Source organism: Pagrus major, chromosome 18 (assembly GCF_040436345.1).
Source record: "Pagrus major chromosome 18, Pma_NU_1.0".
Lineage (NCBI taxonomy): Eukaryota > Metazoa > Chordata > Actinopteri > Spariformes > Sparidae > Pagrus > Pagrus major.
Window position 1 is genome coordinate 24509992 of NC_133232.1, and position 121896 is coordinate 24631887.

At 42.3% G+C, this 121896-nt stretch overlaps 8 protein-coding genes across 12 annotated transcripts in view; 4 read left to right on the top strand and 4 right to left on the bottom strand.

The window, feature by feature from the left end:
- The window catches only part of LOC141012930 (sodium-dependent phosphate transport protein 2A-like), a 10873-nt gene extending 9064 nt beyond the window's left edge, over positions 1-1809 (bottom strand). The window contains exons 1-4 of the mRNA XM_073486474.1: positions 1722-1809; positions 1454-1624; positions 911-1045; positions 500-643 (exon numbers count right to left, since the gene is read on the bottom strand). Of these exons, the coding sequence (XP_073342575.1) occupies positions 500-643; positions 911-1045; positions 1454-1624; positions 1722-1809 (538 nt within the window). The remainder of the gene's footprint in view (positions 1-499; positions 644-910; positions 1046-1453; positions 1625-1721) is intronic.
- Positions 1810-11757: 9948 nt separating this feature from the next.
- Positions 11758-23042, bottom strand: LOC141013812 (regulator of G-protein signaling 14-like). Of its 4 annotated transcripts, none has more exons than XM_073487678.1 (15): positions 22835-23042; positions 18945-18966; positions 18672-18823; positions 18465-18557; positions 17587-17730; positions 17334-17498; positions 17142-17223; positions 16933-17033; positions 16518-16730; positions 16178-16254; positions 15700-15826; positions 15114-15195; positions 13997-14040; positions 13490-13589; positions 11758-12799 (listed from the first exon to the last, which is right to left on the bottom strand). In XM_073487678.1, exons 1-15 carry the CDS (start codon positions 22958-22960, stop codon positions 12531-12533), a joined length of 1797 nt encoding a protein of 598 aa, XP_073343779.1. In that variant the 5' UTR covers positions 22961-23042; the 3' UTR covers positions 11758-12530. The 4 variants fall into 4 exon arrangements, with proteins under 4 accessions (XP_073343779.1, XP_073343782.1, XP_073343781.1 ...); XM_073487681.1 differs by lacking the exon at positions 22835-23042 and adding an exon at positions 21671-21838 and having other exon boundaries at positions 13511-13589; XM_073487680.1 differs by lacking the exon at positions 22835-23042 and adding an exon at positions 21671-21838.
- Positions 23043-29407: 6365 nt separating this feature from the next.
- Positions 29408-33054, top strand: arl3l1 (ADP ribosylation factor like GTPase 3, like 1). 2 transcript variants are annotated; one of them, XM_073487400.1, is made up of 6 exons: positions 29408-29450; positions 30226-30372; positions 31636-31752; positions 32093-32143; positions 32601-32786; positions 33007-33054. In XM_073487400.1, the coding sequence occupies exons 1-6, from the start codon at positions 29433-29435 to the stop codon at positions 33052-33054; spliced, it is 567 nt and encodes a 188-aa protein (XP_073343501.1). In that variant the 5' UTR covers positions 29408-29432. The 2 variants fall into 2 exon arrangements, with proteins under 2 accessions (XP_073343501.1, XP_073343502.1); XM_073487401.1 differs by having other exon boundaries at positions 29433-29450; positions 30229-30372.
- Positions 33055-37987: 4933 nt separating this feature from the next.
- On the bottom strand, positions 37988-48659 carry LOC141012931 (soluble guanylate cyclase 88E-like). Its single transcript, XM_073486475.1, has 19 exons — positions 48540-48659; positions 48227-48367; positions 46831-46970; positions 46561-46695; positions 45332-45455; positions 45110-45229; positions 44889-44979; positions 44194-44213; positions 44014-44027; positions 42486-42560; positions 41838-41967; positions 41492-41638; positions 40967-41113; positions 40727-40883; positions 40542-40651; positions 40351-40440; positions 39203-39361; positions 38968-39105; positions 37988-38140 (listed from the first exon to the last, which is right to left on the bottom strand). Exons 1-19 carry the CDS (start codon positions 48657-48659, stop codon positions 37988-37990), a joined length of 2211 nt encoding a protein of 736 aa, XP_073342576.1.
- Positions 48660-52784: 4125 nt separating this feature from the next.
- Positions 52785-56828, top strand: LOC141013764 (myozenin-2-like). The gene is made up of 5 exons (XM_073487619.1): positions 52785-52893; positions 53894-54057; positions 54587-54740; positions 55683-55860; positions 56645-56828. The coding sequence occupies exons 1-5, from the start codon at positions 52806-52808 to the stop codon at positions 56826-56828; spliced, it is 768 nt and encodes a 255-aa protein (XP_073343720.1). The 5' UTR covers positions 52785-52805.
- Positions 56829-57705: 877 nt separating this feature from the next.
- On the bottom strand, positions 57706-62586 carry rbm22 (RNA binding motif protein 22). The gene is made up of 11 exons (XM_073487543.1): positions 62480-62586; positions 61130-61183; positions 61004-61033; positions 60763-60895; positions 60564-60664; positions 60140-60312; positions 59753-59953; positions 59437-59601; positions 59092-59180; positions 58735-58863; positions 57706-58482 (listed from the first exon to the last, which is right to left on the bottom strand). The coding sequence occupies exons 1-11, from the start codon at positions 62531-62533 to the stop codon at positions 58328-58330; spliced, it is 1284 nt and encodes a 427-aa protein (XP_073343644.1). The 5' UTR covers positions 62534-62586; the 3' UTR covers positions 57706-58327.
- Positions 62587-65264: 2678 nt separating this feature from the next.
- On the top strand, positions 65265-112220 carry ndst1b (N-deacetylase/N-sulfotransferase (heparan glucosaminyl) 1b). Its single transcript, XM_073486715.1, has 15 exons — positions 65265-65454; positions 95358-96378; positions 98764-99246; positions 99995-100082; positions 100488-100642; positions 101940-102125; positions 103286-103414; positions 105395-105577; positions 106040-106136; positions 106432-106555; positions 107950-108124; positions 108242-108412; positions 109122-109231; positions 109654-109756; positions 110229-112220. The coding sequence occupies exons 2-15, from the start codon at positions 95833-95835 to the stop codon at positions 110346-110348; spliced, it is 2670 nt and encodes an 889-aa protein (XP_073342816.1). The 5' UTR covers positions 65265-65454; positions 95358-95832; the 3' UTR covers positions 110349-112220.
- Positions 112221-113883: 1663 nt separating this feature from the next.
- Positions 113884-119640, top strand: cd74a (CD74 molecule, major histocompatibility complex, class II invariant chain a). Its single transcript, XM_073486782.1, has 8 exons — positions 113884-114097; positions 115341-115510; positions 117073-117173; positions 117307-117360; positions 117441-117524; positions 117632-117710; positions 118334-118609; positions 118707-119640. Exons 1-8 carry the CDS (start codon positions 114009-114011, stop codon positions 118709-118711), a joined length of 858 nt encoding a protein of 285 aa, XP_073342883.1. The 5' UTR covers positions 113884-114008; the 3' UTR covers positions 118712-119640.
- Positions 119641-121896: the final 2256 nt, after the last annotated feature.

Here is a 121896-nt window from a genome sequence, read left to right on the forward strand (position 1 = left end):
TGACTGATTATACTTATCAAATCTTCCTCTGTCCTAACGCACCTTCATCTGCTTACATTTATGAATTTAACATAAGCTATATTCGCTAATTTGGTCCTTAAAGCTCAACAGCAAATAAAGTAACATAATTTACTGTATCCTCCAAGTGGAACACAGCATGAGATTAGGCTGGTAGCCAGAAAACTGAGATTATAACCGTGAACCACAAATTAATTAGATCTATTTGTTATTGCCACACATGCACCATGGGAGTTTTCCCTTTTTTACTGCTCTGTATCTGTTTCTCTGTTTGCTGCAAAACCTTTGCATGTGAAATAGAAGCCTGGAGAGACCCACAGGCTTAGTGTATATACAGTACACACACACACACAACATGTATGAGACTAAATGAGGCCAGCGTGGACATATTTACGCTTCAGAGTCTAATTTAAAACTTAAAAATCAAACTCCTCCTATGTGACGCTGGCACATTTACACACACTTTTATGCGCCTACTCACATCCGGAGGCCACCAGACTGACGACGATGGAGGAGGAGGTGGATGAGCTCTGGACCAGCACAGTCACCAAGATCCCCACCACCAGCCCCGCCACGGGGTTTGACAGCACTGCATTGTCCCGGAAAATGTCCCCTGCCACTTTACCTGGTTGAATATGCCGCCCACACACACACATATACACACTACTGGTCTCAGACATGACAGTTGCCAAGAGCAATGTTAAACAAGGCTCAAAGTGCTTGTTCCCCCAAATCCAAAAAGGTCAGCAGATGAAACTATGCATTAAATTATACAGCACTGCCCCAGTAGGACAGTGTGAACTGGACTGCAGTGACTCACTTATTTGTCAAACATCAACCGGCTGAGTCACTATCAGCCTGCTGAGAGAGCAGTGAGGGTGATAGTACTTACCCCCTGCTAACTGGAAGGCAGAGCTCAGAGTGTCCAGGGAGCAAACAAAGAAGAAGAGGAGGATGAAGAGGAGCGGGATCTTGGATACATTTATAAGGAGCTGCTTTATCGTGTTTGGACTCTGTGGAGAGCTATCTGTTCAAAACAACAACAACAACCAGAGAGACGGTTAGCCTCACAATGTGCCCCCAATCTAGAGTGAAAAGCTTTTTTAAAAAATGTATCACAGATAAGACAAGAATGGGTTCTGTTTCTGCCCACTGCATCTTCTCTTTCTTGTGATTTCTGGATGAGAGCGATAGCCTCAGAAAGCAATTTCACATGTAGGGAGCAAAGTCATCTGATGTACTACATTACCCAAACGCAGCCAAACACTGCTGAGTGGCAGCAGGACTTTGCCTTTGTTGCCCAGACTGCGTGATCCTGCTGTGTCTTCTGAGCATGTCCTTATCTAATGAGCATCAGCTTCTGCTGTTATTATCTTCTCAAACAGATCAGACCTGAGATGAATGTGTTATTCTCCTCTTCATGCCACTCGTGTACCTTTCTCTTTAGGGAGTCTGTTAGCCTCCCACAGTGAAGGTGTATTGGATTGGTGATTGGTATGTTGCTTGTAGCCCTCAGAGCTGCCGCTGAGGTCAAGGGTGGAGCCGATGCCAGACTCCCTGTCCTCCTCCAACAGGAGTTTGGGCTGAGTGCCGTGCATCCTCAAGCCTGACAACAAAGTTCAAGAGTGCACCCTGAGATCAGCTTGGAGCATTTCATAGACATGGAAAACGGTGAACGGTGGGAGTCGAAACGTATAAGTTACCTCTGCTGTCGAGCCCTGTGCTCCGTGGAGCGGACACTATAGTTATAGATCGAGAGGACATGGTGCTTTGAATGCTCTGTTGAGACATGGAGGTAATTAAAATCACAGGATGACACCATTGTAGAGGGAATGTGAATGTGTTTATCAGCCACCTGCAGCAGTAAAAAAGAAACCAAATGAGAGCAACATGTCTGTAAAGGAGCCCATCTCCCTCCACAGAGAACAAAGGCGGCCCACATTGTTTGTAATTGGCAGCTGTCCTTGATTCGAGGTCATATCGCACACCACAACAAATAAACGCCCTGTCAGAATCAATAAGGCAACATCAGTATCCATGGAACTTGTCTTGTCCTCCGTTTCCTGCAGCTGCAAGTCGGCTCTTAAAGGGACTCTCCACTATCTATAGAGCAGCGACTCCCTTCAAAGGTTTTCACCGCTCTCGCTTTAAAGAGACCGTTTTTCCCCCTTTTCATGTCAGCCACTTTGCCATATTTTGGGGACTCCAGTGGAGGAGGGAGTGCTAATGTGTCTCTTAAAAGCAAAGAGGATGGAAGTGAGTTGAGTAATTACAGCAGCCCAAATTACAGTCATTACAGTCACCGCTGCATCGTTCTCATTCTGTGTGGCATCCTCCTGCAGGTTGTGATGTGCAGAGAGGCCCTGTGAGCATATGTACGTCTGTCTGTATGTGGGAGGGTGTGAGACAAGTTCCATAGATTGCAGCTGAATAAACTCTGAATGCTCTTTTTTTTTTTTTAATGTGTGAGAAGTACTGAACGTTATCCTCTAATCTATCTGCCCCACGCTCGTCTGTTTGACAGTCTGCCACTCTCTCTGTTTCGGTGCTGCTTGTGAGTTCGCCTTTAAGTCGATATGACTCACGTGTTTATTTCTAATTCTGTTTAGGCTTCACCAAAACTTTTATACTGATTGCATTTTACTTGAAGTGGAGAAATAAAAAGCTTTAATGAAACATTTAGTAACTGTTGTCAGTGATTGATGGCTGACTTGCAAAGATTTTCTGAAGGATGTGGAGGCCAAGGCTCAATTTAGAATAAATAATTAATGTCAAACAATAAAAGAAAACGCCAGCGTTGATGGTGAAAACCTATCCATCTATCTATCTATCTATCTATCTATCTATCTATCTACCTACCTACCTATCTGGCTTCAACACACGGTTTTCTAGGAAAGTGTTACTTCTCATTAAAATGTGATATTGCCATATGCAGTGAAGCACCTTACCTCGTCTGAAACAGTCGTAGGTGTTGTGTGTGTGACCCTCGTGGAAAGGGAAGGCTCAGAATGAGTGCAAATCATCGTTAAATAAGTGACCAAGTCTGTAGGTGTCAGGAGAAACACCTCATCTCATGTTGATTAACTTGCCCCATCATCAGGGACCTCGTCGTTAATCAATGACAAAAAGCCTTAACTTAATGATGCACAAGTTGGCAGAATGATGTTTGCTCAGCTGGGTATTTTTCACCTGATTTTGGGGGGGAAAGACTCCAAGATGAAGAGGACTGTGTTGTTTCAGGCTGTCCCAGTTTGACTGTGTAAGAGCAGGAGAAATCTGACATCTAGTGGAAAATGTTGGAATAAGAAAATGCCAAGCATATTCATATTATCACGTCGCTGTTTTCCTCTCGCTCGGGCAGCCTGGAAAAGATTAAAGTCAGGGTATTAAATAATCATTTCCTGCATGAGATAAGTCAGTGCAAGTATTGCAAAAACGTACTGTGTAATCTGCTTGACTTGTGCAGAATGTTCAGGTACTTTGCCAGGACTCAAGATCAAGCATGTTGTGATTGGAACTGAACTATCTTTTTTTTTTCTGAGATCCTCTTAACACACACGTACACACAGTTGCTTGCGGACCCCACGACCCACAGACGATGTCCTCCTCCTCCTCCTCCTCCTCTTCGCCACGAGAGAAGGCAGTGATGGCTGGATACCAGGGTAATTGTTAATAATTAGTCCAGCTACGGTTCTGTCATATCAGCAGTGTTCTCAACCAAATATGCCAAAACCTGCTGACCTCAGACATGCAGCCATGAACTCAGAGAAGCAGAACTTAATAACTCCTTAAACTGAGTTATCACTTTCCAAACTGTTATGAGAGCTGGGAGCCAGAGAGAAAACAGCTCTGTTGTTGTTGTACAGGCAGCTGGACTAGAGCCAAGGATGCTGCTGCTGCTGCCGTCAGTGGTGGCGAGGAGAAATCCTTGAGATTTGCAGTGGAAAAGAGAAACACACACATATGGACGCACACATGTAATCACTTTTGCACACACATGGCTAAATCTCTGGCGTGGTTCCAGAGCTCTTTGATAAAAAATGATGCCGTTAATCCGCTCTCCAGATGTGCACGTCACAGGGAGGCTGCTGCCACCACTCAGCTCAGGGGATAAACCGAACAGAGGCCACCAGGTCGCCATGCTGCTGCTCAAAACACACCTGCCAATCACCGAGCCGTAGGTGCACGCTGTTAGCCCTCCTCTGCACCTCAGGAGGCCGCGTTATCCTGTTAATCTTACACTGAGGCATAGCATATGATGTTTTCTGTGAGCTCTCAGTCTGTTATTCTAGTGGAGGGAATCACAGGAAAATGTCAGTTAATCATCTGTGGATATATGGCAAAAAAACAATTTGTCAAATTTTTGTGGGTTTGTTTGTGTAACATATGCTGATGACATGAAAACTTAAGTGTAGCTGCATATTTTGTCCAGACACAAGCGCTCCAGGCACCAGGTGCACGAGTAGAAGTTTGGAGGAGTCGACGAACAGACAACTGGTTTGATAAGGAAGCGTTAAAAAGTACAGAAATGTCCTGCTCAGATGTGAGCATGTGTCATGTTTTATGTGGAAGGAAATACATTCAATGAGTTTCGGCGAGTGACACAATGCAAACATAACTTTGTTTGTTTGAGAAACCTGTATGGTTGGCGTGGCAAGAGTAATTGGACAGTCCCAGGTGAAGCTGAGCGACTTGTATCCATGTACATAAGCATCCTCACTGACAACTATCATCATTTATTCCTTCAGTTTGACACTCTGAGCTCTGGGAGCACTGTATTTTATTTCATATTATATGCTTTGATTAAATATTTCAACAATATTTCCACTAGCGTGCTGTGTTTTATGTCTGTCCTGTTATTTTTGAACTACCTACCTGTCTCCCTGCTGTTTTTGTGGACTATGACTCTTCACCTTACACCAGTGTTATGGTCCAGTCTGCTAATGTCTACATGGCTGCTGTTCTCCTTCTCAGAGTTTCAGTTTTTTTTTTCACCAGTGGTGTTTTTCTCATTGCAGACGAGTCCTCAGTCTTGCAAAATAGATTTTACTCCTTGTGTCATTACATCAAGACATTCAATAGTCGAGGATGCGATTAGTTCATCAATTGTCAGATGTTTTATGTAAATAGATGGCAGCCATTTTCCTCTGGATGTCATAGGCTACTGCTGCCTCCCAGGCTGCAAGTCATAAGGACAACGTAGGGGGATCTGACAAATTGTTATCATTTCACCACCTCCTGATTGATCAGCAACTGAAAAGATGATGGGCAGTGAAAATCTGGAAGGGCATCAGGCCATATTTCAAGGTACAGCAACATATCTGATCCCGTTGTATTCCTTGTTAACATTACTGTTTGGGCGTGTTTCACTATATGATGATGAAGTCATTCACTTGCGAGCTACGTGAGCTGCTGTCTAGAGGAAGCTGGAATGAAATGATAACAGTTCGTCACATTCCCGACATTTATACGCCTTGCAACCTGGAACACAGCAGTGTGACGTTTTCCCCGGCCTTTGAGCTTCCCACCCTGAGCGTGATGTCATAGGAAAATGGCCACCGTGTGATTTTTTTGTCTCGGAGAGCAGCATAAAGACAGATTCACTCAACAGCATCACTTTATTGACAATACACATTCAGTTCGGTATGTATACGACACTCACAGTACAATGAAACAGCGTCATCACGGGTGTCCTTCTGTTTACATGCGATTGTTTCGGTGTGCGCGAATTTGTGTTTGTGCTCAATTTCACATTTTTTACACCTTTAACCCATCTTAAATTAACTACTTAATTGTACTTACTTAAATCATCTAGTTCACTATTACGCTCATTATTGTTGGATGTTTCTCTGTGTACATATGTACATTGTTATGCATGTTGGTACGATGATCTTGTAATCCCCTCGGTCCTTCCATTTATCACTTTAGCTCCTCTGTGGAGGACGAGAGCAAGTCGGCGCCGTCAGGACACTCCTGAAAACCAGAAAGACACGAGAGTGATATCGACACAATCATACTAATTTTAAAAAACACCCGGAGGAAAGCTGCATTCGAGCACACAGTCATTTTATCTTCCTATGTGCACAGCTCACCTTCACTTTCTCCAGCTCTGGTCTGCCTGGGAGTGATTTTTGCGAGGAAAAGGCCTGTGAGGTGAGGCAGGGCAGTCACATTAGATCTGTAAGAGTGAGGATGAAACACTCGGAGGTATAAATGTCAGACCGCTGCTCACCTTCCTCGTCTGTTGCATCTCCTCTGTGGATTTGGACCTGTTCTTCATGTGCTTTTGAGGGGAAGTGGTGGTGGTGGGACACTAGAGAGACAAAGAGAGGATGGATTTTATTAGACACCACGGGAATGACTCCAGTATTATGACTGTATTGTATCAGGCTTTCACACACCTCACTCGTCTTCTGTTCCATGGCGTTCAGCGCTGACGCAGGTTTCAGATGCGTTGATATCCTTTGGAGTAGTGTGGTTGTACAGCTATAAAGACAGGAGAGAGAAAAAAAGAGGAATAATAATGGTTACATAGAGGATGTTTTACAAAACACACGTCTGCAGTTACGGCCTCTTTGCACTAGATGGCGACTCTGACTCAGGAACCTCTGTTGTTTCCACTTCACTGATCTTTTTCTGGGCGATTTTTTCCTCAGGAGATTTACCCTAGAGTTTGGTGCCAATTGTCACACTACTACACCCATTATTGTTTCTTATGAATTGTAAAAACAGGTGGAAACACACCTGTTTCACCTGACTGCAAGCTGTCTTTTCTCATCCTGGCAGAACTCATAGAAACCAATGATAAAAATTGCTTTGCTTGGTGATGATGATGTTTCCTATCCTGTTTCCTTACACGTATCCTGTCAAAATAAGATTTTCTGTGACTGCGTGTTAGAAAATAAAGGCTTGTATGAGTCAAAATAAACAGCAGACACGCAGATTAAATGCTTTAAAAGAAACATCATAGGTGTACAAGAAGGGCAGAAGAAGAGCCAGACAGATAAACACCCTCGCACACAGCTGGAGCCATGCAGAACAAAAAGTGATGTCTCCACAGCTGAGAGGCCACAATGAATACCAGCCAACAGTCACATCCACAGCTGGTGTTTGGAGGCCGAGTGGCCGGGAACAAAACACCTCTGGGTCTGGTTCAATTCGCAGGAGACAGATTTTATTTATCCCTTAAATATCTCAGTGTTGCCTGTCGGTGCCTGCTTCTGTCTGACAACTGACGAGATAGATCAGAGCAGAATACTTCCTGGCATCTCGGAGTGAATGGGTGGTGTCTTGTTTCCTGATCTGCAGGGCCTTTAAGAGATGGAGATCAGATTCAAATGGCAAGGGTTAGGGTTAGATATCAGAGCGTTCTGATGATGTGTTGTTGAAGATTGCAGCTACATCTCGTGGCCTCTCTCGACGGAAAGGCACGACAACTGAGGTCTGGTTGTTCAGCACTGGATTGAGCCAGTTGCGAAAAGTTTGGACGTAGCCTAGTTTGATCACAATTTCTAACATACGTCTGAGTTTATGCACTGAAAACATTTTAAAGGTTTCACCAGCAGAAGTAGTTTCATTGTAGGCATAAGCTACCAATTAAAAACAATTTTTTTGCAATCATTATGTGTTTTTTATGATGTTACAACTTACCCTGGTACCCTGTTATCTACCCAATAACAGGGTACCATTATATTACCTGACACAGTGTTGTTGTCGATATTTTGCACTAGCTGCAGATTAAGGTCGTATCCTGGTAGTTATTACCATCATTATCATATTAACACCTTAACATTAGCTATTAGCCATTAGCATCTTCGCTATTATGTAGCAATGTGTTCTATAACAATTGGGCACAAGAGACCTCACAGTAATAACCTCTGCGTTAACAGGAGGAGTAGTTGAGATAACATCTCTGAGGTGCAACCAAACATCCACGCAGCTTTAATATCAAACAAACTAGTTCCAATGCAAAGTCAAGTGTGGACTTTACACCCTAACTTAAGAGAGAGGGCTTCAGTACAGCAGGTGCAACGGGCCACAGAGCTCCTTCTGACTGATGAGGAAGGCCAGAAGACACAGTTGAAAGCTTCAGAAATACCAAGTAAGTGGACCCTATGCTTGTGCTGACCTGTTCTATTTGATCAAGGTCAAGAATGCATCAGATTTTCTGTAACTTGAGAAGAAATATTACTCTGGGGGTGTTTTTTGTCGCAGACTTGATTGGCAGTGACATTAAAATGTTTGCAAAATCCTGATTGGTGTGCAGAAATTTGTGACATCACCTTTTTCTTACCGAGCCCCGCCCACTTTAGACCAGTAAACGAGCAAAGATAAAAACAAAATGTGTAAAAATCTTTCAGGTAAAATAACCAAAACTGTTCCAATCGTATCAGATCGTGTGTTCGCGTAGGACCCCATCATTCATCGTGAAAAAACACTTGAGAAAATGTGTTTTCAGGGCCTTTAAAGCACATCAGTAGTTTGAGTCATGCATCAGTATACTGATGATTCTTACTTCAAAGTATATTTAGAATTTTGGCCTTTGCAAAACAAGAATTTACGTGAAGCCGAGATAAAATAAAACAGAGAAAGATAGCTATCTGATCTGACTGAACCGGCAGTCGGTTCTTCCTGCTGCTCTACAGGAAGCATTCAGCCCAGGGCTCATGAAGAATGAATGGGAGCTGATCGACAGGAGCTCACTCACCCACTGTGACCGACCCAGTGGGGTGTGCCCAGCTTCTTTCATACATTAGTCCTATTATGCACATCCATGTTGGCTCAGTCAACACACCCAGGGGTAGAGAAGACTGTACTCCATGCACTCACTTTAAAACGTGCATTAAGAGGCCTTTGAGGATAATCTCAGCCTTGATGGCGGGGCAGGCATTCATCGAGTGCTCTCTCTGACCCGCTCACCGAGGGAAATGACCTAAACGACAATGATTTGCCCGCTTGCTTCACCCGGTCTCTGCCCCCTGCTCTTTCCTTGGTCACTGTCTCTGCACCTTTGGTTAGATGAGGACTCTCCCCTTTGTAGGTGAAGGACCACAAAGGCTGGACTGAAACGCGATGGAAGCACGTGTCCTTTGTGGCTGAGGTAGAAAGCCCTGTGGCTTTGAGAAACACTTCTCCATCGATTAATCCACATGAGCAAGCAGCCAAACAACAGCCAAGGTGACACGTCCAAAAACACTACGCCTCTTTGTGGCACGCATACAAAAACTGGCACACGCACAAAAGCACAAAATGCTCATACATTATTACGTGGACATGGGCATATACGCACACAAAAGAAACGCAGGAACTTAAAAGCTACTCAGGAGCTCTTTCTGCAAGGATGGACAAATAGAATATTTTGCCTCGCAGTCTTTTCCAACCTTTTCCGAACCGAGAAGGGGCAAGAGGAGGCTGATGAATCTGAGGTAGAAGAGTTTAATAGGAGAAAAAAAGGTTAGAAAATGCTGATGTGAGCATCCGCATTACGTAAGAAGAAAATCTGTCCTGAAGATTTGAATCCACAATAGACCGAGATTGGCCCAGCTCGAATCTTTGGATGTTGGGTCAACACTAATTAACTCCCCAGCTGAGAAGCGAAATGTGAAAAGAACTTTTTAAGCTTCATTTCAGTGAGTGTGACAGAGTTTCACAAGAACAGGAAAGAGAACACTAAAGTCGAATTACATCTACAGCATCGCTCCTGCTGTCTTCTTGAGCTTTGCCCAAAAAAAAGGTCTGCTACGTGACGACTCGCTGAAGACACAATCACTTCTGATCGTGCCTCCAACTGGTGGTCATCAGTGTTCATTCATACATTCACTTGAAAGCTATAATGATGACCAGAAACATCCTTTCCTTCACCTCGGATATGTTTTCCACTCTTTTGGGTCGACTAATCCCCATAATTCAAGAAATTGAACCCTGGCCTGACATTGCCACCTCGCCACATCTGTGTTGTTGAACATGCTAATCACAGAAGATGTTGTGGAGGTAGATTATAGAGGTGAATATAGCCCGTGTATACTTGCACACAGAGGTGGTCAGAGCACCAAGGTGAACGTGGGCAGTAACTGCACCGACAGCCGGTTAGAGAGCACATTAAGATGGCTCACAGTAGCAAGGACATTATGTCCTGTAATTGATGATGATGATGGGGTGTCTGTTCTGCCACGCTGGTACAGGTGTGACACACATGTACGCACACACACACCAACTTCCCCTCCAGCTGGATGCATTTAGTCAGCAGTCGTCTGACACAGCTGCTCCCAGTCTGAATCACGGCTCGACCATGTGCATCTCACCTGATAACTAAATCCACTATCATTTTTACCACACTGATTACAGCCCGTCCTTCACCGGCTCTGCAGAATCTTTCAATGGGCGCTAATGTGCCTGCATTGATCTGATGGATTGGTTTTGTTTTACACCACTTATGTATTCCTCTGCAGGACCTCTCCAAAGGCACAGTGAGTACCATTCAGAGCTCCCATTAACAGAGGATTGAGTTCAGAAAATAAACACTTCCAGATATTCAAAACCTGTTTGTCATCTATCCCAATGCAGAATACTGAGAGCAGAAAATAACAAAAACAGATAGGGGAAAGCCTCGGCACGCAATCTGAATGAAAATATGAGCTTTTTCTATGAATGAGGAGATGAAGAGGTTTATCTCGAGACAGCACAAGACATTTAATCAAGCACAGACACGCAGTGAGTGGCAGGCAGGAGGAGAGGATGAATGATGGGAGTGACGGAGACAGAAAGGGCAGGTAAATACATCTGCAGAGCGATCACCCCCCACCCCCCAAAAAAAATGAGATTATAGGGAAATGCCTCAGGGAAATTCAGACACTCACCTCCTTTTCTCCCTTCTTCTCTTTTCTTCTCTCAGTGCAGACGTGCAGTGGAGTGGATGGCACTCCTCATCTCACTGCTGCGATGGTGTCTGCGAGAGCACAGCCCTCTCTGCCCATTCATAGCTCCGCCGACGCACGACTCATGCATGGACGCACACACACAGAGACACACACACAAAAAGGTGTGCCAATCACAGTTGTGTCCAGCCTAGCAGTCTGAAGCTCTGGGTGTGTCACACAGGTATCATACAATGCACATTAATGATGAGCTTTTTTTCATTGTTTCAGGCCAGTTACTTCAAGGTGATGACATAGGACGAGGTGGGTGAAAGAGGCTTCCCAAACCTCGTACTGCCAGATACTCTAAAATATGCATGCAGCTGACATCATCCATGTGGATGAATCCATCTATGACTCATCTACTTTGTTTTGTAACACATACAATAGCCAAATGCACCCCATAATAGTCCTCCCAGGCTCCTCAACTGGAAAACACCTTCCAGCAACAAGTCTGTAGACAGATGAAGCAGGTCATTGGCTACATAAAGAGCCAATCACAGCGATGCAATCACCAACCGTCACTGTGCAAAAATGACATCAGTACATGATGGCATTTTAGAGGGAGGTTTGATGTATCCTGTATAAAAGATAGCAGATAATATAATCAAAGGTAGTTTGAATTGACGTCTACACAGACACGATACACATCAGACTTGCTTTACATTGCATGAGTCATACAGGCAGACCACTTGGGCAGCGGGGTCCGACCGCACTTCCTATGAAACCAAACCACGTAGCATTTGTCAAGCCACACTGAAGACGAAAAGCTGCAACCTCACGTCTTCCCCCCGACAAGGAATACAAGACAGAAAGGATCACCACATTTCATTATTCAACACTTTAATTCTTTGGATACACCCTGTGGGATATTCTTGATGATCACATCATCTATTTAATTCCCTGTAATATCACATTACTAATTCATGATCTGAACCTTGAAACGTAGTCTGAGGTGGCAGGAAAACAGGACTGGACCAGGGCTTCTCAAAGTGCATCACAGCAAACAAAATGCATTTAAGTACCGCAAACACATCTGAAAACAGCAAGTAAGCACACGGAATGAAAATTAGTAATTTAAAATCTTTGAAAATTCATCTTAGTAAAAAAATAGTCAATCTTAATTCAAATAAAGGAAAAACAATTGTGCAACACACTTCAGATCCTCCCTCCCTTCACAGTCCTGTGGCGAAACATGTTTTTGTTTAGAGTTCAGAGAAAAGCAACGTGAGACAAACTTTGCAGCATTAAAAACATCTGGGAACACTTAAGCAAACACATCGGCTTTAGGGTGAGCTAAAACTTATTTTCAAACATTTTGGATACAATAAACAATTCATAGCAAACATTCTTCTCACTAAGACGTGTAGTGTTTCACACTATAAATGCTTGCTTCTTCTTTACATATTGCCTCAAGAGGCCAATTAGCAGCAGCAGAGATGGAAGTACACTGCTGTCTCAGAGCTTATTTGTAAACAATTATAAAAGTGCTTGACCATTTTTCAATAAAAACGAGTTTATATCTTTTGACATGATTGGCAACATGAAGTTGCGAGACGTTAGTCATAGTTTCTTCCCCCCCCAACACACAACAGTCTTTCAAAGTACTGTTTCCCTCAAGTCTTTGGGTTTAGATTGATCAGACCCAGAGGTTTCCTCCGCTGCTCCAGCTGAACTTGGACTTAATGACTTGACTTCTTTGTCCTCTTTGGAGTCGGTGGTGGGGGAGCTGGTCGTGCTGGCCTCGCCTGGACCCTGGTCTGAGGACTGCTGCAGGAACAGAGGGATCTCCAGCTGCTCTTTGGTCAAAAGGCCTCGCTGGTCATCAACCCTGCAGCACTGGGCCCTCGTCAGCATCTCCAGAAACCCTGACACACACACACACACACACACATGCAAAACATCATGCTAATGCTGACATTCGTCAAATGAATAAACAATGCTTCTATTTTTAATCTAGGGAAGGCATTTACATTTTACAGTTGGGAGTGTAAGTTAGGCAAAACAGACTCTGTCAACTTATTCTTGGTAAAGAACGTTCTATAAATCTCTAATTACATAACTTGTTTCATTTAATAGTATGACGCTGTTCAAACTCGTCCTGGCCAGGATACTAGGGTTGGGCTATATGGATAAAATATTGCAATATGAATGCGTTTGATGATATAGTATACATTCTGGAAATTCAACTGATTGAAAGTTTATTCTTCTGCTTTTGATTGTATCACACAATCTTCCTCAGCAGGAAGTGTTTTCATCTGCTGAGAAAATTTGTGTGATATGACTGACAGCTCCGGTCAGGCTTCTTAACGCAGCCTGTGGTGGGATTGTTTAGTCAACAATTCAGAAACATGACTAAAAAAACAGAAAGACAAAGTACACTTCCTTTGTGTTGGACCTTGTCTTATGATTTTATTTATTTAAGTTCAAGAATGAACCCTCATTTCAAAATGAGGTGTAATCAAAGTATTTCACCACATTGATGAGATGATCACTAATAGCTGTCTTCCATTATATATCACCATATCGCCCAACCCCAAACTGTTGAGATGTCCTACCCTCCATGTCGCGGTTCTTACTGGGCTTGGGCTGAGTCCTGGCTCTGTCCATCTGAGGCGATGATCTGGCTTCCACACCGCCTGAACTCATCGCTCCCGCCTGGGACCAAAATAGATTTCAGCGATATCAATGTATGTTTCACAGGTTTGATGGTACACTACAGGTTATATGAATCACACAGGATTAAACTTTCCAAAGATCAACGTTGATGCTTTCTAACAGGGATTTTGGAGGTGTTGTAAACCATCCCGACATCCTCTTGTTCGTTACTTAAATAAGAAGATTGAGCCAGACATCACTCCCTCGTTCACATACAACCCTGGCCTTCAAAAAAATATCATTTTCATTTCATTTTTATTTAGATAATAACTAAGAACATCAAGTTCAGTCAAACCGCTTTTCAAAGTTCATTAATCATTAAAATTAAAAAGGTGTGTGTATGACTTTGTCAGCAGTCATTTTCTTCTTCTATGATGACAACAAGATGTCTATTAACACTGTCTCACCTGTGTGGCTGCAGCTGAACCACTCGCTCTGGAAACGTCTCTCCCTGTTCAAACCAAACAAAGACATAAATCAGTTTCTAACAGTACCCCCACCTCCGGTACAAAAGCATACAGTGATGATGATGCTATAGAGCCCAACTTCCCCACTGTGTTAAACACTGACATCAGCCAGATAAAATATTCTTGACAAGAATTAAACTGGTCCTCCTGGGATACCGCCACTCTGATCGAATCTATTGCCGGCTTCCTAAATGCAGTGAGAGGCGCTGAGGCGGGGAGCGCTGATCCCGAGTGAAGTTAGTTCTGGTCTCTCAGCAGTTAGGAAATGAGGTGAGTGAACACAGCACTAAACAAAACAAATGGACTCAGACATTTCAACCCCGGAGAAAACAATGAAGAGACAGAGAGAGATAGACAAAGGATTCAGAGTAGGGATAAAGGAAGATGCAGACAGTGATGCAGAAGATCCAGGTCAGTAAAGTGGACAGTGAAAAGACTTTGCCGCCAGCTAAGAGCAATTGAGAGCCAAGAAATGCAGAAACAATTTCTAGGATCCAGTAAGAGACAAAATGAATAGAAAGCTCAGCAGGGTTCAGGCTGCAGAAGAGAATAAACAAAGTATTACAAATAAATCACCCACATCAGACAACTAACAGGGGATGGAGGCACTCACCTCATTTCATTTCACTGAACTCACTTCATTCACTTTCTTTTCAAATGTGGCTGCTTGTTTTTGCTGCTAGTATTAAATCGTGTACACATCATCCTCTCTGGTTCACATTTAAAAAAGGTGCAATATGTAGGAATTTTAGATGTAAACAATGAAAGTCACTAAAATTATAAATAAAATGTGAAGAAATAACAATTATGATGTTACTGTATGAGGTCTGTGTTGCATGCTAACCAGCTAACCCCGGCCCGTCCTGGTGCACAACTCTTGTGCTAGTGAACACAGTCCAGAAATCTAGCTGCATAGCTAACTGAGCTAATTAGCCGTTACTTTAGTGATATGCTGCCCCATATCTGTTTTGAGTATTAATTCAACCGGTGGCCAATTCTTACATATTGCACCTTTAAAGAAAGTCATTGGGTTTTAAAAAAGTTAAAGTATTTTAACCTTTAGCTTTTTCAAGCCGTAGCGTCTTATTGGCCAGTCTGAACACAGTGCCGGTCATGTTCACAGTCTCGTCGCTTCCAACCTAAAACAAAGTAAAACATGGAGGACTCCAGTCGGAAACACAATCAGCTGAACAATTTTGTGGAAATTAAGCTTCAAGACTCCACAAAAGCGATGCATGGCACAGAGAAAATACACATGAATGGATTACTAAAATGGTGCAATCCCACTTCTTCGGCTAGAGAATAGTGTAACACATTCAGTTTCGAGTGTTCACATTTAAATTACAGATTTTAAATAAATATTAACATGCACATTGACGTGTAAACTGTTGCTTCGCAATGGCTGCTGCAGGCAGAGGAGGTAGACAGGTGCTTACAGGACAGAATTAAAAAAAATTTAAATGTCCCATTTTAAAGTGTCATACAAGTCTGCTGCTTTATGCAAATTTACTTAACAGAAATACAAGATTATGACAGTGAGATTTTAGTTAGCACACTTTGATAGTGTATTTTTTTCTTTATCTGAGGAAGCACTCAAGCACAGGCTCCAAGAGATGATCTCATTCGCTAATACAGACACTAACCATGGTGACCAGGGCCTCTTGCTGCTTGAGATGGTGTTTCTGGAGCACAGCAGAGAGGGCGTCCTGCAGCGTCTTACTGGACTTCACCATGATCCCCACTGTTTTACCAGTGAAGGCAATCTCCAGCCTGAAACACACACATGAATTTGAATAAGCTCCTCACAAAGTCAGCAGTAAAACTGAGTCAAATGCAGTGCAGCACACTGTAATGATGTAATGCAGAATAGAATTGTTAAAATCTCTCTGCCACCCAGTTATATCTTAGCAGGAAATCCAACTTTGATAATGTATGTGATGAAAATGGTGATTAAAATGATTGCTGCAGAGACAGCCAGTCTCTAAGTGTGGTGTTAACACAAGGACTTTCCTCTGACATGGTGACAAGTGGCATGCTGAAGTGGGGATGTGGGTGTGAAAGCCTGCTAGGGTGACAAAGACAGGAAAAAAAAAAAAAAGGGAAGTGACACAGTTGACTCACGCAAACGTCACCCTGAGTTCGAGAGAGACCTGCTGATCTCTCAGTACGGAGCAGTCCTGGTCCAGTGACAAGGGCTGCTGTAGAGGGAGCAACGGTGTATCAGAGAGAGACGAATTAAAGTGGCTTTTAGAGATGTCAGCATAGACTATAAAATAAGTTTCACAATGTTTCAGAGATGAAACGAGGGAGTGAGAGGTTGAGAGGATGTTAGAACAGGAAGAGCGTAGTCATATTTCTCATACTGCCTGTTGCAAAACAACCGTGCAGCGAGATATTTTTGAACAGCTTCATGGTTTAAAAGCTGCGTCTGCAGCTGTACACAGAGCAGCTGAACGCTCACCTTGTCTTTGCCGTGAAGATAGATGATGACATCTTTTAGGGGGAAGCCCCTCTTCTCACACAAGCTGGCCAGCATGTCTTTGATGGGTTGGCCATTACGTGTGGGGGCTAGAGAGGCACTGCCATCAGGTAGGTAGACGCAGCAGTAGCCCCCTTCCATCCCTAACCTACCCACACCACCCAGCTCTGGAGACCGGGGACTCGATCTGCCGTTCTACATCACAGATGGAGAAGAGTCGAAGGAATTTATGAAAAAATTGAAAACAGTGGAGCTTAGATTTTCCTCTAAACTGTAAGATTTGTCACCTTGAAGAATACATTCTGTCATCCATATGTGCTTCTGTAATCACAAAACTAACATCGATTTCCTATACGCTAGCACCAGCTCCAGGCCCTATCGTCATAAATGCACTGACCTCTATCTGCCTGTAGAGGGAGCCCAGCTCCACACTGCTGCTCGACTTCACTGACATATGCAGCTCCTTTCCAGGGACTAAACCATGGATGTTGGATGCATCTACCAATGTGGAGAAAGCAGGAGAGAAGGCCAGGGAGCAATAAAGTCACAGGATTTACATCAAGACATAACTCAGAAGTACAAGATCAGCCATTTGACAGGCACTACCTCCCCAGGATCCTCTTTTCTGGCGCTGCTTCTCCGAGGCACTCTTTCCACCTGGCAAGCTGTTAGAGTCTGACGTCTTGTTCTGTTTGAGACAGCGATGAAAAAATGTCAAAACAGCTAAATTAGAACAAGATCAAATCACATGTTTTTCCCTTCCATGCCCCTGATTTCATTTCCTCCCCATCACTCCACCTTCTTGTCACTAAGCGAGGGGCTTCTGGTAGCCACGTCCTCCCAGGATCCCATGCGGCCCGGCTGAGGTAGAGGTTTGCCTTCTACACTTGCCAAGGTGCAGCTCTGGTAGAGAGGAGAGCGCACAAAGCGCCTGTAGCTGTCCATCTTCATCAGTTTAAATATCTGACACAAAGCAGGGACCAGTGGTCAGACAAGACGCCAACAACAATGTATCACTGAGCTAAACTGGGATTGTGGACTCCAGACAGACCTGTGCTTGAGCCTTGTTGAACATGTCAGGTGTGGGTTGTTCCAGGTCTTTCTCCTCCGTCTTGGCAGTGTCATCGATGTTGACAGAGTAGGGAGCACTCTCAGACAGGTAGGTGTCATAGATGGAGCGAGCTGCTGCTTTCAGCTACAAAACACAACAGCTAAATCAGACTCGATAGATAGATAGATAGATAGATAGATAGATAGATAGATAGATAGATAGATAGATAGATAGATAGATAGATAGATAGATAGATAGATAGATAGATAGATAGATAGATTCACTGGCTTGGTGTCTTTCCTTGTTGGGCATACCAACAATCAAACACGTCTTAAGTATCCACACTGCAAGTCATAAAATCAATAAGTCACTAAAAGGCAATTCATTTGCCAGAGAGCTGAGCAACCGCAGAAACTAGGCTGATATGTGAACAGTCAACAAGCCTGTCACTTTCTGCGCTTCCTGTTTCTTTAATACATTTCATAGCTGATCAATAATTCTGCCTGGAGGGAAGATCATAGCAGTTAAAGCTATAAAAGTGTGAAAGAAGTCAAACTTAAAAACTTAAAAAGGATGGCTGAACCATTTTGGTCAATAGAAAATGTATGATACTCAATAAATTGTTGATTTATTTGGCTTGCCAACTAAGGCTACACATGACTCACAATAGTGTAACATAATACAAGTGAAAGAAAGTGTAACATAATTTTATAGCTGAGACAAGATGTTGAATGTTTACAGTGAGGGAAACAGTTTCCTATTGTTTTGCAATGAAGTGAGTTCATGCAGTTTAAAAAACACAACACAGCAGCCACAATGAGTCACAATTAACAGGTCAAATGATTCACAGTGTAAAGAGGTAAAAGATGTCACCATACCTCATCCAAGGAGGTGGCTGGGATTTTCCTGAACTTCTCACAAGCCTGCCAGAATAAAATGTTCTCCGCACTCACCTCAGACTTCAAGAAGGACTGTGGAGTAACACACACACACACTCACATATATGCCACACCTTAACACTTTAAGTATTCCTGAACTTCTTGAAAATGACAAAAAAAAATAACACTGTGTTGAGTGTGTCTCACCGTAAAGTGTTGGACTCCATTGGGGTCCGCCAACAGCTTCTCAAATGAGACGGCCCAGCGCAGCACACTGTTGGCGGGGCTGGCCTCTCCGCCTGGAGTCCCTGGGAGACTGGAGCTGCTGCCTCCACAGCCCCGCGCAGTCATGTTCAACTCTAAAACACATCCAGGCACAAACACACCCATTTATCAGCGCAGAAAGCATGACAGAACGAGACTGAATCAGATAGTTTCGTGCACAGACATGCTGAAGTTCAGTGGGTTTTTCATGCTTACCTCCATCGGACACCGCCTGGCTCTGTGAATAAAGAAAGAAACGTTACAAAAAAAGTCTGATGAGATGGAATACACCTCATTAAGTCTTTCATAGACTAGTATGGTATTAATTAATAATTCCTATGAAAAAATTCAAACATTTACTTTAAAACTCATATTGTCTCAGATGTGGCAATCAAGGGTAAACCACAGAACAAAAAGTCACCCTGATGACGAAAATGTGGGGATTTTCAGATCATTTAAATATTACAGTAGCAGCTTTACAAGCACAGCGTACTCAAATAGTACTAATACAGAAGCTACATACATATTTTCAGACGCACACTGGCAGGCATACATTTAGGAAGTGAAATGTGAACGCCAGCTGCATGTGTTTTGCTTTCTGTTTTTTTCCTCTGTGACAATGTAGTGCAATCAGTCAAGGCTGTTTTCACAGGAAGTGGTTGTGACACAGATGACAATGGCTCTCATTCAGCTTTCCGAGCTCACAAAAAGTCACATCTTGTCGAAGTTCTCTGTGTTTCAATTTGAGCATTTCCACAGTTATAAATGCTGCCAAACAACTCGGCAAACCGTTTGCACGCAGACTTGTGCAGACAGCCGTGTTCGTATGTAACTCAAATATCAAAGCACCTAGATTTTGATCAAAAATCCCCCCGGGGAGGTATTTTAGATAAGAGGATCATCAGGTTAGCTGGCTCCGTTTTAACTGAATCTGAGAAAAATCCTGGATTTTAAGTTATAAGAATAACATTCACACATAATAGCTGCTCAAGAATCAACATGTATTGAAAATGTAGTGGTGGCCTTTCCATGTGCGGTTTACATCTTCTCTTGTTTGTCTGGTGCTTCAGTTCCCACCCCTCACAGTCCACGAACATGCAGGTTCCAACTATAACACAGCCCAGAGGTGTGAACTGTGAGCGTGTTTGTCCGTCTATAGTCCTGCGAATAGCCGCCTACCCAAACTGTGCACTGGTTGTGGGCAGGTAAACGAGGGAAACTCCATTCAACATTTAACTAAAAATGTAGATACCCATGGACAAACAAACGATCTGAAGGGTTTTATTTCCACCGGATGGAGAATATTGTGTCACATATCAAGTGGCTTAATCTGAGTTCAATGTTGTACAAATTATCTCGACTTGAATCACTTCTGCTTATTTGTCGTTTGTCAAGGCAGTTTTTTTGCTTTTAAAATCGCGCTTTCATTGTGAATTGATCGGTGCTTGACATCCAAACTTTGTCATTCATACGCACGCAGCTTCCTCAGTTGTAGAAAACAGACTTCAATGTTCCTGATCGTTTAAGCTCTGGGGTTGGTTTCGTGAAATGTCTTTATAATTAGACCTGGGCGATCTGAAAATACCCATTAGTCTATAGCCGGACATGAAATAGCCCCTGAATTTCTCATTTGCACCATTGAAACATAATACTGTATTAATGAAATTATCTTTTTTTGGCCCAAGTTATACCACATGAACGTGCAGAGGTAATCGTCAGATGTAGCAGTAAACAGGAGGATCCTGCTCTCTGGAGTTATCTGTCCTGACTGTTGGAATACAGAGCTATAAAACACTTATCTTAATAAGAAATTAACATTTACAGCAGCTTGAATAATGACACCAAGTACCTTCTCCTATGCAGAAACAGTTGGACGAAAACATCACTTAAAACAAGAGGAACGTATCCACAATATTGTTGCCAGTGAGAAGATACGCTGCATGTGTGAGAATTTTAGTCCATGCAAGGTGAAAGTTTAATCTAAGTGTAATTATGTTCTTGACAACAGCTCAAAGATGACAGCTCTTGGCAAATGATAAACTTTGTCCATATAAGGTTGATAAGGGCTGGTTGTTTCTGCAGGTGTGAGCTCCACTGTGGCTCCACCTCTTCAACTTCTTTGCTCTACTGCTCAAACTCTGGCTCCAAAAACACAACATGTCGGTGCCTACGAACACACCCGTCAGGAGAGGCCTACACAAACACGCTTGATCCAAATTAAAAGGAAAGCAAATGATTCATCACTGTCCACTTCGTTTGCACACATCGCAAACAATATCGAAAGATTCTCTGGAAATTCTTTCAAGGAGAGACGAGATATATCTGCAGGAACATTTCTGATCACAAAAAAAAACTAATCACTCAGGGCACCTTTTTTAAATCTCAGCGGCAGTTAGGTCTCCTCTGCGAAATACATCTTAATATACACTTTCACACCTCTTGCAGATCTGAGACAGTTTTATCATTGTAATGGTTTCGCGCAGAGTACACCAAAGCCAACTCTGCCTACACATGACAGATTGGCAAACAGGCATGGCTCGGTTTCCGCTTCTGACTCAGGCAGGCCCGGTCTGTTTTCAGAAGCTACCAACTGTAGCCACACAGCCGGATTAGTTCTGGCACTGCTGAGGAGCTGGGACAGACGATACAAGGCGAAGGCAAGAAACTGCTCTGCCGTACGCTGCTGGTACTCGGGCCTGGGTGTCAACTCAGTAGTGTGAGCACAGTTTAAAAAAGGCAGACTGAAAGAGCGGTCAAAATCTTGAAAAGACATTTGTGTTTTACCAAATAATTACAAGGATACAACTTTAACTAGGTATTCATTACACAGCACACTGAGCTCCAATCTATTCATCTGAAATACAAGTACGCCTGAATGAACAAACCACTGGATCCAAAGCTGCAGAACTGAACCGAACCTAACAAGAGGGCTGTCGACTCACCATGTGGCCGACAGGAATGCCGAGGTTATTGCAGTTCTTCGCCATGGCGGCCCAGACACCAGACTACAAGTTTAAGTCTTAACTCGAAATGCACTCTGTCAGGGGACACAGTGAAGTGCTCCACCCAAACATGATGCACACACTTCATACACACACACACACACACACACACTAAAACCCATCACTTGGGTCTTCCTGTCACTTCCTGCCTGGAAGGGAAGTCTTGCCATAGCAACAAGCCACAAAAGAGGAAGTATGGTTACTATGATCAAACTGCTCTCAGCCTACGTCTTGAGAAACACTGTGATGTGGGAACAGAGACAAGCTGAACGCACTCATTCCGCTTTTGATGTAGTCACTAGACACAGCTTACAACCATTATATGATCTTGATAGCAATTTTGCAGCGACAATGCTGCGTCTGAGAAAGATTTTTTAATTATTTTTTCTTTTAAACACGTCACGCTTTTCTTCTGTGTTTTAGTCATAACGAAATTACTTTTACTTAGACGTCAATGAGATCCAGGCATTAAAAATAGAACGTAAACTTATTTTTTTACTGCCATACAGTTGTTTTATAAAAAAACAGCATGAAACCAATAAGCAGTAAGTAAAGAAATGTAAGGTTAGCGACGCTTCCTGGTCCCAGAATGAAGTTTGTTAGAGGTGCTCTGTGGATAGGAATACATCCATACATACAAAGTCATACAGCCAACATGAACATGTCCTGACAATACAGGCATTTTAATGGCTTGAAAGAGAGTGCCTTTATATGGTTGCAGCAATATACAGTTTTCAAGGTATACCGTGCTATAAAGGTTAGAAATGTATGGTATTGATTTCTAAACTATTAGTGATGTTATAAAATATATATATATTTCAAGATTATATGAAGTTTCATGTCTGTCAGGACATAATATCAGGCTTTAAACTCATTGTCTCACTTTACACTGTTTAGAATATTAAAACATAACTTAGCAATTAGCCAAAAATAAGCAATTAAATGCATGCAAGAATCAAATAAAATATTTATACAGGCCAAAATCACAACGTCCTCAGTGAGCTTTAACGAGCTTCAAGTGGTGTGTATGTTCTCCTCACTGCAATGCACCAGCATCATCACATGACCTCCACTGTGCAGGTGTGTGAACCGCCATTCTCGTACCTTCTTGTCCGCCATGATGACGCCAGTGGTCATGGTGCGCCATTTGTCATATATCCTGAATTTCCATGGTGCTGCGACTTTGGCCAGGTGGGAGAACCTGTGACAAAATCCTCTGAGAGCGACCATGTTTGGTGAAACAAACACACTGCGAGTGAAGGCAGACAGAGAGAGGTGAAAGGCAGAGCCTGGAGTTCACAGGTCAGAGTTAATTAACAGCTGCGGCCATTATTACCTGTTAGCCGAGTCCTGACATGCGCACAAGCTGAGCGCGCAGGTGAACGAGGGCGCTTTAATGAACCATGTCCGGAGCATTAGTATGCTAATGATTAGCTTTAGCATGCTAACACTTGCTTCATATGTTGGGTTTTTATGATAATAACTCTTAGCTTGTAAACACGTTGACGTGTGCGGCATGCTAAACCTAGCATTGAATCATGCTAATGTTAATGTTAGCATGTTATAGTAGCTTGTTACATGCTAACATTTAGCATGTCATGTGTTAATATTGGTTTTAGAGACACAACTGTCCTGTCATGTACTGAATATGTGACATGTAGATGTATTGATCAGCCTGGTGCTAAATGAGACATCAGGGGATCAATGACAGAAGCCTATTTAGTACAATGTTATCCAGTAGGCTGCTTCCATTGATCAGTATTGATCATGGACTGCTCAAACAATTCAAAATGAATTAGACTACACAACCGAAAGTGTACAAACAGCTTAATGCTGATGCCATGACTCACCATGTTAAGATATTGGTTGCAAGTATTGCCCAACACTGAGATATGCTGTTATTGTCAAGTGTATCCTCTCACTAATGTAGACAACTTTATCAAGTTATTGATGTTTGATAACTTGATATTTCCCTCAAATGCAGCTTAAGTTAATACAATTGTTATGACAAAGTGTTAACAGGAAGTCAGAATAGCTCAGACTTTTCTTTTGTCTGAGTCTGTCTTGCACATGTTTTTGCCCTTCATTGTTATTATAGTCTATGTAAGTCTTAGGTTATGGTTTGGTATCTGGGGGTTAGGTTGTTGGGGTTTAGGTGAGGTTTGGTTTAGGTTAAGGCAACAGGAAACACAAATTGATGGGAAAAAAAAACTGGCCTACTTTATACATTCAACCTGTTTTGCATTACTGTACATTATATTTGATTAAAGAGTAAGATGGCTTTGAGGGGATTTGCATCTAAAACCAGTTATTTCCTGTCTGTGTTTTTGGTTTTGTTTTGGTTTTTTACTGGTGCTCTGTTTTCCTCCCACGGTCCGAACACATGCAGGTTTCGTTAGATAAAAAGTGTGATTGTATTGAAAGTGTTTGTGTTTTGCAATCTGTCCACTGTGCACCCTGCCCTCTTTCCCAGTGCATACCGGGACAGGCTCCAGTTCCTCATGACCCTGAACGTGAGAAGTGTTGAGATTAAAGAAGATCTGCAGCACTCTCTACTGGCCACTGCGCAGATGAATATGGACGCCTTCAATGAAAGATAATATCGTATTTTTGAGCTACCTTTCTTGAAATTCAGTCACTTTGACCACAACCATTCTGCGCAAAGTTACATTATTACATTACATGATGTGTGCAAAGACAGTGGATGGTTTGCTTATGTAAACCACTGTTTGCTGATAACATCTATGTCTCTGTCTCTTTATAGTCCAGTGTCTGTCTCTCTGTCTTCTTCTCTTTCTACCTGCGTGTAAAAGTCCTCTAATTTTAACCTCAACATTACTGTCGCCGTTCCCATCGCTCCCGCATAGAAAACATGCAAACAGCGGTCGTGTTTGTGCCATAAAGTTCCAGGAACGAATTTATTTGCATCGCTATCACTGTTTATAATCATTCTGCCATGCCTCCTCTGATGCAAACACCATTAGGTTAGGCAAAGCAGGGCAGTCATCAGTCAACTCTGCGTGAGGAGACAACACCACCACAGGTAAAAATAAAAACATTTCAGCATTATAATGATATTTATTACCTCATGTACAAAATATTAATGACAGTTTCTATTTCTTTAAAATGTTGTTAGCGTTTATTCTTTTCGACGTATATTAATGAAATGCATTAGTCTCATTCCATTGTGTCTACTGTTAACGTACTCTGTAGCCAAAGCAATTTAATAATATGAGTCTTTTCCAACAGAGAATAGTTATGAGAGAGATACCTCTATATGTTTTGCTTGGTCATCTTCTCATAGGTAAGGAGCCACTTAATTTTTTTCAGTATATGAAGGTTGTCAGAAGTATTGATAGTTAGATACCGCGAGTTTAAAACGATGCTGCTCTTCAGTCAGATTTTCAACCCGAGGCTGCACAGATAGGAACGTTATAACAAATGTGTTGGTATATTTTCAGCAGGGGTGGAAGTAACTGATTACAACTGCTCAGATTTCTGAAATGAAGTCATTGTTTTGGGTACTACCAGTATTTCTTCAAGTCTGTAATTTTACTCCAACATAAGTACACTTTACACCATGTATCTACTTAGTAACTTAAAATGATAATTGACTATTGAGTACAATTTGAATTCATATCTAAACTTCATTTGCATTTTGGTAGCCAGTAAGGCTTTCTGTTTACAAACGGGGCGATGAAAACCCTGATATACGGATACAAAACACAAAACTCTGAGGCAGGCGCAGGTTTGGAGGCGTGACCACTGAGCAGAACAGAGCCGGAGTTTGGAGTAATTTAGACTGAAGATGTGGAGAAACAGAAATACCCTCTGACTGAATGCTGTTATTGATAATACACTAAACATCAACGGTTAAAAACTAACTAATACTCTGAGTAGTGTTTGAGAAGAATACTTTGTACTCTTACTTAAGTTTTATTTCAATACCAGTAGTTTTACTTGTAATTGAGTAATGTTTCAGGGTTAGGGTTAGAAAAAAATGATCCTATTTTGTGTGCCTTGGCCTTTTTATTTTCTTTTTTTGCCGTGGTATCGAAAGAGATATTGAGTATAGTTTCTGTATCAAAGTCTAAAATTCTGATGATAATTCATGACAATCTTAATATATACATATGTGTTTTTAATTCTTTATCAATATATATGCCTGATGAACTCTACACATTTTTAAAAATCTATTCTTTATTTTAGGTACTGATGGCTCTGTCTGTGTACCCGTCCAGTGTCTGAAATGTAACGTCACAGGAGAAACTCGGGCAGGTAAAACAAACAAAAAAAGAAAGAAATCAACCGAAACTGCTCTCTCCATTTATAGACTACATCTGGAAATGTTACGTAGCAGCAAATGTACCTGAACATTGTGTGCCAATTGTGACGTTGGATGCAAAGGAAAAATGTTTTTAACGCTGTTCCTTCCATCTCTGTTATCCCTGTAGATTCTTGTTCGCTCTGCTCAAACAATACGACACTGTGCATCAATGGTTTGTGCCATCTTTCATTTAATTTGTTTACCTGGAGATAAATCCTATGAATTTTACATATGGTACACAAGAAACAGTAATCAACCGTGTTGTGTGGGATGAGGGTTTATTTATATTCTCAGAAAAACACCTTGCACATTATTTCTTTGTCTTAAAATGAACCTTGTGAATACCTTGGATGTTTTATATTGATATCCCCTCTTGTATGTTGTGACTGTATTCATTTCCATGTTTACTATCCTCCTCTAGTACCTTCAGCGATTAGATCCAACTGCATAAAAGGTAACATGTAACCGTATCCTTGTCTGTGGCAGTGCACTGAAACTTCAGCTATCTGATTACCGAACACATGTTACTTCTTTACATATATTTTTACTCTGCCCATCAGACTTTGAGGTCTTTGTCAACAGCACTGGATCCAAGGCAAAGGAGGGTCAAAAAATCACTCTAACATGTCTCCATAACCTTCCCAATCTCAATCTGACGTTTGGTTGGAAGAAGGATAAGGACCAAATCCAGGACCGTGCAAATGGAAGCAAGCTGGTTATCAAAAAAGCGTTGCCACATCACTCAGGCAAATATTCCTGCTGTGTGAAGAGCCCTTGTGGCAATTTTATGTCTCTGCCACACGATGTCACTGTAAGCAGTAAGTAGACATCACCCAGTTTATTTCAAAGAGCCACAAATTAACTTTACCATAGTAATGTAGATTGTGCATTTTGACTCATTAACCTGAGGCTTAAATAGTGCATTTTACATTTTCTCATTTGAAAGTGAAAGAGCAGAAACATTTATTGGCTTTGAAGCTATTAATAAAGAAACGCACACCTGACCCTTGATAGCACACGTCCTTACTGTCTGTGTTCATGCCGTTGTAACTGTTTCCCCGTCCAGACGAGACTGTTGTGCTCCTGGTGGTCTGCGGTGTTGCTGCTCTGGTCCTGATTGTGATTATGGGGATGGCTATGAAGTTCAAGCTGAAAAGAGACAACGGTAAGAGTTCCAGTTCTGGTCGTCTGTGGTATCAGACAGCACAGGGGCCTGATAGAGTAGAGAGGGAACGATAATGAAATAAAGCACTGCTTCGTTCTGAAATACATCTTCTGGAATGATGCAAATGATGACTTAGCACAAAGACTAGAAATGGGGAAACAGGGTTGGCCTGGCTCTGTCCAAAATCACTCCATACTTACGATATAGCGTACTATATTTAGTATATGTATAAATGTATCCCCCGTATAGTGCCCTCAAAATTCAACAATGAATATAAAAAACATTCTCAGTGTGTACACTCATTTCTGCTAACAATCCCACAATTCAGAACGTTACAGTTGATAGATGCAAAAGTCCAAAATCTTAATTAACTCCTCATTGTTGAATAATAAGCTATTGAGCGTCTGCTATGTATGGTTAGTGAATGGGTTAACGAGGAAGTGATTTTGGACACATAAGCCCAATCACAATATCCCGCCTAATTCCTTAAGCACCTGAACCCTCACGGACTTAGCTGACCTCACCTGGTCAGTGTTTGAGTAAGAAATATTGCAAAGTAGGGATGGGCGATACCAAACTTTTTAATCATTAAACTTTCATTCATCATTAATCATTAAAAGCCAAATCATGTGACTCATAGCCTACCAGACATTAAAGGCAAATATGAGTACAATTAAATCAAAGTCTGTACTAATAACTGTAAAATATAGTCCATTTTTTACATAAATACTATTAAAGTGTGAACAAATGCTACAAATGTTGTGAACGCACCTCAAAGTCAGTGAGTGTGGACACGGGTATTGGGTCAAATTGTCGTTTTTACTAGGCTAGCTGTTTCCCCTTGTTTCCTCCTGTCTTTATGCTAAGCTAACTGCTGCTAATGGCTGCGGACTCTAGCAACGTATTTACATATTTACAGTCAAGAGAGTGGCTTTGATCTCCTCATCTAGCTCTGTAAACATATTACACAGAATCTCAAACCACTCCCTAAAGTTTTGCATACTGCTAAACTTAGAATTACATTTGACTTCTCATATCAAGTGTGACACCTCGCTCTTCCTCTTTCTCTCTGCAGCTAAACACAAAGAGAGGATGAAGCAGAGAGCACAGGCTGGGCAGAGTAGCAGTCCAGCTCCAATCACACCAAGAGAAGCCTAAATAAGAACCAATTCATCATATTCAGACATACTAAATACATACATTGTTTCCTTATTTGCTGTAGTATTATTTGCTGTAGAAATAAACCCTCTATTAATCTCTGTCTTTGAGGCTAAGTGTGTTTGATCAGGTGAGGTTACAGGCTTATGTACAGCAGGGTGGATCCATTGTTTAGCACAGCGCTCATGTTAGCCACGCCCACTGAGCAGAAAGCCTGTTCAGTTGAGGAAAAGAGGCTAGAAATGTTTTAATCCAGACGCAGGACAGGCATGCTCCAACTAATCCCACTGAATGCTCTGCTCACAGGAGGCACAGTACAGACGACCCACACAGAGCAGCTTTGCAGCGGCTTGCATGTAATGGATATATGGGATGTTAATGCTATCCACTCTTCTCCAAGAGAGGGATGGATGTGAGGATTTGAGAGTTGACTTATGAACACAGAAATAATAAGTTCCCTGGTTCAACAACATGATATAATCCTTTAAAGTTTGTGTTAAGCTCTATGGACACTGCCAGGCCTCACACTGAGTGTGTGTGTTTTTCTCTATTAACAGCATTTTCCCCCTTCAACCATATGGTAAACTTTTTTTTCTATTTTGGTGTGTGAGTGTGTCAGGAAGGACTGTTTATTCAGTTTCCTCCTATAGCAGGTGGCTGAGGGATAATCCAGGTAAAGCCAGTGCAAAGTGGAGATGGAGGGTTGGACAGAGGAAGGGGGAGGGCGGATGGGGTGGCCTTTGCATGGATGACTAGGGCTAATTCTGGCCTCCTAATCCCAGCCCCATCCACCCTCCCCCTCTTCCTGCTCGCTAACTCCACGGCGCAGTGAGGAGCAATTGACGCCCAGGTAGACGTTACTATCACATACACATATAGCACTTAACCCGCCCGAGTTTACCGAGGAAGAAGAGGGGGGAAATACAGGGGAGTGCTGGTACCTTTTTGTGAATAGCTAACCTGGGTGACCTGGATAGCTAACACACCTGTGTGAGCTTCACTGGAGAATGTAGCTGCAGCCCTCCAGCCAAGCCAACAGGAAACACGCCACCATGGGAGAAGCTCAAAAGGTAAGTGATCTGATCTGAGGGAACCAAATGTGACTATTTGTTTGGCAAAGAGGTGACTCACAGGTGGTTATAAATTAAAGTGTGTACTAGTATGTTTAACAATAGTTCTGTTCTGTTCTGCGTCTGATTTTTAGATTATCTAAACTGCCCAGCTTTTTCAAATGGAGTTGATTTAGTGATTATACATCTCTGTTTAACCTCCTGATGCCCCTACATGTACAGTTACATATCACCTTGAATCAAATATTTAAAGCTACAGTGCCTCTTGTCAGCAGTGTGGCAGTCTGCTGGTTGTGCAACCTGCCTCCAGGCTAATCACATTAAACAGCGCACCATTATATGAATGGAGCTCGAATCAACGCCAGTGCTTTTCTAAATAAGTCAACAGATTAAATATTACAGAATGGGGGTGGGACAGGGAGAAGGAGGGCTGGAGCTAGGTGGGTTTGTGGGTGGAGCAAGAGGGGCTCAGATCTGTGTCAGTGGTGCTGTATGTAAGGGGAGCTTTGACGTCATGTCAGAAAGAGGTCATTGGGATCCGTCTGAAGGTGTAAAGAGTGTCTAAAAACTGTGTATGATTATCTTGGATGTTCCAGAGTATATCAAACCACAGAGGAAAGGAAAGTGATGTCCTGGTTTTCTGAGATCATAATGTCAAAAATAGCTGTTTCTAAACCAAAACATTATAAAAATGAACTTCCCCAGAATAGAAGTACAGTCTAACAGTTGACGGTCTTCCCTGTCCTTCCACGCCCCGACCACTCCTCCCTTGAAGCAGGGCTTACTCTCCGTCATTGAGAAACTGAAGGGATCCACAGAGCAAGAGGTCAGGATAGTGCTCCTGGGATTGGACAACGCCGGCAAGACCACCCTGCTGAAGAGCCTCGCCTCTGAGGATGTGAACACAATCACGCCAACACAGGTGATTTAGACTTACACATCAAAAAGACAAAAATTCCAATAGCCAGAACTGTGCGGCCATTCAAAGATGTTAACTGTTAAAAGTCGAAAACTCACAAGAAATGCCACAGTCCACAATCCTCGCCAACATGCTTGCAGTTGATGTTTATGTGTTTTTCATTTTAATCAATTCATCTTATCCTGAACAGCTGAGGCACTTTATAACACGGTGTTCATCATTAAGTGTATTTTAGATAATCATCAGGTTGCATCTGCCAGAAATATTACACCAATATTTTGTGAACAAACAAATTACTGTTCTTTAAAGACCGATGCAATTTGCCTGCTGTTACCGAATCAAAATCAGTTGTCACTTTTCTTCAGAGATGGATTTCTCTTGTCTGAATGAGGCTTTTCAAAAGATATTTAGCATTTTCATGTCAGTGTAACCCAGAATTATAAAAGGCAAGGGGATTGAATTTAATCTCGTGAGACCAGCTGGACCAGTGCACGCTCTTGCTCAAAGTAATGGGATTCAGATGACCTTTGCTTTCACACTCTGAAAATGAAATGATTGGTCTTACAGTACACACGCTTCAACCGCTCATCAGGAAAATCATGATTTGAGGATGTCGGATCATCCTGTTACACTGTATGTGAGGATTTCCTGATTGCATGCTCCTAACACATTTCCTGACGGTGTTTATTCGACCTCTTTTGATGTGATTATCTAACCTCTGATACCCTTGCATTACTCTCACAAGACATAGAGACATAGAGCGGATGTACTGCCAGGTCCTGGACTAGTGTGACGGCTCATCAGACAACAGACAGAGAGGACGTAGTCCAGTATGCCCCAGAAATAATCACCACACAGCTAAATGAGACCTGACACATAAACACATACACTGCACTTGATCCTTCCACTCTTATCCTCAGATTTGCTCCTTTAACTGGCCCTCAGGATAAAGTTGTTATACAACCTTGCCTTGAAACCAAAAGGAGCCGCGTTATGAGAAACGGCTGCGGATTAACACAGTGACCACTTCCTCATAAACACCCAGAGCACACGTTGCACTCCTGCTGATATGTAATAAGGCTACAAAGAGGAGTAACCAAACAGTGATTAATTTAACACACGCACACCTGCACTCGAGTACAGTGCGGCTTAATGAATTGCTTCATAACCATTTGCGAGGCTTTCCAGGTGCTGCTTGCTGTAACTGTGTTAATTTGAAGGCAGTGATGTGCAGTACAGTGACTCCAGCTTTGTGTTTCACATCAGGGTTTCAACATAAAGAGCGTCGCCTCACATGGCATGAAACTTAATGTGTGGGACATCGGAGGACAGAGGAAGATCAGGCCCTTCTGGAAAAAGTATCTGGAAAACACAGACCTGTTGGTGAGTGAATACACTTAGAATAAAGCCATTCAAATTAAATACTCTCTGGAGGGACATTTGCTTTATTGTCCATCTGCAAGTGGCTGCTTGTGGAAAACACAAAAAGCATGTGGAGCCATAAAAATCTTTGACACACTTACACACAAAGAGTTGATTCAGATAGTTTATACTCAGTATACTATACTATACTTTTACACCATAATTTATGTTGATTGAAGTACTTTAAACTGCATCTTATATTCTCAGTTTTACTTCTGTACTCTACAGGAGCAACTGTGTGCTTTTTTCATCTGTGTTTACATTTCAGCATATTTTTATTCTCACATATTTGTTCTTTCAGATTTATGTCATTGACAGTGCAGACAAGAAGCGGTTTGAAGAGACGGGACTGGTGAGCTTGATGCACAGTTGTCATTTTTGCATACAAATACACTCTGAAGGGAACCATATCAAAACTACCTTAAGTTAATTGAAGGTCACATATTGTAGAAAGTGAGATTTCCATACAACCTGTATTCAGAAACTGTGCCCTTAAACGAGCTGTCGGGACTTTTGTAACGTTGTGATGTCACAACTATACATTCTCCACCCCCAGCATGGCTGTAGATGCAAAAACACCATTTGTGTTGAGGCCTGTGAGAGCTGACAGGCACCAAAACAGAGCGTTCAGACAGAAAAATGTGTTTTTTGAACATTTAAGCATGTAAACATTTTCTAATAGGGACCCAAAATCACGGTATGAACCTGAAAATAAGCACAATATGAGACTGTTAAATGAATATATATGAAAATCTTTGTTTAGTTTTTTTAAAAAAGTCAATAACCTCACAAAAATCTCATGTGTGCAGGAGCTGTCTGAGCTGGTCGACGAGGAGAATCTAAAGGGCGTTCCAGTGCTCATCTTTGCCAACAAGCAGGATCTGGCCACAGCGTCACCGGCCAGTGAGATCGCAGAGGGACTCAACCTTCATACGTACCGGGACCGTGAGTGGCAGATTCAGGCCTGCTCAGCTGTGTCTGGGGAGGGAGTTCAGGTCAGACCTAGTCCCAACGTTGATTTATTGATTTCTCCTCTGAAGGAGCCTAATTAACCATATAAAAGTGCTGCCTGCCTTTCTGCTGTACAATACTGTGCCGCAAATCAGACTTTATTTCTATCAACAACCTCTCTTTACTTGCTTAGTTTCATGGTTTTGACTATTTTCTCTATTCAACCTGTGGAACTTGAGTTTGATTTTCATTTCCCCTCCACAGGATGGCATGAACTGGATTTGCAACAACATTGTGAATAAGAAGAAGTGAAGACACATGACTGACCAGAGTCAAACAGAGAATCAGTATCACATAAGGGACTTGACACATATTTTGCTTAATTTAACATCAACAGCTAACCTATGACAGGTGCTGCTCCCCTTCACAGATTTGATTTATAATTCTCTTTTTACAATTTGTCATTTTTGTGAATATTTTGCAAATGTAGCTAATTTAAGTAAAGATGTTGGCTACAATAAGTGAATTGGCCACTTATTAATCCCTGTTATACCCTAAATATGTACGTTTTTGTTCCCCTTATACCGAGGATCTTTGTCTGGTGAATTTGTGTGCTTTCTTGAGAAAAACTAAGCTGTGTGTGTAGCCATGTAGAACTGTTGGGGTTTGTCAGTTACATAGACACCAGTTCAGTGTGAGTGTAACGTATGTGTTTTGAGATTTTTGACAATAAAATGATTAGTCATTTGTGCTATTTTGCTTTCTCGACTTCAAGTCTCGGCCATAAGCAGTCATGATTCTACAAAAATGTATACAAACATGCACAAACAATTAGCATTAATGGTCAAATAACGGTTTAAAAACTGTCAGTGACAGACAGAAAACATGTGAGTGACTGTAAATGCCAACTTTGTCATGAGTGACAAGAGAAACAATAACGAGCTGATCCACTCCTGCTCAGCTGTCAACTTGCTTTATTTTTCGCAAGAAGATGACAAGCACTTCCATTGTACATAGAGAGAGAGACTAATTGAGAGGCGAGAGTGAGGGAGTAAAGACTTTACAATTATACACCCGCGTGGCAGAGCGAGATATGAAATCTTCAAGGCACAGCAGAACAAACAGTGCAAGAAATTACACGCAGAGAGGCTGACTAATTTCCAGCAGGGAGACTTTTTTTTTCCTCTTAATGTTTGTTTTACATGTGAATTCTTCTGGGACCGTCACATAGCATGAAGTCTCTCTTTGTCAGGAGCCCTTTTCACAGAGGTGCTTGGCCATATGACACATCTGTGTCCAACTGTGAACGCTGTGTTCTCACATCAGAAATACAAATAGTCTACTTTGTGTGAGCAACTCTGTCACAACATCCTCCCTCGCCTTCTGTCCTGAGATCTGTAATAAAAACACGGTTCAGATCATGTGTTTCAGAAGACTTTACCAACATGCGGTTTATCTCTACTGAGACGACTGCGGTCAAAAGGTTCACAGCCCTGTTGTCTTTCTCCACATATTTGTCCTTAAGACTAACCTTGGTGTAGGCTAAGTCCTCTTTTCAGCCATTTTGGCTCTACTCAGTTGGATTTAATGGATCTTTTGTGTCTATTGTCTGGAGCTGTAATTAACCATCTGAAAGCACTATAAAATCACATCAGCTGGCAGGCTTTGTTCTGCGTCCTCCTCTACATGAAATAATGCTAATGAATATTTTTTCTTTTTTCTTTTGTCTGGTATTTATGAGTGGTTTGGGGAGGGAAAAAACAGCTCCCTGGCTTATTTACTGTATGTGTTACCAAAACGTATGAATATTGAATCATCTCCATGGCAACTAAAATTTGATGCAAGTCCCAAAATTTTTTTTTTTTTTTTTTAGGCATCAGCTCCTGAGGAGGAGCACAGCAGGGGGTGTGGGACCAATTACAAGTTGTACTGAAGGACCATTATGGCTGTTTGAAAGAGACCAGACGGCACAGGAGCAGAGCCGGTGGAGAGATGAGTTTGCTTTTTGCAGTGTGTTGCGCAGTGTCGCTTCTCGTACCAACAGGTGGCAGTATTAGAGAGCCTGATCTCAGTGCTGATGACGAGGTGTGTGTGGTTTGACACACTCTAATTTCACGAACTGCTGTCCCAAAGCCTGGGTTTGATTCGGCAGATACTTTTATTCCTGCACAGTTAACAAAAACAATACCAGTTCATCACAGATGGATTTTATTAAAGCTACAGGTGATTTGGGTGTGCTGTTACTTTAGTTGTGTGCATATTTCAAACTAATCTCGCTGTCATCTGTAAACACAGCCCAATATCTCCATTTGTATACTTTGACCCAGGGGTGCCCAAACTTTGTTCCTCAGAGGGCCAAAACTGAAGCCTAATGGGGGGCCATGGGACAAAAGCTAACACCCATCGTAAAAATGCAAAAATGATACTCGGATCCAAAGCTCCCTTAATTGACTGACTTCCTGCACAAAGTGTCACTCTGCCTGCCGTGCCAATTGTGAAATGTATTTAATAATTGGGGATCTTACATTCATAAAGAGCATTATAGCTGACAAAAAAATAAAACTGCATAAACAGTGATTTATATTATATTAATTTTTAGCTTATTTTTGATGGAAATCAAGCCCGACGGCATGCCAACTTTGGGCTGCCCTGCTTTAACCCTCTGGGGTTTATGAGCATTTTCTTAATTTTTACATAGAACAATGAATTATGGCCTGCAGGTGGTCCATAACATAGGCCTGGGTTTTGGGCCAGAATAGGGCCAGCTGTAGACAATAAATATACAGCTGGCCTAGATATTGCCATGTCATGGGCGACCATTTTCTGGACCACCTGTGGACAATAATTCATTGCTGTATTTGGGCCGAGTGTGAGCAGACTGTGTGGACCATCACTGGGCTGGACCAAGTTTCTACATGAGAAGGTACTTGCATAAAACATGATGCCCATTTGTTCTAAAATTCATCCAAATTTGCAGACAAATCTCAGCTCTCTGTACAGTGAGGCACCCATTTTTCCTTGCCCACTGTGTAAAGGGATATTCTTTCTTCAATAATCTTAAAATTTCTTATGAAAAGATTTACTTTACTCATGTGGACTCTAACCAAATATTAGTGACAGAGATGAAAAATGGGACTGATAATGATTTCATACAACATGAGAAGCTTCATGTGATGTGTGCAAATAAAGATGAGCATTAAAACATTTTTTAAATCAAATAGTTACTGAAACAGAAAACACACTATTTTAAATGTTCACATAATGTGAATGTTTTCATGCTCCATGCTTTTTGTCTTGTTTTGTTTTGTTTTTCAGTTTTCATGCCATGCTGCAGATCAGTTTCTGTCTGGTGAACGCAGCCGTACTCTTGAGGTGATATGATGTCACATCCATGCTAGTGGCCCCATCAGCAGGTGTTGCCATGGAAACCCCCCCTCTGTTATTCGTGGTCCAGCAGCCACCTCTCTCTTCTTCAGTCCAGCGCTCCCTCTCTTGTCCTCCATTTCTTTCATTTTCCCCAAGCTGTGCTCATCAAAAGAAAGCCTGCTCAGAGAGACAGGACAGCAACACACTCCAGGTAGGAACAAAGCACACTGTGTCTGTGTTTGGTCGTCTGTTAGGAGGATAATTAACCTGCTGCTTTTTAATACATGGAGGTGATGTTACTATAATGAATAATGTTGGATTTTTATTATTATCACACAGAAATGTATTGTTTTAAGGTGAAAATGACACAAAGTTTTAATGCCATTCTTCTTCTGTTAATTTCACCTTTGCCTTTAACTCCACCTGAATTCAAATTATTACTGCATCTTATTAATGTGGATGTTTATCTGTGTATGTGGCAAACCAAACTAAAAGATGTCTTCCTACTTAAAGCTACCACAAAGTATCCCCAAGCCACTGAGGGCACACATACTTCCCTTCATGCCAGAAGTCGCCCTCCTGGCCTCCACAAAGCCACAAACACCCACAATGACTCCTCTGCCCGGCTTTGCCCCGACGGCCTCCAGCCTCCTGAACACCAGCGTCACCACCACACTGCTCCCGTGGGAGGAGTTGCACATGCAAGTGCACACTATCCTGATTGTCGTCATCTTTTGTGTCGTGTGTTTGCTGCTCCTTCTTGCCTTCTTCTACGCCTTCTGTTTCCACTGCTCCATCAAATCGTCGCCTAAAGACTCGGACAACAGATGCAGCTTGGACCGTGAGGATGCCACGTATAAGCGCAGCTCCTCTGATAACCAGTCAGTGGGGAACGTTGTTTGACTGAGACACTGGACCGGGATGTCTGATGTTTGACATGTCTATGAATGTATTTATGTTACGATTGTGTTGTTTTAGTGGCATGTGTAGATGTGTTGCAGCACTGTAAGGCAGACAGTAGTTACTAATTCCCTTACATTGATTTAACTCCTTGAAGTGCTATTGATTTGTTCCTGATTGATTTGCTGCATTTTGAAGCTAAAATACAAGGGCATAAAGAGATAAGATGCAGGTACACATACATGTGTCACAAGAGCAACACACAGACACAATAAAAACATATCCACATCCATGAAGATGAAGATGTGTTCAATAAAAGAGGAGTAAACATATGCAGATGTGAGTCTGAATAACAATGCCTTTGAGTGACAAGACAAACAACAACAAACAGATCCACATGTGGCTCAGCAGTCATCTAGCTTTATTCTCACTGAGCTGACAAGCGTTTACATTGTGCCGTGGCTGTGCGCATCTGACGAGACTGATATAGAGCAATGGATTTAGACAAGCAAGACAAAGGGGAGAGATGAGAGAAGGACGGAGGAGATTCAGAGTGATTTTATTGACGGGATGAAACAAGATGTCAAAACTACAGAACAAACGGTGTAGAAAATGACCGAGTTTGTGTCCAGCTGAACCACGTGGCAGTGGTACTGAAACATGTTACACAATGGGTGACTAATGAGAGGTAATTATTGGAGAGTTGTCTGCTCTCTCATAGGGTTTTTAAAGCTCCGAGGCAGCTGTTTAAACTGATCAAAGCGATTGATTCCTGTATTGTCAGAGCTAAATAAGCACTGATGATGTTTCTGTGCAACAAAACACCTGCAAGGCCTCTAGAAATTTCAAGCGTTCCAGACTAGTCCATGTACACAAGAACTCCACCAAAAAGGCTAAAATAAGAGCAAAAGCAGCACAGTGAGTCATACAAAAAGCGCTTTAGGAACAGAAACACAAATGAATTTCTGGCTTCGTTTGTTCATGACACGGAGCACATGGCGCTCTTGGAGCAGCGGGAGTCACAGGAGCTGGCACGGGACTCCATGATGGAGTCTCTGCCATCAGACTCAGGTGAGTCCAGTTCCAGGTGAGCGTCCTGCAGGCTGTCCTGCAAAGCGTCCTTATAGTGGGACTGGGGAGGTAAGAGCTCATTTTACCACACTGATAACAAAACAGTAAGTGTAAAAACAGTACTGACAGCTAACAGTAACACAGGGTGGGAATCATGGTGAATGAAAAAAGGGACAATTCACCCAAAAATCTTTTTTTTTTATTTATTTTCTCTTCCCTGTTGTGCTCTTTATCCATCGAGATTGTTTTGGTGTGAGTTGCAGAGTTTTGGAGATATCGGCTGTGGAGATGTTTTAATGGAAGTAGATGGCCCTCTGCTTATGGTGCTCAAAGCCCCAAAAAATACATTTGAAAAACTTAACGGCAATGTCTCATGACCTGATTACTCAAGATGATCCACAGACCTTGTTTCTAGGAACTATTTTCTTTCTAGTGAACTACACCCGCCATTAACAACATTAATGGCTTCCTCCTCTGCTGAGCTGTAAAGTTAGCTAGCTTGGTTAGCATAGTTAGCAAACCTCTCGTCCATAGGAAGATGCACACTTCCTTCTGCGCCGAGATACACTTGGCAGGTGTAGCTCACTAGAGAGAAAATAGTTCCTAGAAACTGTTCGAGTAACCGGGTCATGATTTCTGGAAAGACACATCGCTCTTCATTTTTTAAAATGTATTTTTTGCCGCTTTGAGAATCACAAGCCGAGTGCCATCTAGTTCCATTATATTGGAGAGAAGACAGACATCTTTACAGCTGATATATCCAATAGCACTACAGGTGAGAGGAAATATATGTATTTGTGGATTTTGGCCTGAACTGTCCCTTTAAATCTGAGTCATCTCAGCAGCGAAGTCTAGTAAACCTGGCACCAGACAGATATTCTCTCTCACCTTATGAACCGACATCTCCTCCACCCGGCACTCCTCCATCGACTCCTCCAGAGAATGGCCAGAAATCTCCATCTTGATGCGATGAGAGCGGATAGACTTGACGTCATCCTCGTCCTCCCCCGCCACCAGTGGGAAAACCTGGGGGCAAAGTCAGAAGGAGACTCGGGGAAATCAGACACAATAATGGAGGCAATGAAGTGTATAATACTCAAGCGTATCTTAGTTGGATCTTTACCAGTCCCTCGTCGTCCCCTGTGGCCTCGGGGCCTGCGATGGTAGCCTTGCTGATGGCCTTACTAATGGTGTGGGTCTCAAACTGTGGACACGCTGCCTGAGCGTTCCCATCTTTGTCCCTCTTTCCTTTAAGCCAGTAGGTCTCAATTTCAACATTTCCCTAAACATGGACAAAGAGAAGGAAAAAGTGAAAGAGAGATTTAGGTTCCTGGCATACGAACAAATATTCAAAGAAATGCTGTCGTAGGAACAATTTCTGTTGCGGAGGGAAGTAAAATGGCAGGCGACAGATTTTCAGAAGTCAGAATTCCCTGATGAAAAATGCGTCTTATTGGAGTCTGCAATCAGCCGTCTCAGAAACCTTTGGGAGTCACTCTGCTGCCATTATCACTGAATGTAGAACATCAAAGTCAGACCCTGTGAGAAAATAGACTGGCAGATCAACAAGCAAGCAGCAGCTCTGAATACTGAGTGTGCTGACTCCCTCCCCACCATGACACTGTGAGTTATTAAAGGAGACATATTATGCTCATTTTCAGGTTCATAATTTTATTTTGGGTTACGCCTAGAATAGATTTACACGGTTTAATGCTCAAAAAGCACATCATCGTTTTCTCATTTTGGCCAGTGCAGCAACACTATTCCCCTCTCTGTCTGAAACACTCCTGTTTCTTAAAGGGCTCCTCTTCTGAATTCCCAGTCTCCTCTGATTGGTCAGCTCACACATGCCTGAGCCAGCACCTCTATGTGATGTCATAAAGTCACAGAATTAAAGGCAGGGCTACTGACGAGCTGTTTCAGGACCAGTGTTTTCAGCGTTTTTTGGGAGAGAGGAGCTAAGCATAATAGGTCTCCTTTAATATTATTTTATACGGACTGAGGACGTTTATTAAGTCCGGCTGGTTGCTAATACACACATCTTCCATAAACACACATTGATTAGTGAAAGATTAGTTTCAAGCAGGTTGTTTGTGATGTGCAAACGATATGTATTTGCTTTTAAGAGGAGATGTTCTGAACAACATCGTTACTGTCTGATGCTCATATGTTCCTCAGCAAGACATAATAATTACACGTTTGTAATTGTGGCTGCGTGAATGCAATTATTGCTACAGAAGAGTTGCTGTGGAAACAGTTTTGACCCCTAACCTTGATGGTGATGGTACCCCTCCTCTCAAAAATAAAGTGACTTCCTTTCAGGTGCTCGTAGGTGGCGCTGCTGAGCTGAATGTGCATCTCCTGGAAAGCAGATAAAAGAACAAGGCAGTTAAAACAAAATTGCAGAAAACTGTCACTGTAGTCATCTCTTCTCATATCTTTCTGTCATCATCTTTCTCTACCTTTCCATTGCTCTCCATGGCAGATGCAGTGTGGACTGTGTCACCGTGCAGACCGTAACGTGGCATCTTATGTCCCACCACACCTGCCACAACCATCCCAGAGTGGATCCCTGCGACCAGAACAACAGGTTGAGTCCACTCAGTCAAACACCACATGACAAAAGGTCAAGACATATTCCACCCACCGACGCGAATCTGTATGTTGTTGCCATTCGAGGGATCTTTCAGGTGGTCTATGGAGCGCACCATGTCCAGGGCCATGTCACAGATGTTATGAGCGTGATACTTTGTCTTCTCTGGAGCCCCGGCTACCACCATGTAGGCATCTCCGATAGTCTCAACCTGGGAGGAGACAGGAAGAGCAGCTGTTACATCGCGGCACTTATGCATAAAGTGCAATAGAAGGAGGGAAAATGCACTCAAACCTTGAAGACGCGGTGCTTCTCGCTGAGCGTGTCAAACAGCGTGTACATGGTGTTGAGCATGGAGACCACCTGCATCGGAGTGATGTGGCTGCAAATGCGAGTGAATCCCACCACGTCGCTGAAGAGAATGGTCACATCTGGGAACACCTGGAGGAGAAAGATAAGAAAGTTAATGAGCAGAAGGGTTGATGACGCACACACGCAGAGAGGTGAGGGAGGGAGGCACTCATGGGCCAAATTTGTGTCTACGCTGTTAAGAAGCAGATAAAGAAGCAACTCACAATCAACCTGAGCTTTACTGTAGCAAAAAGTCTGAAAGAGAGGCAGATCAGAGGACCGGTATGTCTGTGTATGCCTCTTGTTTCTTATCTGAATAATCTATTATTTTATGTAATTATTCTAGTGATGGCTTCTTGTTATTCGGATTACACGTGTTCTTCTTATGTGAGGGAGCTACACAACATCACCTAATTTTACCGCCCTGCTCTCTCACAGGCCAACAGTAGCACTATCTACTATCCTGACCTCACAAGTGTTTACAGCCGGCTCTCCTTTGCGCAGCCTTTTAGCCACCGGCTTGGGAATCATCCTGTACAGAAGGTCATCAGTCTTCTTCATCTCATAGTCCAACATCTTCATGCTCTCCTCCAGCTTACTAGACTTCTTTTGCTCCTGCATTTACATGGGGGAATAAGACAGAATAACACAGTAAGTTTGCATCTGTTTCTCTCATCTCGGGTCTGTGGGCGGTAGGTGATAGGGGGGACTTCTAGACTGAAAGAAGGCCCTCAGAGCAACTTTGCATAATGCAGGGTGACATGTGAGCTGATCACAGGTCTAAAATGCAGCTGCAATTCAGAGCGGAGTGAACCTGTATGAGCGCCCTCTTCAGCTCCTCTGACTGCTGCGTGCCCGCCAGCACCAGGTCTCTGCTGGAGTCGTGCATGCTCAGGTCGTTGATGTACAGGCCGGTCTTAAACATCGCACTCAGGCTCTCCATCCTAGACACATGAAAACAATGATAATATTAATATAATGCACTAAATCTATGACAGAATCTTTTTTAAAAATATCCATATGATGAGAAATATTATTTTTAGCTCCTTACCCTATGAATAATGTAAGCAGTGTGAGTATGGTATTTAACATTTCAGTAGTTTGTCAATACAGGCATATGAGCATTTACTAGCAAAACAAAATGTTTTAGAAGAGGAGGGAGATGTTTTGGTAATGAACTCTATGGAAAACACTCTCAGTTGCAAATGGGTTCCCATTAGGCTCACAAGAGCTGCACTGTCTGATTACAAGCTAATTAGCAGCTCATTTCATGCATGGTAAGTGCTGTTAGAATGGGCCCCTGATTTGATTCACTGCCCAGGCTTTTATTTCCAGCCTCGTAATTCAGTTTAGCTCTCGCAGCTTTTTCTGAATGTTTTACTTTTCAACTGCAGCGTTTTAATAAAGATCGGTGTCTACGGGTGCGCGTGTGTGCGTGTGTTTGTGTGTGTTTGGGCCATACACAGGAGTTCCCAGGAAGATGATGGACTCCCACTCTGGCATGTATCTCATCTGTCCTTTTAGTCTAAGGCAGCGGCTCCCGTCGCCCCAGCTCTCCATCGCATTAGCGCTGTTACCGTCTAAAAGAGGAGCACGAGAAAATGCCAACAAGACGAACCTTCAGAGAGGGGTTCAGGTTCAATTACAGCACTATACAATAATTGCGCTGTGTTCATCCTAATGGATTTAGCATTTAAGCATTTTTAAAGGAAAAGTTTGACGTTTTGGTGTACACACTAATCCACTTTCTTGCTGCCAGTGCGAGGTGAAGATCAATACCACCTTCCTATCTGTTTGTTCAATATGAAGCTGGTGCCAGCAGCCAATTAGCGTAGCTTAGCATAGAGACTGGAAATGGAGAAACAGCTAATCTCTGTAGACAGATATACCAGACATTCTGGTTTCTGTTTATAGTCTGAGTAGTACTGACCAATCAGGTTTGAGCGGGCTTTGGTTGCCGGCAGGTAAACAAGCAATCTCAGAACCCACCACCTATCATCTGACACCTACTTAGCTTTTATTTTCTTTCTTTTTATTACTATTTGCCTATATATAGTATATATATGTACACAGAGAGTAGCTGAAATGTCGTCTCACACCCATCCTCGTATCTCAAGTTGCTGATCGCACTGTAAACAAGAAAAAGAGGAAGTCTTGGAGCGGATGTCTGTCATCCGGATATCCACTAGCTACACCGCAAGCCCGAAAACATTGGCAGTGACTCCCAGAGGCTAATTCAGATGCAGATGATATCCGATGGGTTCAGAATTTGAGAAACAGCTAACCTGGTTCTGTCTTACAGTAATGACAATAGAGAGCTGCAGGGATGATGTATTTTTGTTGGCTAACCCTGAAGTTACCTTCGCCCCGGTTCCCTCAGCTAAAAGCCTTGGGGAGTTTTCCATTGGATTTTGGATTGTCGCCGAAAATAAGCTCTGTGGAGTACACAAGCTTGTGATACACATTTTGTTCAGCAAGATAATTTCACAGATGAACACCACTGAAATCGCCATAAGTTAAAAAAAAAAGTAATGTTAGGCTATAAACAAACTATACTGTAGTCGCATGACTTCAAAACCACCTATAGTTAGCCAAGCTATAGTTTACACACTTCACTGTAAATCGATCAATCTACAAGTTGTAAAGTCGACATTTAAACACTCATGTAACACAAACACTATAAATCAAACGTGGGGAATTTACTGCCGTTTTTTATGTCAGAGCAAAACTTGAAAGTCTCTTCAGCTTGTGTTACACACAGTACTGATTTCGGGCATTTAACCAAAAAAAACAATTAAAAAAACATCGCTTCGAGAGGGGAGAACCGGAAGTTCAAAAATGATTATTTTGGGTCTTAGGACTCATCCTGCAGCACTCTGTTATTGGCTTTTACAGTTTTTGTGCCAGACTATTTCTTGGACGGAAGCAGTGACGTCCTGGAGTATCCGCTGCTTGGCAGGCAGAGACAGTGAAAACAAGACTTAAGAAACCCATCCAAGGAGTCCTGCACATAATTCCCTCTGAAAAATTGTACATTTTTTTTCACATTTTTCTACCAATTAAATGATCAAGATAAAACATGTTCATTAATTAGTGAGCTTAAGAGATGCTGGTAGGCAGATTTTTGTTACCTTTTGACACAGCAAGGCAAGCTGTTTCTCCCTTTTTACCATCTCAATGCTAAGATAAGCTAACCTGCTGCTGGCTCCAGCTTCATATTGAACGTAAACACATGAGAGCGGTCTCCAAAAGCAAATAAACAAATTTCCTAAAATGTCAAACTGTTACTTTAAAGTGAGATTCATTTGTATTTTAATGTGCCTTTTTTATGTTTTATTTTGTCATTGTCAGCCAGACTAGTTCAGTGAATGTGTGCTGCACAGGTCTTGTAATTTGTATTTTTTAGATAACAGAAAGGCCATGACCTTTGTAATCATCTCCAATGATGGACTGGAAAGCCATGAGCTCCACATCTACGTCAGCAGAGCGATTGGCATTGTCATAGTCAGAATCTGTGGATAGACCATGGGTAAATCTTCAGAGCCAGAAACATGCATATTCACACACTCCACCGATGAAAACCAGGGCTCGTCTCAGCTCAGCTAAATTCATTTAAATTAAGCTGAAACAAGACATCAAACACTTCCATTTCTGCAACTGCAAGACCTGCTAAACTCTCCATTTTAATTCAGCAACGTTTGAAGATTAAATGTCGATGTTCGAGCCGTCGTACGAGAACAGACATCCATTCTACAGCACACTAAAATTGGAATTGAACGTGTCTTTAGCGACTGACTGCAATAAAACTGATCCGACCACGAGCCCACCAGACACACACCCCTGCGAGACTTTGCATGGCTCCCACTCTTACTCTGGACTCGGTTGTGAAGGTTCCTCTCTCTCTTCACAGGCTCCTTGGACATGATCTCAAACAGGTTGTTGGGGTGGGAGATGATCTGTGTACAGATTAAAGCGGATATTTTTCAGATTCATTGTTTTTATTGAAGAATGCTGTTTGACCTGCATCGGCTGGAAGCGTTAAAGTTGTCCCTGTCTGATTCGGGGACATGTCCAGTGATTTCTTACCATGTTCCAGGTGAACTCCACTAGGGGGCGAGCCAGCAGGAAGGCATCATTGATCTTCTTACCATCCAGATCAGGGAAGACTGTGGCCAGGCCGGAGCCAACATTATGCACCACCATGTCCTCAAAAAATCACAGACCTGCTGTTACTAGTCATTCATTTAACGCCTCATGTAATCATTAACTGCTCTCGATGGGTCTAGGAGTGTAACTCAGAGGGATTACCTGTCTGAAGACGATGTTAAAGGGGAAGACCTCAAAGAAGAAGTCAGAGGTGATGGGCAAAATCTCCTGCTCTTCCTCGTCCTCCTTCATGATGTAGCGGTAGGCTGAATTGTCAAAGTTCAGCCTGTATGTGATCACATCGATATGTTAATAATAAACTGAGGTGGAAGACATTCAGATCCTTTACTTAGAGTGACTTAGACGTGCAGTATGTAATTTCTGCAGCTTTTATTCACGTTACGATTAGTCACTTTTGCAGACTTCCTTCCTCACTCTCCGACACGCTCCTGGGAGTTATAGTGACAGGCATGACGTGAATGAAGAGCACTGTTACCTCAAAAAAAATGTGAACATTGTTGGAAACATTTGGGATGACGAGTTGCACACAACTCAACAAAATATGGAACAAAGGTCTCGTCGTTTTTAGACATTTCATTGCGGAAATGTTACATATTATATCTTCAAGTAAAAGTACAGAAGTATTATCAGGAAACTGTAATTCAATTATCAAATGTAAAGTTAATTCTGGCTCCTGTGACTGATATATTATGATATATTTCATTATAAGGTTGACAGTACTGACACATCAATACAGTAGCATCATACTTTTGTGGTTAGAGGACGAGTAGCTGCTTTAAATTGCTGTGTACACAGTTAGGTAGTTGTTTATTCATTTATTTTGTTTATGGTTTTTGTATACAGACATTGCACATTAATAACATCTCTGTAAATGTGCCAGTTTAGCCATCCTGGCAACTGCAGTCCCAGGGCAGGTGTAATAAAAGTTACAAGAGACACATAAGATATATGGAAAGGAGACAGCAAATACTGAACATTAAGCAAAACACTTAAAATCAAGGACACAATACATAAAACGCAGAACATAAAACATAAAACAAAGCACGGTTCAGAATATTTGAAAAAGTCACAGAGTATGTCTACTCTGTTTTTGTCTAATACCATATAGTTTTGTGTCTTTAGGCAAGAAATTCAGAGGGAAATGTCTCTTTGGTAAAACTGCTTACAGCTCATAGACACCTGAAATGTGCTTTCTTGTAAGCAGTCATGGTTATAAAATGGAAATACTGATAAAGTACAGATACGTCAAAATTATACTGTCCGTGTGTGTGTGTGTGTGTGTGTGTGTGTGTGTGTGTGTGTGTGTGTGTGTGTGTGTGTGTGTGTGTGTGTGTGCGTGTGTGTGTGTGTGCGTGTGTGTGTGTCTGTACCTCATGGTGACATGGGAATAGTCTCCGACCATCTGCTCAGACAGCACCTCCACGTGGATGTCGGTGTCGTAGAACTGTTTCCCCATCTGCCTCAGCTGACCCATGGCGTAGTGCAAATAGCCTTTACGTTTACTCCTGCAGGTGACAGAGAAGTCTATTTAATCACACAGCTTTCTCTCTGTTTGCCCTCTCCCTCTACTTTTACATCTGATGCCTGATAGTCTATCAATCCTCCCTCTGCCCTCCTCCTTCTCCTCCTCCTCCTCAGACCTGTAGTGGAGGGTGACTCCGGTGGCGGACTCCTCCTGGCAGAAGAAGGTAGGAGGCTGCACCTTGGGGTAGCTGAAGCGCAGGTACTCGTGGAGATTATCGAGGCCATTGACAAAGTCACGCACATGACGGCCCAGCACCTGTAGACAGAGGGTGACAGGCCATGTTTAAGACAAGTTACTATGCCTTTAATAATAAAATAACCCCTAAGACTTCAAATCAGGATATCTTGCACTTTAGTATTATTATTATAAGTCATCAACTGGGTATGTTTCATGGTGATGTCTATTTTTAACCTATTCACCAACAGGGGCGTCATGATACGATATTCACGATAACTGTGATATTAAAAATTAAATATTGAGCAAATATGTTCAGCAGTGTTCCTCTTTTGTTTATGATTTCATCTGGATGCCTTTTCACGAGTAATTTTCATAGATAGTAATGAATCTTTTTGTACAGTCATGGTTACAGACTCTCCACCTCCCTACACTCATAGTTTGAGGGAAATCTATTTGCCAAAAAAGAGACAAAACACACAGGGCACAACATTACAGATAGACTTGATTGCTAGAATTTCTTATCAAGTTTCTATAGAAATCATGATATCTTTATCAAGAATTTGTTTTGCCACGATAATCGTGTATTTTCAGAAAAACATCAAACTTTCCTATCTGTATTCTTGAGGTTTCTACAGAGGGGTTTGTTTATCTATCATTCATAGCCTGATTTATAAAACATTTTGTACCAAAAAACATGAGGAAAATTCAAAGAAAAAAAATATTGAAAGAGCTGTGTACAGTATTTTCAGATGTATTTTCTCAGATATCAAAAACACACTCAGTAGGAAGCTCTGATTCTAATATGTCCACGAAATAAAAACAAGAATTTTGAACCCAGCTTTATCCGATGTTCAGATTTCTTTTCATTTTTCCCATTTTTAATTAGTCAATGCCTCATTTGTGTATTTAAACATAACATTTCAGAAAAAAGTGTAATACAAAAAATCAGAGGCCTCGCAGAAATGGCATTTATTGGTTGAAAATAGGAGCTGGACAGAATCCAATGATAACACCCTTATTTTTGAGAATATGCAACATTGTAAAGGTTGTCCATTTATCCCTAATTTTCAACTGACTGATTTGTCATTTTTTTAAAATGTCTAAGGACTCCACACAGAGTCAAACCTACTGTGCATGAACACTCACATTAATCTCTTTATACTGGATCGACAGAAATATCAACACAAATTACACAAAAATATAACAAAGCGAGGCAAAGGTTTTAAAAATGTAACCTTTCACTCGCACAATTGTAGTTTAAGGATACATGTTTCACTGGGTATTTAATATTTCTCTCACACGTCTAACACCTGACAGGTTCGATATTTTTTCACCTTGAGGATCCTGTCGTAGCCGTACTTCCCAACGAAGCCCAGGAAGTAGACACCCCAGGAATTCATCAGCTCATTGTATGGCGTGCCTGTCACTCCACTGGCTGCCTTTGCTATACGGGGAATCACACTCTCACTATACACCTGCAGACACACACACACACACACACACACACACACACACACACACACACACACATATAGACCTTATTGTCAGCAAGAAAAATATATACTTTGACAGCAGGACTACGAGGCTACAGACAAAAGTAGACAGGTTACACAAAGACAGACAAATAACACCTGTATTTCACTGTACCTGGTGGGTGACAAAGGAGTGCAACCTGACATCTGCTCTCTCCCTGACCAGCTTCCACACATCATCGCCGTACGACTCCTTGATGAAGTCGTGCAGACTCTCACACAGCAGCCCGTACATTATGTCTCTATGAAGGCAGCTGAATCACTTCCAACAGTCCTCCCAAAGGCACCTGCGAGCGAATGAGAAAAGTTCACAGTGGCGACTTTTTGCAGCACTGCAGTCTGAATTTCAATGTATTTACCTTTCAGCATGAAGCTATAAAAAGCCATTTAACTGAGTGTTACCGCTTTTGTTTTCTCTTGGCATTACCTGTGGAGTTTTGAACTTCCTCACACAAATAAGGTTTCATCTGAAAGCCAACAGGGCAAACGGTTTTAAAGGTGCCCTCATTGTGCGACCTCTTGAGGGTGAGTGGGACTCTATTGTTCACGTGTCAGCTGTCAGCGCCTGGTGGCTGTGCGCCTCTCTCTATGTGACATGAACACACTGCGGAGGCCACCTCTCAAACACAGATGACACCAGTCACAAGAATTTGTCCTGATTTCATTGTCTTGTTTTTTTAAGGAAATTACTGGTTATATCAATGAATAGACACTTGTTATAATATCTCTGTTATAGTCTCCTTATACATCCTTTAATTCAACTTCAGAATAGAGCAAATGTAAATATTGTGCTCTTTTTTAACACATTGGAAATGCTATTTCGAGTTTGAATAAAAGCTTCTCTAGCTGTATTACATTTGTGTTAATTAAGGAAAGAAAATAATAATTTAAGAGGGTTTTTAATTTTGAAACATGCGAAGTGAGAACTGATGTACGATACAGAAGTGTTTCCAACTATGGAATGAACTCAGTGATGAGTTTAAATTGTGTGGCTTGCTGTTAAAAAAAAAAAAAGCTTTAAAATGTAGAATGATCAAGGATTATAATTTAGAGTCATATTTATTTGTTTGTTTGTTTTTGTATTGTTGATATTCTGGGTTATTCTATGGATGGTTTAGGATAGGCAAAAATAAGACTCAGGCTTCAGCCTATTCCTTTCTCGGTTATCGATTGTAAGAAATCTGTGCATAAAAAAATGTTTTGTTTCTTACAATGTATGTAACTGAAATTAATTATTAATTCATTCGTTTGTAATAAAGAGTAATAAGCATCAGGTTTAGTAAAATTACTTACTGGTCTAATGTATGTATATGTATAGTTACAGTTTTAAGGATTAGCCTATTTGGTTAGATTTATTTATTTATTTATTTAGCTTATCCAGTTAATTCTCAGGGACAGCATATGTTAATGACCATTACTGTAAATATGCCAGAATTAGCCCAGAAGCTAGTTTTCATCTCCCTGGCCAGGTGTAGAGTTGGCAACCTAAAATCAAGAACCAAGTTTAAAACAATGATCCCAATGTAAGGCATATCAACTGCAGTAAGAGCAGGACAAAGACATGGACAGCAATAAAAGCAGAGCAAATTACAGTGCGACAAAAAAAAAAAAAAAAAAAGATGGATTACATCTTTAAAATTTGGCCATTTTAAAATGATGAAACGTTTTTATGAATATGAATGTACTGAATATGTTCTATGGGATATCAAAGAAAGTTACTCCTCTCACGTTGCCAATTTTGTTAATGGTGACCTATCTAATATTTTTTCTTTAATGATGATAATTGAGTTTTCACTTCTTTTAATTGCCCCCCAAGGACAAATAAAGTTTTTTGAATTGAACTGAATTGAATTGATGAACATTATGATTCTGATGAAGTGCTCCTCTTGTGTCACAAGAACAAAGTCCTTCATTCGGCTCTTGATTAAAAAACAGCAGCAACCAAAACTTACACAACTTTCCCACATGTTGTAGAAAACACACAGAGCAGCTGTAGTTTGTGCCAGCACTGTTTATGTTTATTATATTAAGGGTCATTTGATCTGACCTGCTGTAAATGCTGAATATGCTAAATGCATTTCATTCGCACAAATGTTTCGGGGCGTTTAAAGAGAAAAAAGAATATTTTAGATACTTAAATTTTATGGCTGTGTCCATTTTATTTTCAATGCTTGACTTTGAAGTAAAATGTATTTATATTATATCACATTTTTTGCAATCCAATGAGTTACTGTTTACAAAAGTTGCAAATTTGTATTCAGTATCTGTCGACATATCAAAGTAATGTGACCCTAACCCTGACAGCACCACACAAAAGCTCAGATCTAAGGGGATATTAGTTTCTTTTATGAAGCAAAATTGCTTTTTCTACTAAACAAACCACTCTCAAATAAACTCTTAATGCTTAGTGACTACTCAACTTCAGTTGTGTGTCTGCGGATGACTCTCTGTGACTCAGGATGACTCCACATTTTCTTTCAGAGGCCAGGAGGCTTCCCGCTGCGGGGGCAGTGGCATTGTGGAGCAGGGCAGGTGCGAAATCGATATCCAATCTCAACACGGATAAGGAAAATGTTTTTTCCCTCCAGGCTCCTGCTGAGCTCAATGAATCAATTTGTGGGGGGAAAAAGGCTGCTCGATAAAGACTTGAGTTCAAAAAGGGCAGCCGAATATAAAGTTAAAGGGCATCACTTCTGGTGGAACACAACATGTGAGTTTATGCAGAATTCACTGGAGTTTCTCAGCAGTTGGTGAGCCAGAGAATAGACAAAAACACACAAGAAAAAACATTGTATTGTTATTTATTACAATCTTTTACAGCGCTGAGCAACTGAGAGGTGTGAAGAACGGCCACAACTCACAGCGGTGTGAAAGCAAAGGACGTCAAAGGTCTCTCACCATCAAACACGGAAGAATAAAACCACCGCAGAGTTTAACCTTTGACCCCAACCTGGAGAACTGAATCGCAACCTCTGATCGCAGCGACCTCAGCTGCTCCCTTAAAACTGTCTGTGTATGGGAAACATGTGGTGTGTTTGTGTGTTTGTCAAGTGCTTCACGGGAAGGAGAAAAGGAAGAGAGAAAATAGAAATTGTGTTTGTTTGCGTCTATGTTTGCCGTGGAGAGGGAGGACACTCTCTGATAGCTCAGTGTCACTGTCTGGACAGCAGCTGTCAGCACACACACACACACGCACACACACTCAGAGAGAGAAGGGATCAGATTTTTATTATCAAAGCGGCTTGAGGTCGGGATGTAAATCTTTATACTCGCCCCTTCCCCTTAATCGCCCTTTTGTACCCCCCTCCCAAATACTCCCTCCATCCATCCTCACCCTCTTACCCCTCTGCTAAAATAACCCTGTGAGGTAAGCGCCCGAGGCATCCTGGGACGACTTTTATACACTGTTCCTTCTCTGCTGAGGAGCGTCAGAGCGGAGTGTGGAAGCATCCGGGATTTACCACCTCGACCACCCAGACCGGCTCCAACACCGAACATACAGACAGGCAGAAGACACAGGTAAGCACTGAGGCGAAGGAAGGGAGTGTAGGTGTTTAAATAAGCAGCAACAGAGGGCACTGCTCATTGTGTGGAAGCCACCATGTCCTCGAATGAACTGTAAACAGGGACATGGTGATAAAGATTAAGATGCACTGTGGTTTTGCTGCAAGGTGACACTTATCTCTTTTCAATTTTCTCTGGTTGCACGTGAAATTAATGCAATAAAGACAGTTCACATTCGCAAGCATTTCAATTTAAGAAGTGTAAGCAGAATACCAGTAAAGTTGCTGCCTGGTCCCATGAAGAAGAAACGAATGACTTCGTAACTTAGTCACAACAAATTGGAGGTGCACTTAATATAATTTGTAGATCTATAGCTTACTTAAGTTTATAATGCACAGGAAACCCAGTGGCGGACTCAGGATGTTTGAGGAGCAGGGGAGAAAAGAATAAAAAGGGGCATCCAGGAGGGCACTTTTTATGCCTAAACAAACAAAGTAAACAACTGTCTTTGTTTTCATGACTGAATAAACAAACTCACCTTAAAGGACAACACAATTTCATACTGTTTTACTTTGTTTATATTTGGCGGACCCTGCCACTTGTCTAGCTTCAATCAGTGTTCTGGGGACCTTATTTTCCTCTGAGAACAGCTTGTTTATTCAGTTATGGAAAAGATAATTATTATATTATTCTGAGTTTGTATTCTTACCTCATTAATATTGTAAATGTTCAAATTTGAATGTTTGAAAGTTTGAATGTCTTCTCCAAATCTACATAGTGCCCCTTTAAGGTGGGCGAAGTATCATCAAACAAACTACAATTCTTACTTACTTATAATAACTCATGCGGACACTTGTGTGTCCATCAGGTGAAGAAGATGATGATGATGATGCAACCAGGCGTGGATGACATCACCAAGCAGAGGATGCTGCAGGCGAGGGCTCTGTCCCAGGAGGCCAGGGGAAGTAAGTTTGGATGCATTCGTGTATATTTTGAATGCATAATAGTTGGAAGTGAACTAATACCCATATTAGTTTTCATAAATATGTGTATTAGTATGTAAGCTGATACACTCATTAGTTTTGCATACTGCTTTAAACGTTGCATCAACAACTTGGTATGCTCTTGTGTGCTTACGCCCATAATCAAACTGTCATAGTGTGTGATCACAGCTGGAGCTGTCAGATGTAATTGAGCCAAACATCAAAGTGTGTTATCCCACCGCCCGGGGACACAAGCGATGTGGTACACCCAAATCCCAGGAGCGCCGGTGTGTTGTTGAAATTCTCCAAACATTCCAGCGGGGACCATCCCAGCTGCACTGTTTGTTTTCCAGCACTGTCTGCCAGCTATGCTTTGAAAAACCGAGTCCCCTAAACTCAGCAAAATGTGACTCCCGAACACAGGCCGATCAAAGGCAGCTCCTCCAGGGTGGCACATGCCCAGACTGCTCCAAACACTTTTCATGTGCGAGAAACAGGGCCATCCACTCTTACAAAGTCTTTCATCCAGAGATCCTATTTATATGCCCAGTTACCCATGCAACCCTGGACCACAACACACATTGCACACCCCTTGACATCATCTCGAGGCTATTTCAGACCCTCTGCTGAGAAATGATATAACACGAGAAGAGACCCGGAGCAAAAGCTGAGCAGATACCAACTTAGTGATGCTGCGCACGGTTTGGCTTTTATATATCAGTGCCCCTCAGCTGTTTCAAGTTGACAGAAACAAGAAGATCAGAGGACATGTTAAGTTTTGCCAAAGGTCCTTATTAGTCTGTGTTACTTTTCCTCTTTCCAAACGTCTGCAAGTTTCTGTTAGCATTGCCTCCGCACTAACGAATATTTATGCAACACAGCATAATAACCCGAGGTACATAGATATCTCTACTCTGATATTGGCATTTTGAAAATCCAAAAAAGATATTAAATACAATCACTGTCTGTCGTGTCGTGGCAGAGGGTCTGAACCTGGGGAAGAAGATCAGCGTTCCAAAGGACGTGATGATGGAGGAGCTGAATCTTCCGTCTAACCGAGGCTCCCGCATGTTTCAGGAGAGACAGAGGAGGGTGGAGAGGTTCACGCTGGAGAACAGTGCCGAGGGTGCTTACAACGCCATCAACGTAAGGAACTGAGAGATGGAACAGAGCAACACAATGACTCCTACCCACTGAACCTACACACCCAGTAGGTAGATAGATAGACTGCTGTCTGCTGTTTAAAGTACAGCAACAGGCATTTCACCTCTTATCACACCAGTCGCACCTGAAAAATGGGGCGTTTCCACTTCCATGAATGAGTGACATATTTTGAAAAGAGTTTAAAATTGAGCTTCATCTACACTTTCCATAAACTTTGGAAAACTCCTTCCAGAGCCAAGGAGAGACAAATGTCTTTCAGTGTGTCACAGGGTAGTACAACTCAAAGTGTGTTTCAGTATACATTTAAGAAGACACAGATTCTTACATAGTGCACCTTTAATGCTGATTTTACATATGTTTATATATATATATGTTTATATATATATATATATATATATATGCCCTCTACATAATGCATCCCTGCATTTCGCTTTGCTTGCTGAAAATCTGAGCGTGTGACAATTAAATCTTTTAAACATTCGAATGAAATCTTTCTCTGCCCGTTTCCAAGGTCCATCCACAGGCCGTTCCTCCCCCGCAGATTATCCCACAGCCACAGGGAGGAAAAGAGAACCAGGCTTTCTCCATCCCTGGTAAGCATAGCCTGGTCATGAATCTTCAGAAGACTGTAGCAAAGAAGGGCAGACCTGAGGTCCTCGCTCCAGGTAAATGGTTAATACAGAGTGAAGAATGGATTACCACAGGCTGCCTCTGGTCATTTAGGACTGCAATGCCAAATGCCTGGGCAATGCATGGACACTGTCTCCCTTTGATCTGCTGGTGTTCACTTTTATGTGCGAGTAAATTACTTTTATCATTTTCAGCAGCAGGAGAGTCGGCAGTTTGTAGAAAGCAGTTATCTGTGAGCATCTTTGCTGAGTGCATTTTGTGTATTTGGCCTGACAGAAGGAACTGCTTCCAGTCCGACTGACAGTGAGCTCTGCTCTGTTTGTTATCAGGGATTCACACTGAGATCTAATTACTGTAGCACCTATTGTTGACAGGAGTGGCATCAAAGGGATTTATATGTATATTAGATCTGCTGGTGCTTTGTTGGGGCTTGCTTATTGTGAAGTTATCAAATGCTGTTGCAATTATGTTCAAAACCAAAGGAATAACCTTTTTTCTCAACACCCTATTATGCTTACTTTGAATGTAAAAGACAAAATCACTCATAATTAAAGGTGCAATATGTAAGAAATTAGTTGAAAACGTTAGAAAAGCCTAAAATTATCAACAGAATGTGAAAAAAATAACAGTTTTGACACTGTGAGATCTATATATTGTGTTGTAGCGATATCTACTTAAGTTCTACCCGACCCGTCTCAATCCAATGTTCTCCTGGTGCTCTGAGCTCCCAGTCTGGACCACTACATTCACGGCTAACCAGGCTAACTAGCAAACAGCAGCTACAGTCAGTAGTTACTCTAATGATAGTTTGTTTTGTGCATGAGTTCGACTGCTGGTCAATTCTTACACATTGCACCTTTACACTTAAATTCTGGCTTTATCTTGCAAATTGCCCCTTTAAAGTACGACAGCTCTAATTACGACCACAGTGGTAAATCATTTTTACCCACTCACATTAAGACTTTTGTTTCTGTCAGGATATTCTGGCCCTCTGAAGGGAATTCCTCGTGAGAAGTTCAACGCGACAGTCATCCCCAAATCCTACTGCTCCCCATGGACGGAAGCTTTGGGGGGCACAGAGGAGCTCCTGAGCACCCTCGATGCTCAACTGCCCCCGCTCCCACAAAGACCTGCCAACTACAGGTGCTTCAACAGGTAAATCCGCATTTCCAGTTTCAAAAAGGAGAAATCTTAAATTATTAAATCCTCCTCACAGGCACAGAGACCCACTCATCTTCAAATAGACCCACCGATGATCTCACCATGTAATCCATCACAATCATCTCCTCCCTCGGCTCCACTCCATGTTTCCACAGTTGGAAAATAAATCTAGTCTCTGGCTCACGCCTCCTTGGAGTGTGGCTGCTTGATGGCTATTTTGAACCGTGGATCTTGAAAGATGATCCACTGGTGGTGCAGCAAGCTTTTAATGACCCCCCACAAGACAGATTGCGCACGAAAGGGAATCACCTTTCTCTCTGCACATCGCATCACTCCGGCACGGCAGGACAAAGGTTAAGCTTGGTCAAATGGAGAAATGGAGGATATATGACAGACAAACTCAGGACTTTACTCAATCAAGTCTGTCAATCACTCGGTTTCTGCCAGCCAGTCTGGAACTTTACCCCCTGTGGAGGGATCCGTTTACATCCTTCAGATTACTATGAAATTGTGCTGCCCTATTTAATTCTGCACTCAGCAGCTACACAAGCAGAATAGGCTGAGTTCGAGTCATCCTGAATCCCAGGTGGTTTTCTCCTGTTGACAGCAGCAGTTAAAATCAGAGATGATCACATTGGGTCTCATGTACCATCAAAAGGTTTTCCACCTTTATGGGATGGAGTCCGAGCAATGTGATATCTAGGGTCCTCTTCTGCCAGGAAGATGTAACACAACGCATTCGGCCTGCTTAGTGAAGTCTCTTCTCTTTGTTTCTCAGATCTGCCATGCCATTCGGAGGGCCTATGACCAGCAAGAGGGTGATCCCAGTGATTAGCTTTGAGGCAGTGGAGTCCCAGAAGCTGCCCGACATTGCTCAGGAGCGCTGGGTACGGCGGCCCAACTTCAACAGAGCACCCAAGGGATGGGGAATGGATTACAACCCTGAATCTAATGAACTATGAAAAAAAGAGCTGATCAGCTAAAGATTGAAGCACTGACCTATGCATGCTTCTCTTCTGCTACAAAGATGATGCCTCTGTTAATCACTGGGCACTGCAGGGGAGAGAAAAAAACTCCCACATGATATAAAGTGGCTTGCTGCTGCTGCTGAGTGGTTTGATCAGCAACTCACAGTGCTGGAATCAGTTCAATACTACAGTGGAGCCCAGTACAATGGTGCTACAAGCTGAACAATTCTACCCATTTTTCCTTTTTGCTATTATGCTTTTTCCTTTCCTTCAGTGCGTTATAAAAGGTTATTTTGCATGAAAAAGGTTTTGAAAGCTAAAAAGCCAGAAGTCCACGACAGCGGGAGAACCTCTGTCCCACAGAAAACACTGTGCCTCTTCAGTAATCCAGCCTTTAATTCCATGAATTCTTGACATCACCATGTTGTAGCTGAAAAACAATAGTGCCGACCTGAGACACTGAGGGGTGTTGGCTCAGGCGTGTGTGAGCTGGCCAATCAGAGCGGACTGGGTATCGGATGGGGGGCCTTAAAGAGACAGGAGCCAAAACAGGGCATCTCAGACAGAGGGGGAATACAGAGCTGCAGCACTGGACAGTTTGAGAAAACTGATGTGTTCTTATGAGCATTAAAGCATGTAAACTTTTTCTAGTAGTAACCCAAAATAAAATAACATGTCTCCTTTAAGTATTATCTAAACATTAATGTTTCAATACCCAACTGCCCTCTTTCTTCCTTCTAGTCTCCATCTGATACGTACATCTTTATTCTACCATTGTATCGTAACATTGGTACGACTATAAGAACAAAAGCAGGAGACAACTCTGCTCTGTTAAAACAGCACAAGTATTAATGAAGAATATGCACTCTGAAATGATTAATGACAAAATTGTGTCATTTTAATGACAAGTGAAAACAACATTCAAAGAAAGCCTTACAATAAACAAAGTCATTATGCTGTGAAATATTAAAGTTTGTGTCAAATAAAAAAAAAGACAACGCAACTGAAAATCAACAGGTTTTTAAAAATGCTCCTCAGAATTTTACTCCATGTGATACTGTGCACGAGTTGACAAATACAAGTTGAACCTACAGTATACATTTTTATATGTACAATGGCTCCAACCAAAGGAGCCTGTTAAAACCTTATGGCCCCTGACCACACTAGCCAGTATGAGTCTTTTACCATGTTAACCTCCGCTGTTCAGATGCTGTTTAACTGCAAGTCGTGACAAATTAATCTTGTAACATCCTGGTTGTCGTCTATCCAGACACAGATGGTCCTCGTTCAGTTCATTCACTGCACTGCTGGTGGCATAATCAGTCAGATGTTATCCTGTAAGAAATTACTTCTCTACGCTGTGCGTTTCTCCCACGAGTATTCTGCTGCCTGCTTCAGGCCCACTGACGGGATCTGAAGTGAAAGGACCTGACCAGGTTTGACGAAAGGGGGAAAAAATGACACCTAATCACAGAATGATTTCACTGTAGCAGCTAATCGCCATGACGGGAGCCATGTGCGGCATGGGCACCCATGCGCTGAGGGTCCTGGGAGGGGTAGTGGATGTGACCAGGAGGTCTCATGCTCATTGGAGGGGGCATAGGTGGAGCCATGGGACCCATGTGGTGAAACATTGGAGGCCCAAAACCTGATAGAGCAAATGAAAAAGAGAATAAAGCATTAGGCTTCTACCTTTTCTCAACATTTTAATTAATTTACATTATGCAACATGAATTCTTCTCAGCAGCTTTGCAAACATGTATTGTGTAAAAGGTATAATAACAGATCAAGGTTACCAAACTTTATAGTTTTTTTAAGTAAAAGGGATAATTTTAATAACTCTTCTACATCTGACGTACTTTACTATCCATCATCTATGAGATCATGGTTAGGATTTTACCTGGAGGAGGTGGGTTGATGCCCGGAGGTGGAGGAAGAGCAATGTTCATGACAGCGGGTGAGGAGCTGGGGTCCAGGTTGAAGTAGTTTGCAGGAGCTTCTTCATCTAAAGCTGGTGGTGGAGGAAGAGCTACAGCACAAAGGAAAATAGAATTAAAGAATAAAAATAGTCAATAATTCAGATCTTATTTCTACAAATCAATCCCAATTGTTTTCTAGTATATATGAGCGAAAAAGAAGAGAAAGAATCAACAAATGATATAAAGCATTAAGTACTTCTTCAAATTATACTCGCATGACTACGTCAATTTGCACACATACACACAAATTCAAACACTTGTTGTATTTGTAGACTCACCTCCGGGCAGTCCAGGTACTGGATCCAGTCTAGTGCCCATCTCACTGACACCATCTTTGATGCCATCCTTTCCTCTTGCTGCCTGAGACCTACAGAGACAACAGATATAAGATTATATATGTTAATCACATCACTTACTTTGATAAATACCATTGAATAATGTTGACTATTCATGTGCCCCACGCTGCACCAATTCTTTGCCTTGGTAAAGCTCTTACTGTTTAATAATATTATAAAAGCAGTGAACTCAGTTTATTTTTAATTGTGAATGTGATGGTAGCATTACTCCAGATGGTTTATTTCAAACACACGTGCTCCTTGAACATGGTGTAATCAGCTTCTTACCTTCCCCACTTGACAGTGAGCCTTCGTCCATTGATGATGAGTTTGTTGAAGGACTTCTCAGCAGCCATTTCAGCTGACTGCCGCGTGGCAAACTGGATGAAAGCACACTGCTGCCTCTGGACTATGGTAATGGTGCGAATCTCACCAAACTGGTAAAAGTGACTCCTGCAATAAAAACAGTCCAATAGTCTCAAAACACTGGCAGTAAATGACATATTGCTACAGATTTTTAACTACATTTGCAAAATGAGTAAAGCCAACTCTCAAAGGCCACAGGAAGTTGTACAAGAGCTTATTATGGAATACAAATCCTTACTTGAGATCTCCATCTGTGACAGTATCTCCCAAACCGCCTATGTAGAGGGTGCTGATGGACTTGTCCTCTGGTGGGTCCAGTCGGGGCATAGTTGAGGCCCGTTTCAGCAGCTTGTCAGCCACTGGGTCATTGATGCCGTAGTAACGGTCCTTAATGTTCTGGTCAGCTAGAGGGTCATCAGGATCTGTGGGCTTCTCATGCCTGATAAGGAGAACAAGAATGAGATAATGCAACTGTAACAAATATAAGGAAATTACAGCCACATTAAATCGCTAATAAAACACTTGTTTTTTTTAACCCTTAGCGATCAGTACTAATACATTTAAACAGATACATAAAGATTAAAATCAGGAGGGGGAAAAAAATCAGTCATTAAGACTCACTCACCTGTAGGGACACTCCTCCCCTCTCTTACACTCTCCCTTCACCCAGAAGGAACAGATGTGCGGCCGGTTCCTCTTATAATACGGTGTGGTCCGGGCCAGTTTCAGCAGCATATCACTAGAGCTGGGTGCCTTGCCCAGCTGACCCACCGGCCGTGTGCCATCAGAGTTGGCTATCTGAGAACACAGAGGTCCAAACAGATGGATTAGGGCTGTCCCATTGTGGGCCTTATTTAGTGAAATTAAACCAAACCTCTACTAACTCACTCCCACTATTTCATGTTTCAGCATAAACTACTTTAAGGATTTGAAATTGGGGACAAAGAAAAGTGCAGAGGACATCCCTACAAGCTAGTTTTAACTATGGCAGCTGTATGAAAATCACGATAACAACAAAAGATTGTGTTTTCATCAGCAGGCAGGTATACCTCTCTCTCCATGTTCTGTGTGTAGTACTCTTTGTTAACATCTGACTTAGGAACCTCATCTTTCACTGACAGCCCAGTGTCTCTGACCTGGATAGGCAAACCTGTAAAACACAAAGTGCGACATGGGAGTTAAAATCACTTAGTTACATAATTCAGTGAGCCATAAAAAATGTACACAGAATCAGTCATAGAGACTCACCATACTCCAGGTCCAGCAGACATGTCTGACAAACATTTTTCATTTTACTGCAGGTCTGACAGACCTCTGTCTTCTTGAAACGCATCCGGGTCCCTGGACACCACCGGAACACGGTAAAGGGTCGAGCACAGATCTGTCGGGCGAAGAATTAAACATAACAAATATTCTCATATTGAACATTTAAGCTGAACCGTGTTGTGTGCTGCATAGCCGAGATATAAAGTGTAAATGCAAAACATACCTTGCATTCTTTCCCATACTTCTCCTTGGTCTGTAAAACAAAGCATGAACAAATCAGAAGTCTATTAGTAGCAACACAACAAGAAAATAAACAATTCATTATGAAGAAACAGCAATGCACGCTTACCATACGGATGTAAGGGTTTTCTCCTAAACATGTCTGACACAGAATTGGAAAATCCTGGAAGAGAAAGGAAAACACATGTTCATTTAGTAAAGTCTAAGCACCATTTGTTATTCTTCTGACCCCTGATGTACTTGGCCTACTTTCTCTGTTTCACTTTCTGCTGTGAGCAACTACATGTGTGACTAAAGGGGGTGCAACAGGACTTGCTCAGTCTCAGTTTGCCATCTGTTGAAGGATGCTGTTTCACACCAAGTGCTAACTGCTGAAGATGACCTTGCTCTGATCCATCCCACTGACAGCATCAACAGCCAAACGCCTAAATATAAGCAGCTCTTGTGGCTCAAACGTCAACTACATGGTCTAAGGTTGCAAAGTTTATATTCTGGTGTCTTGGTAAAACCAACATTGGCCTAATGCCCTGATGTGTCAGGGCTCAAGTGAGGAAACTTGATTTGTTGCCTTATATAGTCGGGTTATACGAGCCTATAAAAGGCTCGAAACTACAAATGCTTCATGAGCAAATAATGCATTAAAGGGTTACGATTTGGTATTCAACTTCAGAGTTTTACACTGACGTTAAGTTACAATGACCACTTTTCAAATATGATGACAACCAGAAAACAACGAGCTTGGTTGAAATGATAACTCAACAAGTTTTAAATTGAACTGAGAGCTGTTTACAGCACAGTTTTTTTTTCTGGCATTTCCCCAAGTCGCAATACAAAGTTATGATTGCTGTCAGACAGGCGGATATGGCCCTTAACTAGCATCGCCTGCCAAGCTAACTAACGTTACAGCTTCAGATTTTATGATGGTATGAGCTTAACTACATTACCGAGAGCATGGTCCAAAACATCAGACAATAACCTCATTGTGCACCGGATTGTTTCGGTTTTGCGAAACTCAGTTACGAGTGGAAATCGTTACCTGGTTAGCGTTACTTGACACCACTTCGTATTTATTATTGTTAGCCTGCTAGTGCTAGCCTCGCTTAGCTTTGTTTAGCTTAGCTTGCTAATTTAAGCACAAATCACATTGAGGTTAAATTACGCTAAGTAGCTTTTTCTTAGTCTGATTTTAAATGTTATCAGCCATCCTCTGTAGCTCAATACTGCTGGGTACAGACGGAAGACATATGCTAAATGAATTAACGTAATACAAAGACATGCTATGAACGTAGCAGCCACGCTTCTACTACTAGCTAGCTAACGGGAGGCTAACTAGCTACCGAGCTAACCCGCCAGGTTTAGAGGCAAGCTGGCAGATCGTATGATCACGTAAACTCCTCAAACTGAACTGGAAATTGTTTCGTCTCAGTCATACACCCTGCCGTGCGCCGATTAAACGTACCGCGTCTTCCCAGTTCTGTCTGTTGTAGGTGTTGGATCCCAGGGACGTCGCCATTTTGAAGAGTGTGAGCCAAAACGGGCCAAACAGGCAAAGACACAAGAGGTGTCAGACCACAATGCACCGCGCCAGAGAGCCACGTTTCACCTTAGGGTGTCGCCCTAGTTCAAGAAACTATCACACAATCTAATTTAGAAAAATGTGCAGGCATATATGTATCAAACAAATATTTATGTATGGAAAGTAGCACTATTAGCTGTACAGGTGTATTATATGTAACTCCAGATGAAAAGGTGTGTGTGTGTGTGTGTGTGTGTGTGTGTGTGTGTGTGTGTGTGTGTGTGTGTGTGTGTGTGTGTGTGTGTGACAGGAAGTAATGGATATGGACATTACATTTAGGTCTATCTGACACTTTGCATATTAAGACTTTCGCAAACAAAACTTATGATCATATTATAAAATATGATGCAATGCTCATTAATAAATATCTCAGCTGTAATAAAGTACTTGTGCCGCTTCACACTTGCCAGCTACAATGTTAAATGTTAATGCATAATATGTAAGGCATTAGCAACACAATAGCCTTCTGTAATTAACACAAATAACAATGTATCAGAGGGGCCGCTCTGCAGAATGAGTACCTTTGACACGTAAAGTACATTTTGTTGATAATGCCTCTTTACTCAAGTGAGATTTTGAACTAATTTTTCATTCTGGTAGCACTTGTTTTAATTAAGTGAAGGGTGTGAGTGATTTTTCCACCTCTGTGTGTTTGTGTGTCAGTAACACAGACAGACGGATTGGCTCCTGTGTGTGAGCTTAAGCCAATTGTGTAGTCCGCTTACCGTTTATCTATCCACCTGTTCCAAATCAGGTCAGGGTGTCTTTGCTGTGTGAAACTCCAATTAGTGCAGCAAAGGATGTTTGAGATTATTTAAGGACATTAAGCCCCTAATGTTTATTTAAGGTCAGGGTGAGTTTGTGGAGTCAAAGGACAGGGATTAGATACAGGTCTGAAGAGCTGGCAAATTCTTTCATGGTGCAGCTGCCATTCAGGCCAGAAAAGGAAGTCTGCTGTACTTTTAGGCTTCTTTCAAATGAAAAACAACTCAACTCCCCTCTGCTGCTTCTCGTGTCTGAGTTAGATTCACTCACTCCAAAGTATAATCTGCTGCATTGTGCTGATCAGCTTTGTGACACTGATTACCGATCAACAGTTGATCCTGTGATCATATTCCATGAGAAAGGGTTAAATTAAATCTGTAGTAGCCTCCTCCGCCTTGTTTCCTTTGGGTGCTCTCTCTGTGTCTTACCCTGTGCTTAGTGGGACACCAAAGTAAACCTCCTGGCCATGGCCGTCTTTGTCTTAATGAGTCGCGTGACCCTATCTCCTCTATCATGTGATGTGGATGAGACAGCCAAAGCTATTTTAAAGGAGGGCTTTGTGTCGGATTCAGCCACTCCGTAATCAAAATCACCACCAACCTCATGAGTCACGAGGTCAGACGACGTGTAGGTGTACTACTACATCACAGCTGCTCCGGGTGGGAGCTCCATTCAGGAAATTATATCCTCAGAAAGCGGTGTTGATGGTTCTGTTGATGTTATGCACTGTGTTTATTTATGATCATATTTATATTTTAAACTCATTTATAGGGCACAAATCCCTAGGCTCAAAATGAATCAAGTGTGGGTCGACAAAGCACCAACACAATACTGGGTCAGTACCAGTGGGGTGTTGGTGTCATTTTCACTCTACTTTTGGGTTCCTTCATCAAAACAATCCTTCTGTTGGATGGTTTTCTAACCACTGGTACTCGTTACCAACTTCCAGCACTGCCAGAGTTGCTCTTCATTGTGTTTTCCCCCCTCTTTTTTAAAAAAATACTTATATATGTCTCATACTCCAAGAATTTCCTTTCCGCAATGTGTCAATTTTATCGCAGTGTTTCAGTTTTCTGATAGCAAGGTTTATGGTGTTTGTTGTCCATTCTTATTGTTTTTAAATTAATATTTTAAACTCTTTATTTTATTATTATATATCATTATATTTATTATTTATGAACATTTTTCACACTATCCACAATATAAGAACTGTGGACACAAAGAGCAATAAGGGACAAAAAACAACAAAAGTAGAGTTCCCCAGAATATCACAGCAGTGGCTTTAGTATTAAATGATCACTGAGTACCAATGACATCGAACAAGTGATGTTAAAGGCATATTATGAAACAGAGATTGAATTTGTTTCCCTTTGATGATTATACAAAAAAAAACACCTTTTGCATGGGCGCTTGTTGCGTAATCTGCGTGATGTGGTGACTAATCATCACGACCATCCCTGAGCTCTTTCTATATATATATATACATATATATATATATATACATATATATATATATATACATATATATATATATACATATACATATACATATATATATATATATATATATATATATATATATATATACATATATATATATATATATATATATATATATATATATATATTAAATTCCGTGCATGCACTTCCAAACACATCAAGGCGTCTGTAATCTCAGTATTGAGGAGCAGGGGTGCAGATAAGCCCCTGCAGGAGTATGATCGCACACCGATTTCTTTGAGGAGTTGTGTGTGTGTGTGTGTGTGTGTGTGTGTGTGTGTGTGTGTGTGTGTGTGTGTGCATGCATGTATGCGTATTATGAAGCGGGAGGGGGGAAATTGTGCTGTGCTGGCGCCCCCTGTCGACAGTTATGGGCCACTGCCGGCGCACAGGGCTGCAGAAAGAGAGGGGCATTCTCAGATTTCCCGATCTCTCCCAGCCGAGTCCGCTGTGCGCCGCTTGCCTCCACATCACGGCCGACAGCAGAGCGAGACGACGACGACGACGACGACGACCTGCTCCCGGCGCGCTTCAATCCCGCATTCACCTCAGCGAGCCAGCGTCGTCCCACATCCACCGAGAACCCACACAAGGTGAGTACATCGACACAACACAAGTCTCGTCGCGGTGTTTTCGCACATGTTTGGTACACGACCGAGAGCCGCCGCCGCCGCCGCTCAGTCTCCCAGGCCAGTGCTAGTGAGCGCTGTCTGGCGCAGGCGGAGAATGAGGCCAGTTTTTCGGCCTGACTCTCTCCCCCCTCCTCCTCCTCCTCCTCCTCCCTCCGTCCTCCTGGCTGGAAACATTAAAAAGCCCCGGTGCTATGGTGGAGGCTCGGTGCTGTAGCTCGGAGAAAAGGAGGCTAACGCTACGTGTTGTCGGTGGAAGTTTGTGCTCCGGATAGAGGCTGTGTCCGGCTGCCCTGCTCCCACATTTAATATCGGCATTCCTTTATCCAGCCCGGATACCATGATGCAGCCCGCGAGCAGCGACAACACACCAACTTGTTTCAGTAACTTTGCAGCTGCAGAGTTCCTCTTTTTTTACATTTTTTTTTTTAATCAAATGCTCGAGTTAGCTTAAACACCCCTTTCCAAACACTGTAGCCATCTGCCCACAAACGGATACACACTGATGCGTCTGTGCTCGCAATGAAGAGGCCAAACGATTTTTGTGTGTGCAAATTGGAATTAAAGGTCGATACGACTGTCTGCCAGCTAATCTAATAGCACTGCACATGACAGGAGGCTGATAAAAGAGCAGCGTGGGAATGCGGACGACTGCTTTAACTCAATGTGTGCAAAAATGATTCCCGGGAACTTGTGTTAATTGTGTACAGGCTCTGTGTTATGACAGCTCGCTACCTGTAGGAATCATCTGATTACAGATAGTAAAGAGCTCAACACTTATTTTGTCCTACCCATAAACAAAAGAGATAACCCTGGCTGTGCTGTGGTTTATGATTGCACTGTCAACATCCAGTTTCCAGTGTTTTTTTTTTTTCTTCATATGTTGTTTATATTTTGCACCATGCACCAGTGATGCAGGGTCTCCTCCTGAATCTGCCCTCACTGTGTGTGTGTGAGGCTGCTGTGTTACTCATTGTTGTGTAAGATGGAGCAAATGACTGTCTCTCCACCCAGAGAGAGAAAGCTGCATCTATTAAATACTATAAACACTTGACTCCGCTCTGTAGCAAAAAAAGAAAAAAAAAGAAAGGGGCAGTCCAGACCTGCCTGAAATCTGTTGCCTTGGGGTGTGTGTGCGCGTTGGGAGCGTGCACCTAATGTGAGTGAGAGCTTACTAAAAGGAGAATGACTCACGCTCAGAATGTGTTTGGCAAAGTCATAAGGACTTTCCCTGCGTTTCGCCTCGGCTGCAGAAGACATTCTTGTGTTGCGAGTGAAAACTGCTCGTCCCTCTGGTTTCATGTGTCATGAGATTTTATTCGACCGGCGCTCCACACTTTTTGCCGTTTCCAAGCCATGTGTTGTTTATCACGTTCCACCCATCATTTGTTAAAAAAAAAATCAAAAACATGTAGGGCTTATTCCATTTGCAGATTAGATTAAAAAGTATCGCAGTCGCTGTTATTTGTTTGTCAAATTTGTGGAGAGCTGAATCTTAAGTTGCGCTGTGTTTATCTGTGCCAACTGTTTGTCTGGTTGTTCTAACCCTCCATCTGACTGCTCCCACTGGCTGCCAAACATGCTGTGATCTAGCGCTTTCAGTTGATGAAGGCTGCCACTGCTGCCGCAGCCATTTGATCATTTATCTGCATCTCTCTTCACTTTAGATATGCCTGTGAAATGCTGCGACTGGGTTACAATGCCTACACATTGAGGTTGTTAAAAATACTGTAGCCGTCATCGCAGTGTGTGACAGATCATGTCACCGAGCAGGGATTGGCCGTTTATCAAAAATGAGGCATGATCACAGACGATTCGTCATTTTACATTTTAGGCTTGAATGGGGAACGGAAAGACTTGTCAATCAAAGCGTTGACTGCTTTATCGCTCATCTCCACCTGGAGGAGGATGTGCGTTTTAGTCGTACTGCAGTAACTATACCGTCACATATGATGCTACACAAGGTAACTGTTGGGAACTGCAGTGCCCAACAACATGCCAGCTCTTGTATTTTTCCATGTCAGTGCCCCTTGTATCCACACTCAGTGTGTGGGGGGCAGACCTCTCTTTAGAGTGGGGCTGAAGCCAGGCATCTTTCCAAAACTCAAGTCCCCCCAACCCTCACTGCTGGGTATAAGCACTGCTTTGTGCCACAGTACTGCTCCCTATGGTTCGTATTCATATACTACTACAACACCACTGGCTCTCTGGAATCTACAATTGGATGTGTACCCAAAATAGCCCGCTGTTTGACAGACAAACTCAGATGTTGCCTCATTAAGTCAAACTTTCGGATTAATAATATGCCAGGATGCAAGAGGCAGACTGCAGCATTGTAAACCGCAAAACACTTTGTGTGGAGGTGCCTTTTCCTGCCTGGAATGTGGCTTTGGCATTTTCTGGCTTATGCCGCGCTATCGTGAAGGGTATTGGAGAGCGGGAGCTGAGTAAATACATTTCAAACAGCACAGCACAACTGAGTATTAGCAAATGATCCGATAGCATCTGTAATCCTCAGGAAAACCTGGAGAGTTGTTTTTGAATAGTGCTAGCTTCCATCAGATAGTTGGCAGGCACCGGGGGTGTCCACATGTGTGACTGGCTCGCAAGGCTAGCGACGCGGCTGACTACAGTATGCAGGCAGATCAGATTACTGAACGATTAGCCATGGCCTCCTATCCCCGGCCTGGGGAAATGATTTTCCACTGTCATAATTCCCCAGACTGAATTACGCAGGCCAGTGACTCAGAGATACTCAATACTACAGGCCTGAGTACTGCACGGCATAACTGTTGCTCTCTGGAGAGGGGAGATAGGTTGAGAGTGGTTGTAGCATTGAGGACGAAATAGGTTTCTAATTTGAATTTCCAGTTGAGCTCCGGTGCTTGCTCTCAAGCATGCAAGATAATGTAACCAAGCATCCAAGCAGAAAGGCAGCGTTTATTGTGGTGTTTACCCCTCAGTGTTGGCTTAAACATAAGCTGGAAAACCCTCCTGAAACTCTATACTGTCCCTCACGTATCCTTCTATTGTGAAGTCAAAAATGTGAGCACATGTCAGATGGGCAATGAGGCAGTGTAAATCAAGCAGGCCTCTGGTGGAATTTTGCTGAATGGAAAGATAGACGATGAAGAGAGAGAGTGAGAGAGGGGGAGAGAGGAAAAGTGGGAGAGGCGAGCCGGTGGAGGTAGGACCATGTTTCCAAGGTGCCTACCCCCCGAGGCAGGAATCTGATACATTCCAGAGGCTTCTGTGTCCAGACGAATAATGGTGACTGGGGTGTAGCGTTTCATCAGGTGACACATGATTGGAGCGTAAGTGCTGGGAAAGTAAGAGCTATGTCATATGCTCAGAGGTAGCCAGCTCTGGTTGCCTGAGGGATCGGGAAGTATGCCAGAGGAGCAGGGACAGGTTATGTGAGATATGGATTTATCCCCGGCAGAAGACAGCTCAGTTTTTATAGCTCCTCTCCTTATCACACCCGCCACCGTTTAGATACAGACGTTTACATCATTTTAGCCGTTTAGGTGACACACTGATCTAGAGCAAGCCACAAATGAACGACGCAGTAGGACAACCCTTTAGTTGTCTTTGGTGCATTATACTCCAATGTGTTCTGATTAGGCTCATACAGGCCGTTAAACGGAATAAGGATTGGCATTTAAATGGCTTCTGACGATTAACCAAAAAGTCAGTCGATCCTGTTTAGCTGCTCTCCAGGCAAGTTATGGCATGAAGCCGTATTCTGGGTCCACAGCTCTCTGAGAAAGGTGCGACATTAAGCTTCAGAGGTCTGGATTGACACCTGTGATGATGCAGTATCACAGAAAACCCAATCTATTGGCTTAATTTAAGTCTCGAAGAAGAGTTTTCATCCACATCTCCTAAGCTAAAGGCTATTTATACTGCAGACGCAGAAAAACACCCTGTTTTATTTAGTGGTCAAAAAACAAGCTGTCGAGTGTTAATGGACTTCACCTCAGCCATTCCGGCGGACCCTCGGGGTACAGCGCGTTCATACACTCGGCGAGGGAGCTCTCGGCACTAGCCTGTTAATGAAGCCATTTTCAGAGATGGAGAGATGCAGTAATGGGAACGCACCACTTCACTGCGGGATATTCTAACCCCGTCCTCATCATAAGTGCTATCAGTCATCGGATACGATTAGATTTTTTTTCTCCTTTTGTCCATTTAGACTCTCTGAAGGCTGTGTGTGTGTGTGTGTGTGTGTGTGTGTGTGTGTGTGTGTGTGTGTGTGTGTGTGTGTGTGTGTGTGTGTGTGTGTGTGTGTGTGTGTCATTGCATTGAGACATACATAGCATATATATATCTTCAGAAACGTGGAGCCTATTGTATTTGGGTCAAAGTCTAAGAACAAGAAATCTGTGATGAGGACTGTTTTGCCTGTGTGTGTGTGTGTGTGTGTGAGTGTAGATTACACTGTGAGTCTGTTTTAAATGTTACACATTAGCCTTACGTCATTGGACCTATGGCTCGGTGCTAAAGCTCACAGAGTGAGTGTGGAGGGCAGACAGGTGGAGGAGAGGGAGGAGGTTGGGTTCTGTATGTTTACCCAGTTGTCTGGTGGCCTCGGCTGGGTCTGGCTGCACCACAGATACCACACACATGCTCCCGCCTACTGTAGAAGTGTTGTGTGCACGGCTGCACTCACCCATGCCTCAGGTTGTATGCCATGTTGGTGTAGAGCTGCAAGGATTAGTCTGTGGCTAAGCTGATCAAAAGAAAAAGCCAACTATTTTGATAATTGATTAATCATTTTAGTAATTTTTCAAGCAAAAAACATTTGTATGTTCCAGCGGCTTACATGTGAGGATTTGTTGCTTTTCTTTGACTTTTGGTTTCTTTTTAATTTAAAGACGTCACTTTGGGCTCTGGGAAATTGTGATGAGCATTTCGCACAATTTTGTGACATTTAAGAGAATAAAACATTATGTAGTAATTGTGTAACTAATCAGCAGATTATTGAAAATGAAAATAATCATTGTTTGCAGCCCTGTGTAACATACAACCAGGGTTGGGAGAGTTACTTTAAAAATGTATTCCTATACAGTTATTAATTACCTATTAAAAAATGTAGTCAGTATCGTAATCTAAGTATCACAGTATTAAAGTAATATAACATTCAGTTACTTTTGGATTACCTCAATATGCAAATAAAGGCGAGAGAAAAGGGATATCAACAGGATGACTTTTAGTCCATCTTAGTAACGAGTGTGTATTCCATAAGATTACACATTTTGGTTTCACTCAAGACCAGAGTGTGCGACTCATGAAGTGTTGTTTTGTGTGTGCATGTGCATGGTGACAGACTAGTATATCATTCTTTATTTTAGTTGGTTAGTGTTTCCCTTTTCCTACAGAATGTATCTATAATCTAATTACATATTTTTTTCTGTAACTTTACGGTATAACGGTTACCATTTTAGGGATATTTGGAGACAAACAAAAACAATACAAAACTTTCATTGCTTTTAGTGCACAATATGAATGGTATCTTGCTGAAAAACACTTTACTAACAAGCTAATATATACAAAATATTCCAAATCTTAACACCCATTATGTGCTGTGTTTATAGTATCAGTATAATATCAACTCTGTGTTCACTCAGTTGTCAGTTTATTAGGTACACACAACTGAAATGAATGAAGCCCTGCAATAAAGCCTGCCATCATGAAGGTTATTATGTGTGTTGAAACTGCTTTAGAGAAGTATTGATTCAACTTCATGGTCATTTTGGAGGCTGCTGTTTGCGGTGCTGTTGTGTTGTATTTTACCAAGAGGTGTTTTATTGCTATAAATGGGGTGGACAGAATACTGAGAACACTTTTCAGTATTCAACTTCAGCCTCTAAAATGACCATAAAGTTGAATGGGAATCCCTCTAAAGCAGCTCGGACAGAAACTGAACGTTCTCTTCATGAATGTTTGAGTCATTTCAGAACTGTTGTATCAGACTGCATTTAGTTTAAGTTATGTCTACCTATTACCAGACAACTAAGTCTGTAGTTGGTGCTCTTATCTTCTTATTGCAGCTGTCTGTGCTGCACTGTTTGACTTTTCTTCCTGAAGCTTAAACAAGATCACAGCTGTGACCTGATGCCGTCAGGAAGACCATGTTCTGTGTTTACCAACTAGAGTTGGTGTTTACAGTGCTGTCATGATAAGAAGTGGTATTGTAGGAAAGTGAGGAGCGAACACCTACACAAGGTCACGCAGAGGTTTCAATTTTCCTCTGTTAGCTTGAGATGACAGAGACGACAGCATAAAACCACTCTTTTCACCGTCCTGATGCTTCAGATCAGAGCGGGTCGGAGCATCATGGCGTCCCACCAGGCCCAGTGCCCCTGCTCTCCTCTCTTTTCCCTCCGTCTCTTAGCCCCAGAGCAGACCACGCCACCACAACACAGCAGCGAGTCATCTGGTGTCCAGTCGGCTCCCATCTGTGAGTGCATTTGGCTCGACTGCAAACAAAGCATTGCGGCATGCGAACAGCCTCCGCTCCATCTAAACAGCCCGGCCCTGTCGCTATCTAGCTTGATCTTTGGGTGGAAACTATGAGCGCATTGCCAGGCCTATGGGTCATCTCCATTTCAATTCATTAAATTGTATCGAGGCATTGAGAATCCACCGTAACAAACTGACCACAGCTGACGGCATACCACTCCTCCATTTTGAATTGCTGAGGTGGAAAGAATTGTGCTGGTGCCGACCCGAGGTTTAGCTTCTGGCAGCTCCAAGTGTACCCCTCCACTGATCCGAGGCGGTGCCGTGTCTGCCCAGCCTGCTGTCTCTCATCCATCCTGGGTGGCAGGGAGGTGTTTGCGTGTTGGTGTGTGTGTGTGTGTGTGCGCCTGTTCCTGTCTGTGCAGGACAGGTGTTGGCAAACCCTGAGGTCAGTCCAGATGCGGCTGGGACACCTAGACAGAGGGACGACTGGAGACTGCAAATGACAGAAAGATGAATGAGCTTTGTTTTGCCGTTTTTTTTGCCAATTTTATTCCGAGGGTGCAGCTTTGAACCGGGTCAGTTGCGATGGTCAGGTGGTGTGACGGCTGGCCGCTCTTGGCGGGATGTGCTACAGCCGCAAGCATTTGGTCCTCACAGAGAGGCTCGGAAACTGTTTGGGTAAAGAAGCAAAACTAAAGGAGCCATAGTGGGGTGTGCAAGCCTGAAAACACAAACACCACCCTACCCCCTTCTGTGAAGTGTTAAGTGGCCGGATATGTTTGGTGAATGGGACACAGGTGTCTGGGCCGGGCTGTGTGTGTCTGGCCAGAGGTCTGTGTTTGTTTTCTCTCCATAATGGCCCCCAACTCTCTGCTGCAGCTCGACCGGAGCTCATTGGTTCTCAATGGACCGGGGTGGAGGCCCCCTCTTGTTTTTTTCTTCTTCTTCTTCTTCCGTGGGACTGAGCAGTGGATGAACTCAAGTCAAGAATCTGATAATGAAATTCAAGACATCCCCACAACACAATGTTGAGCAGGCCTGGTGCTTTTTAGATTCCTTTATTCTTCCCTTTATCCCCCCGTTGCCTCTGATCTACCCCAGCAAAGCGGGCGTTTGAAGTTGTCAAGACTCTGGCTTTAGTGTTGAGTCCTCAAAGTGCTTATGTGACAGGTAGAGAAGAGCTGGAGGGGAGTAATGTGACTCCCACATAGTCCACACAGCCTCCCCGGTCTCCATCCTCTGCGCCCTTGCCTCCTGCACACAGCCATAGTCTCTCTGGTGATGTCACTCTGCTGAGCTCCCTTTTTGTTGAGTAACACCCCAAAGGTGCGCTTTGGGCTCTGAGGAAGACACACACACACACACACACACTGCCAACACAACCCCATACTGTGTCTCCCCAGGGAGCGTGCTAGGGTGAGGTAATGGGTTGTTAACCCTTCAGTCACCTCCACGTTTGGACGGCTTTCCGTCAGCAGTGGCTGCTATCACCGCCCTGATCTGATTGTTTGAGTCACCCTGTGGCCTCCCCAGATGGCCAGACCTCAGAGCTGGTTTATGATAACCATACAGTTAATATCTGGCCCACATAACGCTCACACAGCTTCCTGCCCCCCCTCCCTCCCTCGCTCCCCTCAGACTCTGCTCTCATTTCTCCCTGCCACCCTCTGTGCTATTGTCTATGACGCCTTCTCCTGAGTGCCCTGTTTTATTTCTTTATTTCACTCATCTTTTTAAATTCCAGAATCCATTTCGTTTGTCCCCAGGCACAAAGGGTGACGGCTAGAGACGGTGTCGCAAATTAAATTTGCTCCCCTCGGACGTGGGCACGGTGGAACAGTAGCAGGAGAACGGGAGCAAAGAAAGCTGGAGGAAAAAGCCCATTTCCTATGCATTACTGTCTCTTTCCTCAGGGTCTGTGGGTCTATAGTGGAGTTACATCAACACCTCCATTGCCTTTTTTAATTTTCTTTTTCTTGCTCTCTCCCTCTCCGTCTCGCTCTCGCCGCCGCTGCTGCTCCTTCTTACGCAGCCTAACCTGAAGGTCTCTCTGCTCTTGCTACCACTGCTAACACAATCTGACCCAGTTTATTAGTTTGGGTCTAGTGAATCATTAATCGAGGTTATCTAACTGTTCCTGTAATGATTCTGCCGTGACTCTTGTGTCAGAGCCTCTCTGTGTTCGTAACCGATCAAGCTGTACCCTCTCTGTACATTTGTGCTCTATCATAACCATCTTGCAGGAAAAGCACCGTCCCTCAAGCTAGACTATATGTTTAATAGGTGTGCCATGCGCTGTAATATGTCATTGTGTCAGAGCACAATACGAGGACTAAGTGCACTGAATGCAAATTAATCTTGTGGGATGGCAGCAGCTGAATAGAGTGTGGTTTTGGGGAAAGGAGGGGAGCACAGGGAGGGACAGAAGGAGGGCTAATGGTGGCGACAGAAAAGAGAGGGAGAGAAAAGAGCATGTGAGGAGGAGGAGGAGGGATGTGGGATGTAGTCATCGCCAGGCCCATTCATCATGCAATGCCTGCTGGGATGCGCTGGGGTCAGTCCCGCACAACACAATTACAGCCTGTTCTGGTGTGTTGTGCTCGGCTCCACTGTGTTCCGACTATGTTCTGTTGTCTTTTGTTAGATTTCCTCTGTTCTAGCTCTCTTGTTTTCCCCTCTGCATGTTTTCGTCTCGGCTCTGTTCTGTGCGCTTGTGTTCAGTGGCAGCTTTCTCATCTCTTTTTTTCCTTCTGTTACATTATTTTTGAACTTGGTGTTCAAACTATCACTAAATGATCTGCTGCAGCTCTTTGAGCAAAACATCTCAATTAGCTGAGCATTTGTTGTGTTTTTGTTTGTTGCTTTGAGTCTTAAACTCTCTACATTGTCTTTAGCAATTAATTGCTGTATTTTCGTTCTTTCCTTCTCTCTTTCTTTCTTTTTCCGCTCATGTGGCGCAGCCGCTTGCAGGGCTGTTGTACCGGCAGCCTCCTTTCATCCACATCTGAATCGCAACCAGTGGCTTGATCCATGTGATTGACAGGCCTGGTTAGCATGGGGGTGTGAGATGCTAGTAAGCATGTTGTTTACCCTGCCTGCCTGACAGTCCTCTATGAGCCCACAGATGTTTCCAGAAAAGCTGTAAATGTCTGCTATGTGCTCTAATGTCAGCTGACAGCATATCCGATCATAAGGATATCTCTTGTCTTCCTGTCCGTGTCTATTCCTCATGCAGTTAGGAAGAGTCTTCCCTGCCAGCAAACCTTTTAGATGGTCTGAAGGCCTAAATCAAAACATCAGACGGATTTAGCAACATCAACTTTTGAGGGCTTATCCAGGTATTCTTGTTAACATCATAGTACATGACAGGACTTCATGCTGTCACAGTGGCATCCGTCTCTGTTACTTTGCAGAAAAACTATCCATCAGAGACGGTATAGATTCTCCCTATAGATAGATAGATAGATGGATGATGTGGTCTGACTTTGGAGCCACTTGCTGCATATATTTAACTTTTGGAGTATACATTGGATGAAAAACAAACACAACAGTATTTAGATGAAAAACAAGCATTTTTATGTGATATATATATATATATATATATATATATATATATAAAATGCAGGGGCGCCAAAACCTTTTCCCTTGGGGGGTCAAAACTGAAACTTGGTATTGGACCACAGGCCAAAAGCAAGCACCTGTTGTTTTGTATTGTTTAGATGCAAAATGGTACTATATGGAAGCCCCGAACACGTAGTAAGAAAAAAAAAAAAAAAAAGTCTGGTGATTTATTTCTACGCCTGATCTAAATTGGTGTTTTCTGTGTTTATGATTCAAGAACAGATGAAAAAAATGTTTTGCCAGCATAATCTTTCAAAGTTCCTCAATTTCTTTTTCAACTTGCCTCATAGAAACGTCTCTCTGGCCACTGCCCTCAAATCAAATTGCTTTTTTTTTATTTATGCCTACTGTATATATTTTAACAAGGCCAAATTATACCTTTATTATTAAACCTACCTTAATTATTAAAAGGATTTAATACTATGGCAACTAACAATTATTTTAATCACTGATTAAGCTATTGATGATTTTTTTTAATAAATCAGTTATTTGTTTGGTTCATGAGATCCAGTGTTGCAAAAGTTGTAAGATAAATGTAGTGAAGGGAAAAGTACAATGTTTGCCTCAAACATATAACGAAGTGAAAGTAGAAAGTAGCATAAAATGGAAATACTTGAAGTAAAGTACAAGTGCCTCAAAATTGTACTTAGTAAATGTACTTTTACATTTACGTTTTACATTTCTTTGCTGATAAAAGCACATGTTCCCAAACTCCAGGTTGAGGTGTTCGTTGATGTTTGATCAACGGTCCAAATCCCAAAATGAGAAAAACAGAAAAACTCCATGTTTAAGAAACTGGAGCCGTTAGAAAAATGACATTTTTTAAAATGGTTGCCATTATCAATTCATTGTTTCAGCTTTATACAACACGATATATAATATATACTTAATTATATAAACAAATGTGGCTTCAGCATCTTTTAATAAAGCAGATTGAGTTGTTGTCAAGTGTAGTTTATGTATGTCTTGTTAATTAATGAGTTCTAATAGGTTCCAGTTCTGTGTTTTGATTTGTAATGATGGGGCTGCTGCTCTTTGGTTTACATTTAGATGACAAATTATGCCTTAAATTAATGGCATCATTAGTACAGCTAGCCATATTCTGTCATATATCACGTTGATTATGGTGGGATATTTATTTAGCTAAACTTCCTTTCTGTTTTTTAGATATTAGTTTCTAAGCCTCATATGTAATTTTGATGATAAACCTGCCAACAAATTCCTGGAAATGACAAATACTTAGTGTTCTTTTAGAAATGTATTCTTGGCATAAACAAGCTGTTTATTAAACAGCATGCAGACCATGAGGAATTATGGATCCTCTCGGGTTGTGTATTTGAGAAATGATTTCCAGTAGTTGTTGAAAGATTTCTTGTAACAAAACAAAAGACGAACGCACCCAAAGGTCCCAGAAGTTCACTTCCTCACCGAGGATGCATTTGGGTGGTGGCTGGGCTGACTGGAACTAATAGGAAGCCCCAAGATTGACTAAAAGAATGACAAACCGTGGCCAGAAAATGCAACAGTTTAAAATACGGAGCATCTGGAAACAATCTGAAACAATGGATTGTCTTCAGCAGGCTCCGTGTCAGACTGTAAGGACGCTTCTCCTTCCTGACTTTCTTGGGTTTCGGTCTCCTGAGACATATTGGGAAGGTGTCGGATGACATGGAAAGATTGACTTGGTATTCTTAGAGTTGACATTCAGCTTAAAACTCAGAACTGTAACTTCTGGACTGGCAGATTGGCATATGACTCCCACTTCTAAACCCGATAGGGTAAAATCATATCTTCATTCCAGTCATGGCCTAATGATATTGAATTTTTACTGAGTGATCTAATCTAATTACTTGCTTACAGTATAAAGATCCATCCTTGATCTGAAAGATTCATGAACCCCTGTAAAAATGATCAGAACTTGGCTAAATTAAACGAAAAATATGTAAGTAGATTTCCAATAATTGGTTGATTTTCTGATACTCACTTCTCCTCTCTAATCAACATGAGCCTGTCTTTAATTAGCCTTTTAAGCTCTACATCCAACAGTAAATGCGACCATGTTGTATTATCTAGGACGAGTTCGAACCACATCCCATGGCAACCGTCTGGGTTGCTAACTACACCTGCTCAGTGCGTCCCCGACCTGCAAACGCAGCAGTCCGTCTGTCATCTAGTCGTCTTTTGTGCGCCCTAATGAAGCCGGGGAGCTGTGTGACGACATGCCTCACATTTCAGTCATCACCTAATTGTGTTGATGTGGAGGCTGATATTGGTGTTGTGGTGGTTAATCTTCCCCAGCGAGAGGAAATGGCAGAGTCATCAAGGGATACGACACAGCTAATTAGACTTGTGTACGCTTCCATGTGTGGAGGGGAGAGGTGGGGGTGAAGTAGCGGGAAGTGGTGCCAAAAAGGAAAATGTATTTTTTCACCTTTTTTGAAAGTTTTTTCTTCACGGATTGAAAGGGAACAGAAAGAAACTTCAAAACCCCGTCTTGAGTATGTGTCGCACAGCTTAATGACAGCATCCACTCTCTGACAGGGGACAACCTGGGGAAACCTTGACACTCATTACGGCCTGACATTCTGCCCACTCCACAAATCTTTGGAGAGTCTGAAATTAAAGTAATTTGAAATTGCACACATAGCAAATGACCTCCCAGTACAATAATGCTGTTTTTGACTTTATTCTCCCCGCGAGGAAAGCTGTTAGTAGCTTTGACTGATTAGGGCCTGAAGCCAGTGGCTCTCAATTAGAGAGAAGACAAAGCTTCAACCCTTGCTGCTGGAGAATCAGAAGTAATGAATTAGTGATAACGGTTTTAAAGACAACACCATTAGCGGGGCTGTCGGAGGAGGAGGTGGACCGCTCTTGCCTTGCAATTTGCAGGGTAGGTGATTTGGAGTCAAAAGGAATACAAGTGAAATGCTTTGGATTTCTTTTTCATTCCTCTGCTTCTCCCTCTGGCTACCGCTGACAGTAATATTAACCTCATCTCCACTGTGCTGTCCTCATGTGACCTGGGAGTCATCTCTTGGAGTGAGGAGTGGTCAACTGTTCGGCCGCTCGGGGTCTCGAGCCTTACTGAAGCTCCTAATACATTGTGGCTCCCATCGCTCGGGGGTGGGAGGGTCAGATAATATATTAAGATTATGTTGCGGGCTGTCACACAGCACTTGGGTTGAGAAGCACTACGCCAGCAAAAAAATTTTGCAGCGTCATACTTTGATAGTTTTTTCTCCTCTCTTCAAAGGCTGCCCGAGGCCTTGTTTGATTTAGTTTTAGATTCTGACCTATTGCCAATGACATCCACACCGCTCATCCCCCCTCATATTGACCGCCATTAGCACATACAGTGCCCGTATCAGTCAAGCTGGTGGTGTCACTGTTTGCCACTTTGCATTGCCCGGTCCGCCTGTGTCCGTGTTTGTTAGCGGAGGGGGCTCAGTCCTGTCACCTGATGGATAAAGTAGTGCACGGTGGAAACTTGTATCCTGTGAGGTATGCGGGGCAGATGCAGATCCTCCGTTGGTTCAGCTGTTGTGCCCTGTGTCAACAGCGAGGGCCCAGCCTGTCTCCGTCTCTGTTATTGGAAGACTTTTAAAGCTGGACCAGATATTTACTGTTCATGCCTCTGTCAAATCTGGATTTAGAGTCATGGTGGTCCTTTTGCATGGGTGGTTTTACTTAACCTTTTATTTATTCATTTGCATTTCTTATTGGTAAGTAAACATCCAATTTCAACCTCTCGCATCAAACTCGCGTCTGTTTCAGGCCAAAAAAAAACTTACCAGACAGCCCATCTTTAACATATTGTGTGACATTGGTTTGGTGGTTATGGTTTTGTTGGACGCGGTGGCTTCTTGAGGTCAGCCCACTTGTACTGCTGGCGGCAGGGTGCCAGTTTTATCCCACTGCTTAAAGCGCTCCATTTGGTTGTTCTCTGACCAAAAGCTAATTACAACACCAATTCCAAAAAAGTGGGGACATAAATAAAACAGAATGTGATAATTAGCTAACCCTTTTTGACATGTACTAAATTGAAAACGGTACAAAGAAAATATATTTAATGTTTTTCCTCGTCAACTTTTTGTAAACATGAGCTTACTCTGAATGTGATGCCACCAGCGAATTGGTAACAGGTGATAGTATCATGATTGGGTATGAAAGGAGCATCCTTGAAAGGCTCAGTCGTTCATAAGGAAGGATGGGACGAGGTTCACCACTTTGTGAAACACATGATTATACAAAGGATATTACTACATGGGCTCAGGAACACATCATAAAACCACTGTTCGTAAAGTTAATTTAAAATGATCGCATTCTGTTTTTATTTACATTTTACACAGCGTCCAATCTTTTTTGGGACCAGGGTTTCAACAATATAGACTTTACGAACACACACTGGACAAAATAAGCCAAAGATGAGCTCCCTGGAGTCACAGTAATCAGATTCATACTGTGCATAAACAAACTGTGCGACTTTACTTCATAAAGTAAACAGGAAGAGATGACGAGACAAAATCTACCCATAATGGACTTTTTAATTTCCCTGGTATTTTAGGAACCTAAAAGACAGTCTTTCCCGATCCTGTTCATTTCTGACTTCATTATAGAGAAACAAAAGGCTAAACTTCTACTAATGAGTAAAACAGTAAAACACGCATGTTTCTAGCGGTTGTCTCAGAGGTCACGCAGCCTCCTACAGGCCTGGAGCTAACGTCTCGGTGACCTTGACACTTCCCCTAACCTGCTTCCATTATAATAGTGAAAACACAGTGAGGGTGAGCAAATTGATGGGATGTTGCAAGTTCTGGTGAGCACGACTCCGAGAGGGATCCGTTTGTGACAGCTGGATAATGAACGTCACTTCACCTTTCCGCAGCCTCGCCCATTCAGCTGATGCGATAGTGACTTCACCCTCGCATAATGGAATCCAACCCTCCTTCCCGTCCCTCTTTGCTCTCATCAGCCGCTCGCTCCTAATTAGATGAGGGTGATTTCAATAAAGTTACTGTCGTCCTCACTCCATTAGTTATATTAACACTCGGATTCCTGCCCCGGAGTCATCTATCTGTCCTCCGCCTTCACCGGGGGGGCCAATCCTCTTCTTTTCATGGATCTGTGTAACCTAGTTACTGAGGCCCAGCAGGGGAGGCCAATCAATTAATGAACAAAGGAGCCCGCTCACTGAGCAGCGGCGCGAGTCTGGGACTATAAACAGGGCGCTCCCAAAACATGGTCGCTGTCAGTTCGGCGCTCTTCTGATGGATGTTGTTTTGCTTTGTTGTTTTGCGTGCACGGCTGCGACTACTATTACTGAAGAGTCTGAAGCCAGCGGATAGCCGACTGCAGTGTTACCTGTATGAATGCACCCTGTTAGCCGACAAGAATATCAAGAATGCGCAGTGACAGAAGAAGATGAGTTAGAACAGTTAGTAACAATTCCTATGACACCAATGTTTATTATGCATTATAAGCATACTTATAATGCGTTTATAATCAGCTCATAGCACTGTGTCATTGTTGACACAGTAAAATCATATCCATATCATCAATTGTAGTTATAAAAACTCATATCAGGGCTCCAGACTAACTTTTTACACTGGTTGCACTAATTTAGGTACACCCACTAAAATACAATTTAATTTATTAACGCATCATGTAAATGATTCTAAACAGGAATAATAATTTTTGGGTGCATGTGTGACCAAATTAGTCGCACCCTGGAGCCCTGTATATATTCATAATGCGTTATAACAATTATCTTAACACATTGCAAATAGTTTTATAATGACTTATTACTTTATGAAGCTATACCCTGGTGAATTATTTTTTTAACGTTCATAGTGTATTATAATTAGCTGTCATACTTAAAAATTATGTTCTTATTAGGGCTGCACGATGAGGTAAAAAAAAAAGTTATTTTATTGTTTTAATTTTATGCTATTATTTTGACACATATGATTGCAATGTTATTCACAGTAAGTGTCAGTCATTAGTCAGCTATTTATCGGTGTTTGTGAAATTCTAGCTAATAAATACAGCCAATAATATAAAATCACACTAATTTCATTGACTTAACAAGAACATTTATAACCCTGATAAAATAGGTGACTGTGCTGCACCTTGAAAGTTGTTTTGCGATGTACCAACAAATAGGGAGATGAAGGAAGAAGTAGAAAAAGAGGAAGAACCACCAAAAAGAAAAAGTCTACGAGTCTTAACACAACAAAATCTGAACAGAGCTCTGGAATGTTAAATCTTCCTTCTTTGCTCACTACATCTCAGCCTTTCTGGCCCTCAGGTGTGCATAAACAGCAGGTTAGGTACTTCCTACAAAAACAGGAAATTATTGGTTAGCTGTACAGACTGAAACAAAAACCATATCGTGCATACCCTAGTTAAATCATGATGTTGGGGTCTGTACCAAACAAGCATACCTTCTTAAATCTGCAGAATAAGATTCGTAGGCCAGGGCGTCTCTGCAGCACCACAGTACTTCACCATAATGCTGTTTTGTCACACATTTTACCTTTTTTATCAAAAAATTGCAGCTTATGCGATTTAGATGTTGTGACTCGGCCACAGTGCGATTTAGATAATACTCTCTTAATTGTGCAGCTCTAGTTATAGTGCATTATAATAACTGTTATAATGCATTACAATGTGGTTTTATGTTAAGTGGTAATTTGGTGCTTTAAGTGAATTAACAAAATTAAAATCTATGCAAATGTTCAAAATTAATTTGTGTTTAACTGATCATGACAGACAATGATTTGGGTACTTTTTGAACAACATTTACACTTCACTAATGCATTTTCTCTCCCAAAAACTCACTCCAAAGACTTGAGTGACTCAGATAATGACTGAAACAATTCTTCTTTATTTGTAGCTGTATACAACGGGTCATAACAGTCAAAGAAAGTGCTACCAAATACATGTTTGCCTTCCATCACCATTATGTTTCATCATATTTGAGTTGTAAGTCAATGGACTGTGACATTTCCTCCCATTGTGTTGTGAAAAGGCAGGAAATAAAAAATTTCAGATATTGTATAAAAAAAACTCCGACAAAATGTGTGAAGCTAACAAATAAGATGTGTGGTCAAAGGTTAAACGTCCATATTTGGTGATTCTGATCAGTCTCCCGTGGCAACAGGCAGATCTGGACGGACAGCCCTCCTCTTCTTCCCACCTGCGCTCTCTCGCCATCTTTCACCACTTTCTCATCCTTCCCTTTTCTCAATACCTCTTTTCATCCTATTGAATCCCCCATTTTTTCCATGCCTCACCTTTTTTCACATCCCTGAGCCCCACCCTCCCTCATTTCATCCTTCTTCTTTCTTCCTCCATTCTTTCTTCTCTCCAGCCGCCCGGTCTCTCTGTCATCCCTTTTTCTTAATCCGGCTATTCGTCCCCAGCGTTCCCCTCCCTGGAGTTTCGAGCTCCGTCTCCCTGTGTGTGAGATCAGGGAGCAGGCTGTTGTAACAAGCTGTTGAATAATGTAAGCGCAGGGCTATAGGCCAGGGTTTCAGTTAACCCTTTGATCTCTGATCACACAGTGGGTGAGGCGGACACATCATAAATGACAGCTCGACAGCAGGCCAAAGCAGCCCGAAGGCCTTTTTCGCTTCCGTCTTCCTCCACCCTCTACCTAAAGGCTAAAGTTCCCCCATCCGGTCTCATTGTCATGGCCTTTGTAAGCAGGAACGCAGAGAGCGTCCCTAGCCTTTGTTATTCTAACATTGATGTATAATTAAAGGGTTAGAAAAGGCGATGCTGAATAATTGATACTGGAGCAAAGATGTCATGGCATCCTGAACCTTATCGTATTCCGTATTTTCAGTTGCAGCGGAGATAAAAGATTAACCAGTTTGCTTTCTTTCTGGTCATCACGTTCAGTCTGCACTGATTCATTGTGGCACCTTGCTCTCCTCAGACTGAGCAGCTATTATCATTATTTCATTCAGCCTTATTTCCCCTTTGTGTACATTGTTAAGTGTCAAAACACAAGGCGATGGAGGCGAAACAGTCATATTAAATGCTCAACAGCGATCAAGCTGGTACGTGCGTTACCAATTTGTATCAATTAACCGACCGAGTCGCGCATTTCCAATCTCAAAAAAAGCATAGCCAGCACACCAGGTCCCATTAACCCTTTGTAATCAATACAGATTCCCCTCTCCTTAAGTGCTTCTAGTTAGCTTTAGAGCCTCATATCCTGAGGCTAGGGTGTATTGATCTGCAGGACTGATTGGAAGCTACCCTTCAGGAGGTGAAGGATAGCAGTGGGACTGGGGGATGTTTTGGCAAGAGAGGGGAATGAGTGGGTCTAGATCAGCTTACCACTTCCTACCCCCACACACACCTGTTACAGCCAACAGGAGGGAAAACACACCACTGAATCTGTGTGTGGAAGTGTGTATCTGTGTGTGTGTGTAAATTGATTGTGTGAAAATGACTGTTTGTGCGCTCAGGAGAGCAAATGGCTGAGAGGCGTAGCAAATGAGAAATGTGTTACATAGGGTTTATGGTGACGGCGTGTGCCTGAACCGCATTGACTCTGGCAGCTGCTGGCCTTTTTATGGATGGGTGGCAGGAGACAGATTTTAGCTTTTACTTGGCTATAACGCTACGTGACAGTCTGCTTTTCAGATTGGGTGCTTGGACCCACAACCTACCACCGAGCCACATGGACACAGCGTCACATACTATAAACGTGCGCGCATCTACTCACATGAGCGCACATATACATATACACACTGTCAGGCAGCATGTGTGTGTGTGTGTATACGATGCAGCACTGTGGCATTTAATCCATAACTCTGACAGGTTTTCCTTGAACTGACAGGGAAAAGCATAGCTCTCTTCCCACATAAATACACACACACCTCGCTCTGTCTCTATCCTGCAGCCCCCTCGGCCTGTTTTTAAAAAAAATAATGAAATACTGGTTTGATGTCAAAGTGTTGTGTTCCAGGACATACGCAATGCATGCAACCCTGTGGAGGCTTGACCCTGTGTGCAGGCCCCAGCTACCCCCTTCTGTAAACTGATATCCACGTGTGTGTGTGTGTGTGTGTGTGTGTGGTGTCACGGTAGGATACACAGCAGCTGTAGAGGGGAAATGGGAAGAGCCAGCACAGTAGACAGAGCCCAGATAGACCTGTCAGCTCCGTGACACCCACACATGCCTCACCCTCCGGTCCAGGACGAGAACAGAGGAGGAAGGGAAAGCAGCTCGGTCGAGGACAGGTAGAGCGGAATAGACAAGAGAACCGACCAGTGGCAGAGTCGAGACTAAAGCTGCGAAATGCGAAAGGGATAACGGTGAGCCATGGCAGAGCTGTGTTTATTTTAGGGAACAGGGGGAGAGTTGAGGGAGAGAGGATAGGAGATCTGGCAGGTAGAATGCCAAAAAGAAAAAAGTATTCGCCCTCTTCTGACACATAGGAGACGCACTACAAAATTGCACAGGCTCAGTCATGTTTTAGGAACTGCAATTTGAAGTCCTGCAAATAATTCTGTATCAGATTGAGGGCTGGACTGCGCCACTTTGTGTTAAAGCCATTCCTCTGTAGCTTTTTGGCCTAATAGTTGGGATTGATGTCTGTCTTTAACATAAATCCAAGGTTCCCACAGGTCTTGAAATCAGTGAAATTGGCAAAGTCGAGGCCTTGAAGGTGTTTGCAAAGAGACATGGGCCATTGTACTTGATTTATTTATATAATATATATATATAATAAATAAATCCAGTGCTTTCAAGAGTAAACAAAGTTGTGCAAAGAGACTCTGATGGCTGAGAGAGAGGGTGTGAAAGGGGGAGGAAGGGCTTTTTTTTTTACGTGGGTCAGGTGCCACTGATTGAATGAGAGGAGTAAGTTGATCAGGAGCCTCCTGAAACAAATTACAGAAGCCAAGTGCACACAAAACATTGGTCGTAACATAAACACAATCTGAGCAAGTCAACAATATCAGCCAGACATGATGCACCACTTCTGAAATGCTCCCAGTGGTTTATGAAGCCAAGACAAAACCACGTCACACACATGAGGTTGTAGAGACGTGCCTGGGGGAATGGAGGCGTAACTGCCCTTGATCTGTGTCTCAAACTCTGCTGTTTGGTGTTTAAATTGATGGGGATAGGACCTGGAACGTTTTTGGAAAGTCCTTAAATTTTACGTCCAAGAAGGTGTGGAAACCCTATAAATCTTCTCCCAAGTCACAGCTTTCTGTCAAACTTCTGCAGGTTTTATCTGCATTAATTTACTTCCACAATTCTTCCAGATCTTGCCACAAATAAGCATCTCCAAAGCGTCATACTGCAACAACCGGACTTCATGGTGGAGATGATTTAGTTTCCTGGCCTTACACCAGCAAACATAAATGTTGCTTTCTGGAAAATCATAATAGATTTTGTGTCTCATCACACTATAAAGGCTACTTCAAATTTGCCTTCTGGCAAACACAATCTTAGTCATGTGATTTTTTTCTTTTTCTTTTTTATTTCTTATTAACAGCGGCTTTTTCTTCTACAGTGTGCCATAAAACTGTGACTGGTGAATTCCCTCCAGGCAACAGTTGTTGAATGCACCGTGTCTCCCATCTCTCGACTGTGAAACCCTGTAAATTACTTCAGACCTGTTTCTTAGTGGCCTTCATGCTGCTGTCCTTCAATGAGATGCTCACTTTTAGAGGACTGCTTGTCTTGGCAAATACACAGCTGTGTCAGAGTTAGTCCTTCTTTAATGATTGACCTTTACTGTAAAACAAGGGATACTTCAGTGTTTATTTTCCTTATATTTATTTAGAGTGTTCAGTCCTCAGAATCTAGTTTTTGTCGGGCAAGTTGCAGATTACACACAGCCGCTCTCTTTTCAGATTTGTACGATTTCTGACATTAATGTCAACATACCATGCTCTCCCTATTATTCAACTTCTCGTGGAATTGCATCTGTATTGAGAAATCTTTTTGTAGAGCTGCAGTTGAATTAATGCTAAAAAAAAACAGCAAAGAAACAGTCTAAGGGGGGTGAATACTGCCACGTAGGAAAATGGGGGAGGATAGCGGAGCTTGACTGTGGTTGTGTTTCAAAAACTGCGACTGAAGCAGAAAGTGTGTGTGAGAGACGGAGAAGAGAAAAGCCGGAGCTGAGCTTCAAAAAACACACAGGATTTGTAATAGGATTCATGACTGGGGCTACAATTGGGAGTGTAATTATTGTTATTGCGATAAGCCAATCATGAGGCTGGGTATTTCTCTGCAGCCACGGCTTTCACACATTTAGCGCCTGAAATTACCACGATGAGGGCACGTGTCAAGTGTGCACTGTTTGTTTATGTAAAACATACTGTATACAGCCCTCTAGACAAATTTCCACTTCCCATCCATTTATCTGTTGTTCTTGATTTGTGCTTTTGAAAGCGAGCTCATGATTAGGAGCGCGTTTTCATGCAGGAGGAAAAATCCTATCCGTTTGATCTCGCAGGCAAAAATATGGGCAGCACAACAGAATCTCATCTCTTGTGTCAGCTATTCTTCCGCGCCGTGATATTCCCATGGGAACGCATTTCTGCTGCGCGAATCACAGTCAGATCAGTGCGGGCCGTTTCTTATCTGGACATGAAAGAAGGGAAGATGGAAGAGGGAGGTGTAAAAGGGGGAGAGAGACTGACTGAGAGAGGGAAAGAGGAGGGGAGAGGCTGGGCTCCCCCGGGAATTATAATACCTGAAAAATTCACTGGGCGGCCTCTTGAATCTAGCTCATCATCATTTCACGAGCAGGTATTGTACTTAGCCCCATCACGCTCCCAGATACATCCTCTGCTCGGCTGTTTTCCCTCAGTCTCTCCCAGATAGATTGAGTAGATAAGACAGTTATATTGTTTATGTGTGCGCCACAGGCCGTGTTACAGCATGCCCGGGGATTTTATTATTAGTTTGATCGTTTTCTTTGATTCATCCGCGGTCATCACCAGTGTTGTTGTTGTTTGATAGCATCTATGGTTCGCATCAGGTCAGCAGATCTCTTATTGCTGTTCCGCCGCAGGTGTAAAAGTCTTAATAAAACTGTTGTGCTTTAGTCAGAGTTTCTGTGGAGCTCGGGGTAGCTTTCCTCCGCTGAATAGGCAGTTGATTTGATCGGCAGACTCTGCAGCATGAAACCACACTGACAAGTGCTGTTATCTCCACTTGCCCTCTTCTACCCAGAACCCCCCAACTCCCACGCTTTACTCACACACTTACTCACACACTCACGATCAGTGTGACTTTCACCTCTGAGTGATGTCCATTGTCTGTATAAGGAGAGGCCCATTACGGATCCTCAGTCCCAATGGAGACATTGTGCTGGCCGCCATGCTCCCCTGTCCTTCAGCAGCGTCCTGAGATGACAGTAGATAAACAATGGGAACAAACAGTCACTCCCACCAGCATTGATCTGGCTCCCTCGCTCCCCCTCCTGCCCTCACCAACAACGCCACATTGATTCCACCTACACTCAATTTATATGAAAGCCCCCCTGCCCCGCCTCCCTCCTCTACCAGGACTGACAAAAATGATAAATGACCAACCCTACCCTCCCTCTGCCACCACCTCCCTGTGCCTCGCTTTGGCTGTCCGAGGCACTACAAGCCTATTTCTCGCTGCAGAAATCCAATAGAGTGAGCTCCCTCTTTTCTCGGAAGTGTACGTTTTTTATATTCTTGTAGGTGGTGGTAGTCGGGGGTGGGGTGGGGGGCATGCATTGCTTCACATCCCTTCCTATAATTTCTACACATAAACATGTCACTGATGTAATTTCCTCCCTGCAGGGCATCCATATGCACAATGTCAAACCATCAGAAAAGACCAGCGAAGGAAATTATTATGCACATCAATGACACACACTGTAGGATCTGCTCTCCTGTGGCTGCTGGCTGAAAGTCTGCAGTGTCACTCAAAGATGAAATTATATGCAGAGACTCCAAAGCAGGGTCAATTATTTCTCTCTCTCATCGGCTTAATCAGGCCATTTTCTCGTTATGTGTCTGATTAATCTGTCCACCGTATAATCACATGAATTATATTACAGTTAATTCAGACATGACACCTTGGCTGTTGATCTGTTGTGGGTGATAATGGTTGACTGTACATCTTAATGGAGTCTCATCTTACTGCATTGTTTTCTGTAGCATCTTTGCTACATCTTTCCTCTCTGTGTCCTTCTCAGCTACTAATAAAGGTCTGCAGTATACAAATGATGTCTTCCGTGATCTCAACACTTTTTTTTTTTTTATTGTACAGATCCAGTGTCCCCACGCCTGTAAATGGGGCACAGAGTGTCTATAAATAGATATACTGTGGTAGCGAGCTGCCGGTGGTTATCAGCGGTGGGGGTGTGTGCATGCGGTTCTTTTTATGTGCTACATGTAAGTGATCGAGGCTATTGATGAAGGTGTTTCTTCCACTCTGCCCCACCGCCCAGGGGAGAAATACCGTTGAGGACAGTCTCTGTCTCACATCTTGGCTCCACCGTTCCCTAATGACCCTTTCCCCGTTCCGTCTCCACCCCGCCATAGTTTTCCCATGGCTCCCACAGCTCATCCACACCGCTTTTCACACTGTGAGGTAATCCATTTTACACTTCCTGCTGGTCTCAGATCCCTCCTGCTCGAGATCCTAGATCTAAAAGACGATGGGAGGTTTGGGAACCTAGTCCAAGATGAAAAAGACTCTGAGAGCACCATGTATATTTAATATTCTGCCCTCTGTGTTTTTATTCAGCTTGGTCTTAATCGTCTCCACATATTATGAATGTGTAATCATGCCATTATGCCTGTGCCTGCTCAGGTTATCATCATGGAGTATGATATCTGTGTTGATGGGATCTGACATGATCCCGCTAATGGAAGTCTAAGGGTGGGATCTTGCTCTGTCTGGGGCTGGATATACAGTACAATAATGGTACAGAAATACCCCAATTCTCTCTAATTGTCATTGAACACACTTTAACTGTCTTTCCATTCTGTTCATAATTGCTCGTAGGAAAAGATTGTGCTCCCGTGTCTGGATGTGAAGGCGCGCCTCTGCCTCTTTGTCCCATTACTGTGTCAACGAATAACATTGCAATCATTTCAATTATGACAGCGCTGGGACCGACGTCTTCAAGTAGGGCCTTGAGATGTAATTGGAGGGGCACGGGCGAATTGAGGAAAGGCATTTTTCTTCTGTGAAATTGCCTCAGTCTTGGGGACAGTAAATTGAGGTGCTGAAAAATGATGTGATAATTCAGCCGCATGGTTCGTTCGGGGAAATGGTCTGAAAGTCACTTTCTGGAGAATTAGAAGGCAAAACTACATTTCCCTCCCGAGTCCTCTGTCCTTCACGCAGTGGCATGAAATGAATTGATGAGACAGAGGGAGAGGGAAGTGTCGTTGTAAATGTTTGCAGCTAAAATGAAGCCGCCTGCTTGTGCATTCAGATTGGCTGAAGGGTGGGAGGCGGAAGCCGGAGTGAAAATTCGCCACCGCGCTCCACGCTATTTCACGGCCTAAGCCTTTAATCGAGCAGCCACAATGGATGCATAAAATGGAATTCAAATTTCAGATTGATTGATTCTGTATTGATGAATGCCAAGGCTGGCTTAAGGAAAAGAAAACTGTGGCTTTTAAATGTAACCTCTTTAACAAGGCGAGTCCTTGCTCCTCACATGTGCTTGTTTGTTGCTTTAGATGTGCTTCAAAAGAAATATGAAAATTCTTGCTTTTTGAAGTTTAATCTCTTGCAAAAAAAAAAAAAAAAAACTGGTAGGAGGCTGAATGCAAATACAGAAATGTGCTTTAGCTTTGCTTCTTGCCACTTGTGGTGAATTTCAACACAGTGGTAGCTGTTGAGTGGACACAACACCTCGAACACTCAGGATTCTACATTTGTCGCCTCTGGATTTAAACCAAGACCTCTAAATGAGTAACACATGCACCCTTTTATGACAAGAAGAGGAGTATTGATGCATAGCATTTCGACCTCTGTCTCAATTTCATGTTCAATCCTCGCCCTCGTCACTCCATTGTGTCTCATTTCTTAATCCCTTCAAGGCATCTCACACAGTAACTGAGCTGGCATAAGCACATTTGGTACTGTTTGCAGTGTTGAGATTAACGGGATTACAGATTGGGGATTACACTAGTGTCATTCTTACCCGTTTAACCTTGACCGATGCCCCGGTGTACGACTCAGCCTGTCAGACCAAACTTGTTTTAGTGTTTGAATGTTTGCACAAAGGCTCAGGGATATTTGTTCAGGAAAAAAATGCAAACAAAACAGTTGTGCTTTGTAGTGAGATAATTCGGACTGTAGATCTTCTAATGAGTCTCTCGAGTCTGCCTCCGCTGTGACTGTGTATCGATGTGCATGTACCAAAGTGGCTGAGACAAAGACTGAAAAGTGACAACAACAGTAGCCTTTTGATGAGGGTCATATGGATTACTGCCCTCCCTCTATTTCCTGCTGCTGTTTCCAAGCCTCTGAACACATCGTATCTCCGGCTTTTCCATGGAGGACGTGTGGTTGCCAAGGCCTGTGGTGATGGAACACAAAGGGTCATCGTTTATTTCTGTCAGTCAGTGGTGAGGGGACGGGGCAGCAGAGGGAGAAGGGGACACTGTTTGGTCCTGAGGGGCTCGGGGGGGCGTGTGTGTGTGATCCAGCTCTCCTTTTAAAAGTTTATTTGTCGAAGGGATCACCTACGGCTAGTCTGACTCTGGTTGACAGTGTTAATGTACTGACTCTCCTCACAAGCCCCGGGACACTTGGTCTCATTCACACCTCAAAAGAAGTGCAACAGCAGTGTCGGGGAGGGAGGGAAGGGGGAGAGGGGAGAGGGGAGAGGGAGCAGGACGTGCGAGGCTACATATGGCCAACCTTAGCGTTGTTTATCCAGAGAGTTGTTGCAGCTGAGGACCAGGCACCGTCCCCCTGTTCCTCATCGTCTCTCATTAATCTAGCAGTATGGTTCTGGCCTGCTTCCCGTGATGTAGAGGGAGCAGGTTCGAGTGGCCACCCACCCTGAGGGATAAGCATTAGTCTGTCCTCTCGGCCGTCACCTGCTATTGTTTACGCCTCCACTTCCTTCTGTCGCCATCTTTCAGCTGCTATAAAATAACGAGGGAAATATTTTAATTGATGCTTGTCAAAGCCTTGAGATTGATGCTCGCCTTAGGGGTGAATTTCTTGCTCATTTCTCCAGCGACTGTTTTTTTTTCCTCGAGGTTTGGTACTTGATCATCTTATCCTTTTGTCTCCCTTTCCGCTCATGATCTCTTCTCCCTTTGCTGCTCTTTTTCCTCTCATCAGTCGGTCTGCCACCTCCATTTAGGGAGACTTGTAGACCACGTGTGCAATTACAGAGCTCATATTTGGTCTGAGCTCTTTCCATCATTAAGAATGAAAAGGTTGGCTATCAGATATGCATTCGTCTCTATCTGCCTCTCCTTTTATGCATGAGTTAAGATACTGACTCTTCAGCAGACCGAAAAAACCCTTTGCACCTTTTGGCTGCTCTTTACCTTATAATATGTCTGCTGGCTGTACCTCTCGTCAGTTTCTGCTAAACATGAAATATTCATGTTCCCTTTTCTTCCTCCTCTGCATTTTTGCATCTATTACTTTGAAGGAAGGAGGACGGAGATGCTTGCGGTTGTATTTCTGTTTCTTCTTCTAAGGTATACATGGAACAGAAAGTAAGAGACACATTAGGTGAGATGGGCGTGCGGACATTTGAGATCCATTAGTCAGCCAGCGCTATATCCTCATCTCCATTATAGTCTAATGTATTGTGTTCTGTATTTAGCTGGTCTGATCTCAAAGCTTCACACTCGGGGCCTTGAGCTTTCCCTCTATTTGTGTCAGCCCCTCTCAGGCCATCGCCCCCTCTCTCCTTCTCCCTCTCCCTCTCCCCTCCTTCCTTGGGTTGTAGCTCTTTGTATCTCAGCCTGAAGGTCAACATTGGGAGGCGGTCATTGCTGCTGCGAATTGGGCAAGAAGTGAGACTTTCTGTGCCTCCACTGTGTTTGTGTTGTGTCACCATTTAATCTGCTTCCAAGCCGTGTCAACAGTGTCATTCGAGCCATGCCAAAGCTCCATGTCTCTCTGCAGACAAAGATAACATGTCTTCATTCTGATAAATCATTGACAGGAAATGGCTTAAAAATGGTCTTAAAGAGTGAAGCTGGGTGATAAATGTGTTTGAAATCATTGCATAATTAGTAAAGTCATTTTCCTGAATCAATATACAACACAATATGGTAAAATGTACGGGAAATCTCATTTTAGCTTGTTTATACTGATGTTCAATAACTAACTTGCTAATAATTATTATCTTAAAACCAGATTTTAAAAGATTATATGAATATATCACCAGGATCTGATCCCGCTTGTGCCGAAACCAGTTCATTGATAACACGTACTGTATGGCATTTTGGACCAATAGTAGTTCATGGATGTAGAATTTGGCGCGGGTAAAAAGCAGCAGATCTTAAACCTCATCAGACTACATCCAGAAGACGTTAACACTTATTCTAAATCACGTATTTAACAAAATTCAGATTTTATCACATGGTTTTCCTGAGCTGGTAACGGAAGTTGCAAAGGAGTGATACATCTCGCTTCTTTCTCATTTCTGTTAAGAGGTGCTCATGTTCAGTACTGGTGTGTGTTACATGTGGAGGAAAGATGCATTCAGTGCATTTGTTAGGCGTCAAGAATACACACTGCACAGAATGTAAACACAAGCTTGTTTATTTACCAGAAAGATCCGCAGGGCACCTTTTAATCAACAGAAGATTATTGCTTAAACAAAACAAGCAGTTTGAAGATGAAACTTGATGTTTTTTTTCTTCTTCACTATATTCATACATTTAATAGACTAGAGTAAATAATTAACCGAAAAAATTACCAACAGCTCACTCAATAATTAAATTGATTGTTACTTGCAGCCCTATTGTGTATCGAAAGTCAGTGAAAGGTTTTGAATTATCGCCCAGGCTTCATTACAAACACTCATCGGAAGTTGTCATTTACTTTTATTGTGTAACGACCAACACGGGTCCTTAGCCCAAAAGACCTGAAAACAGTGTCAAGCCTCTGTGTCGTGTTAAAAGTCGTGTCCTCAGCCTTCTCTTTTGCTTCGTTGTTTGCTGCAGCAGTCACTTCCTGTGGCTAATCATACTTTGATATGCCATGGCACGAACCCTGGCTCCCTCGGAAACGAACAAACAAGGTACCGGGGGGATCTTCAAGCGACCAGGGCTGTTGGTTTTTGTCTGCTCCGCTGCGATACATTCTCTGAACGCCCACTGCTTCTTCACGGCCTCTCTTTACATTAGACTGCTGCCTCACTGTGAGGAGGATATTTGGACACGACTCAGAGAAAAGAAGTGATTTCTTCCACTGCACTAGCTGGGAGATTTAAGGCATCCTGTTAAGCTTAGCTGGAAGGCTAGAGGGGGGGCAGAGCTTCTTGCCAGAATGCTGACCTTGATTACATTATAAGGACACTATATGGGCACTATTTCCCCCTATGTTATACTGTGTGTACATGAATGATGAGCTCCATGATCACTGGGTTATCTTTATAGAGTTCTGTTAGGAGACACACTTCATTCTTTACATTATTTCTATCAGGCTGTGAAAAATCAATTATTTATTGATTCTAATGCTATCAGATGGATGATTGTTGCCCACAGGACTCACTCTGCTGAGCACAGTATGGCCACTCTTGTATTTTTAATGTAACTCACCTTTAATTAAGCCTTGGTTTATAGTGTTGCTGATAAAGCCTTTGATGGCATTATCAAATCCATTTTATGTCTGATTTGTGTTTGATGAGTCTTGATGGGTTTGGTGGTCACTGTTTAATGTCTCTGGGTTCAGAGGGTTGTGACTCTACTCTAATGGGTATCCAGGATTTTATAAAGGGCTGTGTGTGTTCACCTCGATAGCTCTCCGGCTTAATGGACGGAGCATTTCCATGCAAAGGTAATGATGCTCCGTCTCAGTTCTCCACCAGGCCTCTAAATGGAGAAAAGATGTTTTTGTAAAGAGACTAACTCACACCGCTCTCATGCTGCATCTTGTTCTTTTCACACTTGGCTTGATGGAGGTTGGCTAAAGAGCTGGTATATTATGATAGGTATGCAGAGGCTATGGGCATGTATACTGAGTGAGATAAGGTGTTTTCTCCCAGAGTAAAGGATCCTACTGTTGCCAGGTCTGTCTGTCACTGTCATCCACTCCTCTGCTCTTGGATCGCTTCCCTCTCCGATCTCCTCCTGCGCTCCATTTTGGTCTCGATACTGTTGTGGATTTGAGAGAAATGGAAGACGTGTGTCCCCGCGGGTGATGGCTCCACTTGTATGCAGTCGCACAGTCCTACTGGACTGAATTGTGAATTGGCTCGCCTCGAGGCTTTGTTGTCACTCACATTCTGACTATTGATTGTGTGGAGGCTGCGTGAGCGAGTGATGCTTTTTGTGCGTGCTTTTGTGTTTGCACACACAGGGGTTAGGTGTGTGTGTGTGCGTGCGTGTGTGTGTAGGGGGAAATTGGCAGCTCTTACTTTGTGTAGGTGAAAGCAAGGACTACTTTGGAGTGAACTTTTGGAGTGTTGGCACAGGCGGTATACACGCTCTCCCACATGCCGCAGAACCCACACAACAAAAGAATATGTTGTTTGTTCTATAGGAGCTGATCCTCTCTGATTTTAACATTATTTTCTTCTGTCCTGCTGTTTTTCTAGGTCGGGAGACTCGATCCTGAGGGAATGGTGCTGCTGAGATGACCTGCGTGACCTCACTTTTCTCAAGAGATCATTCTCCAATCAAAAGAGCGCAACAAAACCTCGCCCGGACATGGTTGGCAGGTTCACATGATGGACAGGTGATGGAGTCTTCCATCATCTTTCTCCACCAGTGACTGCCAGCCCCCCCTCTGAGGCATAAGTGTGTACCAGCAGTCCAAGGCCCCCTATTTCTCTGCCATGGTGACATAAGCAGCGCTGCAATATGAGGGAGAGCCAACGTGAGACCGTCTCTTTTCTTTCTCCAGTAGCTGCTGCAGCTGCTACCTTGACACCGTTTGTGTTTAGCTCAATAACGAGACTGACTCTGTTGTGAATATCCCCTACCTGCGCACCGTTTTCTACCCACACCCAGAGAGACTGTCCCCAAGGTGTGTTGCTGGGCCGGTGGGGCGGAGCGGCGCGGCGTGAGACGATGCTGGGATGCGTGACACGAGTCCGTCGGCTGGTCCGTCTCCTCCCCCTGCAGACCTCCCTCCTACTCCTCTTCCTCTTCTGCACCGTCAGCGTCTTCATCTCGGCCTACTTCCTCTATGGCGTCAAGCGGGAGCTGGAGCCATCGGGAGGGGGTGTGTCCGGGTCCGAGGGAGCGTCCGCTGACTCCGATGACCCGAGGGTCACTCCGTCGCGGCTGCTGCCTTTGCGGGGCGTCTCAGGTGGCCCCGGGGTGGATCCCGGAGGGGCCAGGACAGATCCTGTGGTTTTGGTGTTTGTGGAAAGCCAGTATTCTCAACTGGGTCAGGAAATCGTGGCCATCTTGGAGTCTGGCAGGTTCAGGTACCGGACTGAGATCTCTCCCGGTAAAGGTGACATGCCCACATTGACAGACAAAGAGAGAGGGCGTTTCACACTGGTGATTTACGAGAACATTCTCAAGTATGTTAACTTGGACGCCTGGAACCGAGAGCTGCTGGACAAATACTGTGTGGAATATGGAGTGGGCATCATTGGCTTCTTCAAGGTTAGGACAACACTACACTCCCTCTGGTTCCCCCCTCCTCTCCCTCCTCTCACTCACACCTTCTGCCCTGTCCATCTGGCTCCTCCGTCTCTAAGGAGATGGGATTCGCAGGGTTGGAAAGACCTGCCTGGTTCAATATCACTCAGTCCCACTGCACTGTTTCTCTTATGTTCTGTGTATTTCTTGTTTTTCTTTTTCCCGCAATCTGGCCTATTTCACTCTTATTCCTCATTTCTTGTTTTCTCTGCTTTTGTTTTAGTTTCTCCTCAAACGCTGTACCTCTTTCTTCCTCTGTCTCTCTACCTCTCGCTCGCTCTCTCTTCTTCTTCCATCTCTCTCAGTAATCCCTAGCTGAGCCTGTTTGCCCAAGGCCTGTTTTCAGGTCTTATGGTTTTAATCACCATCTCTGAGCCATGGAAAGAATATAGAAAGAGATGTGGAGGCATGGACGGTGATGCAGCGATGTTAGGCAGTGTAGGTGAAGGTTAGGAATGAAAGCCTGGTGGGATTTACTGGCTATTGGGAGAGAAGGAAGTAGAGCGAGGGTGTGCATCCCAATGACCTGGACACACAACACTGCTGCTCTGCTATCTGAACCAAACTGTTTGCAGTAATAGTTATCTAGTTACAAGTATATTCTCAACTGTAAATAGTTGCCTTTAGTACATACCTTCAGTGACAATTCTTTAAGTACCAGCTTTAAATGATTGATATCCAAGCTATTTGTTTTTATGTACAATACTAAACTAAACGTACTACAAGGAACTCTTAACTGGTTATGAAAAAGTCTTTAAGACTGATGCCCCAGCGATAATTTCTCAACAAAGAGTTTTTTGTGGTTAATGCCTGTCATTAGGTCGGATTCTGAAACAATTTTTTTCTGGCAGAATACAGATTATGACGTGAGGTGTCTTATGTAAAGGATGCACGATATAGATTTTTTTTTTTGCCCACCTGAGGGTAAGAAGGGCTGAGATGTAGTGAGAAAAGATGGCTGGTTTTAACATTCCTTCGTCTGTTTCTTCTTCTTCTCCTCATAAACCAACTTTGAAGGTGCAAGAAGCCACCTATCAGTGTTTGTAACTGCTGCTCTTGTTAAGTCAGTGTAAGCAATTTTGCTTCATGTTACAGGTTTTTATTCATCGGCCAGAATTTTAATGATGCCGAATAATAGCCAGTAATATAAATTTCCCGCTTAAAGCCTGAGGAAAGAAGCGGCTCTGTAGTTTGGTGGTACGGCAGCAGATACGTGGTTGTTGCGAGGCAGCAGCAAAACTGGCCGATAACATAACATTTAATCTATACCTACAAAGCTATAGTTGCTGTTTGCTTACTTTTGTAAAGGGATAACACATTACTAGGGAATGCGATAACTTTCGCTGAAATTTAGCTCAACAAAAATACCATTAACAAATCTGTACTGAATCTTTCCTTCACTGTCAACACATTAGTTATTAAAACTACAAAGCTGGAAATGTATACATTAGCTCATCGCTATACAAACAGCTGTGTTCCAAAAAGGAAAATAATATTGAAATTACTGTCTTTTTTGCAGTTGCTTCCAAAATAAATGCACGTGATAGCCAGATCGAGATCTTTATAACAGGGAATGATGGTGCTTGTAACAATACTTTAATTCTGCTTGATTTATACTTTTCCAGATTTTATGAGCTTTATCAAATGTCCAAGCCCCAGAGAAATGTTTCCACTCCAGTACCTTTCTAGATATTAAAAGAAAAAAAATAATAATTGTATGATCTTGCTGTTATTATTATTATTATTATTATTATTATTATTATTATTATTAAAGGGGTCTCTGGGGCTAAGTAAAGAAAGTTTGTGTCAACAAAACATTAAGCTCAAAAAGGCATTAAGACACAAGATAGATTGTGCTCTAGTTTGTTGGTCTCAGTGGAAAAAAATCAGTCACCATGTGGACACCACACAGTGCATGTTATTGTTAACTTTATGATCCTGAATCTAACAACCACACACACACACACACACACACACACACACACACGCTGCGGTGAAATTATAAGTAAGTGCCTGAAGAAGTAGGACTTGTGTATCGGTGGCAGTAGAGATGTGACAGAATCGGAGAATGACAAATTTCGGAGGGAAAGTTTCAATGAATAATCACTGAACCCTCAGCCTTTGAATCTGTGAGGACACAGCAGGAGGTTATTTCATTTTGACTGCAATCTCGGCGCATAGCAGATTGAGCATAGCAGGTAGAAGCTGCCTCATGCCTTCACGTTTGAGTAGGCCTGACATTCCTTATTTCGCACATGATTGGAGAAATGGGGGAATTAGATCCAATACATTTCTGTCTTCATCACTCTGGTTTATGATGACTCTTGTCTCTGTCTCTGTGTTTATCAGGCCAATGAAAACAGTCTGCTCAGTGCTCAGCTGAAAGGCTTCCCCCTCTTTCTTCACTCTAACTTGGGTCTGAAGGACTGCACAGTCAACCCCAAGTCCCCCCTGCTCTTCATCACTCGATCCGGGCAGCCCCTGCCAGGTCCCCTCCCCGGGGACGACTGGACGGTTTTCCAGTCCAACCACTCAACATACGAGCCCGTGTTGCTGGCCAAGACCCAATCAGCAGAAAGTGTCGCATCGATGGGGCAGAATGCTGCTCTGCTCCCGTCTGTGGTGCAGGACCTGGGGCTCCATGATGGCATCCAGAGGGTCCTGTTCGGCAACAACTTGGTCTTCTGGCTGCACAAGCTGGTGTTTGTGGACGCTGTGGCCTTTCTGACAGGGAAGAGGCTCTCGTTGTCCTTGGAGCGCTACATCCTGGTGGATATAGATGACATCTTTGTGGGCAAGGAGGGCACACGCATGAAGGTGCCTGATGTAAAGGTGAGTTTGTGCATGTGTTTCAGAGTGGAAAAACTTTGTCAGAATAGGAACTGAACCCACTTACGTATTCATCAACTAGTGTTTTCAACAGCCCTTTGCCGAAAATATAAAAATTGCTTCGCACATGGCATGCGCCATCCTCTGCCAGTCATACAGAAACCCCTTCTTCTCGCTCCTCTTCTCCTTTTGAATGCCTTCGTCCCAGTAGGCCGCTCAAAGCTGACAGGCCCCACTGCTCACACTGTCACAGAAGCTCCACAGCAATGAATATTTCAGGGGCCCAGAGACATACAAAGAATGTTGAAAAGCTCCTTGCTTGCGTCCCCTCAGAGCAGAACAGACCACCCTCGCATGTGGAGGCAGAGGGTGTAAGAAAACATTATGGAAGAGGCATCAAGGCCTCCTCACTGGCAGCGCAACGGCAAGCTTTTAGGAACGAATCACACCCTGACAAGACGGAGAAATGTGAGAGTGAGAGAGGGTGTGTGCTGGGAGTCTCATCCAGCGTGGAGATCAAATGAAACAAACACCCGAATCAGAGGAGAGGAAAAATATCAAACAGAATGAAGGAGAAGGAGTGAGGCAACTGGGAGTGGATGTTGGATGTTTACCGAAAGAAACTTGCAGAATGAAATATGTATGTGGACACGCGTGCGCCTGGGCGTTCACGCTTCCTCATTAATGCACTCGTGCACCAGTATGAGCATAACGTGCGCTGACTCACTCTCCTTTCCTCCCACTGTTTCAGGCCCTGCTGGAGACACAAAGGGAGCTACGCACCCATGTGCCCAACTTCACCTTCAATCTGGGCTTCTCAGGGAAATTCTTTCACGCTGGTAAGATGCAGCCTGTGAAGATGACCTTTGCCACTGTTAACTCGAGCAGAGATGAGAGCATGCATTAAACTGAATGACATAACACTTCTGAGATTAAAAGTTTTGATTCACATTATATTAATTTCTCCACTCCTCTTCTTCTCCTCCATGCCCTTAATTTATTTCTCCCGCTCATCTCCCACATACTTCACTCTAATATTTTAACTTTTTCTCCCTTTTGCTTCTGACTTTAATTTCCTCCCTTTCTTATCACTGACTCCAATTTAACCTCTGCCTCCTCTTTGTCTTTTAACATTTTTCATCTCCTCCGTGTCCTCTTCACCTGTTACCCCTTGTTCTTCTACTAACCTCCCTTGTCTCACTCCATCACCAACTGTCTCCTCCCTTCTTCTCTATCACGTTCAGGATCTGATGAGGAGGACCTGGGAGATGACCTGCTGCTTTCCTATGTGAAGGAGTTCTGGTGGTTCCCTCACATGTGGAGTCACATGCAGCCCCATCTTTTCCACAACCAGTCCGTGCTGGCCGAGCAGATGTTGCTCAACAAGAAATTTGCCATGGTGAGTCAGAGGGGGGCGAAGGTCAGGTCACAGCTTTGAGTGAGCACTGTGGTCAGAGCTATCCTTGCTTTATCACTCCTTCCTTTTCAAAGGGCACTCCAAGGCAAGCTGTTGATGCTTTTTTAAAGTTGTAATCTGTAAGACTTCAGTCCTGGTTGATTTGGCAGCAACTCTGGTTTAATACTCCAATAAACACTGGTGTGTTGGTGTCTGTGTTTACAGTGTAGCCAAACAAACTGGAGTTGTTCTCATTAAGAATTCAGTCAAAAACAATTGCCACTACGATCAGATTCAATTCAGCACACAACGTGATTAGTTTTCCACACACCAGGAGGACACAGTGGACTTGGTTACCTTGTTGATGAGTTGGAGATGTGCAGCCTGTCGACTGCAGCTCCTCGTCTAACTGCTCACTGTGGCTATTAAAAATGATCCGCTGACAGAAAAATATAGAAAATGACTGTCTGAATTTATAGGCACATTTTTGATGAGCTATCGCGGTGTTGAGTATCGGTGCTAATTGCAAATTTCGTGTGGATGCTTCGTAATAAAAGCCCCCCAGCATTTCACCTGTTGAAGCAGCTGCAGTAGGATGTTGTATTTGCATTAGCAGCAACTTATTACAGCTCTGATGCGGCGGTAAGAGTGCAAAAGTTTTCCCTGTGAATTGCTTGTGCTTTGGTAATCTGGTATGGGAGTGGCAGACTCCACCACACTATATAAAAAACACTTTATGGAGAGATAATAACCAAATGTAAAGATATTAAATGCTTTTGTGAAAAAAATACCAGCATAAATAGTATCAAAAATTAGATTTGATTTCATGAAAATCATAAAGATTATATTATAACTTTAAAGCAACATTGGCATTTTGTGTGATTTGGCGCCCCCTCAGTTTCTGAATGCAACACCATTGTTGTCATAAATACAAACCCCAGCTCTGTAACAGTTTGTCAGATGTAATGTAGGTGCTAACTACAAACAAAACTCTTTACGTCATAACAGTGTTATGTGTTGAAAACGTCTATCTTGAAGTAAACATGTATGTAACGCTGTGATCCTTCCCTCTCACTGAAGTTACACAGTGCAGAAACAAGTGATGGGCGGGCGGAGTGACTGAGACACCATCCACCCTATTACAAGACACTGTGCCATCACAATGATTTAGAAGCTGTTATTTTTAGATGAAAAAGTTACATAATGTTTTAATATCTAGGGAACATGACTGGTTGTTCACACCTCTTCACTCTCTGCTTCTTGCCTCCTAATATTTCACTTATTCATTTTCAACCTGTAGGAGCATGGGATCCCCACTAACATGGGCTACGCTGTGGCGCCCCACCACTCGGGCGTCTACCCTGTCCACATGCAGCTGTACGACGCCTGGAAGAAGGTGTGGGGCATCAAGGTGACCAGCACAGAGGAATACCCCCACCTGAAGCCTGCCCGCTTCCGGCGAGGTTTCATCCACAGCGGCATCAGCGTAAGAACACTTTTCATCCACACCGGGCATCCATAAAGGCCTCATTATCTTGTTACCTCTGGCCCGTTGCTTTCCCTCCACTCGGCTTCTCGATATCCATTACCTTCTCAGCCAATAATCCCTTTCAGGGTTCTCTCTCTCCCCATACATATGCTTTCCTTCATTCAATAATTATTGCTCCATCTACACCTCCAGTTCTTTTTGTTTTGATTCTTCTCTCATGGCCGGTGGTTACTCTCCATCCTGCATTAGTCCATCATTCTCCTTCCCTCTCCGCCTCGACATTTTAAAGTCTTGTCCCCAAAGGTGTTGAACAGATTCTCATTTTCATTTTTTCTGTATATCAGAGAAGTCCAGAGTAAGGCAATCATCTAATTAGTTGTGATGTGCTGTTGTATCTGTCTCAACAGTGGGAGATGATAACGTAGTCAAGTGAACGGTCTTGCATTAGACACCTGTCTGAGCAGTGCTGCATAGCAGGCCTCAGCATCATAATGAAGACTGACATGTCTGGCAACAACAACGCAAGTGTCTGCACATAAACAACCACGGAAATGTCAACGGCCAGAAAAACAACACTTTATTCGGCTTCGCAGCTCCACCCGGTGCTGCATAATGTAGTTATGAGAGCTGAATTAAAGTTGAATAGATTACATTCAAGAGGTTCAAACGAAGGAAAAAAATCTTATCTATTTCTCTCCCAGGTTGACCTTCAGCGCCGATGGGAAACAGTGCAGCCTCAGTCCGGTTCCTTTGTAGTGTTGGCATTCAGTCAGTCTGTGTGGTCTCCGAGCTGTATTCCCGTCCTTGAGATAGCGCAGTGTGAATGGACAGTCTCCACTGCTTACTGATGATTGATATTCAGTTCCCCAGACACTCCAAACTGTAAACGCATTTCCATGAATTTCCATATAGACTCAGAGTGAATAAGAGGTTTGCTTTGGCTAGATGAGCTGCATAATATGAATGTTATTGAAAGCAAACAATGTGTGGGGTAACTGCCTGGAGTACTGACAGCTCTGCTCTCAGTGGAGGGCTGATGGTGTGTGTGTTTATTTGTGTGAATGCATTTCTTTTTTTTTTACTTTAATCTGTGTGTGTGTTTTCTTCTGCGTCTTTGCCCTTTTGGTATGGTGACTTTTTGTTTGTTTGTATCACAGGTGCTGCCAAGGCAAACGTGTGGTCTTTTCACACACACCATCTTCTATAAAGACTACCCAGGCAGCCCGAATGAACTTGACAAGCTCATCAATGGAGGAGAGCTCTTCCTCACTGTCCTACTGAACCCTGTGAGTCAAACACACATCAGCACCGCACAGCGTTTGTCTTGCACACTTGGAAACCCATTTAACTGGTGGTGCAAATTGAAATATCAACGAGGAGCGGGACAATGACTAGTCAGTGACTCACGCATTGATGTGCTCTCTTTTTACACTACTGTGAAAGCGTCTTTTATTAGAGCTGAAATTTCTTCATATTCGTCAACATTTTGTGTTTTTGTCATGATAAAAAGGTCTACTTTTATTAGCATATCTGCAACAAATGTCACCCTGCATAGCCTGCAGATAACTGTATTATTCACAGTGGCTTCTTGTTAGAAACTAAAATGTGTCCCAACTATGGAAGAAGCACCATTTGTTCAAACAGTTTCATTATTGTCTTCCCCCATATCTGTTTCCCTGCCACTTTTTGTGGACATATATTGTCCTCATATTGTGTAGAAATACATTCAGCAGTTTATCTGAAGTTAGTGTCAGGCTTTAGCAGTCTGAGACAAGTGGCTTTCTTCCAAAGTTTCTGTGTATTTGGTATGAAATTCCCTCAGTGTTCTTTAGAGCCCGACCTGACTCAATTTTTGGGGCTGATACCGATATCAGGGAGTAAAAACATTCAGATTCAGGTAAAAAAATCAGGTAAATCAATCCAATATACACACGTTTTTTGCAATGACCCCTCAGATATGGTTATCAAATACTAAATAATATAAAATTATATAATATAAAAAAATTGTGACTGACAAAGATATGTAATTGGAGCAGGATATTTTACAGTGTAACCATAAAATTTACTGTCTAAAATGACATCAGTGCACTGAAATAGTGAGCTTCACTGGAAATGTGTCATTCTAAATTAACCCAAGCATCTTTTTCTGCATTATTACCTTTTTTAAAAAATGTTTTTATTGGCACACTTCAGATGAAATGTATGCTGATACCAATATATATGTGATATGCCAATTGATGTATGGGTCGGGTTCTAGTGTTCTTGTCTCCGCACCGTTGGCCATCTAAGGAAAGATCGTCCGGGGAACCAAAAAGGGGGAAGTTTGTATTAAAAAGACGTCAGAAGATAGACTCTTGATTTGACTAAATCAGATAAACTTTATACATGTCTTCTTGCACCCAACAAGGACTGGATTCGGTTCCCTTTTCACATGTATTAAAGCAGGAAGGGATCTTTTAATGACTAATATGAACAGGAGGAACTATTACAGCACGCAGATCCTGTTGCAGTGTTTCTAATTCGCATCTGACGGTTGTTCTAAGAAAAAACTTGGCCTTTAACAGTTGTGCTGTTGAAATACTGATGAGACGATTAAAATCCATTCATCTATATAGAGACATAACTGGTCATGTCACATTTAGGGCTACAACTAACAGTTATTTTCATTTTTATTAATCAATTCATTGTTTAGCCTATAAAATGCCAGGATATAGTGGAAAAAATGTCATTATAAATTTCCTAGAGCTCAAGAAGACATCATCATTTTTCTTGATTAGAAAGAAAACGAAATAAGGATCATAAACATTTGGAGAAATTCTATTGGTCATGTAATATATTTATTCTTTTATTTTTATTTATTTATTTGCGCAGTAAAACAAAGCAGCAGAAACACAGCAACAAAAAAGAAGCAGATTGTGCAGGTGAGATTCAAAATCCCCGAGAGGCTTATAGAAGGAATCTTACCTTAATACGCATTATGAAAAAATATAGAAGTCCTGTAATCCTCAAAAATAAGCACAAACACACATAGGATCAAAAGCAAGCATACGGTAGACTATATGACAAATTAAAGTATCAAATCCAGACATTTTCAAACCCAGAACAAATCACGCGGTTGGCTTTTTGTTTCAGTTGTGAACTCACTCAATACATTCATATCACGGTACATATTTCTAATACTGTGCAATTAACACAGTTTACACCGTATTGAGTTTACCCACATCCCCTTTAATAATCTTACCTTTGTTGTTCCTTCCCATTCACAGATTAGTATCTTCATGACCCATCTGTCCAACTATGGGAACGATCGGCTTGGCCTGTACACCTTTAAGAGCCTGATGATGTTCGTCCAGACGTGGACCAACCTCAAGGTGCAGACCCTGCCACCTGTTCAGCTGGCTCAGAAATACTTCAGCCTGTTCCCTTCCGAAAGAGATCCTCTCTGGCAGGTAAGATGATGGTGATGGTGATGATGATGATGATATGAATTATTTATATATTTTTAAATATATATATTTTTTTTTTTTTTGCATTAAATGTTGCATTAAGCGGTCAGTTCTGGACAGCTTTGTGTTCCAGAAATGGAATAATAACACAACAATAGCTGACGATTGTTCTGTGAAAAACACATTGCTTCCCCTTGATATGATATTATACAGTAACAGCTTGGATCCTTTGCCTCACATGCTGTATGCAGATGCAATAAGTAATTGTTTTTTCGGTTGATGGAGAGCAATGTCGTCACTCATGCGAACATTTTCTATGAATGCATCTCCTTTGTTCACTGTAGTGCCTGACGAACATTTGATTAAACAAAGGTTAACCTGCTCTCTCCTTTATTTACATATTTGTTAGAATTCTGCAGGAAACACGGTTAAAACATGGGATTGTTTATCTTTTTGTGGCTACAGGATCCCTGTGAGGACAAAAGGCACAAGGACATCTGGTCCAAAGAGAAAACATGTGACCGCTTCCCCAAACTGCTCGTCATCGGGCCTCAGAAGACAGGTGAGGCGCAGTACTTCAACACCCCCTACAGGATGAAGTGTGAAATGATTACATGTGAAGTTAGTCATTCAAAGCAGACGTGTCATGCTCTAAGTGGTTTGAATGAGGTTTTGATTATTCCTTTAAAAATCAGACATGGTAGTAGTAGATTGTGATTGTGATTCATCTTTACTGTGCTTCAAAATGGAGATTGCAGTTCTTTGAACCGTTTTCTCTTTTCTTCCTCTTAATCTTTTTCATCCTGTCTCCAACACTTCCTCTTCTTCTCTTGTCCCTTCTGTCTCTGCCCTCTCAGGGACGACAGCACTCTACCTGTTTCTCGGCATGCACCCTGACCTGACCAGTAACTACCCCAGCAAGGAGACGTTTGAGGAGATCCAGTTCTTCAACGGTCACAACTACCACAGAGGCATCGACTGGTAAGAAACCTCCAACATCATACCAACCACATTCAACCAGATATACAGGCAGAAATGTCCCCGTCATATAATTACTGGGTCTTTAATTACACGTCATGAATTTTATGTGTGTTGTCTCCTTTGGTTGGGTTGTTATCCTCTTGTTTTTAACATTTAATGTGGCAACATTACAAACTTTTCCTCTCTAACTTTTCAGATGTAAACATCTTTTGATTCTAGTACATGATCTAAAGGCATGGCTGCTAACTGCTTTTTCTTTATCTTAATCATAGAGCACTTTGGAAATCCACGTTACAAAGTGCTTCAAAAAGGCAGCTAAATAAAACAGATAAGCCAGAAAATCAGGAGGTTTAAAAGAAAAAACAAACAGCAAACTGATAAAAACAAGAAGACAAATAAAACATTAAAACTCAAGTAAAGTCAGTAAAGGAAATGACATTTTGACAATATTTGAATCAGGTTTAGCACAGACTCATCATGGCTTGAGAGAGCAACACTTTACGTCCCTTCATTGCAAATATTGTGATATTCAATAATATCTAATATTGGCTCAAGCCCAGTATAAACAGATAATGTCCAACAATATAATAAAACACAGGTAAAGTCTTTATATGAGAAGTTGCATTTCTGATGAATACTGTACATTAATTAGCACCTAAAAATGTCCTTACAGCTGTTTGTTTCATAAACCCTTAAATGTTTGTATGCTGGGTATAAATGCTAAATAGGGGGCTTGAGAATAAAGGCTTACAGGGGTGGGGTAAAAATGATGTTTGTTGTGTACTCTGCCACAGTTAAAAACAGGAAACTTCTGAATCTCCAATCCAATGTTTTTTTTATGTAGCAATTTGGGTGAAATATTGTGCAAGGCGTTTAAAGTGTTAAGCCGTTAAAAACGGTGCAGTTTAGTCTTATTCACTCATTAAATTGCAGACCCCAAGATGGTCGGGGTGTTTTCTGTTTAATGCAAATGAAATCAAGAATCAAAATGCAAATGATCCCAAGACCACACACAGCAACAACAAAATCACTCATTAGTGAAATTCCTAAGAGTAAGACCAAAAACACAATTAACACCTATTTGGTTAGAAATTCACTATTTAGAGGTTCCTGTAGGTTTAATTGATTAGAAACCTGCATCAATGAGAAGCGTCACGCATCGCAGCATAAAGAGTCCTAACACAAAATTGACTTGGCTGGAAATGTATGCGAGTGGGCTGCCCAAATATTAACACTGTGCCGTGTTGCTAGATGTTTTTTTTAACGAGCTGTTGCACATGGCCGATCACCCACACACCGCACAGACACATTCTCCTTATCTACAGAGTGCAAATTGGACCAGATCAACAAAGCTGCTTGTAACACTTGGTATGTTTGTGTTTGCTGTGTGTTAGGTATATGGAGTACTTCCCTCTGCCCTCCAACACCAGTTCAGACTACTACTTTGAGAAGAGTGCCAACTACTTTGACTCTGAAGTGGCTGCTCAGAGGGCTGCAGCTCTTCTGCCCAAAGCCAAGATCATCACCATCCTCATCAACCCAGCGGACAGAGCGTACTCTTGGTACCAGGTCGGTCAGACAGCTGCAAACCACATAAACAACTTGTAATGTAAAACATTTTAACTGTTAAAAGTGTGGGATTTACACTTTAAGACTCAACCTCTTCACTTCTCTGTCTGCACACAGCACCAAAGAGCCCACGATGACCCGGTGGCATTGAAATACTCCTTCCATGAGGTCATCACAGCAGGCCACGACTCTCCAGTCAAACTACGGGTCCTCCAGAATCGCTGTCTGGTGCCAGGCTGGTACGCCATCCACTTGGAGCGCTGGCTCAACTACTACCACTCCAGCCAGGTACCGTGGGTGTATTCAGTATGCAGCAAGTGGACAAATAAGAAGTTTTTCTGGCCAGCTGGAGTTTTATTGGTGGCTGACAGGTGTTTTTCTCCAGCAAAGTTTGGAGTAAAGGATGTTTGTTTACCCCTGTGGACAGTCCTTACGAGCAGTCTTAAATCCACTCGGCCATAAGGGAAGGGAGCTGCTTCCCTTGAGGGACAGTCTCAGGAGAATATCAGGCTCTTATTGCCCCCAAAAGACCAAATCTGTCAGCTGCACATGCAAGATCAATGAAGTGTGTCAACGTTCCTGTTTAGGGCTGCAATGATAAATCGATTAGTTGTCAACCTCTAAGTTAATTGCCAGCTATTTTGATGAGCAATTCATTGGTTTGAGTAATTTTTTAAGGACAAAAATAAGTCAAAATTCTCTGATTCCAGCTTCTTAAATGTGAATATTTTCTGTTTTTTCACTACTCTCTGTGACTGCAAACTAAGTAAATTTGGTTTGTGGGCCAAACAAGATATTTGAGGACATCATCTAAAAAAAAAAAAAATCTATCAGTAGCAGCATTTAATTCATTCTTGAGGTTTTAAGGAAGTCATTGTAGTTGTAAAAAGATGAGACCAGGAACATTGTTAACAAGTTGATTTTGGAAGATAATTGTGTGTGCACAGCTTTTTTGTTCCTGTCCTGACCGTTGTTACTGTTTGTGTGTCTTACCCAGTTGTTAGTCTTGGATGGACAGATGCTGAAGACTGAGCCTGCTTCAATCATGGATAAAATCCAGAAGTATTTGAGCCTGGCCAACGTCATCAACTACCACAAGATCCTGGCGTGAGTATCGTCCTTCAGGTTAAATCACTGACAGCCGAATTTGCTGAGTGTACAAATTTGTTTACAGATTTATTTAGAGCTTTAGACTCTTCAGGTTATATTAGTTTGGAGCTGGCAGAGACCGCTCACTTCACACCACATGTGAATGTAACAAACAGATTACAAACAAATTTAATAAGTGTTCAGCCAACAACACAAGGCAGATCACGGCCTGGTGTGTCAGGGCCGAATCAGTATCTGACAATTAACATTTGTCGTAGTGGTACAAACTCAGAAGGCATAAAATGGCCAAAAAACATATATTTTTGTTTCTACATATAACTACAGGAAGGCTGTGATCAGTAACGGTAGATTTGAATTCTAGAAATAACTGATTATTCTGTCATTCACGATACATGTATTAATGTCTCTACTATGTACAGGTTCGACCCTAAGAAAGGCTTCTGGTGTCAGCTGCTGGAGGGAGGAAAGACTAAGTGTTTGGGAAAGAGTAAAGGGCGCAGGTACCCTGACATGGACCCTGAGGTATGAGCAGTTGAAAGACTTTTGGCTTAAAGGGGAAACACTACAGATGCACATATTTGCATACATTTCCAGAGCAGAAATCTGAAAATTAGATAAAGTTTGGTTCAAAACTCTCGTTCCATTTTGTTTACAGAGGGAATTCATAAAAAATAATTCTCAACAGCCATAAAAAACTCATTTTCACCGTGTTTTTAGTGATACATTTTAATAGAAATCAGTCTGTGAACGATATATGAACATACCGCTCTGTAAAAACCTTCATACTATAGATGAGAATAAAACTGGAAAGTTTGGTGTATGTAGTGTATGTTTGTTGCCACTAGTCTGAAAGAGGACGTGTTATTGAAGCAACATTGCCCACCTGTAGTGTCTCCCCTTAAGAAATCCATCTTACCTAAACTCATTTCTGCTATTTTTGATTTTTAGGATTGTGAATTTATCTTCCCTTTTTTTTTTTTTTTGTCTGCTTCAGTCCCAGGGGTTCCTCAGGGAGTACTATAGGGATCACAACATTGAGCTGTCCAAGCTGCTCTACAGGATGGGTCAGCCGCTGCCCAGCTGGCTCAGAGAAGAGCTGGTCCACACCAGGTAGCAGCACCACAGGAGGAGCACACAGCTCCGCACACTGAACCACCGCTCGACCCCTGCTCGGGGGCGGGGGGGGACACCGGCCGAGTGACCAGAAATGTCGAAGATCCCAAATAGTTTTGAAAGAGACTGAAATATACGGAGCTAGAACTCAAAACTTAACTGCGTTCTTCCCTAATGAACAGTGGATGGTGAGCAAGAAGAGAGCGAAGTTGCTTCCAGCAGCTGACAGCTCTCCCCTCGCTCCCTGAGCTCCGAGTTACTCCCCTGCAGGACAAACCAGGACTGTGGAAGCCTCAATGATGCCTCAACTGTGTCCTGAAGGAGAAGGAAAGGCTCAGTGATGCACAGGAGAGACCTTCAGTGTTTGATAATCACACCCCCTGCTCTCCTTAATCAAACCTTCTCTTCTTCGCATGATCTTGAAAATCAACGGAAGGAAAAAAAAAGTCTGACGCTTGAGCAGTCTTGACCGCTCTGGGAAACGGGTGGAAAGGATGAACACAACATCACCCGTGTCTCCCTCGATGAAGTTTGGAGCAGACTAAAACAGGCAGCGTAAAATTGACGAAATGAATGGCAGCCTGGTTGACAGAGAGACATTGGTTGCAGATGCCTTTGACATAAGTGAAGTGTTGGTATGAGAGGAGAATGGGACGTCTGGCTGCATGTTGTAGCCTCACTTGATAGGCCTTGGTAGAATCTAGTTATCTCATTTACAAGTGCCAGGACAGAATCTTCATTAAAATATTACCACATGGACTCTTGAGGGTTCTTATTTTTAAGTTTTTGTTTTCTTTACTCAGATCTTGTTTTAACGTTTCTTTAATGCTGATGGCAATGCATTATTGTAGAATGTACCAAAACTAAACATCTTAGCTCAGTGTTCTCGATGTACAGTAGATTGATTCGTCAAACTGTTCGGCTCAGCCTCCTCTGTAGTCAGTTCCATGACCGTTAAATTGGCTAAAGCTGGAGCAGTAGGATAGATGTTGAAAGCACAATATTGAAGGCACTCGAGTGAACATCGATTCTGAACATAACCGGTTACTGGAAAGCACACTAACACAAATGGATCCTGCTACAATCTGTGAAGAAGATCATAAGCTAGCTACTGTATGTTGAAATAAACACTCTGGTCCGAGAGGTTCAGATTGTGTACAGAACAAAGACTGTGCATTTCAAATCTGTTCTCAGCATATATATTTTTTCTTTTTCTTTTGTTTTTGTCAAAACTGTATATTTTGTCTTATATTTTGTGTCATTTCATTTACTAGATGAGTTTTAAGTTGGACGAGGAGAACAAAGCTGTCTCTGGGAAAAACGTTTAAATTTACCAGGAGAACCAACAGTAGGCCCAGTGAGACCGTACGGACGTTTGGTTGTCGGTCAAGGTGTTACCACTGCAACTAGATGTCAAGCATAGATAACAAAAAGCTGCTCTTACTGCAATAGTTTTGTACAATGTTCTGATGTAATAACAATGCACATGTTGGTCCTTTTATTTCCAGACTTTGTAATGTACATAATACGCAAAACCCTCAGTAGACCTAAATTATTGAATGTGTTTGGGTTTACACTCTCCATCAGCCCATTCCCATAGTGTGAAACTGTCAGTGCTGTACTGAGGGGAGTCTGGATCATTTCATTGTGTCGCTAAGATTGTTTCCTCTCATGTCCTCTCACTGCCAACTATTGTACACAGGTACTGAGTCTCTCCATATAAAGTATTAAGTGATAACACATAACAGCAATGATGGTACTAATCTCCTGGACTGTATGATAAAGATTTGTAATTGTTGTCAATAATTTTTACAGTGTAACTAATATTGTCGGTGCTTTTTAATTTGCAAATAAAACACCACTGTATTTTTCAGTAGTTGGATCTTTTTTCCCTCTTTTCTCCTTCCGGTCTAAGATCAGAACAAACCTGCTTTTATTTGGTTGAGCGTCACTTTACGGTAAAAGCAGGATGATGGTGGCTGCTTTTGTGCAGAGATTTCTGGAAATTAAAATCACTGTTTGGTTTGAATCTGGCTCGAAACCAGACTGCTTCATCTTTTGGTTTCACTACATGGTGAGGTACTTTCAGGAAGAAAAACAGCCTGAATCTCTTTCAAAATCACAGAAAGCCTCGAGCAACAAAATTCACTTTTTAAGACTAGACTTGCAAATGTCTCACATTACCTTCATTTACTTCCTTTTTGGGGAAACACCAAAAATCTACTAAGGAAGCAGTCATCATCTGTTGTTCCAGGAAGTAATCAGGGACCAAATGCTTTTAAAAATGACAATAAATAAAAGTTAAAGTGGTTGGTGAATCCAGGTCATGTTAATTCAAAGTGCTATATCATAGGCAACTGGAAACAAGTCCACAGTATAGCACATAAGAAGTTAAACTACTTGCCACAGTTGACATGTTCTCATAGTTACCACTGACCAATATTTCAGAATGAAAGAGCACTTTAGCATGATTAAATGTAGTGTCACTCCAACATAGTAGTAGTAGTTTTAATGTTTGCTTGAAGGAAAAGTCCTATAACCTACAAGTAAAGGTTCAAAAAGTGTTGACAAGTACTCTCATATCATTAGCCTGTTCTAACTAATAGTTAAAGTATATGTCAGGTGCATTTTGTAGTTTTGGAAAAGAAGTTGAGAGACTCGGGAAGGTAACGCGATGTTGATAAGGTGATGATACAAACTTAGAAATATTTATTATTTCCATAACTGAATAATGAAGGTTTCCAGAATACTCTTTGAAGTTAGAAAGGCAGCAGGGTCCAACAAACAAAGTAAAACAGTATGACATTGTGTTGTCCTTAAAGGTGCACTATGTAGTTTTGGGGAATACATTTTAATCAGAAGAGAAAGATCTTCTTCTTTCTCTCTTTGTTTTCATGACTGAATAAACTGAATAAACAAACTGACCTTAAAGGACAACACAATTTCATACTGTTTTACTTTGTTTATATTTGGCGAACCCTGCCACCTTTCTTGCTTCAAACAGTGTTCGGGGACCTTATTTTCCTCTGAGAACAGCTTGTTTATTCATTTATGGAAAAGACAAATATATCTGAGTTTGTATTTTTACCTCATTAATATTGTAAATATATTAGTGAGTTTAAATTTAGTGCCCCTTTAAGGTCAATCTGCATATTCAGTTTATTCAGACATAAAATGAAGAGTTTATTAGTTAGTTATACTTTGTTAAAGTATGTAAAAAAAATCTGATTTTTTTTATTATTAAAATGTCTTCCCAGAAACTACATAGTGCCCCTTTAAAAATAAAATCATTAGATATATATTAGGAGACCGTGGTGACTTTAAATTAGCACAATCAAAAAGATGATACCATATAGTAATAGAAGAAGTTAATAAATGAAATTCAGCAGTTATAAACTGAGACTTCTTCTCTGTTGTCTGCCTCTATCAACAAGTGATGGTGTTGTTATCTGAACCAATCACAGCTCGCAGGCTCTCACTCTGCCTGTGAGCCCTCCCACAGTCCTTTAAAGAAGGGGGACTTTCCACATCTCTTCACCTTTCTCAGGAACTTGACCTGTCTGGTGGTTCTTCCTTATTTTCAATACCATTTATCCACTGGAGCTGCCGAACCTACTTCAGTTTGTTTCTTTGAAGAAGCTGAGAAGAACTTCCAGCACAGATGGCCCACTCTCAAGATGATGCTCCCCTGCCCAGAGGGAGTCTGACAGGCAGTGAGGAAGCCCTTATTCTGCCTGGAACACCCAGCGGGTGAGAGGAGCTTATCTTTTACATAAATGCACATAATAACAGCTGTTTGCTCTGTAGCAGATCCAAAATGTCACCTTTGATATGAAAGTTGTGTGTTCTTCTTTGTGTGACTGAGGGATGCATCTCAATCAAAACTTTAAATGTAGGGTAAAATATTTCAAGTTTGCATAAAGGGAGTAAAACACTGATTGAACACATTTGTTCAAGTTGTGTTTATATTGTATACTGTTATTTCTAAAAGCAGGTGATGGTTTCAGGGTAAATGTCACCTTTTCATTGCATTACATGAGTTCATGAAGTAAACAATAGATTTAGTTGTTGCTTTACAACATTTTATATGGTTTGATATACTTTAAAGCATCTTCAGCAACCTTCAGTCAGGCACTTCTCTTTACTCCAAGAGAAGAAGTCTGCCTGGTAACTTCTGATGCCGTCATGCTATTGGTTAATAATAAAACCGCAGGGAAAAACATTGACCCATGTCCTGTGTTTCAGCTTAGAAATACTTTATAGTTTTACAATTTAACAATGTCTCTAATGTATGAAAATACTTTTGTATTAGAGGAATAACTAAGCCTTTATAAAAAATGCTTGATTAGGTGTGATGACATTGTTTTCATGCAGTACATGGAAATACAAGTTAGACCAGTTCAGTGTTAGTTTTACTTTTGATTTTGGCATACATGCTCATAAAATAAGTGTATATACAGTTGTTGTTGTTGCCTTGTACCTTTTAATGAGAAGAATAAAAACATTTAACAACTGTTTAACATCTTAAATAGCCTCAAAATAGGAGTTGGATGCGTACTTCCTTAATCCAGGGAAAGGAGTCTGCCTAGTGACAAGTGATGCTCACATTCTATTGGCTGATTATGTGCCGCAGAGAAAAATGCTGACTGTATTTTTGATTCAGGACTTTTACATTTATCACTGTAGGTAACAACATCATAACTTCAAAGAGATGATGATGTTGCTTTGCTTTTCTTAAGGAGAGGATGATACCATCAGATTGTTGGTTTACATATGGGGCTTTTTTTGAGTGCTGGACAGTCCAACAAACAAAAATGTCACACAGAGCACTTTTGGAAATGCCCATAAGTAATTTTGATACCTTAGATTATTTTGTCAAATCCTAACAATTCCACTTTTAAGCTCTCTGAATTTGGCTCTGCATCATGTTATCTCCTCTCCCCTGCTGCTCTTTTCTCTGCAACAGACATAAATATGTATTTCTCTCTCTCAGGGGCTCAAACAGTCGTGCCTTCAAGATTGCAGGCCTGACAACACTGGCATGTCTGCTGCTGGCCAGCCAGGTCTTCACTGCCTACACGGTGTTCGGCCAGAAGCAACAGATCCATTCGCTGCAGAAGAACTCAGACAGAATGTCCAGGCAACTGACCCGCTCATCTCAGGGTAAGAGGAGGGGTCAAGATGATCTCCAAGTAGGAATGTGTCATAAATGAGTAATAGTCTGACAGGAGGAGGTTGTAAGAATGGGGATGTGAGGAGGGAAGTAAGAGTGTTGCTTTCAGGAACTTGATCTGAAAGCTGGACAGAGAAATGAAAGCTTTCAGAGGAAAAGAGAAATTAGCTGTGTGCTATTCTTCAGTTGATCTTATCATTTCAACCAGGGTTATACGGAGGAGACGTTATATGTTATTTTGCATTCAACACATCCTGTGTAGCAGCAGAGTTGCAGTGATGAAAAGCATCCTGTTGAGCCAGTTTTGATCACATGTTGCCTGCATTTTATTCATTTTTACATTTCTATCTTTTTTTTTTTCATTTAAATTATGTGTGTATGTATCTGTCCTGTGGAGCTTTCATTTTAATTTATGTTTAATGAATGTTATTGACTTTTAGATTATGTATTTATGTGTGTATTTGACACCATAAACAACAAATCTACGGAAGCCCTAAAGGGCCATGCATTCATGCATTTTATTTCCTCCGTTTTCCCGTGATAACAAGTTAATTTCATTTGTTTTCTCGAGATCTCGAATTATTATCTTGGAATAACAACTGCCGTTTTCCCGAGATAACAAGATAATTTTCTCGAGATAACGAAACTTTGTTTTCCTGAGATAACGATATCATTTTCTCGAGATCTCGAGTTAATGAAACTTTGTTTTCCCGAGATAACGAGATAATTTTCTCGAGATCTTGAGATAACGAAACTTTGTTTTCCCGAGATAACGAGATAATTTTCTCGAGATCTCGAGTTAACAAAACTTTGTTTTCCCGAGATAACGATATAATTTTCTCGAGATCTCGAGATAACGAAACTTTGTTTTCCCGAGATAACGATATAATTAATTCGAGATCTTGAGAAAACAAAACGACAGTGTAGTATATTAAATCATTGCAGGAAACATCATTCAGTGTAGCAATGTCAGAGGAGCAGGACCATATCGATCACCGCGTTACATATCTTTTCAATCAAGGCCTGACACAGGCTGAAATAGCATTATGCCTTGCTATTACAGATAATATACACATTAGTGTGCGCAATCTAAAAAGACGGTTAGCAAGGCTTCAGCTATATCGGCGGCGCAATCTAAGTGAGCCTTATATCGTCGTTAACTACATAGCTGACCAGCTACGTGGTCCCGGGCATCTCCATAATCTCAGGCCTATCATATCACAGTCATTATCTCGAGATCTTGAATTAATTATATCATTATCTCGGGAAAACAAAGTTTCGTTATCTCGAGATCTCGAGAAAATTATCCCGTTATCTCGGGAAAACGGCAGTTGTTATTTCGAGATAATAATTCGAGATCTCGAGAAAACAAATGAAATTAACTCGTTATCACGGGAAAACGGAGGAAATTAAATGTATGAATGCATGGCCCTTTAGGGCTTCCGTACAAATCAGCTGTGTTCAGGAGGTTTTTTTGTTGGCTTTTTTAAAGCAAAATTTCAGTCCCCTTTTTGCAATTTCATAATTTTTGGTTTTGTTTGTTTTTTCACAGCTGCGGCTCCAATGAGGATGCACATGCCCATGAACAGCCTGCCCCTGATGATGGACTACATCCCAGATGAGGACTCCAAGGCATCCAAGACACCCATGACTGTAGGTTACCACCTGTCTTCTGGGAAAAAAATTGATTCAGCTGCATTTAGGTGGCAACAAACTTATTTGAGACTTGAAATATAGCCCTGGATGCATTTTCAGTGTATTTGTATCCTTTGTCTGCTCCCTACAGAAACTGCAGGACACCGTGGTCAGCGTGGAGAAACAGGTGAAGGATCTCATCCAGGTAAGTCACACTCGGTATCCTGTGTGTCCTCACATTGGAGATGTTGTGTTGTCACTAAGCTCTGCTCATGCTTTCAACAGGACTCGCAGCTGCCGCAGTTCAATGAGACCTTCCTGGCCAACCTGGAGAGCCTGAAGCAACACATGAATGAGACCGAGTGGCAGGTAAAGGCACACACACATTCACATGGAAACTAGTAAAATAGAAATAAATGTAGTTTAATTGTCCTGTGAGTCATGTTCTTGGTTTTTTTTGTGTCTGTGTTCTGCAGAGCTTTGAGACCTGGATGCGTTACTGGCTGATCTTCCAGATGGCCCAGCAGCAGCCTCCACCCCCAACATCAGAGCCAGGTTACTGCAACTTTATGTGCTTTACATTTTAATATTTATCTGATGTTCTGATCCAGACTGCTGCTGTGACAGTAGGTGCTGGTTTTCCGACACTTCCAGTAGAGGGTTTAAGGACCATGGCTGTGCCATTCGCTGTGAAAATATGTATTTAAGAGAGATATGCTGAGCTGATGATGCAGAGCTCAGGAGTTTAAAAGATGGATACCAGTGGCTTGTTTCTGATAACTTTTACTATCATTATCCAGTTATCCATAGCCAGTTAGCTTAGCATAAAGACAGGAAACAAAGGGAAACAGCTAGCCTAACAAAAACTCACTAATTAACACATTGTATGCACATTTGTTTAACAAAACCACTAATGGGGCATTTCCACTGGCACTTTTTGGCCGTGCAGAGTCAAACTGAGCCCCACTGATTTGCCTATCCTTCGGACACAGCCAGGCTAGCTGTTTCCCCCTGTTTCCAGTCTTTGTGCTAAGCTAAGCTAGCCGGTATCAATCTTCTCATCTAACTGTCAGCAATAAGTGTATTTCCCGAAACATAGCACTATTGCTTTAACTTTGCTGCAGTATTTAACACCAAACAGGCCTTTAACGACCGTACTCCTCACTTTCATTACTCAGCCACTTTGATCAAGACCAAATGCCAGGTCGAGGCTGCACCTGGAGGACCCACCAAGATCGGATCCTACAAGCCCCAGTGTGACGAGCAGGGCCGCTACAAGCCCATGCAGTGCTGGCACGCCACCGGCTACTGCTGGTGTGTGGACGAGAGTGGCGCAGCCATCGAGGGCACCACCATGCGCGGCCGCCCCGACTGTAACAAAGGCAGACGCGCAGCTCCTGGTAGCATGCTGTTTGCCCCCAGGCTGATGCAGAAGACCCTCAGCGTCGATGATAGTGAGTGCTTCAAATAATTTTTTTTTGTTTTGTTTAGGTGTTTATTTAGCATTTGTTGGTTGCTCATAACTGTTGTGTTTTTCTTTTTTTTTTACAGAGTAAAAGAAACGAGGTGTGGGGTGTTTCTTCTCATCAAGATATCTTCGCAGACATTAGAAGTCATTTAAAGCTTGATGCTGACCCGCGTGCAGAAATTGCTTTAATTGTTCCTCCATGTATTCTCTTGATTTTAAATATCTTGCTGGCTGCTTGAAATCAAATCAATCAAGGCCTGTTACAATTTATTGCTTCTAATACTTTCAATTTTAATGTTGTTTTTGTTTTAAAGACCAAACAATTGTGGGGTGTTCTCATTGACATTTAACTCTAGATGTTCATATCATCTAAACTATATTAAAGTACGTGTTTTAAACATGTTTATCTGTGAAGAATGCCTAAAAGGTCGGTTCACCCAAATTACAAATTCTCTCTCTTACCCCTCCAAGTACGGAGACATGGAGGTAGTTCAGGTGTTACTTGCCCGGGTTTTAAGATACCGTCTCATCTGCCAGCATCACCAGTTTGTAGTAAGTTTGTTTATGGTGCATACAACATTGAAAAACGACATTAAACATGTTATCAGACTCTTTCAAGAAACCTTGTCCCCTGTTGCTCTGAATAATCCACAGAGCACACTGCGGACAGTTTTCATTGGGATTATTTGTCTGTTAGAAAGTATTTCCAATAAAACCTGTGTGCAGTGAGGTGTGTGGGTTCTTCAGAGAACAGGGGACACAGTTTCTCGAAAGAGATGTTGCTGCTCTAATTGGTTGGATGTTTTTCAATGCCGTAAGGGCCACAAATGAAAACCCAGCAAAATAAAACAAAACTAATCTGCATTGCCAAACATGAAAATGAAAATGTTCCAGTCTTTTGATTATGTAATGTGGGTGAACCGACCTTTTAAAGGGTGTGACCGGACTGTATGAGGAAGTGACTTTCCTATGTGGGTGTTTGTGTTAAGAAGGGTTAATAAAGTTTTTCTAACGATACTGTTTGAATTTCATGATCTACTGAGAACAAATAACTGTTGAAGCTTTAGACGAAACAAGGCCTTAATAAACTTTAACCTGATTAGATGCATCAACACCTAAGTTCTGTTTGTGGTTTTAAGTTTTCACTTTTTATTTAAGCCCACCGGACTCAAATCATTTCAGACTGGAGGCATTTCCTGTTCATGAACCTAACATGTTGCAGTTTCATCGTGCCTGTACACGATGTTGATCCACCTAACCTCCGTCTTTCCCCGGACATGTTCTAAGATCATCAAGAAGAGCTAGAGACAGTTCAAATGAGGCCACGCTTCTCCTCAAGTAGTCCTCAAATTAAGAGTCATACTTGAGTAAAAGATAAAAAGATAGAAAGATAAAGATATCATGTTAGAATATTACTTTACTTTGTATTAGTGAAAGTCAACCAAAGGAATAGTAATCGAGTAAAAGTCTCAAGTACCAAAAGTATTTTTCTATCAATACATGAACTTGAGTATTAAAAGTACTATAAAAGTAGATTATATATATGTTTGAATGCTGTTCACTTTGGGCTGACCGATTATCGATCTGGCCAAGTATCTAATTTTATATTAATCATTTTTTCTGATAATCGTAATCAGAAGTAATCAGTAATCAAAATAAATCTATTTGAAAATGAACTACTTTGTGTCTAATACTAGATGCAATCTGCAAACTAACTAGTAATCGAGTAGCGTTATCAAATAAATGTAGTCAAGTAAAAGTACAATACTTGCCTGTAGTGGAGTGGAAGTATATTGATGCAGAATACTCAAGTAAGGTACTTAATTACAGTACTTGAGTAAATGTATTTAGATACATTTGATCCCTCACAGGGTCTGAGACACTAGAGAAAAATATGTTCTTTTGCAGCAGTGTTCAATCTGCAGTGAAATGGCCTGGGGACCAGAGGGTTGCCGGTTCAAGACCCGCTTGGAACGGGCAATATGTGTTATTAATTTTCTCAGCCCAGAAAGGAAAATTAAATCTGTTCCAGAAACAGTCAAATTCCAAATTTGGAGATGCAAGCATTTTGTACAGAGGAGGATTATCTGACAGCTTAATTTTGATCAGTGGGGAAGTGCTGATTCCTCCATGGTAATGATTAATTCGGGGAAAACAGCCCTCCTTTGAGGAAGCACTTTACTACCTAGAACATGGGTCTTCCTCTTAATGAAGAGCTGTGAGCAAAAGGAGGGGAAGTTGTGATCACCTGTGGCAGAAAAAACAGAAGTCTGTTGAGAATAAAGACACTGGCGTTACAGTAGCAACAGATTTTCAACATCTGCAGCTACACTGATTATACGGTAAGTGTTTGAAGGCATACTTTGTGAAATTCATGTTCTGTTGATGTAATTTGGGGATTTTTACACAATTTAAAACTGGAGACAAAGCAACAATACAGCCCATATTTAGAAAAACAATCCTTAGAATAAAAATAGGGGTTCTATTTTTGTTTTACCCACAAATAGTGAATATAAGCAGTTTATTTATGTTCCAAAAGGTCTTATTTAAAGATTTATAAGATGTCTTTATTGTTACCAGGATGCCTTTCTTTCATTACAAAGCATGTTTGGTTCCTTTACATTTAGACATTTAAAAAAACTTTTCAGGACCTGCTCAAACTATGATATATCAAAGTCTCTGTTCTCTTTATCTTGACATTTTCAGGTGCTGCTGACGGTCCTCCAACCAACCATGAAACTGAATCAGAGACTGATTCTTCTCCTGCTTTTGGGACTCACTGTCACTTCGGGAGCGGCCACTTCTCCTTGCACTTTCAGCGAAGACTGGACTCGCTGTGTGTGCAACATTATGGGTATCCTCAACCCACAAAGTCTGATTTGTATCGACACTTTGGAGCTGGAGCTGAGAGACAGCAAACTGGAAGTCCCTGAGATGGATGCGGCTCTGGATCTGCAATTTCTTCAGTTCATGAGGATAAATAAGCTAATTCTCAACAATGTCACAATCTCCCTTTCATTCATAAGGACAGTGATACCTTTTCTGCCCCGACAATTGAAGGAAATTAATATAATTTCCTCCACTCTGGAAATTGCCCAGCCTTTACAGCATCCAGAGTTACAGGAAGCATCTCAAATTACAGCCCTTCTCCTGGAAGACGTTACAGTGGATCCCTCTCTCCTCCAGCCGACCTTCCAGGCTTTCCACCACTGGTTGTTTGGCTCCCTGACATCTCTTGGTCTTGTGCATTCTGGCCTGGTTGAGATCGACTGT

What these genes read in the sequence shown, in the direction of transcription:
- LOC141013812 (XM_073487678.1), bottom strand. Translation starts at nt 22,960, where the DNA reads ATGGTCGCTCTCAGAGGATTTTGTCACAGGTTCTCCCACCTGGCCAAA. An exon ending in GAAAAGAGGATCCTGGGGAG is followed by an intron (nt 17,034 to 17,141) that starts GTAGTGCCTGTC and finishes CCACATTGGTAG; the next exon opens with ATGCATCCAACATCCATGGT. An exon ending in TAAGAACCGCGACATGGAGG is followed by an intron (nt 12,800 to 13,489) that starts GTAGGACATCTC and finishes TGTGTGTGTCAG; the next exon opens with GGTTTCTGGAGATGCTGACG.
- arl3l1 (XM_073487400.1), top strand. An exon ending in ACACAATCACGCCAACACAG is followed by an intron (nt 30,373 to 31,635) that starts GTGATTTAGACT and finishes GTTTCACATCAG; the next exon opens with GGTTTCAACATAAAGAGCGT. An exon ending in TGTCTGGGGAGGGAGTTCAG is followed by an intron (nt 32,787 to 33,006) that starts GTCAGACCTAGT and finishes TCCCCTCCACAG; the next exon opens with GATGGCATGAACTGGATTTG.
- LOC141012931 (XM_073486475.1), bottom strand. Translation starts at nt 48,659, where the DNA reads ATGTACGGGCTGCTGTGTGAGAGTCTGCACGACTTCATCAAGGAGTCG. An exon ending in TGGAGTTCACCTGGAACATG is followed by an intron (nt 44,980 to 45,109) that starts GTAAGAAATCAC and finishes ATCTGTACACAG; the next exon opens with ATCATCTCCCACCCCAACAA. An exon ending in CAACCGAGTCCAGAGTAAGA is followed by an intron (nt 44,214 to 44,888) that starts GTGGGAGCCATG and finishes GCAGCAGGTTAG; the next exon opens with CTTATCTTAGCATTGAGATG.
- LOC141013764 (XM_073487619.1), top strand. Translation starts at nt 52,806, where the DNA reads ATGATGATGATGATGCAACCAGGCGTGGATGACATCACCAAGCAGAGG. An exon ending in GTGCTTACAACGCCATCAAC is followed by an intron (nt 54,058 to 54,586) that starts GTAAGGAACTGA and finishes CCCGTTTCCAAG; the next exon opens with GTCCATCCACAGGCCGTTCC. An exon ending in ACCTGAGGTCCTCGCTCCAG is followed by an intron (nt 54,741 to 55,682) that starts GTAAATGGTTAA and finishes TGTTTCTGTCAG; the next exon opens with GATATTCTGGCCCTCTGAAG.
- rbm22 (XM_073487543.1), bottom strand. Translation starts at nt 62,533, where the DNA reads ATGGCGACGTCCCTGGGATCCAACACCTACAACAGACAGAACTGGGAA. An exon ending in AGTATGGGAAAGAATGCAAG is followed by an intron (nt 60,896 to 61,003) that starts GTATGTTTTGCA and finishes TTCGCCCGACAG; the next exon opens with ATCTGTGCTCGACCCTTTAC. An exon ending in GTCACAGATGGAGATCTCAA is followed by an intron (nt 59,602 to 59,752) that starts GTAAGGATTTGT and finishes TTTTTATTGCAG; the next exon opens with GAGTCACTTTTACCAGTTTG.
- ndst1b (XM_073486715.1), top strand. Translation starts at nt 95,833, where the DNA reads ATGCTGGGATGCGTGACACGAGTCCGTCGGCTGGTCCGTCTCCTCCCC. An exon ending in TCAACAAGAAATTTGCCATG is followed by an intron (nt 100,643 to 101,939) that starts GTGAGTCAGAGG and finishes TTCAACCTGTAG; the next exon opens with GAGCATGGGATCCCCACTAA. An exon ending in GAGCGTACTCTTGGTACCAG is followed by an intron (nt 108,125 to 108,241) that starts GTCGGTCAGACA and finishes GTCTGCACACAG; the next exon opens with CACCAAAGAGCCCACGATGA.
- cd74a (XM_073486782.1), top strand. Translation starts at nt 114,009, where the DNA reads ATGGCCCACTCTCAAGATGATGCTCCCCTGCCCAGAGGGAGTCTGACA. An exon ending in CTGCCTGGAACACCCAGCGG is followed by an intron (nt 114,098 to 115,340) that starts GTGAGAGGAGCT and finishes TCTCTCTCTCAG; the next exon opens with GGGCTCAAACAGTCGTGCCT. An exon ending in TGAATGAGACCGAGTGGCAG is followed by an intron (nt 117,525 to 117,631) that starts GTAAAGGCACAC and finishes TGTGTTCTGCAG; the next exon opens with AGCTTTGAGACCTGGATGCG.